This window comes from Mustelus asterias, chromosome 17 (assembly GCF_964213995.1).
Source record: "Mustelus asterias chromosome 17, sMusAst1.hap1.1, whole genome shotgun sequence".
NCBI classification, from domain to species: Eukaryota; Metazoa; Chordata; class Chondrichthyes; order Carcharhiniformes; family Triakidae; genus Mustelus; species Mustelus asterias.
The window spans coordinates 61839511-61955384 of NC_135817.1; the positions used below are offsets into that span (position 1 = coordinate 61839511).

General features: G+C 44.0%; 2 protein-coding genes across 3 annotated transcripts; both read right to left on the minus strand.

Moving 5' to 3' along the window:
• Positions 1-31288: 31288 nt before the first annotated feature.
• On the minus strand, positions 31289-60172 carry LOC144506543 (interferon alpha/beta receptor 1a-like). 2 transcript variants are annotated; one of them, XM_078232799.1, is made up of 9 exons: positions 60076-60172; positions 59336-59860; positions 53723-53846; positions 49010-49057; positions 45532-45707; positions 39206-39369; positions 37146-37281; positions 33317-33474; positions 31289-31605 (listed from the first exon to the last, which is right to left on the minus strand). In XM_078232799.1, exons 2-9 carry the CDS (start codon positions 59385-59387, stop codon positions 31309-31311), a joined length of 1155 nt encoding a protein of 384 aa, XP_078088925.1. In that variant the 5' UTR covers positions 59388-59860; positions 60076-60172; the 3' UTR covers positions 31289-31308. The 2 variants fall into 2 exon arrangements, with proteins under 2 accessions (XP_078088925.1, XP_078088926.1); XM_078232800.1 differs by lacking the exons at positions 49010-49057; positions 60076-60172 and having other exon boundaries at positions 59336-59546.
• A 10739-nt stretch (positions 60173-70911) lies between these two features.
• Positions 70912-99879, minus strand: LOC144506178 (interleukin-10 receptor subunit beta-like). The gene is made up of 7 exons (XM_078232026.1): positions 99773-99879; positions 90230-90353; positions 80005-80192; positions 79730-79893; positions 76178-76322; positions 75123-75280; positions 70912-72514 (listed from the first exon to the last, which is right to left on the minus strand). Exons 1-7 carry the CDS (start codon positions 99828-99830, stop codon positions 72236-72238), a joined length of 1116 nt encoding a protein of 371 aa, XP_078088152.1. The 5' UTR covers positions 99831-99879; the 3' UTR covers positions 70912-72235.
• Between the last annotated feature and the right edge of the window lie 15995 nt (positions 99880-115874).

The following is a 115874-nucleotide window of genomic DNA, read 5'->3' on the forward strand; positions in this document are numbered from 1 at the left end:
GCCTCAACTATTCCCCTACACTAAGTGAGTCGGAGTCAATTTGGGGAAGTTAAAATCTCCCTCCACAACAACCCTGTTACTTTTACACCTTGCCAAAATCTGCCTACATATCTGTTCCTCTATCTCCTGCTGGCTGTTGGGAGGCCTATAGTAAACCCCCAACATTGTGGCTACACCCTTCCTATTCCTGAGCTCTACCCATATTGCCTCGCTGTATGAGCCCTCTGAAGTGTCGTCCCACAGTAAAACTATGATATTCTCCTTAACCAGTAGTGCAACTCCCCTACCCCTTTTACATTCCCCTCTGTCCCATCTGTTATATCTGTATCCTGGAACGTTAAGCTGCCAATCCTGTCCTTCCCTTAACCAAGTCTCTGTACTGGCAACAACATCCTAGTTCCAATTACTAATCCAAGCTCTAAATTTATCTGCCTTACCTGACACACTTCTCGCATTGAAACAAATGCACTTCAGTCCACCAGAACCTCTTTGATTAGCAACCTCACCCTGCCTGCTCTTCCTGAGTCTTACTGACCCTACTGTCTAGTTCCCCTTCAGTTAATTCACCTTTGCTTTGGTTCCAACCTCCCTGCCAAACTCATTTAAATCCTCCCGTGTGACATGAGTAAACCTCCCGGCCAGAATATTTATGCCCCTTCAGTTTAGATGCAACCCATCCTTTTTGTTCAGGTCCCACCTGCCCCGGAAGAGATCCCAATGATCCAAATATCTGAATCCCTCCCTCCTAAACCAGCTGTTTAGCCACGTATTGAGCTATATTATCTTTCTATTTCTAGCCTCCTTGGCACGTGGCACAGGGAATAATCCTGAGATTACAACCCTTGAGGTCATGCTTTTTAACTTTCTACCTAATTCCCTAAACTGCTGCTGCAGGACCTCATCACTCTTCCTACCTATCTCATCCATACCAGTATGTACCACGACCTCTGGTACTGCTCCTTAACACCAGATCTTCCGCTTCCCACTTCTTAGTGGATGTTGCTGGGCCGACTTCTCCCTGAATGCTCCAGTGAAGTCCTTCAACTACCTCTACCAACCACTTAAAGGCAGGGTGGCACAGTGCCAGGGACCTGGGTTCACTTCTGGCCTTGGATGACTGTCTGTGTATAGTTTGCATGTTCTCCTCGTGACTGCATGGGTTTCGTCTGGGTGCTCTGGTTTCCTCCCACAGTCCAAAGATGTGCAGGTTAGATGGATTGGCCATTGCTAAATTGCCCCTTAGTGTCCCAAGATGTGTAGGTTAGGGAATTAGTGGGATAAATATGTGTGGTTATGTGGATAGGATGGGGGCAGTCCTTGGTAAGATCTGTAAGAGAGATGGTGCAGACTTAGTGGGCCAAATGGCCTCCTTCTGCACTGTAGAGATTCTATGATCACTTTAAATGCTATGGTCACTGATTCAATTGAAAATTTTAAGACCGAGATCAGAATATTTCTGTTGGGTAAAGTGAATCCAAGACTATAAAGCATAGGCAGGTTAACAGGAATTGAGGTACAAATCAGCCTGGATCTAATTGAATAGTACAGGAATGAAGGGCTGAATGGTCTATTCCTGTTCCTATGTCCCTCACAATGGTCACTAAATGATCAAAAATGATGCTATTCTTCTCACCATTTTGCTAACAAAAGTATATATGCATGAAGTGTACCAATAAGGGCATTGGATCCATAATGGATTCCTAATTAACCTGATGAGGATAAGGACTAATATATTGGACAGTACAGTGTTTGTAGAGTCTTTCTCTACACCCTAACTATGACTGTAACATTCTGCACTCTCTCATTTCCTTCTCTATGAATGGTATGCTCTGTCTGTATAGCGCGCAAGAAACAATATTTTTCACTATATGTTAATACATATGACAATAATAAATCAAACCAAATCAAAGCAAATCAAATCTTGCGGGAGAAATTCATTCATTGGATCTGGGAATGAAGAATAGTAAGTCTACCTACCAAACTGAAAGTCTTAAGAGCATTAGTCCTGCCCACACTGCTCTATGTATGCGAGACTTGTGAATGGGCATCATGCCAAGACCCTCAACCACTTTCACTTGAACTGCCTTTGTGTTCATCTGAAGATCAGATGGCAGAGCAAAAAATCAGTCATTAAAGTGCTCACCAGAGCTGGCATACCAACAATTAGAACTACATTGGGCTGGCCAGGTAGCCAGAATGCCCAACTCTGGTTTACCAAAGTGAATCTTCTATGGAGAGCTTGAGACTAGGGTGCGCTCTCATGGTAATCCAAGGAATGTTACAATGACACTTTGAAGGCTTCACTTAGCAGTTTTGATATTAACTCTGTACTGGGAGAAGCTCGTCCAGGATTGCTGCATCCAGATAAAAATGGTTCAGCCTTCTTCGAAAACAAGCACAAATCAGAGGCTGGAGAAGAAATGCAAAGAGGGCAAATTCCAAGCCAACAAGTCATCCAGTCTCAATTTGCCTACAGTATGCTGTCCTGTTTGCTGCAGGCCACAGATTGGCCTTAGCAGTCACCTATGTTCCCATTGCAACTCTTCCAAACACTACAGTTGATGAACATGGTCATTTTTACCTCAAAGGATGAACAAGACATTTACATAGTATGTGGATTTGCCTCAATTTACTGAGGACCAGCCAGTGATGTGTGTCACCAGATGTTTCTCAGTGATGGCGTGCAAGAAACAATACTTTTCACTGTATACTAATACATGTGACAATATTAAATCAAATCAAATCAAAATATCAGTTCAGATTACTGTATCGGCCATAGAGGTAATACATGTAGCCTGGGGCCAAATATCAGAGACATCTTGCTGCGCCCCAGGTGTACTATTGCAGGACTTGCCAATAGACTTGGCTCCAATGAGTGAACCTGTGATACTTGTCCGTTAGTTCTGCACTAAAATTGGCTGAAAAAATCTGTACAAGTGCATTCAGGAGTAAGTGAATTGTTTGACAGTGTGATATGTAATAATTAATGCTGACCAGACTCTCTGATGCTAAAAAGAAAAAATTTACAATTGTGGAATTGCATTCCCTCAAATGAAAATTAGTGTTGGAAACTTTTAAAAAATATATTTTTTAACTTTTTCAGTCTGTCTCTTTATCTCTCTTCCTGAAACCTACCTGTATTTTCCAATCTTTATTTCACTTTTGTATACATCAATTAAATTTAATTTACCTTCTCTGCTTTATATTTCCTGGTTTAAATTCTATAAAATTTTATTCTTCGGCCGGAATGTTACCATTGTTCACATCAGCGGGATTTTCCCATCCTGCTGCAGTGAATGGAGATTTGGCTGGGCGCCAAATTCTCCGACCTCACTGCAGCGGGAGCATGGCGTGAATAGCAGGTAAGATCGCGCCCTTCATGTCTCACTTCAATCTGATTGATTGAAGAGCCTCGCTGTTGTTTGCACTGTCTATGGACGCCATTGATTCACTACTGGGGCACCCAATTAGGGGGATCTCTACTGACAAGCCCATGAAAAGTCTGTGGGCAGTTGTCAGCAAGGTGACAGTAAGTCATTCTCATTGGGATAGATCAATTTTGCATTGGTTCCTTCAGCCTGTACTTGGAGGAGATCTGAGCTTGCTCTGATGTTTACTGTCCAGCAGGATCTGCAGCCATGGCAAAGGGAATGGTGGATTTGCAACCCCTTTCTCACTGGAATAGGGAAAGCAAGGCCTCACGGCTAATGCACATCGTTGCAAAACTCAAGTCGACGATTTTTAATCCTGATCTTGAATGTGGCAAGAAGTCCATTTGTCTGAGTGCAGCAGGAGGAAGAGTTTCCATTTGATCTGGCCAAATGCAACCTCTGAGGCCAGAGAGAGTATTAGGGACGGGACAAATGATGCTGCTGCAGTTATTGCTGTGTAGAATAGGCATATAGAATTGACTACTGAATGGCATGCCAATACAATAGAGGCAACCTCTGTTCAGTTTCCTATCACACTGTGAACAAAAGGAAGCAGCTGCAAGATGAAGGAAGGAAATACAAACCTAAATGCTAGATTCGGAGAATAGTCACTAGATTGAGTCTCATTCGTATAACAGTCAACTAAAATTTATTTTTATCTCACAGATTTAGATGGTAAGTCGGGGAGAATGGTCGGGAGGAATTCAGACCGGATGAGTATTCTCATGATCTGTCAATACCCAGGAGCAAGTAAATAACTTTCAAACCAATTATCAAAAAACACAGGATTGGAAAATAGTGGAGAGGAATTACCGGCTGGAATTCTCCTGTGTCACACGTCCTGCCGCCGCTGCCAGTGAGAACGGTGAATTTGGCGCTCGGCCTAATCACCATTCACTGCAGTGGGACTGGAGAATCCCAGCCGTGGGCGAGGCTGGAGAATTCCAATCACTATTCCAGGAAATAACTGCAAAATCTGATTCCTGTTTTAAACGTTTGGTTTAATCTGTTAGGAAGGGAATGATGCTTCTTTAAAAAGAAAACTAAATATAAAAATAAATTCCAATTTCCAAATTATGCAATAACAAACTTTACTGTAAATTTCTAGTGAAAGTCACTGGAAACTCGAATGAGGTGAGTCCTCAGACTAAAGACACATCTTTAACTTGCAGTAATCTAAGACTCAATATTTAAAATAAAACACCAACATTTTAAGATATTTAAAACCAAGGAAAGATTTCCATTTATGTAATGCCTTTCACAAGGTCACATGTTCCAAAGTATATCGCAACCAATGAAGTACTTTTGAAGTGTTGTCACTGTTATTAGTAAGCAATGGTTCAGAAGTGCACCTATAGTAAAAGAACTTTGACAAGAGACTTTCTCGAAAGCTGTTGAAGGACAGCGTGGTTTAACAAAAGGAAAAATCTAAAAGAAAGCAGTAATGATACCAAATACCAGAAGTAGCCACAAGTTTAAGGACTCAAAATCGAAGTATTTAATTAATTTGATTTGATTAATGTCACCAGGGAGGCACAATGTGCTTAACATAAATTGCATTATTTGTGAACCAACAATTAATAGGCGTTAGATAGAGGCAGACTCCAGCACCCAAAGGGGCTGCACAGTGGCACGGAGGTTAGCACTGCTGCCTCACAGTGCCAGGGACCTGGGTTCGATTCTCGGCTTGGGTCACTGTCTGTGTGGAGTCTGCATGTTCTCCCCATGCCTGCATGGGTTTCCTCCGGGTGCTCAGGTTTCCTCCCACAGTCCGAAATGCTGGTTAGGTGCATTGGCCATGCTAAATTCTCCCCTCAGTGTACCAGAACAGACGCCAGAGTGTGGCGACTAGTGGATTTTCACAGTAAATTCATTGCAGTGTCAACGTAAGCCTACTTGTGACTGATAAATAAACTAAAACTTTAAATTCTTTAGCTTTTAAAATTCTTTTTACAGACAGGACCCGGTGGCTTTACAGCATTTCTGGTTTAAATTGCTTCATTGCTGTGGTGGCTAATATTACAACAGAAGTCAAAGTCAAGAAATGTTTTTGCGCTGCTTTGATAAAACATGGCACGAGTCCAAAGACACATAACAGGCTAGAAACTGGTCTGTGCTGCACTTTCGATGTGAGGTCACAATTTGTGATCTGCCCTGCCCGTTGCCATCAAGCACACAAATCTGATGCTGCTTCCTCATTTATCTAACTGTAGCCTTGGTTCAAGTGAGGCCTGTGCTGCTAGCTGCCCTGCGTTCAGCAGGGAGACAAGCAGAACGCACAGACAGCACTTGGTGTGGCCAACCTTCTCCTCTTAAATGAAAACAGAAAGTGCTGGATAAACTCAGAAGGTCTGGCAGCACCTTTGGAGAGACAAACAGAGTCCAGTTTCTTCCACTCCAATATGACTTCTTCAGAACCCATCCATAGTATTTTGCTTTTATCTTACTGCTCCACTTAAAGACAGCTTGTCCTCTTTAGGGGAGTTCTGCTGAATTACAGGAGGCTGTTGCTGAATGATGTTGCTGCATTTCAGAAGAAGGAAAATGAAATACCAGTACAAGGAGTGAGCTCCCAGATTCATGGATGTGGTGTTTGAGACCTTAGTCATGGAGGGGGGAGAGGACAAGTGATGGCATGGTTGTGGGTGGTGTTGAGTTGGCAAAGAGGCACTCCAGGATGACCCTCAGAAGGGAGAGGGAACAGTTGTTTTTTTTCATTCATTCATGGGGCATGGGCATCGCTGGCTGGCTAGAATTTATTGCCCATCCCTTGTTGCCCGAGGGCAGTTGAGAGTCAACCACATTGCTGTGGCTCTGGAGTCACATGTCGGCCAGACCAGGTAAGGAGGGCAGATTTCCTTTCCGAAAGGACATTAGTGAACCAGAGGTATTTTTCTGGCAGTCAACAATGGTTTCATGGTCATCCAGAGATTCTTAATTCCAGATTTTGTTCATTGAATTCAAACTCCACCATCTGCCGTGGTGGGATTCAAACCCAGGTCCCCAGAACATTAGCTGAGTTTCTGGATTAATAGCCTAGCGATAATATCACTGGGCCATCATCTCCTTCCTTTCCAGTGTCCAGTCCTCAGAACCCAACAGCAGCGCCGCAAGAAGTCTAATGACCTCACACAGGTAATCACAATCTTATTGTGATTTTATTTTATCTTATTGTGATGTTATTTTAATGCATCTTAAAATAACACCTTCAACCCACTACCCACCAACCTCTCACACTGCTCAATGTACCACTGGAGCAAGCTGAGAGGGGTGATTGAAAAGCAGCAGTGCTGGTAAGAGATTAATTGGATTAATTGAATTGTTTATTTATTTAATTAGTCAGCTAGTGTGTGTATTTTTTTGGCCTTTACTTTAACAGCAGTTTTTCAAGTTTAAAGTGAAAACTAGAAGTGGGCAGCAAAGGAGTCTGGGAAGGGTTTTTATTTTAACTTTAAAAGTCAGTTACCTGGGTGGTTCCCCCTCAGTAGTAGTTTTTTTTTTCTCTCGGGCCCCTAGCCCTATAAATTGGTGCAGAGGAGATACCCGATCCTCTACACTGGTAGAGGATCCCACCCTTCCATCCTCCTCTAACCTAATTATAAGTGTGGGGAAGTTTTTTGTTTTCTTTTTTTCTTGCTGGTAATGGCTTCAGGGATGGCAGTTCAGGCAGTATGCTGCATCTCCTGTGGGATGTATGTGGTGAGGAAATCCAGTAGTGTTTCAGGAGATTTTAGTTGTAAGAAGTGCATTAGATTGCAGCTTCTGGAGGAGCGTGTAAAGGAGATGGAGGGGGAGTTAGAGGAACTCCGCATAATTCGGGAGGCGGAGGTGGAAGTTGATAGGAGTTATAGAGAAATAGTAACTCCTAGAAATGAGGCTTGGGTCAATGCCAGGAGGAGGGGTAAGAAGCAATCGGGAAGACAATCCCCTGGGGCGGTTCCCCTCCATAATAGGTTTTCGGTGCTGGAGGCTACAGTTGAGGAGGAATCAACTGAGCATAGAGAGCAGATCTCTGGGGGTGAGCCGAGTGAGAAAGCTCAGGTGGTTAGGGGCTGTAAAAGACTGGGCCTTGTGATTGGGGACTCCACAATTAAGGGGACAGATAGGAGGGTCGGAACTAAAGGTAGGGACTCAGGGTTGGTGTGTTGCCTACCAGGGGCTGGGGTCCGGGATGTGTCTGACAGGGTATTCAGGACTCTTAGGGGGGAGGGAGATAAACCACAAGTTATTGTACATGTGGGGACACACGACATAGGGAGGATAGGGGAAGGGGATATTAGGCAGGGATTTATGGAGTTGGGGTGGAAACTAAAGGCCAAGACTGACAGAGTGGTTATCTCTGGACTCTTGCCTGTACCACGGGATAGTTTAGAGAGGAATAGGGAGAGGGAAGGTTTGAATTCATGGCTGAGGGGATGGTGCAGGAGGGAGGGGTTCAGGTACTTAAGCAATTGGGGCTCGTACTGGGGAAGGTGTGACCTCTATGAGAAGGATGGTCTACACCTTAATCAGAAGGGGACCAATATCCTGGGGGGTAAATTTGCTAAGGCCATGCAGGGAGGTTTAAACTGATTCGGGGGGGGGGGAGGGATCCTGAGTAGTGGGGCTGAAAGTGAGGGATGCATGGATGGGGACTGCAATGCACGGCATTGCAGAGGTGGGGTGGAGCAGGGTTTGAAATGTGTATACTTCAATGCCAGGAGTATTCGCAATAAAGTGGGTGAACTTGCAGCGTGGATCAGTACCTGGGACTTCGATGTTGTGGCTATTTCAGAGACATGGATAGAGCAGGGGCAGGAATGGATGCTGCAGGTCCCGGGGTTCAAATGTTTTAGTCGAAGTAGGGAAGGAGGTAGAAGAGGGGGAGGGGTAGCATTATTGGTCAGAGATTGTATCACAGTGTCAGAGAGGAGGTTTGATGAGGACTTATCTGTTGAGGTAGTATGGGCGGAGATTAGAAATAGGAGAGGAGAGGTCACCCTGTTGGGAGTCTTTTATAGACCTCCTAAAAGTTCTAGAGAGGTTGAGGAAAGGATTGCGGAGTCAATCCTGCTTAGGAGTGAAAGTAATAGGGCAATTGTTATGGGGGATTTTAACTTGACTAATATTGACTGGAATTGTTATAGCTCTAGCTCGTTAGAGGGGTCAGTTTTTGTTCAAAGCGTGCAGGAAGGTTTTTTGACTCAGTATGTAGACAGGCCAACTAGAGGTGAGGCTATATTGGATCTGGTGCTGGGAAATGAGCCAGACCAGGTGCTAGACTTGGAAGTTGGTGTGCATTTTGGTGATAGTGACCACAATTCGGTTACGTTCACCTTAGTGATGGAAAGGGATAGGCATGAACCTCGGGCCAGTGGTTTTAGCTGGGGGAAGGGTAATTATGAGGCTATTAGGAGAGAATTAGGAAACATAGGTTGGACTAGGAGATTACAGGGACTGGGAACGTCCGACATGTGGAGTTTTTTCAAGGAGCAGCTACTGCGAGTCTGTGATAGGTATGTCCCTGTCAGGCAAGGAGGAATTGGTAGGGCTAGGGAACCGTGGTGCACCAAAAAAGTTTCTTTGTTGGTTAAAAAGAAAAAGGAGGCTTATGTTCGGATGAGACGTGAGCACTCGGGTAGTGCACTAGAAAGCTTTAGATTGGCTAAGAGGGAGTTGAAGAGCGAGCTTAGAAGGGCTAAAAGGGGACATGAGAAGACTTTGGCGGATAGGGTTAAAGAGAATCCTAAGGCGTTCTATAGGTATGTCAAGAACAGAAGGTTGGTTAGGGCAAGTTTAGGGCCAGTTATAGATGGCAGAGGGAAGTTATGTGTGGAACCGGAGGAGATTGGTGAAGCATTGAACCAATATTTCTCTTCGGTGTTCACGCAAGGGGACATGAATATAGCTGAGGAGGACACTGGGTTGCAGGGGAGTAGAATAGACAGTATTACAGTTGATAAGGAGGATGTGCAGGATATTCTGGAGGGTCTGAAAATAGATAAATCCCCTGGTCCGGATGGGATTTATCCAAGGATTCTCTGGGAGGCAAGAGAAGTGATTGCAGAGCCTCTGGCTCTGATCTTCAGGTCGTCGTTGGCCTCTGGTATAGTACCAGAAGATTGGAGGTTAGCGAATGTTGTCCCATTGTTTAAGAAGGGGAACAGAGACTTCCCCGGGAATTATAGACCGGTGAGTCTCACTTCTGTTGTCGGCAAGATGTTGGAAAAAATTATAAGGGATAGGATTTATAGTTATTTGGAGAGTAATGAATTGATAGGTGATAGTCAGCATGGTTTTGTGGCAGGTAGGTCGTGCCTTACTAACCTTATTGAGTTTTTTGAGAAAGTGACCAAGGAGGTGGATGGGGGCAAGGCAGTGGACGTGGTATATATGGATTTTAGTAAGGCGTTTGATAAGGTTCACCATGGTAGGCTTCTGCAGAAAATGCAGATGTATGGGATTGGGGGTGATCTAGGAAATTGGATCAGGAATTGGCTAGCGGATAGGAAACAGAGGGTGGTGGTTGATAGTAAATATTCATCATGGAGTGCGTTTGATAAGGTTCACCATGGTAGGCTTCTGCAGAAAATGCAGATGTATGGGATTGGGGGTGATCTAGGAAATTGGATCAGGAATTGGCTAGCGGATAGGAAACAGAGGGTGGTGGTTGATAGTAAATATTCATCATGGAGTGCGGTTACAAGTGGTGTACCTCAGGGATCTGTTTTGGGGCCACTGCTGTTTGTAATATTTATTAATGATCTGGATGAGGGTATAGTTGGGTGGATTAGCAAATTTGCTGATGACACCAAAGTCGGTGGTGTGGTAGACAGTGAGGAAGGGTGTCGTAGTTTGCAGGAAGACTTAGACAGGTTGCAAAGTTGGGCCGAGAGGTGGCGGATGGAGTTTAATGCGGAGAAGTGTGAGGTAATTCACTTTGGTAGGAATAACAGATGTGTTGAGTATAGGGCTAACGGGAGGACTTTGAATAGTGTGGAGGAGCAGAGGGATCTAGGTGTATGTGTGCATAGATCCCTGAAAGTTGGGAATCAAGTAGATAAGGTTGTTAAGAATGCATATGGTGTCTTGGCGTTTATTGGTAGGGGGATTGAATTTAGGAGTCGTAGCGTTATGATGCAACTGTACACAACTCTGGTGCGGCCGCACTTGGAGTACTGTGTGCAGTTCTGGTCCCCACATTACAGGAAGGATGTGGAGGCTTTGGAGAGGGTGCAGAGGAGGTTTACCAGGATGTTGCCTGGTATGGAGGGGAGATCCTATGAGGAGAGGCTGAGGGATTTGGGATTGTTTTCGCTGGAAAGGCGGCGGCTAAGAGGGGATCTTATTGAAACATATAAGATGATTAGAGGTTTAGATAGGGTGGATAGTGATAGCCTTTTTCCTCTGATGGAGAAATCCAGCACGAGGGGGCATGGCTTTAAATTGAGGGGGGGTAGTTATAGAACCGATGTCAGGGGTAGGTTCTTTACCCAGAGGGTGGTGAGGGATTGGAATGCCCTGCCAGCATCAGTAGTAAATGCGCCTAGTTTGGGGGCGTTTAAGAGATCCGTAGATAGGTTCATGGACGAAAAGAAATTGGTTTAGGTTGGAGGGTCACAGTTTTTTTTTTAACTGGTCGGTGCAACATCGTGGGCCGAAGGGCCTGTTCTGCGCTGTAATGTTCTATGTTCTATGTTCTACATCCCCATCACTCAGCCAGCACTCCTCCTGGGCACACAGGCTTAACATCCAAGTACTTCATTACCTCAGCCGTGCAAAAAAAAAAAATCTGGAATTAAGAATCTACTGATGACCATGAAATGAAAGTTGATTGTCGGAAAAACCTACCTGGTTCACTAATGCCCTTTAGGGAAGGAAATCAGTCGTTCTTACTTGGTCTGGCCTACATGTGATTCCCGAGCCACAGCAATGTGGTTGACTCTGAAAGCACAGAACCTCTGAAAAGGCCCAGCAAGCCACTCAGTACAAGGGCAACTAGGGATGGGCAATAAATGCTGGCCAGCCAGCGATGCCCATGTCCCACGAATGAATAAATACACCATTTCCAGTACTTCTGCTACTTCCACATACCTCCAGCTATTTATTTGAATCAGACACATCACCCAAACACAGTGTAACAGAAACACTGACATTCTGCCCTCCCTCTTACAGTGCAAGGTAACACAAAATAGAAGATAGTTGAGTAGAATTCAGGGACCAGGACACCTGCACCTACTGAGCCCTGTATAGAAGATGGTTCTCTATATTATGAGATTGATTGCTCATAGCGTCCAAAGTTACAGAATATTGAAGGTGAAAGTATGTTACTGTGATATACCCCTCCTCAACTCGGAGTTTACCTACTACTCGCCTGGCATGATGAGTGAAGGGAGAGACAGAAAGCTGCAACATTGATAAAGGGGACCCATCACTTCATCTAACATTCACAGCAGATAGCACTGAATGGTACTGGCACAGCACACACCCCGGATTTTAGTATAAAGTTAGAATCAGCATGTGATGAGTTGCCAGACATGAATAAGCTGCAGCCAGACTGGGGGTAGAAAGGATGGTTTGTGTGCCAGTTCACCACACAGCAAGATCGCAGATGATTACTGCTCAGCTGAGAACCTGGATGGAGGAGCACACAGAGCGGCACGGTGGCACAGTGGTTAGCACTGCTGCCTCACAGCGCCAGGGACCTGGGTTCAATTCTGGTTCCTGGTCACTGTCTGTGTGGAGCTTGCATGTTCTTCCCGTGTCTGCGTGGGTTTCCTCCGGGTGTTCTGGTTTCCTCCCACAGTCCAAAGATATGCAGGTTAGGTAGATTGGCCATGCTAAATCGCCCCTTAATGTCAGAGGGACTAGCTAGGGTAAATTCATTGGGTTATGGGGATAGGACCTGGGTGAGATTGTGGTCGGTGCAGACTCAATGGGCCAAATGGCTTCCTTTTGCTCTGTAGGATTCTATGATAATGTTGATGAGGATGCACACAAAAGTTCTGGATGCTGTCTGACCCATCAAGGAGAATGGAGAAATCGACCTCCAAGCTGCCACAGGGCATCGCATGGAGTTTGCTCTCTCTGCAGTCTCTGCTCCACCTCTCTGTCGTACTGCAGAGTCAGAGGCACAACAGCTGCTGCCCCTAGACATGTTGCAGCCTTTGTGTGGACAGGTCATCCAATCCTGTGTCCTCCCCGGTGAAGGTGCAGCAACACTCTGTCAAATCCAGGCACTGACCACAAAATATTCCAGGGCACTTCCAGAAACATTGCAATATTATTTTGAAGGACCTTATCTGCAAGTTGGATGTCTAACTGTGGTGGTTGTCCCCTTAAGGGGGGCAACACAGCAGATGTAAGGATCTGGGTGACCAATCAGGACTCAGTTTCTGGAATCATCCTCATGGTGAAAGAGGCTCCCTGACAAAAAGACATTTTGGGAGTTAGATACAGCCATTTGATTTGATTTGATTTGATTTGATTAATTATTGTCATATGTATTACATGTGTACAATGGAAAGTATTGTTTCTTGTGCGTTATACAGAGAAAGCATACCGTTCATAGAGAAGGAAATGAGAGAGTGCAGTATAGTGTTACTGTCATAGCTAAGGTGCAGAGAGAGTTTAAAAGGGTTAGAATTAAGTTTTAGAAAGCATAGAACGAGAGTAAAAGATGGAATTAGAAGGTATGCTGGGCACAGCTTGCAAGAAGTCGCCTTGCTCCAGCACCATGAGGCCACTATACAATTCTTATTAACAAAGTCTGTGAAAGTGCATCTTCAAACCAGCCCTCTTCTGTGTTCCGCTTATAGCTGAAGGGCCTGTTCTTTGGTGAGTGACAAGTGGATACATTGAATGGACCAATTGTGGCCATTGCGGCTGAGTGGCATCATGATGACATCAGTTCAGAGGTTCTGGAGCAGGCAGTCAATATCCGTGCAGGTGACTTCCCAGCATGGAGCACCATGCAGGCATTGTGGAGGCCTCGTTTATCCCACTGGGGCAACCTCTGGCATCAGTAGCACTGTCTCCAACGGCCAATACTGTTTCAGTGCCTGAAAATGTAACCCTTCAAAGAATTTTCTTGTAAAAGTCGACTGTAAATCTGAGCCAGGGCTCTAGGCTAAAGCTGAGCGATGATTAGGATAAATTGGACTTTACTGAGCAGATTTTGCAGTTTGGAAGAAAGAGTGGACCAGACAATGGAAATGATTTTTTCTTTGTTATGTAACTGTATAATCTGATCTATTTTAGACTCTAATCTCAGAGGATTAAGTAGATAATTCAACCCATGAAGAGACAATCGTGTTTTTAATAGCATCTATTCATGGGAGTCTAAAAGGTACTTCAGCCATGCAAATTAAAATAGAAGATAATAATATAGGTTAAACTTTAAATCTCCATTACATTATTTAATTATTTACGCAAGCTTATTACTGCCATCCAGTGGTAATATTAAGAAGCCTCATTAGAATATAGGGAGGCGATGGCCTAGTGGTATCATCGCTAGACTATTAATTCAGAAACTCAGCTAATGTTCTGGGGACACGGGTTCGAATCCCGCCACAGCAAGTGTTGGGATTTGAATTCAATTAAAACATCTGGAATTAAGAATCTACTGATGACCATGAAACCATTGTCGGAAAAGCCCATCTGGTTCACTAATGTTCTTTAGGGAAGGAAATCTGCCGTCCTTACCTAGTCTGGCCTACATGTGACTCCAGAGTCACAGCAATGTGGTTGACTCTCAACTGCCCTCCAAGGGCAACTAGGGATGGGCAATAAATGCTGACCAGCCAGCGATACCCATATCCCACAGATGGATAAAAAAAGAAAAAGATTTGTATTTATTTTTCATCTTTCATGAATTTTGATTGTCCCAAGAATCTCAACATCTTCCAGGACTAAGCAGCTCGCTTGATTGGCATCCCATCATTCATTCCCACCGCCACCGAAGATGGTGTGTACCATCTACAAGGTACTCCAGCAATTTACCAAGGTTCCTTATGCAATACCTTCCAAACCCACAAACAGGCAGAAAGCATTCTGAAGGGAGAGGGTCGTGGTACATATTGGTACTAACGACATAGGTAGGAAGAGTGATGAGGTCCTGCAGCAGCAGTTTAGGGAGTTAGGTAGAAAGTTAAGAAGCAGGACCTCTGGGGTTGTAATCGCAGGATTGCTCCCTGTGCCACTTGCCAGTGAGGCTAGAAATAGGAAGTTGGTACAGCTCAACACATGCTAAACAGCTGGCGTAGGAGGGAGGGTTTCAGATATTTGGACCATTGGGATCTCTTCTGGGGCAGGTGGGACCTATACAAGAAGGACGGGTTGCATCTAAACCGGAAGGGCATAAATATTTTGGACGGGAGATTTGCTTGTATCACACGGGAGGATTTAAATTAGTTTGGCAGAGGGGTGGGAACCAAAGGTGAATTAATTGAAGGGGAACCAGAGAGTAGGGCCAGTAAGATTCAGGGAAAGAGCAAGCAGGGTGTGGTTGCTAATCAAAGAGGGTCTGGTGGACTGCACTTGCATTTGTTTCAATGTGAGAAGTGTAACAGGTAAGGCAGATGAACTTAGAGCTTGGATTAGTACTTGGAACTATGATGCTGTTGCCACTATAGAAACTTGGTTAAGGGAAGGACAGGATTGGCAGCTTAACGTTCCAGGATACAGATGTTTCAGGTGGGATAGAGGGAATATAAAAGGGGTGGGGAAGTTGCACTAATGGTTAAGGAGAATATTACAGCTGTACTGCGGGAGGACACCTCGGCGGGCTCATACAGTGAGGCAATATGGGTAGAACTCAGGATTTGGAAGGGTGTAGTCACAACGTTGGGGGCTTACTACAGGCCGCCCAGCGGGAGATAAAGGAATAGATATGTAGGCAGATTTTGGCAAGGTGTAAAAGTAACAAGGTTGTTATGATGGGAGATTTTAACTTCCCCTATATTGACTGGGACTCACTTAGTGCTCGGGGCGTGGATGGGGCAGAGTTTGTAAGGAGCATCCAGGAGGGCTTCTTGAAACAGTATGTAGATAGTCCAACTAGGGAAGGGGCCGTACTGGACCTGGTATTGGGGAATGAGCCTGGCCAGGTGGTCTACGTTTCAGTAGGGGAGCAGTTTGGGAACAGTAACCACAATTCAGTAAGCTTTAAGGTACTGATGGATAAAGATAAGTGCATCCTCAAGTGAAGGTGCTAAATTGGGGGAAGGCAAATTACAACAATATTAGGCAGGAACTGAAAAATGCAGATTGGAGCCAGACGTTTGAGGGCATATCAACATCTGGCATGTGGGAGACTTTCAAGTGTAAGTTGATAGGAATTCAGGACCAGCATATTCCTGTAAGGATGAAGGATAATTAATGCAAGTTTCAGGAACCTTGGTTAATGAGAGATATTGTGAGCCTAGCCAAAGAGAAAAAAAAAGTATTTGTCAAGGCTAGGATTCTGGGAACACATGAAGCAAGTGTGGAGTACAAGGAAGGTAGAAAGAAACTTAAGCAAGGAGTAAGGGGGGCTAAAAGAGGTCACAAAATGTCATTGGCCTGCAGGATTAAGGAAAATCCCAAGACTTTTTATACATATATAAAGAGCAAAAGGGTAACCAGGGAGAGGGTTGACCTACTCAAGGACAGGGGAGGAAATCTATGCATTGGGCCAGAGGAACTGGGTGAGGTATTAAATTAATACTTTGTGTCAGTATTCACCAAAGAGAAGGACTGGGTGGATAATGAGTCTGGAGAAGGATGTGTAGGTAGTTTGGGTCATATTGAGATCAAAAAGGAGAAGATATTGGGGTTCTTGAGAAACATTAAGGTAGACAAGTCCCCAGGGCCTGATGGGATATACCCCAGAATACTGAGAGAGGCAAGGGAGGAAATTGCTGGGACCTTGATAGAAATTTTTGCATCCTCATTGGCTACAGGGGAGGTCCCAGATGATTGGAGAATAGCCAAAGTTGTTCCTTTGTTTAAGAAGGGTAGTAAGGATAATCCAGGTAATTACAGGCCGGTAAGCCTTACGTCAGTGGTAGGGAAATTATTGGGGAAGATTCTTCGAGACAGGATTTACTCCCACTTGGAAATAAGTGGACGTATTAGTGAGAGGCAACATGGTTTTGTGAAGGGGAGGTCGTGCCACCCTAATTTGATCGTGTTTTTCGAGGAAGTGACAAAGATGATTGATGAGGGTAGGGCAGTGGATGTTGTCCACTTGGACTTCAGTAAGGCCTTTGATAAGGTACCTCATGGCAGACTGATACAGAAGATGAAGTCGCGCGGGATCAGCGGTGAACTGGCAAGATGGATACAGAACTGGCTCGGTCATTGAAGACAGGTTGGCAGTGGAAGGGTGTGTTTCTGAATGGAGGGCTGTGACTAGTGGCATTCCTCAGGGATCAGTGCTGGGACCTTTGCTGTTCGTAATATATATAAATGATTTGGAGGAAAATGTAACTGGTTTGATTAGTAAGTTTGCGGACGAGACAAAGGTTGGTGGAATTGTGGATAGCGATGAGGACCGTTCAAGGATACAGCAGGATATAGATCAGTTGGAGACTTGGGTGAAGAGATGGCAGATGGAGTTTAATCTGGATAAATGTGAGGTAATGCATTTTGGAAGGTTTAATACAGATGGGGAATATACAGTAAATGGCAGAACCTTTAAGAGTATTGATAGACTGGGAGATCTGGGTGTACAGGTAACTAAAAGTGACAATACAGGTGGAGAAGGACATTGAGTTTAAAAATTGGCAAGTCATGTTGCAACTTTATAGAATCTTAGTTCGGCAGCACTTGGAATATAATGTTCAATTCTGCTCATCACACTACCAGAAGGATGTGAAGGTTCTAGAGAGGATTCAGAAAAGATTTACCAGGATGTTGCCTGGTATGGAGGGCATTAGCTATGAGGAGAGGTTGGAGAAACTTGGTTTGTTCTCACAGGAACGGTGGAGGTTGAGGGGCAACCTGATAGAAGTCTACAAGATTATGAGAGGCATGGACAGAGTGGATAGTCAGAAGCTTTTTCCCAGGGTGGAAGAGTCAATTACTAGGGGGCACAGGTTTAAGGTGTGATGGCAAGGTTTAATGGAGATGTACGAGGCAAGTTTTTTTACACAGAGGGTAGTGGGTGCCTGGAACTCGCTGCCGGAGGAGGTAGTGGAAGCAGATACAATAGTGATTGTTAAGGGGCATCTTGATAAATACATGAATAAGATGGGAATAGAGGGATATGGTCCCCGGAAGGATAAGGGGTTTTAGTTCAGTCGGGCAGCATGGTCGGTGCAGGCTTGGAGCGCTGAAGGGCCTGTTCCTGTGCTGTAATTTTCTTTGTTCTTTGACCAGTGCCGCCTTGAAGGATAAGGGCAGCAGGTGCATGGGAATACCACCATCTGGAAGTTCCCCTCCAAGCCACACACCACCCTGACTAGGAAATATATCACCATTCCATCACTGTCGCTGGGTTCTGGAACTTCCTCTCTAACAGCAGTGTGGGTGCACCTACACCTCAGGGACTGCAGTGGTTCAAGATGGTGGCTCACCACTATCTTCTCAAGGGCAATTAAGGATGGGCAATAAAAGTGCTGGCCCACATTGCATGAAAGTGAAAAAATGTTTGAAAGCTAATTAAATACTTTCGAAGCGTAGGAAATGTGGCAGCTAATTTAAACACAGCAACTCACACAAGCAGCAGTGAGATAGTTGCTGAAATTTTCCAGCCTTTCCGGCCAGCGGAATCTCCCAGTCCCGCTGACGGCGACGCCCTGCCCTATTCCCCAGTGGCAGAGGGTGCAAACAATGGAAAATTCCTTTGACAACAGTGGTACTTGAAGATTCCGGCACCAGCCAATGGTGGGCCACCTCTGTCACCACAGAAGATAGTAAGAGTTTTAACAACACCAGGTTAAAGTCCAACAGGTTTATTTGGTAGCAAATGGCATTTGCTACCAAATAAAGCTGTTGGACTTTAACCTGGTGTTGTTAAAACTCTTACTGTGTTTACCCCAGTCCAACGCCGGCATCTCCACATCATGGCCGCAGAAGATGCCATGGTGGGGGCACAGAAAATCCCCAGACAATGACCGGATAATATTTTCTATGATGTTCATTTGAAGGAAAATCTTCAGGACATCAGGAATAAACTCCCTGTTCTTCTGGAAAATAGTGCCGTGGGATATTTTACATCCACCTGAGAGGGGAGCCTTGACCTCAGCTTACACTGAGCTGGAATTTGCTGGAAATGTGCGCTAAGGCAGACCAGAGTTAGTCAACATTGTGTGCCCTTATTTAAAAGTTTAAAATTTATTTATTAGTCACAAGTCAGGCTTACATTAACACTGCAATGAAGTTACTGTGAAATTCCCCTTGTCGCCACAGTCCAGCGCCTGTTTGGGTCAATGCACCTAACCAGCACATCTTTCAGATTGTGGGAGGAAACTGGAGCACCCGGAGGAAATCCACGCAGACAATGACCCAAGCCGAGAATTGAACCCAGGTCCCTGGCGCTGTGAGACAGCAGTCCTAACCGCTGTGCCACCGTACCACCCACAAAGGTCAAAGATCCAGGAGTAATGTTCTAAATGTGTTATACCATTATTTTGCTGCAATACGCCATCATTTTCTAGGACTTTTACTCCGCTCCACTGACCCTCTTGCTGAAACTGAGAAGTGTTAATGATCGTAACCCCGCTCCATCCAATGCAGTCAAGAGCGATCGCAAAGGTCTATTCTAGGTCATTATATATATCTTAGGGAGAGCAAGGATCCCAACACTGAACCCTAAGGCACTCCACTGTGTGCAGTTCTGCTCATCCCACGATAGGAAGGGCGTGATTGTACGAGAGGGGGGGAAAAAGAGGAGGTTCACCAGGATGTTGTCTGGGTTGGAGCATTTGAACTATAATGAGTGACTAGATAGACTTGGATTGTTTTCTTTAGAGCAGAGAAGGCTGAGGAGGGACATGATTGAGGTGTATAAGATTATGAGGAGTATGGACAGAGTGAATAGGAAACAGCGTTCTCCTTGGTTGAAGAGTCAATCATGAGGAGGCATAGTTTTAGGGAAAGGAGAGATTGTTTTTGATTTTTGATTTGATTTATTATTGTCACATGTATTAGCATACAGTGAAAAGTATTGTTTCTTGTGAGCTATACAGAGCATACTGTTCATAGAGAAAGCATACACAAGAGGATTTTGTTTTCTCAAATCCCCTTGCGTATCCTTTCTCTATGGAATCTGGAATGCTCTGCCTGCAGAAGTAGTCGAGACTGGAAACCTTACAACCTTTAACAAATATTTGGATAAGCAATTCAAGGATATGGGACAAGGAAAATGGGATTAGCGCGACTTAAGTGATAGTTATTGTTGGTGCAGACTCGATGGGCCGAAGGGCATTTTCAGCGGTGTATGACTCTGTGGGTGGGATTTTCCGGCTGCTAAGATTCCCATGGTGGGCAGGATGGGAAAATTCAGCCCAATGATTCACCAGTCTAAAAAACATACATTAACCACTACTCTGCTTTCTGTCACTTTGCCAATTTTGCATCTATGTTTCTATTCTTCCTTTTACTCCACGTAAGAAGTCTCACAACACCAGGTTGAAGTCCAACAGGTTTATTTGGAATCACGAGCTTTCGGAGTGCTACTCCTTCATCCGGTGAGTGATTCACCTGATAAAGGAGCAGCACTCCGAAAGCTCGTAATTCCAAATAAATCTGTTGGACTTTAGCCTGGTGTTGTGAGACTTCTTACTGTGCCCACCCCAGTCCAACGCCGGCATCTCCACATCATGGCTTTTATTCCATGAGCAATAACTTTTCATCGCAGGCCTGTTAAGCAGCACTGCATCAAATGCTTTTTTGAAGTCCATGAACACCACATCAACATAGAACATAGAACATAGAACAGTACAGCACAGAACAGGCCCTTCGGCCCACGATGTTGTGCCGAGCTTTATCTGAAACCAAGATCAAGCTATCCCACTCCCTATCATCCTGGTGTGCTCCATGTGCCTATCCAATTACCGCTTAAATGTTTCTAAAGTGTCTGACTCCACTATCACTGCAGGCAGTCCATTCCACACCCCAACCACTCTCTGCGTAAAGAACCTACCTCTGATATCCGTCCTGTATCTCCCACCACGAACCCTATAGTTATGCCCCCTTGTGATAGCTCCATCCACCCGAGGAAATAGTCTTTGAACGTTCACTCTATCTATCCCCTTCATCATTTTATACACCTCTATTAAGTCTCCCCTCAGCCTCCTCCGCTCCAGAGAGAACAGCCCTAGCTCCCTCAACCTTTCCTCATATGACCTACCCTCCAAACCAGGCAGCATCCTGGTAAATCTCCTCTGCACTCTTTCCAGCGCTTCCACATCCTTCTTATAGTGAGGTGACCAGAACTGCACACAATATTCCAAATGTGGTCTCACCAAGGTCCTGTACAGTTGCAGCATAACCCCACGGCTCTTAAACTCCAACCCCCTGTTAATAAAAGCTAACACACTATAGGCCTTCTTCACAGCTCTATCCACTTGAGTGGCAACCTTTGGAGATCTGTGGATATGGACCCCAAGATCTCTCTGTTCCTCCACAGTCTTCAGAACCCTACCTTTGACCCTGTAATCCACATTTAAATTTGTCCTACCAAAATGAATCACCTCACATTTATCAGGGTTAAACTCCATTTGCCATTTTTCAGCCCAGCTTTGCATCCTATCTATGTCTCTTTGCAGCCTACAACAGCCCTCCACCTCATCCACTACTCCACCAATCTTGGTGTCATCAGCAAATTTACTGATCCACCCTTCAGCCCCCTCCTCTAAGTCATTAATAAAAATCACAAAGAGCAGAGGACCAAGCACTGATCCCTGCGGCACACCACTAGCAACCTGCCTCCAATCCGAAAATTTTCCATCGACCACCACCCTCTGTCTTCGGTCAGACAGCCAGTTACCTATCCAATCGGCCAACTTTCCCTCTATCCCACACCTCCTCACTTTCATCATAAGCCGACCATGGGGGACCTTATCAAACGCCTTACTAAAATCCATGTATATGACATCAACTGCCCTACCTTCATCAACACACTTAGTTACCTCCTCAAAAAATTCTATCAAATTTGTGAGGCACGACTTGCCCTTCACGAATCCGTGCTGACTATCTCGGATTAATCCGCATCTTTCTAAATGGTCGTAAATCCCATCCCTAAGGACCCTTTCCATCAATTTACCAACCACCGAAGTAAGACTAACCGGTCTATAATTACCAGGGTCATTTCTATTCCCTTTCTTAAACAGAGGAACAACATTCGCCATTCTCCAGTCCTCTGGCACCATCCCCGTGGACAGCGAGGACCCAAAGATCAACGCCAAAGGCTCTGCAATCTCATCCCTTGCCTCCCACAGAATCCTAGGATACATTTCATCAGGCCCAGGGGACTTATCGACCTTCAGTTTATTCAAAACTGCCAAGACATCCTCCCTCCGAACATCTATTTCCTCCAGCCTATTAGCCTGTAACACCTTCTCTTCCTCAAAAACATGGCCCCTCTCCTTGGTGAACACTGAAGAAAAGTATTCATTCATCACCTCGCCTATCTCTACTGACTCCATACACAAGTTCCCACTACTGTCCTTGACCGGCCCTAACCTCACCCTGGTCATTCTTTTATTCCTCACATAAGAGTAAAAAGCCTTGGGGTTTTCCTTGATCCGACCCGCCAAGGACTTCTCATGTCCCCTCCTAGCTCTCCTAAGCCCCTTTTTCAGCTCATTCCTTGCTAACTTGTAACCCTCAATCGAGCCATCTGAACCTTGTTTCCTCATCCCTACATAAGCTTCCCTCTTCCTTTTCACAAGACATTCCACCTCTTTTGTGAACCATGGTTCCCTCACTCGGCCATTTCCTCCCTGCCTGACAGGAACATACCTATCAAGGACATCCAGTATTTGTTCCTTGAAAAAGTATTGCCTTATCAACCCTCTCTGTTACCTCTTCAAACAAAAACTCCAACAAGTTGGGTAAATAAATTTTATTCATTAACAAATCCATGCTGGCTCTTAATTAACCTACATTTGTCCATGTGACTATTAATTTTGTCATGAAATATTTTTTCTAGCGGTTTCCCCACCACCAAAATTAAGCTGATTGGCCTATTGTTGCTGGGCTTAACTTTACATCCATTTTGAAATGAGTGTGTAACATTTGCAATTCTCAAGTCCCTTGGCACTCCCCCTGAGTTGAAGGAAGACTGGAAATTACGGCCAGTGCCTCAGCAACTTCATTTTCACGTTGCCTTAAATTGGTGTCCTCTAGTTCTCAACCTTTCCTCCACTTACTCTCCATCTACTCTATCCAAACCCTTTATGATTTTCAACACCAGTTGCTACGTTGTCACGTCGGGAGCCAGTGAGCACAGGACGAATTCTGCAATGCTGGCCGAAGAATCCTGCATATTAACAGAGAGCGCAGGCTAAGCGGTCACAGCGTCCTTGCCCTTCACTCTGCCAGTACGTGTTATTCAACAGGGAGGAGTAAATAGATGAATGGATTCTGCAGACAAGGCACACATGGCAACCTGGGAGGTGGTGGAGAGGACCACTGGGGCGATTAAAGCACGCTGTAGGATTGCTGGTGGAATCTTAGAGTGCCCCATGATGAAGTGGTGTCCTCCATATCGGGAACAGTGACGCCTAGGATTGATCCCCATGGACCTGTGGGCACAAAGGACAAGGTTGCAACATTCAATGGGACTTTTATTCAGTTGAATAGTGCAATGCAGCAGTCAGCAAAGATCACCTGATGAAGGAGCAGCGCTCCAAAAGCTCAGGATACCAAATAAACCTTTTGGACTTTAACCTGGTGTTGTGAGACTTCTTACTGAACACAGAAGCAGTAAACCTTTATCCAAGACTAACATTGGGCACATTGATTCAACAAGAGCCAATAAAAATCTAATTGGTTTAAAACCAAAATGATCTTGTGTAAGTTATGTGACTGGCACAGGAAGACATCACTGTGGGATATGCTGCCACCATGTGTCAGGAGCATGGTACTCCAGACTGTCACCACAGTCTGTGTCACTGGTAAGCAGGAAGGGGCATGGAATATACTGACTTTATCAGCAGGGTGGCTGTCAAAGCCTCTGCCCAACCTCCCGACAAAGGGTGTTCAGCCCACTGCAAATCAGGCTCAAAAAGTGTTTGAAGGAGCTCAGATTTGCAAGTAGCTGTGGTGTTCTTGCAGCAGACCTGTTCTCCGGCATGAATAGCTGTAATCAACCAGGTCAGGGCTGCATCTTCTCCTCCTGCCTGACTATACGGATATGTGTGAATTGCAGCTTTGCCTCCAAATCCACTGCCCTGTCCTAGCCCAAGTATGAATATCCCATTCATTCATGGGATATGGGTGTTGCTGGCAAGGCCAGCATTTATTGTTCATCCCTAACTGCCCTTGAACCGAGTGGGCATGCTGGTTAAGAGTCAACCATATTGCTGTAAGTCTACAATCACATGTAGGCCAGACCAGGTAAGGACAGCAGATTTCTTTTCCCTAAGGGGGCATGAGTGAACCAGGTGGGCTCTTACAACAATAGTTTCATGCTCACCATTAGAGACAAATTTTCAATTCCAGGTTTACTAATTGAATTCCACCAGCTGCTGCTTTGATGGTGGGATTTGAACCTAGAGCCCAGAGTATTAGCATGGACCCCTGGATTATTAGTCCACTGATATTACCACTGTGTCACTGTCTCCCACCAAAAGTGGAAGATGGTCTGGGGCAAAGTGGGAAGGGCTGAGAGACAGTTGGTGATGAGGCATCACTCTTGGGTAGGGTGTGAGATAGATGTCCACTGTCTTCCCTTCCCTCCACATGAGAACCATCACACTGCAGTGTGAGGGTGGGAAAATTGTAATCAGTTCACCTTCCTTTCCTTGCCCTTTCCTCCTGCAACATCCCTGTAAGAACAAAAAGGTGCAACAGACATTGGAAACGATCTTTCTGTGTTTTACCATGATCTGTTTTAACTTAAGTTAAAAAAAAAGTTTATTAGTCACAAGTAAGGCTTACATTAACACCGCAATGAAGTTACTGTGAAATTCCCCTAGTTGCTTAACCAGCACATCTTTCAGACTGTGGGAGGAAATCGGAGAACCCGGAGGAAACCCATGCAGACAACATACAAACTCCACCCACACTGGGAATCGAACCCAGGTCCCTGGCACTGTGTCACCGTGCCAGGTTAAAAGTTAACTCTTAAAAGTGGATCTATGGTGCTTTCATGACAGGAAGCATCAATTTCTGTTATGGCATCTGTTCTCAGCTTGTGTTTGGTCAAGGGAGAAAAGCCATTGGCTGCTACACAAACATGGGAACGAATTTTACCATCCCGCCTGCCACAGGAATTGGAGCAGGCGAGGAGAGGACCATAGAAATATCCGTTGACCTCAGGTGGGATTTTCCGTTTTCGGGGCGAGCAATCCCATCCCATTGTCTCTGATTTGTTATTGAGCTCACTGTGCTGCTGCTCAAAGTAATTGGTAAAACTGAACCAGAACCAATTCCTACAAAGAATTCAACCAGCTATGAATTTGGCGGATTATTTGGCGCATTGGTTTGAGATTCTAATTGAGGACACTAGATAATGTATGAGTCACAAAGAGCATTATTGTTTGGTGATTATACATCCTATTTATAATTGCTGAATTTCAGACTTTATGGCCATTTTCCCACAGAACAGGTTTTGGCATGATTTACATTGAAATGCTCTTTAAAGTGAACTCACAAATGCAGTTTGCAGCTAGGGCTAGAGGAAAAAGGTTCATGTGGCAAGCCAAATGAGCTAACCATCTCTGCTTGCAATGTTGTCTCTTTTCCAATGGTGAGGCCAAATCTAGATTGCTGGATAACTCAATTCAGTCTGCAAGCAGGACCCTGGAATTCTGCTCTCTTGCCATTTTTAGTTCTCTCCCCCACTCTGATCTCGACCTCCGACACTGTCCCAATGGAGCCCAATTAAATTTTGAGGAACGTTATCACATATTTCAATTAGGCACATTTCAACCTTCCAGACTCAAGCTGGATTTCCATAACTAGTTCATAGTCACTGTCCTCATGTTTACACACAGCAACTTGCTGGTTCTGCTATTGCCATTTGTTGCTCCTCTAAACCCATCTTTTGGCTTTTCACATGTACCATTGCTGCTCCTTTTGCCTTGTTCCATCATCTCTTTTCTTATTTCATCATTCTTGCTTTTCATCTCATCACGGATCTTCCTTTTTGTTTTTTCGCTCTCCCCTGACTGGGTATTTACAGCATTTTTGCTCTTTTATTTCAATCATTGAAGCCATGGTCCTTAACTAGATCATAGAACCCTACAGTGCAGGAGGCCATTCGGCCCATCAAGTCTGCACCGACCACAATCCCACCCAGACCTTATCCCCATAACCCCAAGCATTTACCCTAGCTAGTCGCCCTGACACTAAGGGGCAATTTTAGCACGGCCAATCCACCTAACTCGCACATCTTTGGACTGTGGGAGGAAACCGGAGCACCCGGAGGAAACCCACACAGACACGGGGATAATATGCAAACTCCACACAGACAGTGACCCAAGCCGGGAATCGAACCCAGGTCCCTGGCGCTGTGAGGCAGCAATGCTAACTACTGTGTCACCATGCCACCCATACTTGGAACAATGGGTAGAGTTTCATTAACCCTGCCACACAGGTTTATTGCGTTGAGGACAGTATCCATTTGGAAACAACCAAAAACCATTCATTCAAAAATTAATATCACAGGGGACAAGCAATAACAGGCTCAGTAACATCTTCCTTCCATCCTGTCTCAGCTCATCTGCTGCTGAAACATTCATCCATGTTTTTACAGTTAACCTTGACTATTCCAACACACTCCTGGACTACCTATTATATTCTATCCTTTATAAACTTGAGATCAACTCTACTGCCCATGACTTAACCTGCACCAACTGCTGTTCACCCATCACACGTGTGGATCCAGATCTACATTGGCTCCCAGTTGAGCAATGCCTTGGTTTTAAAATTCACATCCCTCCAAGATCTTACCCCTCTGTGTCTCTGCAATCTCCTCTAGCCCTATAATCCTCGGAGATATCTGCACTCATCTAATTCTAGCCTCTTGTACATCCCCGATTTCAATTGCGCCACCATGGCAATGCTTCCAGGGTCTCAAGCTCAGGAATTCCCTTCCTAAACCTCTCCATCCTCCTTTTAGATGTTCTTTAAAGCTATCTCTGTAAGATGTTAAAGGTTGGGGGGGTGGGGGGTGGTGGGCACAGATACCCAAATAGAAGTCAAAAGTTATTTTAAGATATTTTAAGTCGCAACAGTTTGGATATGGTACTGCAACTAATTAGACAGAAAAACTATATAAGCTCCGATTTGTAACTGAGGTTTACTGGTTCCAGACAGCAACTAGTTGACACAGAGTGTTGAACTCAGAATTCTCCTCCTCCTCGTCCATTTAAAATTTAAGTTGATTTATTAGTGTCACAAGTAGGCTTACATTAACACCGCAATGAAGTTATTTTGAAAAGCCCCTGGTCGCCACACTCTAGCGCCTGTTCGGATACACTGAGGGAGAATTTAGCATGACCAATGCACCTAACCAGCACATTTTCCGGACTGTGGGAGGAAACCAGAGGAATCTCAAGCAGATACGAGCAAAATAGGCAGACTCCACACAGATAGTGATTCAAGCCGGGAATTGAACCCAGGTCCCTGGCACTGTAGGGCTACCGACGAGTACTGCAACCTCCCCAGCGACCCCTGAGCAGTGTGCACCCGTGCCTGAGAACATGTTAATATGCCCTTTTTCCAGGGTTGGTAGCTTACCCAGTGTCAATCATCTATTCAAACTCCTGACGAATACAGAACAGGTATTCACTGCCAGGGCAATATCCGCATCTGCTGTTTGTCATCTTTCTGGAGGTCAGCCTTTTGGTTTACATCATGCCGAGGGTTACTTTGGCCCTTTCTAAACAATTGCATAGATAAGGGAGTGCACGATGGTACAGTGGTTAGCACTGCTGCCTCACAGCGCCAGGGACCTGGGTCAATTCCCAGCTTGGCTCACCATATGTGCTGAGTCTGCATATTCTCCCCGTGTCTGCGTGGGTTTCTTCCGGGTGCTCCGGTTTTCTCCCACAGTCTGAAAGACGTGCTGGTTAGGTGCATTGACCTGAACAGGTGCCAGAATGTGGCGACTAAGGTAATTTCACAGTGACTTCATTGCAGTGTTAATGAAAGCCTTACTTGTGACACTAATAAATAAATTTTAAAAAAAATCCTAACAGCTTAGGAATGGCAACTAAGTGATCTTGCCTGTTTCTACAGATTGTTTATTCAAGACTCCAATTTCTTAGATCTCAGAATCCCTACGGTGCAGAAGGCCAATTTGGCCTATTGAGTCTGCACCTACTTTCCGACACAGGATTTTACCCAGGCCCACCCCGGCCCCATTTCCTTAACACATCTACCCCTAACTGACACACCTTCAGACACTAGGAGGCAACTTAGCATGGTCAATCCACTTGACCTGCACATCTTTGGACTGTGGGAGGAAACCAGAGCACCCGGAGGAAACCCACGCAGACACAGGGAGAAGGTGAAAACTCCACACCATCATCCAAGGCCAAAATTGAACGCAGGTCCCTGGTGCTGTGAGGCAGCAGTGCTAACCACTGTTCCATCATGCCGTAACCAAACTTTTGTTCACCAGCCCTCAAATCTGCTTGGTTTGATGCCATATTTTATTTAATAATGCTTTTGCAAAGTGTTTTGGGACATTTTATCACATTCAGCTCAATGTTTAATTCTGCAGATGTCTTATGAGGAAAGATTGAACAGGTTGGGCCCATACCTGTTGGAATTTAGAAGATTAGGGGGTGATCTTATTAAAGTATGTAAGATTCAGAGGGGGCTTGGCCAAATGGACGCTGAGAGGATGTTTCCCCTTGCGGCAAAATCTAGACCTGGGGCATAATTTAAAACTAAAGGGGGTCTCCTATTTAAGATTGAGAAGGAATTTCATCTCAATTTTTCCCTACTGTCTCTACAAAATACAAATGCACATACAATAAGACAAACACGGCAAAAGAAAGAAAATTCAGTAGAGAGAAAACAAACCAGATTCTTGATCCAATTAATTGAGGAACCGCAATAATATATGAAATGTTCAGGATTGTTGAAGCGAAAACCCATGCATGCAAATGTAGTACACATTACATCGAGACCAGTGGTTCCCAATGTGGTCCAAGGGTACTACTACAGGTGGCCCGTGGGGGAATATGTGTACTTTATATGTATAATCAATGTTACATTATTCACAATGTAATTTGCTTCACAAACACCTTGGTGTACTATAATCCGCAATATATTTGAGTGTGCATCATAAACTATTAGAAATAGCTGTCTTTCTTAATACCCATTGATATACAAGTTCAACTCCCATCAGCCACAGGCTTTGTAAAGAAAACATTTAAAACGGCTTCTGTGCTTTGTGGTCCACAAAAGCTTTTGATGACAATCTATGGTACACATAAAGCAAAAGGTTGGGAACCACTGATCTAGACAGCAATATGTTTTATTAAAAAATTATTCAGAAAATTATAAATTGAGTTTGGAGAACTTTATCTATTCCTGGAAAAAAATCTTGTTGGGGAGTTCATTGCATAGACAGAAGAATACCAACAGTTTAAATGAATGTGAGATCTGAAGACTGAGCAGCTTGAAGCTACACAGTGGAAATTCTATAGATTATTCTTGCGCACACCATGAAAGGGGATTCCTGGATTGATTATGCCAGAGCATGCACTCGTGACTGTTTACAACCCCTAACAACATTGTTTTAAAGTTTAATTTTTCTCCAAGGCACATACAGTTTGGCTGTGATGAGGAGGATTATTGTCCCCGAACAGCAAACCCCCAAGCATGAACAAGACGGTCTTTTTCCTTCCCTCTCTCATGCACCTAGAAGCGCATTGGAACATTTCATTGGTAATCTGGCTGAGGTCAGTTCACACAGCTGGAACCAGATCATGACCTACATAACCTGCTATTTCCTATGGCTCAGTGAGAGAAAATGCAGTATCTGTAGGGATCATGGAATCAAATAATGATACCGGCAGAAAAAGAAATCATTTGGCCCTTTATGCATGCGCTGGTTCTTTGGTAGAGATATCCAATTAATCTCACTTTCCAAGCCCTGGGAATTATTATCATTTCAAATGTTCATTAAATTCCCTTTCTAATTTCAAACAGTACATTCCAGATACCAATGGTCTTACAGATTCTATCAACAATGACAACATAATGTTTTTAAAAAATCATAAATAACTTTAACACTGAACATCTGACATCATTATACCAAAATATTTGGCATAGCTTCTGCACCTCCTACACTACCAGTGCATTTACTAGGATTTCAAGTCAGTCCAATGGTGGCTGTGTTAAAAAAATAACTTCCTTGGAGTGGCAGTCAGCAGCAGACTGCCACTCTGTACCAGCTTAACTGCGCTTAAATTCTAAAGCGCCTGTCTCATCTGGCCTATTCAAAAAAGGCTGAAACTTAAGCAGCAAAGCAGGGGTCCCTGGCTTCAGCAACGAGCACTAGCTGCTGTAAGGCAGATGAGTTTAAAGGTGCTATTGAAAGGGAGAAGGTAAGTTTCTAAGATGTGAATGGGATTTGGATAGTCAGAGTGATGGTCATTCGGTTGAGGGGGCGGTGGTCAGACCTGGCTGGATCAAGTCATCGCGTGGAAGGGACGGTTGGGGGGGGGGTTTGTACTATGTGGGACTGGGTCTTTATAATTGTGACTCTGAAGCTAGCAGTGATGTTTTCCTTAGCTGGGAACCTCATAGGGATTCTCCAGCACACCGTTGGCGGTTATCCCCCAAATCCAACGCTGGGGAACCAGGAAGTTATGGGCTCATTTTTCTAACATGTTTATCTGAGCTATGAAAATGATCCAGCTGTGCAATTAGATACTTGATATACACCTAAAGTGGGTTTTTCAGTCTGTATAACAAAGTAATGGTTACAGGTCTGCCACTTGAGTGGTAGGAACAATCTGTTACAATGAACGAAAACTGTTACTTTCTTTTTAATATTATTTCACAGGGCAGCGAAGGCTAGGCCAGTACTTGTTGCCCAACCCTAATTTTCCTTGAAAGGTTGTGGTGAACCATCTTCTTGAACTATTGGAATCCACTTGGTGTAGATACTCCCAAACAGCGATGTCAAGGAGGGAGTTTCAGGATTTTGGCCTAATGGCCCCAATTTAGTTCCAAGTCAGGATGGTGTGTAACTTGGAGGGGAACTCGCTAACGGTGGTTGTTCCCATGCAGCAGCCCGTGTCCTTCAAGGTGGTAACAGTCATAGGTTTGGAAGGTGCTGTTTCAGAAGCAAGTGAGTTGCTGCAGTGGATCTTTTAGGTGGTACATTCCGTTGCCACTGTGAATTGGACATGGAGGGAGCGAATGATTAAGGTGGCTGCACTGTCCTGGAGGGTGTCGAACGTTGTTGGAGTTGCACTCATTCAGGCAAGGGGAGAGCATTCCATCACTCTTCTGATTTTTCCTGGTAGATTGTGGAAGTCAGAAAGTGAATGACTCTCCACAAAGTCCCCAGGTTCTGATTTGCTCTTGTAGCCAAAGTATTTATATGGCTGGCCCAGTTCAGTTTCGCGTCAGTGGTAAACGTTAGGATGTTATTAAAAATATTTGAGCACCAAAATACTAAATAAGCTAGGGACAACTCATACTCTCAAACACACTTGCTTATGGCAGCTTGAGCAAACATTTACCTGAAAAACAAATTTATGGCTTAATGGAAGTTTTAATCACAAAAGTACATCGTCTTTGTATGTAGATCTAGTTCTCTTAGTGCTCTTCCATCCAATTCTTCAATACCATCACTCTTGGAACTTCCTTCATTAGAAAATTGTCCAGAATCTGTACTGGTTTGACCACTTTGATCATTTTTCTCATTCTCAATATTTGGTAAAGTTAAGGTACTGGAGTATGAATTCAAGCTTTCAGTTTCAAAAATGACTTTGAGCTGGTCACAGCACTCCTCGTCATCTTCCTCCGGCGCCAGTTCAAGGAAGGCATTCTGGGGAGGTTCACTGAAATACTGAAACAGTAAAACAAAGGGAAGAAGGCAATGAATAAGACTGATTGATTTAATGACTAGTTGTAATGTTTGTTGTATAGCTATGATTGTGTATTTCTAAAAATAGTTTTTTTTTAGTTTATGGGATTAGTGTCACAAGTTGGCTTACATTAACACTGCAATGAAGTTAGTGAAAATCCTCTAGTCGCTACACTCCTGTTCGGGTACACTGAGGGAGAATTTTGCACGGCCAATGCACCTAACCAGCACATCTTTCGGACTGTGGGAGGAAACTGGAGCGCCCGGAGGAAACCCATGCAGACACGGGGAAAACGTGCAAACTCCACACGAATGACCCAAGCCAGGAATCGAACCCACGTCCCTGGCGCTGTGAGGCAGCTGTGCTAACCACTGTGCCACAGTTGGAAAGGACTTCCATTTGCATCGTGTCTCACACAAACTCAAGACATCAGAGTGTCTTACTGTTGATTAAGTATATTTTGAAGTGTGCTCAGTGTTGTAACGCAAGGAACAATGGCAGGCAATTTGCTCAGAGCAAGGTCGCACAAACTGTAATGAGATACAGGATCGAATTTATTTTAGTGATATTGGTTTAGAGAAATATATTGGATTGGACATCAGGAGCATATCTGGCCCTTCTGTGAGGAGTACCTGAAGATCTTCGATTTCCACTTGTGGGGCCATACTGTACTTCGGTTTAATACCTCAATTATAAAATGTACCTCCAACAGTGCAGTATTTTCTCAGTGATACTGCAAACCGTTAACCTGTATTATGTGCTCTAGTCTCTGGAATGGAGTTTGAATCATCTTACAACCTTTTGATTTAGAAATAAGAATGCTGCCACGAAACCAAGACCAACACCCTTAACAGATAGGTAGACTCCACTCAAAACTGTGACCTGCTTTTGCTTGTTCATCTTTTGCTACTAAATTAGGTGTGATCAAATTACAGATCAGTTGTTAGCTCAACAAGTGGCCCTTCAGGGTCCTGATTATTTCAGCAATTTATCGCCAGAAACCCCAATGCCATATAGCTGGGAGAGGGAGACTGTCAATGTACATGGGGAATAGCTTTAAATGCAAACCTTTGGAGTTGATGAAAAAAAATGTTTGCTACCTAGGGATCTTTAAATAAAAATCTTCCGTAAACCATGCTTCTAAACTGTACTCCGCATTTCTTAGGAAATTTACTTAATGCCATTCTTCACCTTCCTGAAAAGATGTAGTAAACCAATTAATCTCCAACCAACCAAAAATGACAATGCATCAAATGCAGTATCTTGATTGTAATGTTGCCACTTCTCATTTCAAGCTAGATGTCAACACACAAAACATTGTACACCACTCAACATGAAAAAGTGCTCCTCAAAACAGTCAGTCAGTCGTGACAGTAATGTACCATATTTATGACTCCAAATAAAATATTTGTTAGACAAGGGAATCAAAGGATATCAGGGTGAGATGGGAAATGCAGAGCTTGAGACGCAAACAGATCAGCCATGATCTTGTCGAATGGTGGAGCACGATCAAGGGGCTGAATGGCTTACTGCTGATCTGATTTAGTATGTCTGTATGTAATTTACATAAACGTGCATTAAATTTTTTTAACAGTTTGTACCACAATTTCAGGTTTTTCCTTCTTACTTATAAAAACAAGTTTTACTTTGAAAACAAAATTCAACATCCAGACTGGAAAAAAGGATACGTACCTCTTGTAAATGCTCTGGCAAAATGTGCGGAGGGAAGAAGGCATACTTTATGCACCTGTATGTGTAATATAGAAAGAAGGAGCATCCCACTACCACACCAAAAACAACCACTAGTGAGATGAGGAACGTTACAAGAACCTGCCACAATGGAGCTGTACCTGAAGAAATTTAAAAACATAATCAGTTTTACTTTTTCAGTTATGAATGGTTACTATTTCTTGAGAACCATTTCACAACAACTTATAGAACATCTTTAACATAATAAACCTTTTCAAGACACGCTATCAAAATATGACGCCAAGCCATACGAGGAGATATTACGATCAAGGCAAAAGACTGCGGATGCTGGAATCTGAAACAAAAACAGAAAAATGCTGGAAAATCTCAGCAGGTCTGACAGCATCTGTGGAGAGAGAATAGAGTCAACGTTTCCTGACTTGAAACAATGGCTCTATTCTGTCAGACCTGCTGAGCTTTTTCAGCATTTTTGTTTTAAGTCTGGATGACTCTTGGTCAGAGCTGAGAGCAAAGAATGTCAGACGAGATTTATACTGTGAGGGTGCCGAGGGGGGGAGGAGGGAGGTAATTGTACAAAGGAAAACTAAATAGTGACGGTGAAGGCTGAGAAAGGTGCTAAAAGGTGTCCATTAAGTGATCAGAATGTGTGAATGCCCGAACAGAGATATAGATTGTTAAGGGACTACTTAAGGAATCTGGCAGTTGCCCAGAAATGAGGAGATGTGTGGGTTTGGAGGCAAACTAAAGATTGAATTTGGAGAAATGGAATAAAAGAATAAAAAGTGATAAAAATGAATGAATGAGATAAAAGAAGAAATGAAATAAAATACATGGAAGTGGAGTGAAGGTGGAGGGTAAGGTTCATGCTCTGAAGTTGACCTCAGGTGTTCAGTCCAGAAGGCACAAAGTGCCCAATGGAAGATGAGGTGCAGTTCCTCCAGTTTGCGTTGGGGTTCACTAGAACATTGCAAAAGGCAAGGGCGGACATGCGGACAAGAGAGCAGGGTGGTGTGTTGAAGTGGCAAGCGACATTAAGATCTGGGTCCTGCTTACCGACGGACCAAAGGTGTTCTGCAAAGCGGTCAGCCAGGCTGCGTTTGGTCTCTCCGATGTAGAGTAGACTGCATTGGAAGCAGCTGACTTCAATGTCCATCACCAAGAGTGGCTTGGTAGCACTACTATTGGCGAACTGGTTGAGTCCTAACTGACATAACTGCTAGACTGCGTCAGCAGAAGGTAGCAAGGGAACCAACAAGATGCAAAAAGCATTCTTGATTTATTATTGTCACTGTATTAGTATACAGTGAAAAGCATTGTTTCTTGCGTGCCATATAAACAAAGAATACCGTATATAGGGAAGGAAAGGAGATGGTGCAGAATGTAATGTTACAGTGATAGCTGGGGGGTTGGGGGGGGGGGGGGGGAAGGGGCGAAGAGAGAAAAATCAACTCACTATAAGGTAGAGAACAAGAGTGAAAGATAGAATTAGAGGGTATGCTGGGCACAGCTTGCAAGAAGTCGCCACGCTCCAGCGTCATCTTGACTTCATCCTCCCCAATCTGCCTGTTGCAGATGCATCTAACCATGACAGTACACCTGATGGAGACGAAGTCTGGTCTCCACATTGAGGATACCCTCAATTGTGTTGTGTGGCACTACCACTGTAGTACTAACACTGGCTGTTTCAGTCCAGCTACAACAATGTGGAAAATTGCCCAGATACATCTGTACATAAAAAGCAGGACAAATCCAACCTAGCCAATTACTGGCCCATCAATCTGCTTTTGATCAGTGAAGTCATAAAGGATCATCAACAGTGCAATCAAGCAGCACCTTCTTAGCAATAACCTGTTCATTGTTCATTGGCACTGAGCTTGGGTTCCACCAGAGCTACTCAGCTCCTGACTGTATTACAGACTTGGTTCAAACATGGACAAGAGTTGAACTCTACAGGTGAGGCAAGAGTGATTGCCCTTAATATCAAGGCCACATTTGACAGTGTGGCAGCAAGTTATCATTGACCAGAAACTCAATTGGACTAGCCACAAATACTGTGGCTACAAGAGCAGGCTAGAAACTAGGAATCCCATTGCGAGCAATTCACCTCCTGACTCCTCAAAGCCTGTCCACAATCTACGAGGCAAAAGACAAGAGTGTGATTGTGGAAGCAGATTTTAGGTCAGCTAGAAGATCCACAGGCAGATTTTTAGTTTTAGTAATAGCTTGGAGGGAAAGAGTTAAAATGATTTTTACCTAACAAGATGTTAACAGTTTGCTCATATGTGAATGCAATAACAGAATTAAAAGTGAGATATGATTTTTAAAGTATCTATATATTAAACTATTAGTGATGTATTTTAACATACTTGAGTATATATATATATAATGTATTTGTTCACCTCAGTCAAAACGCGAGCGCTGCAGAAATGATGATAGGAGTTCAAATGTTCTGTAGCTGGAATCCATTAGTCAGCAGAATATACATTATAGTTTTGAATCCCAGGACAGTTATTGAAACATAGTGTATTGAATAAAAAGTATCTATTGCCCAGACATGAAAAAGTGTCTATGAGCCCAAGGGAGACACTATCAGATTGTTTTGGCAGTACGCCTAGGGAATGGAATTAGGATAGAGGCATCCTGAGCAACATAACAACAAGGAAGTGAGTCTTGCCAAAGGGAATAGAATATCATGTCAAGTAGCATATCGCAACTGGCTGAGGTAATCTGTCATGTTTTGGACTGACATGTTAACATGGAATCAAATTGAATCTAAACTAATTAGGAGTATCTTAGATAACAGAAGGTATAATTGTATTGCATTTTGGCTCAAGGCCTCAGATCTTTGGAGGGGTCTTGTAGCACTGACCCAGAGCTATTCGACCATCCAAAGGCCTCCTGACATCCATAGGTTAATGTTTTGTTTGTCTTGTATGATTTTTATTTTAGTTACGTCTTGAGCAGAGACCTTGCCTTTGCGAGTTTAATTCAAAAGTAATTTTCAAGTTTTTAAGAAGTTAGGTCACCATCAAAGAATCCCCCACTAGAGTGATGAAATACTCTCCCCTGGCCTGGAGAAGTGCAACTCCGACAATGCTCAAGAAACTTGACACTATCCAGGACAAAGCAGCACACTTGATTTGTATCCCTTCCACAAACATTCACTCCATACCACTGATGTACAGTAGCAGCAGTGTACACCATATACATGATGTACTGTAGGACTTCACCAATGCTCCTTAGACAGCACCTTTACAACCCATGACTACTATTACCTAGAAGGACAAGCTCAGCAGACAAATGGGAACACCACCACCTGGAAGCTCCCCTCCAAGTCACTCACCATCCTGACCTGGAAATATATTACTGTTCTTTCACTGTTGCTGGTTCAAAATCCAGGAACTCCCTCCCCCACAGCACTGTGGGTGTACCCATGCCTCATCGACTCGCCACCATCTTCTCAACAGCAATCAGGGACTGTCACTGAATATGGCCTAGCTAACTAAGCCCACATCCCTTGAATGAAGAAAAAAGTCAAAAAGAATGCTTCACTATCATAACAAAACTAGCCTGTTCTTTCATGAATGTAGCCCAGATGGGAGCACAAAAAAGTTGCAGGACAAAATTATTCTACAAGTACAACAGTGGCCTGCTCAATCATTTGACCAGGGAATTACATTTGGCATGGAAGCTAAAAAAGTAAGAGAAGGAACTGCACCTCAAGGTAAAGATGGGGGTGGGAGAGGAGATTTTCCATTACTTGATGCAACTTACCACTAATATTTTAAAAGATAAATAATTAAAAGCATACCTTTAGTCTTTTCACATACAACACGACTAAGTTGTCCATTGATGTTAAATGCAATGCTGAAAACCTGAACATGCAGACAGTATGCGGTCCAAGGTTCGAGTGTTAATGACACCAATTTACTAGAGCTCTCTTTCACCTGTAATTTAAATAATTTAATACAGAATTATTCAATCATTTTAACAGTTTGCTCTGTTACCTCTCCAAAAGATTAGTTTAATACATTAATTAGGTAAAAAGAATTTGACTCTCCAAAGTCTATTTAAATAGATTTCCTACTTAGTTCAAAGATTTTAGAGCGACATTCTTTTGCATTTCAAACAGTCAACACTGCGGTGCATATGACAACAGTTCAGTGTGTCTAAGCTGACACAGTCACAGAAGTACTGTGTTTTCCTATTGGGGGCATGGCTAAAAATCATTATATTACTAACCCACAGCATCTGTGGCTAGCAAAGCAAAAGGGCATCATCAGGTTTAACTCACTGAAATAATAGTTTGGTGCACAATCATAAAGCTAACTATGATATAATGATCAGTAACGTCCTGACAGCTGGAATGTTTCTCAGTGAAATTCGTTTGCATCATCTCAACCCAATGTTTTTCGTGACTACAGCCAAAGGGGAAGTGTAGTCATTGGGAAAAAAAATAGCATGGAAATACATAAAACAAAAAAAAAAGCCAATATAGTTCCAGCCACTTGATATAAAGTGAACGCTCACACTTTCCTTGACCTCAAAAGCGGCAAAAGGTTATTTGACAGCTTTGCATGACACAGCTAAGGCCAATCCTGTCAACACCCATACAGCAGAAGTGAGCAGTCTCAGTGGAAATTAAGTGGTCTTGAAAGCATTTTTAAAATATTTATTAATTAATGCTGACAAGCTGTGTCATGCACTTGGAAGTTAGGAAACAACAGGTATGTCTATACCAGAAAGGCATACACTTCTTTCATGATCTAAGGAAATCTCAAAGCACTTTAATGAAATGCCCTTTTTGAAGTTTAGTCATTGTTGCAATGTAGGAACAGCGACTATTGTACAAAATTAACGTGACACCTATTAAAAGTAATGGATTAAGTAAGAAATATCGGATTGTTGTTAATGACTCTTTAACTGTACCAAGGCAACGTGAGCTGGAAAATGGGAAAGCAAATTATGTTTAGTTTGTATTGCTTGGAGCAACAATCAACCACAGCAGAAGTATTACACTTAAACTATACAAGGCTCAGACAATATTTTCACTTGAGACTACAATGTCAAACTTTGATTCTTGCACATAGTGAAGGATGTTAGTGAAGGTGGCACAATAATTAGCATTGCTGCCTTGGGTGCTGGCTGTGTGAAGTTTGCACATTCTCCCCAAATTTGCGTGGGTTTCCTCCAGGTGCTCCGCTTTCCTCCCATAGTCCAAAGATGTACAGGTTAGGTTGATGGGCCATGCTAAATTGCCCCTTAGTGTCCCAAGATGTGCACGTTCCAGGGATTAGTGAGATAAATACATGGCATTATGGGGACAGGGCCTGCACATTCTCCCCGTGGCTGCATGGGATTCCTCCGGGTGCTCCAGTTCCCTCCCAGAGTCCAAAGATGTGCGGGTTAGGTTGATTGGCCATGGTAAAAATTGACCCTAGTCTCAGGGGGATTAGCAGGGTAGATTTGTGGGGTTAGGGCCTGGGTGGGATTGTGGTCGCTGCAGACTCAATGGGCCGAATGGCCTCCTTCTGCACTAAAGGGATTCTACAATGTATTTTATATTGGTGTCAAATTTTGCTTGAAAACAGTCGTGAATTGCCTTGGGATTTTTTACTACTTGAAAGGCAGAAGATAATAAATGTGAACTGTTATTCCTTTGGCTTGGCACTGCTTTTCCAGAGAAAGCAACTACAATAAAAAGCACTTCCTACATTCCAAACATGGCTAAATACACACACATGTGTTTTTAATGAAGTGTTGTGTCCCATAGCACCCATAACAGACTAATAAATGTGGGAAAGAGAACTGTTCACTTTTTTAACATTAAGGTTAACAAGTTATAATACAAATCTGCTTCTCAGAACATACATCTCTAATTTCATGAGAAGATTCTTTCCAGTAAGTTATTCTGTATTTAATATCTTTATAAGTCTCTGGTATGGATTGATTATTTTCCGTTTGGGGGTCCAAGATGTCGACATGAAGAAAATTATCCTTTGGGTTCACATTTATTGATGGAGGACCAATTTTACCTGTAATTTAAAGAAAAGTTTAAATTCAATGATCAATCGCATCATTACAATAAATTAGCACACCGAAAATAGATAAATAAAATAAATGACTTACTTCACGAATATAAATGTTTCAACCATTTTACAATGAGAAATCTTACTCTGAAGCTTTTGCAAACCCATTATTTACAAGCTAATCCTGGCTAACTACCCATTTTAGTCAAAGGTTCAGAATTCCAGATCTACCCATACTGAGAATTACTTTTTGATGCAAGGTCATTTACCTAAAAGGTTAACTCCATTTCTCTATTTGCAGATGCTATCTGACCTGTTGCGTATTCTCAGAATTGTGTGTGACTGGTAGTCAGGTGGAGCTGAATGTCGTCAGCATGTATGTGGAAACTAGCATTGTTTTTGGATAATGTTGCCAAGGAGCGGCACATGGGTGAAAAATAGAAGAGGCCAAGGATAGACATAGTTGAAGATAGCTTCTGACTACATTACATAAAAATGTAGTCACCCAGCTTGATGGGCTAGAGGGCCTGTTCCTGTGCTGCATTGTTCTTTGTTCAGCTGTATGGTGGTGGAGAGGTATTGAAGGGATGGTGCAGAAAATTTTGCCAAAGGCTACAGACAAATCAAAATAGGACAAAAGGGGATGCTTCACCTCAGTCACAATCACATAAGATGCCATTTGACTTTGACAATGACTGCGGTGTGGCAGAATTCTGATTGGTAGGGTTCAAACATGGTGCTCTGGGAAATACAGCCATGGTGAGGCGACAACACATTCAAGGATTTAAGACAAAAAGGAAGGTTGGCGATAGGGTGAATGTTTGCAAGGACAATGGGGTCAAGGGTTGTTTCTTTTTAAGGAGAGGGGTAATGATGGCAAATTTATAGGGGAGAGATACAACACTTGAATCAAGAGAACCATTAACAATATTAGTCAACGCCAGGAGAGAAAAGCAGGATTCAATAATGCTTTTTGTCGTCCAGCCAGATCTGGCAGTGAGTGGTTAAACTAGGTGTCCACCATATGTATTCAAAATTGCACCCTTGAACTTAAAAGGTCAGAGATAAGGGCTGTGTTGGGGGAACAGCCAGAATAAGTGCGTATAATGTTTTAGTCGGGGCTATGGCAAGAGTAAAGAGGGATTGGTTAAGCAGTTAAGGCTAGTTAGGTTAATCTACCATGTCTCCGTTCGTGTATGCTTCTAGTAGTTACTGTTCATCATCAAATATTTGAGAAGACATTCAACTTTCAACATACTGGAAGTGTTACAAATAACAGCTTGGTTGAATATCTAACTTTGACCAATTCCAAGGTCAATATGAAAAAGTCATTGAAGAAGAAAATAAGTCAATTCCCCAACTAGGGAGTTGAGTGACATATGGTGTAACAAAGATTCCTCCAATAGACTGGTGGGTTCAAGGATTCGGGTGGGAAATGGACAATGTAAAATATTTCAAGGCAATATAGAAAATGGGAGGCAGGGGGTGGCCATTTGGCCCTTTGAGCCTACTCTGCCATTCATTATGATCATGGCTGATCACCCAATTAATAGACTGATCCTACTTTCTCCCCCCTCCCCCCATATCCTTTGATCCACTTCGCCCCAAGTGCTATATCTAACTGCTTCTTGAAAACATACAATGCTTTGGCCTCAACCCACATGCTGACCACTCCGAGTGAAGAAATTTCTCCTCACCTTTGTCCTAAATGGTCAGACCATGATCCTGGTTCTGGACACCTCACTATCGGAACATCCTACTTGCAGTTACCCTATCAATTTCTAATAAATCACCCCCTCATTCTTCTGAACTCCAGCGAATACAGTCCTAACCAACTCAATCTCTTCACATGCGTCAGTCCCACCATCCCAGAAATCAATCTGGTAAACCTCCTCTGCACTCTTTCTAGAACAAGAACAACTTCCTCAGATAAGAAAATTGCACAAATATTCCAGGTGCAGTCTCACCAAGACTCTGTATAATTTCAGCAAGACATCCCTTCCTCTCGCTATGAAGGCCCACATACCATTTGCCTTTTTCACTGCCTGCTGTACCTGCATGCTTACCTTCAGTGACTGGTGTACAAGGTCACCCAGGTCTCTTTCCACAATACCCTCTCCTAATATATGATCAGATAGTTATCTGCCTTCCCATTTTTGCTACCAAAGTAGATTATAGAAACATAGAAAAACTACAGCAAAAAACAGGCCCTTCGGCCCCACAAGTTGTGCCGAACATATCCCTACCTTTTAAGCCTACCTATAACCCTCCATCCTGTTAAGTCCCATGTACTCATCCAGGAGTTTCTTAAAAGACCCTATTGAGTTTGCCTCCACCACCACTGACGGCAGCCAATTCCACTCGCCCACCACCCTCTGTGTGAAAAACTTCCCCCTAACATTTCCCCTGTACCTACCCCCCAGCACCTTAAACCTGTGTCCTCTCGTAGCAGCCATTTCTACCCTGGGAAAAAGCCTCCGAGAGTCCACCCGATCTATGCCTCTCAACATCTTATATACCTCTATTAGGTCTCCTCTCATCCTACGTCTCTCCAAGGAGAAAAGACCGAGCTCCCTCAGCCTATCCTCATAAGGCATGCCACTCAATCCAGGCAACATCCTTGTAAATCTCCTCTGCACCCTTTCAATCTTTTCCACATCCTTCCTGTAATGAGGCGACCAGAACTGAGCACAGTACTCCAAGTGGAGTCTGACGAGGGTCTTATATAGCTGCATAATTAGCCCCGGACTCCTAAACTCAATCCCTTAATTGATAAAGGCCAGCACACCATATGCCTTCTTAACCACCTCCTCCACCTGCTGGGCCGATTTTAGAGTCCTATGGACCCAGACCCCAAGGTCCTTCTGATCCTCTACAGTACTAAGAGTCTTTCCCTTTATATTGTACTCCTTCATCCCATTTGACCTGCCAAAATGGACCACTACGCATTTATCTGGGTTGAAGTCCATCTGCCACTTCTCCGCCTAGTCTTGCATCCTATCTATGTCCCTCTGTAACTTCTGACATCCCTCCAGACTATCCACAACCCCACCAACCTTCGTGTCGTCGGCAAACTTACCAACCCATCCCTCCACTTCCTCATCCAGGTCATTTATGAAAATGACAAACAGCAAGGGTCCCAGAACAGATCCCTGGGGCACACCACTGGTGACCGACCTCCATTTAGAAAAAGACACATCTATACCCACTCTCTGCCTTTGGGCAAGCCAGTTCTGGATCCACAGGGCAGCAGCCCCTTGGATCCCATGCCCTCTCACTTTTTCTAGAAGCCTTGCATGGGGGACCTTATCAAACGCCTTGCTAAAATCCATATAAACCACAACTACCGCTTTCCCTTCGTCAATGTGTTTAGTCACATTTTCTAAGAACTCCACCAGGCTCGTAAGGCACGATCTGCCTTTGACAAAGCCATGCTGAGTATTCTTGAGCATACTAAACCTCTCTAAATGCTCATAAATCTTATCCCTCAGGATCTTCTCCATCAGCTTACCAACCACTGAGGTTAGACTCACCGGTCGGTAATTTCCTGGGCTATCCCTATTCCCCTTCTTGAAAATAGGAACCACATCCGCAATCCTCCGGCACCTCTCCCGTCTCCATCGACAACGCAAAGGTCATCGCCAGAGGCTCTGCAATCTCTTCCCTCGCCTCCCACAGTATCCTGGGGTATATCCCATCTGGACCCGGCGACTTATCTATCTTGATGCCACTCAAAGATTCCAGCACAACCTCTCTGTTAAAGTCCACATACTCAATCTTTTCAGTCCACCGCAAGCCCGCAGTACATCCACCCAGGTCCTTCTCCTCTGTGAAAACAGAGGCAAAATACTCATTAAGCACCTCTGCCATTTCTACTGGTTCCGTACAGATTTTCCCGCCTTCACCTTTTATAGGCCCTATTCCTTCACGTCTCATCCTTTCACTCTTCACATATTTATAGAATGCCTTAGGGTTTTCCTTAATCCTACCTGCCAAGGCCTTCTCGTGACCCCTTCTGGCTCTCCCAATTTCCTTCTTTAGTCCCTTCCTACAAGCCATATACTCATCTCGATCCCTATCTTCGCCAAGCTCTCTGAACCTTTTGTATGCTTTCCTTTTCTTCTCAACTAGGTCCCGCACAGCTTTCGTGCACCACGGTTCCTTTAACCTACCAACTCCTCCCTGTCTGCTCGGAACGTTGTCCTGTACTCTAGACAGACATTCCTTGAAAAACTGCCACCTCTCTTCAGTACATTTCCCCGAGAATACCGCCTTCCAATTTACTCCTCTAATTTGCTGCCTTATGTCTTCATATTTCCCGTTACTCCATATAAACGCTTTCCTAGCTTGCCTGATCCTCTCTTTTTCCAAAGCAAGCATAAAGGAGATAGAGTTATGATCGCTATCCCCAAGATGCTCTCCCACTGAGAGATCTGACACCTGTCCAGGTTCATTGGTCAGTATCAGATCAAGTACAGCCTCTCCTCTTGTAGGCTTATCCACATGCTGTGTCAGGAAACCCTCCTGAACACACCTAACAAACTCCTCCCCATCCAATCCCCTTACCCCAGGGATATTCCAATCTATGTTTGGGAAATTAAAGTCTCCCATCACAACAACTCTGCTATTATTGCAACTCTCCAGGATCTGTTTCCCTATCTGCTCCTCCACCTCCCTATTACTATTGGGCGGCCTATAGGAAACTCCCAGCAAAGTGATTGATCCCTTCCCACTCCGAACTTCCACCCACAGAGACTCTGTAGACAATCCCTCCACAGCATACACCTTCTCTACAGCTGTGATACTATCCCTGATCAGCAGTGCCACTCCACCCCCTCTCTTGCCTCCCTCCCTGTCCTTCCTGAAACATCTGAATCCCGGCACCTGGAGTATCCAGTCCTGTCCCCGAGACATCCAAGTCTCCATAATGGCCACCACATCACACTTCCAGGCATTGATCCACGCTCTGAGCTCATCCCCTTTATTCACTATACTCCTGGCATTAAAGTAAACACATCTCAATCCTTTGGTCTGAGCTCTCCCCTTCTCTATCCCTCGTCCATCCTCCCTCTTGCACTGTCTATAACCCTTCTCTGTTTGCGAGCTAACTTCCTCGCTCCCAGTCACCTCGTCTCGATCCCCTCCTAGATTAACCTCACATTTATCCAAATTATATTGCATCTGCCATTCATGCCTATTCACTCAACTTTTCCAAATCAAACTGAAGTATCTCTGCATCTTCCTCACAGTTCACCCTCCCACCCAACTTGTGTCATCTGCAAATTTGGAGATATTACATTTAATTCCCTCATCTAAAATCACTAATATATATATTAAAAATATTTAAAAAATACTTTATATAGTGAATAGCTGGGGTCCTAGCACCAATCCTTGCGATATCCCACCAGTCACTGCCTGTCATTTGGCAAAAAACCCATCTATCCCTACTCTTTGTTTCCTGTCTGCCAACCAGCCATCTCAATACACTATCCCCAATCGCATGCGCCTTAATTTTACATGTTAATATCTTATGTGGGACTTTGTCGAATTGTCAAATTCCTGGTATTCATGGACCCAAAGTGCTCCTAATTTGATAATCCTACTCAGGCAGTTCACAGAACGGATAGTGCAGAAAATGGAAAAATATTGTACTGTTACAGTATCTTTAGAGGTAGAAGCAGAATAGGAGCTTTTTCTTTGCATCTAATCATAATTTATCAGAGCTGATGGTGTATGTTTTAATTAAGGCAGCGACTGTATCTCATTGTATTAACATTAGCATCCCTCAACTTTGACAGGCGCAAAATTAATTTGAAAAAGCAATATATGGCATGCCAAGACAAAGACATCCTCACCTTACACACTAATGGACTTAAATGTGTTCAGCTTAAGCATACATGGATGGAACCTATAAAAATATACTTTACGTGTTATGCTGTAAAATACTATATTAATTTTTTGTAAAACATATAGATTTAAGCAGCTTTGTTGGTGTCGAGGCAAAAAACATGTTCACTTATGCTGAACATGCACTTGATGTAGGATCCTTAAAGCCACTGGAGAGGTTTCCATCCCACCAGAATTGTCTAGGATTGAACTCAGACCTTAAAGACGAAAAGCCACAGTAGTCAAATATGGATTGAATTTTAACTTTGAAAAGTTTCTTACTGTGCTTATAGGGAATAAAGGCTGTCGAATTCAACCAGGCCGACGTTTGATTCCCTTGTCGCGCTTGTAGATGGAGCATATATTGTCCCATAAAGTCGATGTCTGGTGAAGTGAAATCACACACTGTATGGCTGATGCTTTCACATCCCTTCACATCTCTCCAGCTTCCAATAGGACTAAGGAGAAACAAGTAACAATTCTATAAAATCGCTACAAATGAGGTTTATGAGATTATCATGTTTTGGGATGGTGTCTTTAATTTAGGATAAAAATGAAAGTGGTTATGTAATCTGTTAGCCTAACAACAGGCCTGGGTGATGTGGCTGTTAAAGACTAAAGGGGGGGGGGGGGGGGCAAGTAATTTAGCTGGGAAGGTGTAACACAGCTTCTGTGATTACAGTGGTTAGGCTGCTTTTCTCCAAAGAAAGATGTTGAGAATGCTGGATTCTAAATGGCCACACTTTAAATTGTCCATTTACTTCCAGAATGGAATAGAGTTGGGGGTCTAAAAACGTTAACCAGCATTTCTTCCTGCATACAAGACGCTTTTTAAAAATTCATCTTACAGTGTGGGCGTCACTATTTACGCCAGCATTTATTGCCCATCACTAATTGCCCTTCAGCGGTGGCGAGTTGCCTTCTTGAACTGCTGCAGTCCCTGAATTGTAGTATTTGGAGTATTGTGAACAGTTTTGGACCCCATAATCTAAGGAAGGATGTGCTGGCCTTGGAAAGGGTCCAGAGGAGGTTCACAAGAACGATCCCTGGAATGAAGAGGTTGTCATTTGAGGAATGGTTGAGGACTCTGGGTCTGTACTAGGAGTTTAGAAGGATGAGGGGGGATCTTATTGAAACTTACAGGATACCGAGAGGCCTGGATAGAGTGGACGTGGAAAGGATGGTTCCACTGGTAGGAAAAACTAGAACCAGAGGGCACAACCTCAGGCTAAAGGGACGATCTTTTAAAACAGAAATGAGGAGGAATTTCTTCAGCCAGAGAGTGGTGAATCTGTGGAACTTTGCCACAGAATGCTGTGGAGGCCAGGTCATTGAGTGTCTTTAAGACAGAGATAGATTGGTTCTTGATTAATAAGGAGATCAGGGGTTATGGGGAAAAGACAGGAGAACGGGGATGGAAAAAAAAAAATCAGCCATGATTGAATGGCAGAGCAGACTCGAGTGGCCTAATTCTGCTCCTATGTTTTATGATCAGAAGGTGCTGTCTAAGGAATCTTGGTGAGTTCTTGCAGTGCATCTTGTAGATGGTACACATGGCTGCCACTGTTCGTTGGTGGAGGAGAGATTGAATGTTTGTGGAAGAGGTAGTAATCAAGCAGGTTGCTTTGTCCTGGATGGTGTCAAGTTTTTTCTAATCCTGTTGGAGCTGCACTCATCCAGGCAAGTATTCCATTACACTCCTGGCTTTGTGCCTTGTAGATGGTGGAAGGGCTTGGGGGCAATCAGAAGTTGCGTTACTTGCCACAGGATTCCTAGCTCTAGCCTTTGACCTGCTCTGGTAGCCACAGTATTTGTATGGCAAGTCCAGTTCAGGTTACTGGTAACCCCCAGGATGTCGATAGTGAGGCAGTAATGGTAATGTCATTGAATGTCATGGGTTGATGGTTAGATCTTCTCTTGTTGGAGATGGTCATTGCCTAGCACTTTGTGGTGCAAGGTGGACATGAAATGCTTTGGTATCTAGGGGTCATGAATGGTGCTGAACATCGTGCAGTCCATCTGTGAGCATGCCCACTTCTGATCCTATGATGGAAGGAGGTCATTGATGGAGCAGCTGAAGATGGTCGGGCCTAGGCCATTACCCTGAGGAACCCTTGCAATGATGCCCCGGAGCTGAGATTACCGAGCTCCAACCACGACAACCATCTTCCTTTGTGCCAGGTATGACTCCAACCAGCGGAGAGTTTGTCCCCTGATTCTCCTTGACTCCAGTTTTGCTAGGACTCTCCGATACTCAGTCAAATGCTGCCTTGATGTCAAGGGCAGTCACTCTCACCTCACCTCTAGCATTCAGCTCTTTTGTCCACTTTTGAACCAAGGCTGTAATGACGTCAGGAGCTGAGTGACCCTGGCAGAACTCAAACTGAGTGTCTGTGAGCAGACACTTGCTTAGTGAGTGCTGCTCGTTATCACTGTTGATAACCCCTTCCATCATTTTGCTGATGAATGGGAGTAGACTGATTGGGCGATAATTGGCCTGGTTGGATTTGTCCTGTTTCTTGTGTACAGGCCATACCTGGGCAATTTTCTATACTGCAGGGTAGATGCCATTATTGCAGCTGTGCTGAAAAGAGCTTGGCTAGGGGTGCGGCAAATTCTGGAGCACAAGTCTTCAGTACAATCCTGGAATATTGCCAGGGCCCATAGTCTTTGCATTATCCAAAGCCTTCAGCCGTTCCTTGCTGAATCAAATTGGGTGAAGATTGACATCTGTGATACTGGGAACCACTGGGGGAGGCTTGTGATTCACCTTGCTATGGAGATAATTTTTGGGAGGGGCAGGGTTTTTAAGATTTCCTTAAAAGCTCTCAGACACAGACAGTCTAGCAACATTGATGAAAGAGAGAGAGAGAAATTTAGAGGCCAAAAGACTCTATAATTCACTGTGCCAGATGGTAGCTCACGCTTGGATTGAAAAGGCCAAGGATTTGAAACAAGGCCAGAAGATTTGCTTAGCTTGCACTAGAGGTAGAATCACCGGGAAAGCCAGGTCTGGAGTTAAAAGTTACCAGACTGGAAAAAGAAAAGAATGGAAGTAAACCACCAGGAGCTAAGAATTCTTTGGACTTGCTCCAGGAGAAATGAATGTCTACTTAAGGGATAGAGTGAAGTATAACTGTGAACTAAAAGATTTTTGGTTGAGTTAAAAGTAAAAGGGTAAATTGCTGTTCTGTAGTTTAAAGCAATATGTTGCCTTCTAAAATGATGTTTAACCAATTTTGTTCTTACTTTGCTGCAGTAAAGTTTCTAAAACCCGAAATCTTGTGATCCTTCAAGTTGTCTATTGGGAACTTGAATTACACTTTGAAGTTAGGAATTGGTCTTTATGTGATTTGTAGCAAAATGACAAACTTGACTGCATTGAATAGATAAAGACAAGCTTTATTTTCGGACAAGTTGAAGTAACTTTAAGGCAAGCACAGCTTAATTCAATAACATGCAAAATAGCAATGCCATGCACCAAGACAATCTCATGCTGTTGCTCATGGTAAATCTTACAGATGCTAGTCAGGACCAGAGCCAGAATAAGATACCCCAATGATTAGGAAGAACTTGAGTGAACCAAAATAAAGTTAGGAAATATGCTTTCAGATATCAAAAAGAACACGGCATAGAAAAAGCAGGCATGCAAATTAGTAATGGAAATTGAAATTTGAATATTCTACCCACACCATCAGGAAAGCTGGGTTCTACAACAAGTTTTAATTATGTTCACAAAGCTTTACACAAACATACTTACACATCTATGTTCGTTTTGTTGTTTACCTGTAGTTGTTTCGAGAACAGTCTAACAAGACCAGAAGACACAGTTTGAATAAACTGAAAATATATTTTATACTCATGAATAGAATATACTGGCAGGCAGGTTCACAGTAGAGGAACTGAAACATTCTTGGATGCTAGCCCTGGAACATTACAGCAAAACTGGACAACCTTTTGGTTCTTTCTCATCCCATAACATCCTTATGTAGCAAATGGCCAGCAGGAACTTTTTACATTCTTACATGGGATGTGAGCATTGCTGGCAAGGATACTATTTGTTGCCCATCACTAACTGCCCTGGAGAAGGTGGTGATGAGCCACTTTCTCGAATTGCTGCAGTACATCTGGTTTTCCTTTTCAATAGTGAGTCATCATAATTAAGTTGTTTCTTATGCCATTTTAGAGTTTTCTTTTATTCATTAAAGGGATATGAGTGTCACTGGCTGGCCAGCATTTATTGCCCATCCCTAGATGCCTTTAGGAAGGTGGTGGTGAGCTGCCTTTTTGAAATGCTGCAGTCCATGTGCTGTGGGTTGACCCACAATGCTGTTAGGGAGCGAATTTTAGGACCTTGACCCAGTGACTGCAAAGGAATGGTGAGTGCCTTGGAGGGGAACTTGCAGGTGGCAGTGTTCCCATGTGACTGCTGCCCTTATCCTTCTAGCTGGAAGTGGTTGAGAGTTTGGAAGGTGCTGTCCAAGGATCTTTGCTGAATTTCTGCAGGCATCTTGTAGATAGTACACTGCTGCTACGGAGTGTCGGTGGTGGAGGGAGTGGATGTGGTATCAAGTTCTGGATCACAAGTCTTCAGTACTATTGCCGGAATATTGTCAGGGCCCAATGTTTTTACAGTATCCAGTGCCTCCAACTGTGTCTTGATATCACACGGAGTGAAATGAATTGGCTGGATATTGGCATCTGTGATGCGGGGGACCACTGGAGGAGGCCGAGATGGCTGAGTGCAGTTAAGAGTCAACCACATTGGGTCTGGAGTCACATGTGTTTCAGACCAGGTAAGGACAGATTTCCATCCCTAAAGGACATTAGAAAGCCAGTCTTTGAATCAATCGATACGGAGACAGGCTTTCCAATTCCAGATTTTTATCATTCAAGTTTATCGATCAAGTTTAGAAAATACAGTTTATAGAGTTTACAGCACAAAAAGAGGCCCTTCAGCCCATCATGTCTGCGCCACTGAAGCTTTTCTTCTTGCATTCATCAGGACATTATGCAAGAACACAAAATGTGAAGGGAACAATTTATACTTCATAAGCGTGCTGATTCATTGGCAAGTGAACTCTGATTGGTAGAGCCATTGCCATGGAGAATGCACCAGCTGACTGACAGTTAACTGCAAAGGTTAAATTCAAAGCAGGAAGGTTCACCCTGCTTGGACAAGGCATTACGCTGGGGAATGAACCTCAGAACGGCTGTTGCATCTATTTCAACTAAAAAACAGACACTGTGTGAACATGACCTTTCTGTCTGCAAAGAACAGGGCCTTGTGAATTAATACATGAGGCTTCCAGCATGTGCAAGTGTACCACACTACGAGCTCGACTGATAACCTTAAATTGGTTCTCAGTGTAATTCTTAGCACACTTATAATTGTCTAGCAAATGTCCTCCAATCGCAGAATCACAACTAATATTGGACACATCGTTTTGAGTTTGGAAAGCACAGGCTAGTTGGGAACAATTGGTATCTTGCTGGTGCAAACAGCTGAAGGGACATACTGTTTGATATTATCTTGGTAAGTGCAAGATGAAAAGCTTTGACAACCTGCACCTTTTCTCAGCAATACTCAAATTAAGTTTAAATGCTACCAGCTTACGTGAGTTTTGAACCTGTTGTCCCCACACCATTAGCTTGAATTGCTGGATTACTAGGCCAGTGACATTACCACTATGCTTTGCAGTGTTACCAGGTGAAAAGAGTCTAAGAAACAATCAATTTCTCATAATAATCCCTTTCATAAAAAGGAAACTAGGATCTTGAGCGCGACACCAAAGCGGTTCTAATTCACTAGGCCAGTTCTTCATACTCTCATTTTCTAAACTATCTGATCCCTGACTATGAGAGGTGTCATCATTTCTCAAAGAGTTGTCAGAGGAAAAGATTTCCTTCAACATATCCCGTCATCAGGTTGAACTGGGTCTCAGCCTTTGGTCTGCCAGTACTTCCAATCTAGCTTTACTACTTTGCTGCAAAGCCAAAAAAAAAATTGGTCTGATCCTGAGCATTGAGATGTACTAATGGGGACAAAAGCAGCTAGGCTGATAGTGATAAATTTGACAAATGTTCTCTTTTTGCGTTCAGGTTTTAGTTGAGAGCTCTCACAAATTTTGCAGTAATTACTTTAAGAGTACATTCATACGGCCTGTTTAATTGCCTCCCTGCAAAGCAGGAGGAACAATTCTTAGCACTGTCGATGAATTGAAATAGTTTGCAGCATGAGCATCCTGACCACAAAGGCGACACAGACAAACTGCTGCGTACAAAAGAAAACTGAAAACGAAAGAACAAAGAACATTACAGCACAGGAACAGGCCCTTCGGCCCTCCAAGCCTGCACCGACCATGCTGCCTGACTTATCTAAAACCCCATACCCTTCCGGGGACCATATCCCTCTATTCCCATCCTATTCATGTATTTGTCCAGACGCCCCTTAAAAGTCACTACCGTATCCGCTTCCACTACCTCCCCCAGCAACGAGTTCCAAGCACCCACTACTCTCTGTGTAAAAAAATCTACCTTGTACATCTCCTTTAAACCTTGCCCTCGCACCTTAAACCTGTGCCCCCTCGTAATTGACTCTTCCACTTTGGGAAAAAGCTTCTGACTATCCATTCTGTCCATGCCTCTCATAATCTTGTAGACTTCTATCAGGTCGCCCCTCAACCTCCATCATTCCAGTGAGAACAAACCAAGTTTCTCCAACTTCTCCTCATAGCTAATGCCCTCCATACCAGGCAACATCCTGGTAAATCTTTTCTGTACCCTCTCCAAAGCCGCCACATCCTTCTGGTAGTGTGGCGACCAGAATTGAACATTATATTCCAAGTGCGGCCTAACTAAGCTGCTATAAAGCTGCAACATGACTTGCCAATTTTTAAACTCAATGCCACGGCTGATGAAAACAAGCATGGCGTATGCCTTCTTGACTACCTTCTCCACCTGCATTGCCACTTTCAGTGACCTATGTACCTATAAACCTAGATCCCTTTGCCTATCAATACTCTTAAGGGTTCTGCCATTTACTGCATATTTACTATCTGTATTAGACCTTCCAAAATGCATTACCTCACATTTGTTCGGATTAAACTCCATCTGCCATCTCTCCGCCCAAGTCTCCAACCGATCTATATCCTGCTGTATCTTCTGATGGTCCTCATCGCTATCTGCAAATCCACCAACCTTTATGTCGTCCGCAAACTTATCAATCAAACCAGTTACATTTTCCCCTAAATCATTTATATATATTACAAACAGCAAAAGTCCCAGCACTGATCCCTGAGGAACGCCACAGCCCTCCATTCAGAAACGCACCCTCCACTGCTACCCTCTGTCTTCTTTGACCGATGTGGAGATGCTGGCGTTGGACTGGGGTAAGCACAGTAAGAAGTCTCACAACACCAGGTTAAGTCCAACAGGTTTATTTGGTAGCAAATACCATAAGCTTTCGGAGCGCTGCTCCTTCGTCAGATGGAGTATCTGACGAAGGAGCAGCGCTCCGAAAGCTTATGGTATTTGCTACCAAATAAACCTGTTGGACTTTAACCTGGTGTTGAGAGACTTCTTTGACCGAGCCAGTTTTGTATCCACCTTGCCAGCTCACCTCTGATCCCATGCAACTTCACCTTCTGCACCAGTCTACCATGAGGTACCTTGTCAAAGGCCTTGCTGAAGTCCATGTAGGCAACATTCACTGCCCTACCCTAATCAATATCTTAGTCACATATTCTTGAGATACAAACACTCACCTGTCTCACTGCTTTGTTCCCACTCTGTTAAAATGCTAATTTTTATCACATCAAAGACTGATTTCTCCAATTTCTTCTTCCTGGTCTCCTTGCCTTCACCCACTAAGTAATGGTAAAGTCACCATAATCCCAAATGACAATAGGCTGCTGTCCACTGTGAGGGGGAGAGCTGACTGGTGGCGATTTAACGTGAAGATCATCATACCTCAGGTGAGGGGCAAGGTTGAGAAGGCGCACCTTTATGAATAACCTCAGCTGGTACATGAATTGAACCCACGCTGTTGGCATCGCTCTGCATCACTAACCAACTGTCCAGCCAACTGAGCTAAGTAAAACTTGCTCAACTTGCACTCCCATCAGTACTGTTCTGATCAAATTCCAGTCTCCTTGTGCCCTAATAAATTTCTGTTCAAGACTTTCTCCATTGTTTTAAATTCCCTCCATGGATTTGCTTTACCCCAGCTCAATGATTGGTTCCAGCCATACACATATGCTCTTGGCTTGGACTCCTCCGAAGCAGATTACACCTCATTCCTCATTGGTCACATTTTTTTACTGACATCTGTTAATTGCTTGGACCCTGGAACTCTATTAATCTCTCTCCTAAACTTCCTCTGGGAAACCCATCTCTCCCGTATCCTTTTGGACTGTTACAGAAGTGCAAGGTGGTAAAATACAAATTAGGAATAGTAATAATTATTGCTTACCTTTTGTACTGTACAGTATAGCTTACACTATAATTGTTTCTCTGCACATCATCCCATTTAAGAAGATATTTTAGGTTAAAAGCATGAATCCGTATATTTGTAGGCTTCTGTATTTCTCCAAATGCTGCCAAAAATAAATACAAGGCATTGAATATCATATGTATTTCAAAATAATAAACACTAGACAATTCTAAATGCTTGCCATTCTCCAAACAAGCCAAAGCTTAGTTTATTCACAAGGTTTTCAAATAAAATGAACATTCCCTTTCTTCCTCTTTTTCTAAAGGATCAAATTAAAACAAAGATCATTAGCAATAGTGTTATGTACTGATAAAGTAAAGGTTTGCTCACTCCCAGTTACTGAGCTTCCAGACAATTTTTTTATTCATTCATGGGGTGTGGGAATCACTGGCAGGGCCAGCATTTACTGCTGGCCATAACTACCTCGAGGAAGTGATAGTGAGTCACATCTTGAACTGCTGCTGTCTTTATTCAATAGCAGGCCAAGTAGAGATTAGGCACTCATGTATAAGATGGGGTACAGGTGGTGTAAATGAGTGCCGTCCTTGGGTTACTCTCAGACAGATTGACAACAGCATTAGCAGAGGTCTGAGAGCAGATCATCGCCTGAATTTTATGGTCAGAGAAGCGACATTGCTCAACACTGATCCCCAAAGAAAGCTACCCGCAAAGATCTGAGTTTTCTCTTTTCCCAACATTATTTTGAATCTGATGTCAAGTCAAGGGGGTTTCCAAGTTTCCAGCCACAGTGATTTTGGCTTTCAAGGTAAGCAGCCTTGAGGAATTCTCACAGGCAGTGAAGCAGGAAATAAAATGCAGTGATTATCCTTTCACTTTTTACTACATTTTAGCGAGTGTGAAATGGATGATTGTGACACACACATTAGAACAGCAGTTGCCAAACTGTGGGTCACAACTCCATTTGGGGTCATGGAAGGTGCGATTGGGGTCATGCTGGAATGAACTTCCTGTACCACGTCTGGAACGCTGATGCTGGGGATAAACTATCCCTTTGCTGTGCTGCCTTCAGATGCACGTTCTTGGGCATTCTGGCAAAAGTTAGAGAGTTGGAACAGGCGGCTGGTTTTGGGGTGGGAAATCTGGCAGCACTCAGCAACCAAGTCAAACGAGGGGAGCATGTTACTGGAGGAGCAATGGAGCTGTCATTGGACTGTTCAGGTGAAGGTGCAGAGTTGAGAATGAGCCACTGTAGCAAGTTCCAGAGCACCTATTCACCTGACGCAACTCTGCTCTGTATATCAACAGTCATTTTAATCATTAACAACCTTCCTTGGTTCCAGTTTTTGAATGAATCCACCTTCTAGTCTTGCACTGTGCAAAGTATCAGACAATATTCTCTCCCTTCTAAAAATGAAAATAAATTGGCATTTATCTGTTACTAATCCCATCACTGAAACTAACACTTTGTAACTTTAATGCCAACAAGGAATTTTTTTTTGCCAGTTACTCATGTTGAATATTAGGTTGGTTTCACTTTGGCCTTGCCAAACATAGAACAAAGAACAATACAGCACAGGAACAGGCCCTCCAAGCCTGCGCCGCTTATGTGCCCAACTAGACCATTTTTTTGTATCTCTCTATTCCCAGTCTGTTCATGTGGCTATCTAGATAAGTCTTAAACGATCCCAGCGTGTCCGCCTCAATCACCTTGCTTGGCAGTGCATTCCAGGCCCCCACCACCCTCTGTGTAAAATACGTCCCCCTGACATCTGTGTTGAACCTTGCCCCCCTCACCTTGAACCCGTGGCCCCTTGTGTTCATCACCTCCGACCTGGGAAAAAGCTTCCCACTGTTCACCCTATCTATGCCCTTCATAATTTTATACACCTCTAGTAGGTCGACCCTCATCCTCCGTCTTTCCAGGGAGAACAACCCCAGTTTACCCAATCTCTCCTCATAGCTAAGACCCTCCATACCAGGCAACGTCCTGGTAAACCTTTTCTGTACTCTCTCCAAAGCCTCCACGTCCTTCTGGTAGTGTGGCGACCAGAACTGGACGCAGTATTCCAAATGTGGCCTAACCATCGTTCTATACAGCTGCAACATCATATGCCAACTTTTATATTCTATGCCCCGTCCAAGAAAGGCAAGCATGCCATATGCCTTCTTCACCACCCTCTCCACCTGTGCTGCCACCTTTAAGGATCTGTGGACTTGTACACCCAGGTCCCTCTGTGTGTCGATACTCCTGATGGTTCTGCCATTTATTGTATAGCTCCCCCTTACATTAGATTTACCGAACATATAACCTGAACGTTTAAAACAATGGCTGATCTCTTCCCAACCCCACAAAACCTTTGGTAACAATGGTTGCTCTTTACAAATCAGCAGTTGACTTGCACACATGATTGATTTTTACACAAAGATGTATGGTAGTTTTATTGTTCCTGCACACAAAATATTACATTGGTGATGGAATCTGATGTTGTATTACTCAATCTTGATAATTTACCTATTTTGCCCAAGAACAAAACTAGATTAAATGCAAGGACCGGGATTGCAATTCACGATCAATATGAAATATTTAACCTTGTGCACCTAAAACAGATGATGATGGGTGAAATGATCAAGTTAATAACTGTAGAAGCGAGGGGTGCTTCCTGTTATTTATGGTGGACATGTCATGACAAAGGACATTTTGTTGGTGGAACTGAAATTAATGTGTAATCTGAGTCTACAGACATTAGTCTTCACATGTACTGTACAGCAGTTCTTTAGGCACAAGAGTGAAAACAAGTACAAGCTACAAAAGCAATCTTCTTCGGCTGATTTACGTCAGACCAGAGATCAGTGGGCGGTGGAATAAAATGTTTCATGCATGATTTTTCCCTTCAAAAGATTCAAGTGGATGATTGAGAAGACAGGCAATTGGAGCAGACAGTGGAGGCACTTGCAATTTCATTACTAAGAGAAATTAGTTTCAGATTTACCAAGTATTTCGTTAAAAAGATTTATGCAAAACTCCCTATCCCCGAGTGTCAGAAACCAAGACAAAGTGCCAGACTCAACATCATAAGCAGGCCAAAAAAATGCTTCTGGTTTTGACAAGTAGAACGAGTTTCAACCAGAACATTCAATGACTGGTAACGAGTTATAAGAAGCATTTGGAGCTGTTCTGATACCACAATTCACAAAGATGAAGTTATGCACATATATCAGCAGATGCTTAAGATTGCAATATTGCTCATTATTAGCATTTCTTTATAATATATATTTTTGAAAAAATCTATCCCATGTTAACCAGTGTTTGGTATGAGCAGTATGATGTTGCTGCACAGATCCAAAGTCAAAATGTACCACATGGTTAATTTTATGTACATAGGTTCAAACAGCTCAATTTAACTGTAGCCACATTCATTGTATTTGAATAAACAAGTTGATTGTCGGGATGAAAAAAAAAGTCCCTGCAAATCTGATTAATAGAAAATGCTGGCAATAACAGGACAATCAGAATCTGAAGAAGTTTACACTCTTGACAGAATTTGAGGGATTAATTTGGATGAAGGATTACACTAAAAAGTCTCAATTCTTCAGATCAACCGGTTGTATTTGCCTAGTATTTTCTCTTCAGTTTCCTAATGAGACACCTTCTTCAACAAACTCCATCTGTTTCTTTCTGCAAAGATGACAGACTGATCCATAAAAATTAAGATCCCCACCAATAAACTGGGTAAGATCACAACATTACTAATCTCCAAAAAGAGAGAAATGAAATAAATGCAGAACTGAGTTACATTAAATATATCACAAGTTACACAAGTCAGCAGACAAGTAAAAATGAGGACGGCCATTCGGCTCATTTCAACACCCAGAATTCATTGTATTTTTAAATGATTCCAGAATTTCTGTCTCTCTTCCCCTATCTGGAATTTGATTCCATTTGTGAAAACTTCCTGACACCAGTTCTAAGTTGCCTTTTAATAGTCTGGACCCATCTGCTGCCATCTTACAGTCGCATCTTTCCCACTGTGCTAACCATCGTGTACCTCTGCACATTCTTTCAAAGCTGAAAAGCTAAAGTTTTTCAAGAGTTTCCAATTCATTCAGTTAACTGCTGTTAGGGCTTGAATGGTTTACTTGTGTCACGGTGATGAAAACTAGACACACAACATTAACTTTAGCAAAGCTGCCGACATTGCGTTCTCCATTTCAGTTACGTGGATCAAAATTCCATTTACTTTGTTGATTGATGTGCTGCTGTAATGAAGCACGTTGGGTGAACAAAAACTCTTGAGCTCTCTGTATTTCAGCCTGAGCTAATTCAACACCATTCACATGATACTTGCATCACGCCACTTTACATGTGTCCCTATTAAAATTTCACGATCTTATTTGAAATATTTTCAATATGTAGTTTTTGAACAACTAGCATTTCATTCGCACAGATAGTAGATTCTCCTGAGATTATAAACCTTTAAATGTTATTACTTTTCTTCGATCTTTTATTTCTTTATTAATCCAATACTTACACCCCTCTCTCTATTTCACTTTACATACCCTGATTTGACTCTATTTCACTTACTTGGTAATTCTAATTCCTGTTTCTTTCCAAATCCCAAAATCTTACTAGTTGAGGGGATAAACTGTTGATCCCATGCTATTGACATCTCATACAACTTACAGGCAAAATAAGTCTTGAGCTGAAGGGTGCAAGCAAAAAAAAGTCTAACAACACACACAAGATACCCTGATCTAAACTAACAAAATCACAGCCAACATTTAAATAGGAATTAATTGGGTTTGGCAACCATGCCCTCTATCCTTCATTGATACACGCTTAAAGAACGGATGGCTCCATGGAGGTACCAGATGACTGTCAGCACCTGAAGGGCAGATGGAAAAATTGTAGGAGAGAGAAACTCAACCAGCAACTGTTTCCAAACCTTTTTACCAAAAACGAACATTTGCAAATACACACTAAAAGGTTAACCATGCTGAGTACTGGAAATTTGAAATAAAGACAAAAAAGGCTGGAAATACACAACAGGTCTGTCATCAGAAAAGGTTTTAGCGTCTGAACAAAGGTCTATTTCCAAATCCATCTTTGACACACATGGCAGGATGGGGAGTAGCCTTGCGTTTTGTTTTTAAACACAGGTTTTGTGTTCAATACAGGTTTGAATCCAAATAGAAGCAAAATCTAAAGCCACAATTCTTTGACTGGTTAAACACCAATTTGAGTGGCAATTTTAAAAGGACAGTAAGAAGTCTCAAACACCAGGTTAAAGTCCAACAGGTCTATTTGGCAGTACAAGCTTTCGGAGCACTGCCCCTTCATCAGGTGAGTCAATTTTAAAAGGAACAGAGAATGCAGGACAAGTTCAGTAGGTCTACCAGCACCTGGAGGAAGAGAATGTTTGGAGTCTGTTTGGCTGAACAAGTCTTGTATTTTCAGTTAAGTCATTTACTTATTTTAAAATTAAAAGCTGTGTTTAATTAAAAAAAGTGTGATGCCGCCCACTTGATTCCAGGTTAGAAGAGCAGACAGAGTGTGATTCCCGCACAGTTGCTGGCTGTTGGAGCCCGGGCCTGATCCCAGCCCGGGGGGACAGAGGAAAATCCAGGCCTTACCTTGGAGTGTTAACGATGTGGTTACACAGGCCCAGAACCGTGCCGCCGCCATGCTGCTCTCCTTTTCCTGCCCTCGCTCGCTTCCCCGGTCTCTAAATACACCTTTTCTTTAGATTCCATGTGATTTACAGGAAACACTGCGCCGCAAAATAGTCTCATCGCTGAAGATGCCTCACCAACATCCGCAAAACAGCCCAGTTACTGCGCCACTGCCCCTAGCGGCCCAGCCCAGTCACTGCGCCACTGCCCCGAGCGGCCCAGCCCAGTCACTGCGCCACTTCCCCTAGCGGCCCAGCTCAGTCACTGCGCCACTTCCCCGAGCGGCCCAGCCGAGTCACTGCCCCTAGCGGCCCAGCTCAGTCACTGCGCCACTTCCCCGAGCGGCCCAGCCGAGTCACTGCCCCTAGCGGTCCAGCCCAGTCACTGCGCTACTGCCCCCAGCGGTCCAGCCGAGCCACTGCCCCTAGCGGCCCAGCCCAGTCACTGCGCCACTGCCCCTAGCGGCCCAGCCCAGTCACTGCGCCACTGCCCCGAGCGGCCCAGCTGAGCCACTGCCCCTTGTGGCCCAGCCCAGTTACTGCGCCACTGCCCCTAGCGGTCCAGCCCAGTCACTGCACTACTGCCCCTACCGGCCCAGCTGAGCCACTGCCCCTAGGGGCCCAGCCCAGTCACTGCGCCACTGCCCCTAGCGGTCCAGCCCAGTCATTGCGCTAGTGCCCCTAGCGGCCCAGCCAAGCCACTGCCCCTAGCGGCCCAGCCCAGTCACTGCGCCACTGCCCCGAGCGGCCCAGCCCAGTCATTGCGCTAGTGCCCCTAGCGGCCCAGCCAAGCCACTGCCCCTAGCGGCCCAGCCCAGTCACTGCGCCACTGCCCCGAGCGGCCCAGCCGAGCCACTGCCCCTAGCGGCCTAGCCCAGTCACTACGCCATTGCCCCTAGTGGCCCAGCCGAGCCACTGCCCCTAGTGGCCCAACCCAGTCACTGTGCTACTGCCCCTAGCAGCCCAGCCGAGCCACTGCCCCTAGCGGCCCAGCCCAGTCACTGCGCCACTGCCCCTAGCGGCCCAGCCGAGCCACTGCCTCTAGCGGTCCAGCCCAGTCACTGCGCCACTGCCCCTAGCGGCCCAGCCCAGTCACTGCGCCACTGCCCCTAGCGGCCCAGCCCAGCCACTGCGCCACTCCCCCTAGCGGCCCAGCCCAGTTACTGCCCCAGCGGTCCAGCCCAGTCACTGCCCCTAGCGGCCCAGCCCAGTCACTGCGCCACTGCCCCTAGCGGCCCAGCCCAGTCACTGCACCACTGCCCCTAGCGGCCCAGCCGAGCCACTGCCCCTTGCGGCCCAGCCCAGTCACTGCAAAACTGCCCCTACCGGCCCAGCTGAGCCACTGCCCCTAGCAGCCCAGCCCAGTCACTGAGCCACTGCCCCTACCGGCCCAGCTGAGCCACTGCCCCTAGCGGCCCAGCCCAGTCACTGCACCACTGCCCCTACTGGCCCAGCTGAGCCACTGCCCCTAGCGGCCCTGCCCAGTCATTGCACCAGTGCCCCTTGTGGCCCAGCCAAGCCACTGCCCCTAGCGGCCCAGCCCAGTCACTGCGCCACTGCCCCTAGCGGCCCAGCCGAGTCACTGCGCCACTGCCCCTGGCGGCCCAGCCGACACATAGAACATAGAACATTACAGCGCAGTACAGGCCCTTCGGCCCTCGATGTTGTGCCGAACAGTGGAACCAATCTAAAGCCCCTCTAATCTACACTATTCCAACATCATCCATATGTTTATCCAATAACAATTTGAATGCTCTTAATGTTGACGAGTCCACTACTGCTGCAGGCAAGGCATTCCACGCCCTTACTACTCTCTGAGTAAAGAACCTACCTCTAACATCTGTCCTATATCTCTCACCCCTCAATTTAAAGCTATGTCCCCTCGTGCTAGCCATCACTATCCGAGGAAAAAGGCTCTTACTATCCACCCTATCTAATCCTCTGATCATCTTGTATGCCTCTATTAAGTCACCTCTTAACCTTCTCTCTAACGAAAACAACCTCAAGCCCCTCAGCCTTTCCTCATACGATTTTCCCACCGTACCAGGCAACATCCTGGTAAATCTCCTCTGCACCCTTTCCAACACTTCCATATCTTTCCTATAATACGGCGACCAGAACTGTACGCAATACTCCAAATGCGGCCGCACCAGAGTTTTGTACAGTTGCAGCATGACCTCCTGGCTCCGAAACTCATTCCCTCTACCAATAAAAGCTAACACACCGTACGCCTTCTTAACAACCCTATCAACCTGGGTGCCAACTTTCAGGGATCTATGCACATGGACACCCAGATCCCTCTGTTCATCCACACTACCAAGTATCTTACCATTAGCCCAGTACTCTGTATTCCTGTTACTCCTTCCAAAGTGAATCACCTCACACTTTTCCGCATTAAACTCCATTTACCACCTCTCAGCCCAGCTCTGCAGCTTATCAATGTCCCTCTGTAACCTGCCACTTCCCTCCGCACTGTCTACAACTCCACCGACTTTAGTGTCATCCGCAAATTTACTAATCCATCCTTCCACGCCCTCATCCAAGTCATTAATAAAAATGACAAACAGCAGTGGCCCCAAAACAGATCCTTGCGGTACACCACTAGTAACTGAACTCCAGGATGAATATTTCCCATCAACCACCACCCTTTGTTTTCTTACAGCTAGCCAATCCGTGATCCAAACCACTAAATCACCCTCAATCCCATGTGTCCGTATTTTCTGCAAAAGCTTACCATGGGGAACCTTATCAAACGCTTTGCTGAAATCCATATACACCACATCAACCGCTTTACCCTCATCCACCTCTTTGGTCTCCTTCTCAAAGAACTCAATAAGGTTTGTGAGGCACGACCTACCCTTCACAAAACCGTGCTGACTATCCCTAATCAAATTATTCCTTTCTAGGTGATTATAAATCCTATCTCTTATAATCCTTTCCAATATGCCCACAACGGAAGTAAGGCTCACCGGTCTATAATTACCAGGGTTGTCCCTACTCCCCTTCTTGAACAAGGGGACAACACCATTTGCTATCCTCCAGTCTTCTGGCACTGTTCCTGTAGACAATGACGACCCAAAGATCAAAGCCAAAGGCTCTGCAATCTCCTTCCTAGCCTCCCAGAGAATCCTAGGGTAAATCCCATCCGGCCCAGGGGACTTATCTATTTTTACCCTTTCCAGAATTGCTAACACCTCCTCCTTATGAACATCAATCCCATCCAGTCCAACAGCCTGCATCTCAGTACTCCCCTCGACAACACTGTCCCTCTCCAGTGTGAATACCGACGAAAAATATTCATTTAGTGCCTTTCCTATCTCTTCAGACTCCACGCACAACTTCCCACTACTGTCCTTGACTGGCCCTAATCTTACCCTAGTCATTCTTTTACTCCTGACATACCTATAGAAAGCTTTAGGGTTTTCCTTGATCCTACCTGCCAAAGACTTCTCATGTCCCCTCCTGGCTCTTCTTAATTCTTTCTTTAGGTCCTTCCTGGCTAACTTGTAACTCTCAAGTGCCCTAACTGAGCCTTCACGTCTCATCTTAACATAAGTCTCCTTCTTCCTCTTCACAAGAGATTCAACCTCCTTAGTAAACCACGGTTCCCTCACACGTCTGCTTCCTCCCTGCCTGACAAGATACATATTTATCAAGGACGCGTAGTTTCTTGAACAAGTTCCACATTACAATTGTGCCCATCCCCTGCAGTTTCCTTCCCCAACCTATGCCAGCTAAATCTCGCCTAATTCCATCATAATTTCCTTTCCCCCAGCTATAACTCTTGCCCTTTGGTATATACCTATCCTTTTCCATTGCTAAGGTAAATGTAATCGAATTGTGGTCACTGTCACCAAAGTGCTCACTTACCTCCAAATCTAACACCTGGCCTGGTTCATTACCCAGTACCAAATCCAATGTGGCCTCGCCTCTTGTTGGTCTATCTACATACTGCGTCAGGAAGCCTTCCTGCACACATTGGACAAAAACCGACCCCTCTAAAGTACTCGAACTATAGCTTTTCCAGTCAATATTTGTAAAGTTGCGCGACTGATTCTCCCAGTTGCAATGCCCCTAACAACCTGCAATTTAACTGTCCTCTTGATATTCAATGGTGTTACTTTTGCTAAATTCCCCAGCAACCAAATCTTTGATTTGATTTGATCTTGCGCGTTACCTCTAATAAAAAAATAGATCATGCACCTGTCCATCACCTTTTTCTATTCATTCGTGGTTCATGGGCATCGCTGGCTGGCCAGCATTTATTGCCCATCCCTTGTTGCCCTTGGAGGGCAGTTAAGAGTCAACCACATTGCTGTGGCTTTGGACCACATGTATCACATCATCACATGCAGGCCAGACCAGGTAAGGATGGCAGATTTCCTTCCTGAAAGGACATTAGTGAACCAGGTGGGTTTTTACGACAACCACGGTTTCATGGTCATCAGTAGATTCTTGATTCCAGATATTTTTTATTGAAGTCAAATTCCACCATATGCTGTGGCAGGATTCGAACCTGGGTTCCCAGAATATTAACTGAGTTTCTGGATTAATAGTCCAGCAATAATATCATTAGGCCTTCGCCTCCCCACCTACAAGGCATCGGTCAGCAGTGATGGAATACACTCCACTTGCCTGGATGAATTGGCTCCAGAAGACTCAAGAAACTCAAAATGCTTGATTGGCATACTGAACATCACCGGCACACACTGACTGCTTGGCAGCAACCCGCCAAGGCTTCTCCGAAGGCATCTCCCAACCTTTGGCCTCTCCATCGAGAAATGTAAGGATATCTGACACATGGGAACACCACCACCTCCAAGTTCCCCTCCAAGTCACACATGATCCTGACTTGAAAATATATTGCTAATCCTTCATAGCCACTAGATCAAATATAGAATATGGTAAATATGTGCATCCACAAAGCCAAGACAATTATTTTTAGGGCATTAGAGGCCTCTGTTTAATGTTTCTGAGGATGGAATCTTCAACAATGCAGAACTCCCTCATTACTGCAATTGAACATCAACCTTTGTTATAGGTCCAAATCTCATTGGTACCTGAACCCACAAACATGTGACTGAAAAGTGAACCAAACTGGAACATTTTGCTCACATGTGGATAGCAGAGGAAGAGAAAGATAAATAAACCAGATTACCATTCTACTCATTGGATGTACATTGAGATAAATTTTATTATTCATGGTATATTTACACCTTAATTCATTGTACAAATGTTGAAATGAAAAAGGAAGGTCGATGACAAGAAAGAGACAATCCTATATATTTATCCCCTGTAATCGAAATGAGCATTTTTCTTTAACAAATTGCATTCAAAGGATGATACTTTACCTGGATTATATGTTTTATTTCTATAAGTTTCTTCTGATGAAGGGGTCTGAAATTTTATCTATTATTTATTACACTTCATCAAAAACTCTCAAAGTGTCGTTGTCTCTTGCTCTTCCTTTATTCTCTTTCCATTATAGTCCCAACAATTTTCTATTTTGTGGCTGCATAGCCATGATCAGACAGGATAGTCTCGCAAGGCAGAGACGACTCAAAGGGCTGAATGGTCTAATCTTGCTCCTATTTCTTATGTTCATATGTTATTAATACATTGGAGAGTTTCTAATTGTACCATAGATACAGGCAAAACACAACAGCCAGGATTATTGTGGAGTTGTGGAGACTCGCCAGTAGGAGAAAGTGGGTGGGATGTGGCTCACAGATGAAGAAAATCCAAACTCAGCAGGGCCATTTGAACTGAGTGCTGAGTTCAAACAGATCTCACTTTCAATGTAGCAGGTGACTTAACTGACAGTGTGGAGTTATGGATTTTTAGAGTAGTCATAAATGTTCTCGAAGGGCGGATAAGTTTTGTAGAACTGTCAACCTGCGAAGTTACTTAAATTCCTACCTCCTTAAAAATTGATACAAATGGCCTACCTATGTCAGATGGATTGAAAAAAACCCTCAACCTGTCAAGTTATTTAAATCCCTAGCCCTTTAAAAAATAAAAATAGCTGACTGCATCTGTGAAAGTTGAAAAGGATTGTTTTAGCTTTTACAGTAGCTGTTTGTTGACATAACCTTAAGAACTTTCATTATCTCATTATTGGTTGCTTTCTGATTATTTTTCATGGGAAGTTGTGAATGCAACTGTTTGCTTTTGTAATGGATTAAGTACTATCATAGATTTAATTGTATTGAATGGCATTTCATGAATGGGAGTGTTTTATGTAGTGAAACCTGTAATAGACATTTCAAATTTTATTTCATTTAATCTCAGCATGGCTCCCGAGATTTGCCCATGATGGATATTGAGTGAGCTAACACTAAGGTGGCATAGGGACTTTAAGGTACCATCAAGGAGGGTGGAGGCATGAGTTGACATTAAGGTAGTGTAGGGTTGTAAGGGAGCATGGCGTGGGTGGTGGACATGAGTTGGCATGGGAGCTATAATGAATCGTGGGGGTTGGTAGGGGCATGGATTGGCATCAGTTGTCATTGAGGTGGCATAGATGCTGTAAGTAGCTATGTGGGTGGATGGGTGAGAAGCATGGGCTGACATTAAGGTGAGAGAATGAATGCAAGGGGCCATAGAAGCTCACAGTCCAAAGAAAGTTGTGAGAAATGAGTGGCATAGGGGCTATAGGCAGCTTTGGGGGTGGGTGGGACTATGGGTTGGCATGTTGCCACGTGAGGAATGAAGAGTGGGTGGGATAGTGAGGGGGTGTGGCAGTGGGGGGCAAGAGGACCTAATATTTAAGATAACAACTGGGACAAATTCCCTAAGAACTGAAGGTGGCCTTTTAACCAGCCTCCTCAGCATTCAGCAACTCCTTTGACTGCCTCTAATCTGCATCAGGAGGCAGTGGGCCCATTCCGTCATGCATCACCACCACCTCTCCCCACCCCCGCCTCCTCAGAACAAAAGGCCCACCACTCAGTGGAGTTTCTCCTAAGGTGAGTGTGGCAAGCCAGGAGATTTCTCTACAGCTGCTACCCGACCCAAGAGCAAGAATCTGGGCTGTTCTCCATTAGCCAGGCATGAGAAAAAGATGCTGGGAAAGATTAGGTGGAATAGTGCAATAAATATAAGCTACAGTTCCTCTGATATATCTCTAATTTGAGCATCGATAAATCTGCTAACAGTGAAGTGTTAGCTTGAAGTAACTTCAATATCCATGATATAGAAGCACACAGCACAGAAGGAGAGCATTCAATCCATCTGGTCTTTGCCAGCTCGTTGAAAGAGTTACCCAATGTGTTCCATGCCTCCGCTCTTTCCCCTGAAACAAAATCAATTCAAGTATTCATTGAATTCCCTTCAGAAAGTTGGCTATTGAATATGCTCCCACAACTTGGCAGGTAGTGCATTCCAGTTATTAACAATGGGTTGTGTAAAACAAACGTTCTCCTCATCCGCCCTCTGTTCTGCTGCCAATTCGCTTAAACCTGCATTTTCTGGCATTCTAGATTCAGCACAAAATGTTAATGAAACAGTAGCCAATCACCTTTGGCATGACGCATGGGAATCAAGAGCTCAGGTAGCCTTCAAGTGGAGTGGGGTTAGAGGCAAAGGATAAGTTGGACCAGAGAAACAGATATATACTATATAAATATGTATATAATACATATGTTTCTTTGTTGGAATAACATAATGATCGAATACAGTGCAGAAGAGGCCATTAGGCTTATCAAGTCTTCACTGACTCTCTGACAGAGTACCTTATTCAGGCCCTCTCACCGTCCTATCCCCATAACCCCACACATTTATCACCGCTAATCCCCCACAACTTGGGACACTAAGAGGCAATTTAGCATGACCAGTCCACCTAGCCCACATATCTTTGGACTGTGGGAGGAAACCAGAGCACCAAGGCTTTTTATATGCATATAAAGAGCAAGAGGGTAACCAGGGAGAGGGTTGGCCCAGTCAAGGACAAGGGAGGGAATCTATGCGTAGAGCCAGAGGATATGGGCAAGGTATTAAATGGGTACTTTGCATCAGTATTCCCCAAAGAGAAGGACTTGGTGGATGATAAGTCTGGGGAAGGGTGTGTAGATAGTTTGGGTCATGTTGAGATCAAAAAGGAGGAGGTATTGGGGTTCTTGAGAAACATTAAGGTAGACGAGTCCCCAGGGCCTGATGGGATATACCTCACAATATGCAAGGGAGGAAATTGCTAGGGCCTTGAGAGAAATCTTTGTATTCTCACTGGCTACAGGGGAGGTCATGATGTGGAGATGCCGGCGTTGGACTGGGGTAAACACAGTAAGAAGTTTAACAACACCAGGTTAAAGTCCAACAGGTTTATTTGGTAGCAAAAGCCACACAAGCTTTCGGAGCTGCAAGCCCCTTATTCAGGTGAGTGGGAATTCTGTTTCCAGATGCAATTTTACATCTCATCCGCTTCATCCTGGACCACAATATCTTCACCTTCAACAACCAGTTCTTCATCCAGACACACGGAACAGCCATGGGGACCAAATTCGCACCTCAATATGCCAACATCTTCATGCACAGGTTCGAACAAGACTTCTTCACCGCACGGGACCTTCAACCGATGCTATACACTAGATACATCGATGACATTTTCTTCCTTTGGACTCATGGTGAACAATCACTGAAACAACTCTATGATGACATCAACAAGTTCCATCCCACCATCAGACTCACCATAGACTACTCTCTGGAATCGGTTGCATTCTTGGACACACGCATCTCCATTAAGGACGGTCACCTCAGCACCTCACTGTACCGCAAGCCCACGGATAACCTCACGATGCTCCACTTCTCCAGCTTCCACCCTAAACACGTTAAAGAAGCCATCCCCTACGGACAAGCCCTCCGTATACACAGGATCTGCTCGGATGAGGAGGATCGCAACAGGCACCTCCAGACACTGAAAGATGCCCTCATAAGAACAGGATATGGCGCTCGACTCATTGATCAACAGTTCCAACGCGCCACAGTGAAAAACTGCACCGACCTCCTCAGAAGACAAACACGGGACACAGTGGACAGAGTACCCTTCGTTGTCCAGTACTTCCCCGGAGCGGAGAAGCTACGGCATCTCCTCCGGAGCCTTCAACATGTCATTGATGAAGACGAACATCTCGCCAAGGCCATCCCCACACCCCCACTTCTTGCCTTCAAACAACCGCACAACCTCAAACAGACCATTGTCCGCAGCAAACTATCCAGCCTTCAGGAGAACAGTGACCATGACACCACACAACCCTGCCACAGCAACCTCTGCAAGACGTGCCGGATCATCGACACAGATGCCATCATCTCACGTGAGAACACCATCCACCAGGTACACGGTACATACTCTTGCAACTCGGCCAACGTTGTCTACCTGATACGCTGCAAGAAAGGATGTCCCGAGGCATGGTACATTGGGGAAACTATGCAGACGCTGCGACAACGGATGAATGAACACCGCTCGACAATCACCAGGCAAGACTGTTCTCTTCCTGTTGGGGAGCACTTCAGCGGTCACGGGCATTCGGCCTCTGATATTCGGGTAAGCGTTCTCCAAGGCGGCCTTCGCGACACATAACGGCGCAGAGTCGCTGAGCAGAAACTGATAGCCAAGTTCCGCACACACGAGGACGGCCTCAACCGGGATATTGGGTTCATGGCACACTATTTGTAACCCCCACAGAGTTTCACTGGCTGTCTTGTCTGGAGACAATACACATCTTTTTAGCCTGTCTTGATGCTCTCTCCACTCACATTGTTTTGTTTCTTAAAGACTTGATTAGTTGTAAGTATTCGCATTCCAACCATTATTCATGTAAATTAAGTCTGTGTCTTTATATGCTCTGTTTGTGAACAGAATTCCCACTCACCTGAAGAAGGGGCTTGCAGCTCCAAAAGCTTGTGTGGCTTTTGCTACCAAATAAACCTGTTGGACTTTAACCTGGTGTTGTTAAACTTCTTACAGGGGAGGTCCCAGAGGATTGGAGAATGGCCAATGTTGTTCCTTTGTTTAAGAAGGGTAGCAAGGATAATCTAGGTAATTATAAGCCTGTGAGCCTTACATCAGTGGTAGGGAAATTATTAGAGAGAATTCTTTCGAGACAGGATTTACTCCCACTTGGAAATAAGTGTACGTATTAGCGAGAGGCAACATGGTTTTGTGAAGGGGAAGTCTCACGAACTTGATCGAGTTTTTCAAGGAAGTGACGAAGATGATTGATGAGGGTAGGGCAGTGGATGTTGTCTACATGGACTTCAGTAAGGTCTTTGACAAGGTCCATCATGGCAGACTGGTACAGAAGGTGAAGTCGCACGGGATCAGAGGTGAGCTGGCAAAATGGATACAGAACTGGCTCGGTCATAGAAGACAGAGGATAGCAGTGGAAGAGTGTGTTTCTGAATGGAGAGCTGTGACAAGTGGCATTCCTCAGGGATCAGTGCTAGCACCTTTGCTGTTTGTAATATATATGTAAATGATTTGGAGGAAAATGTAACTGGTTTGATCAGTAAGTGTGCGGACGATACAAAGGTTGGTGGAATTGAGGATAGCGATGAGGACTGTCAGAGGATAGCGCAGGATATAGATTGGTTGGAGACTTGGGCGGAGAGAAGGCAAATGGAGTTTAATACGGACAAATGTGAGGTAATGCATTTTGGAAGGTCTAATGCAGATGGGAAATATACAGTAAATGGCAGAACCCTTAACAGTATTGATAGGCAAAGGGATCTGGGTGCACAGGTACACAAGTCACTGAAAGTGGCAACACAGGTGGAGAAGGTAGTCAAGACATATGGCATGCTTGCCTTCATCGGCCGGGGTATTGAGTTTAAAAATTGGCAAATCATGTTGCAGCTTTATAGAACCATAGTTAGGCTGCACTTGGAATATAATGTTCAATTCTGGTCGCCACACTACCAGAAGGATGTGGAGGCTTTGGAGAGGGTAGAGAAAAGATTTATCAGGATATTGCCTGGTATGGAGGGCATTAGCTATGAGGAGAGGTTGGAGAAACTTGGTTTATTCTCACTGGAATGACAGAGGTTGAGGGGTGACCTGATAGATTATGAGAGGCATGGACAGAGTGGATAGACAGAGAGCTTTTTCCCAAGGTGGAAGAGTCAATTACTAGGGGGCATAGGTTTAAGGTGTGAGGGGCAAGGTTTAAAGGAGATGTACGAGGCACGTTTTTTACACAGAGGGTGATGGGTGCCTGGAACTTGCTGCCAAAGGAGGCAGTGAAAGCAGATACGATAGTGACTTTTAAGAGGAGTCTGGACAAATCCTGGAAGGGTTTTAGTTCAGTCGGGTTGTGCTGTAATTTTCTTTCTTCTTTGTACACCCGGAGGAAACCCACGCAGACATGGGGAGAATGTGCAAACTCCACACAGGCAGTCACCCAAAGCCGGAATTGAACCCGGGTTCCTGGCGCCGTGAGACAGCAGTGCTAACCACTGTGCCACCGTGCTGCCCATAATATTTAAAGTTATGCAAGGATAGGGAAGCAGACAGTTTCAAGTAGATAGTGGTCGAAAGCAAAGGGTCACAAATACAATATTTAATGGAAGAAGGTTAGAACAGAGGACAGGAGAAAATTCTTGGTACACAAAGTTGTGGAATTCACTTCTAGGACTATTACTGAGGTAGCATTTATGTCAACAATCTAGATTTGATTGGATAGGTGGCTGAGTGATAAGAGGATGAAGGGATGCATCAATAGGGCTATTTATTTGCACAGATGGTGAATTGCCTATTTCTGTGTAACTTCGATGTAATTCAGTCCACATTTTAAAACCAACATCATGTTGTAAATTTCAGGTTTATATCTTTAACAGAAAATGCCTATGTAAATCTGTTACACTGTCATTGCGCACTGCAGCTTGTAGTGACACTGCAGCACCTGCACTTGCAGGGGTTGCTTATATTGATAAGATAAGTCTGTATAGGCAATTTACTTATATGTATGGGCAGCGGAATTTATAATGGAAAGAAACGCCTAAGACTGGGAAAGACTGGTTTCCAGAGGGATCTGGGTCGCCTTGCACACAAATCTTAGAAGTTCAGCAAGCAATTAGTAAAGCAAATTAGTAAAGCAAATAGTATGTTGGACTTTGTTACAAAGGGATTGGAGTAAAAGAGCTAAGAAGTCTCAATGCAGTTGTACAAGGCTACAAGGTGAGGTTAGACTGACAATACTATGTACAGATTTGATCTCTTCAAATTGAAAGGAAATGTACACAGATATAAGAACTGTAATATATTAATAGATGCATTTGAAGTCCTTTGTTTTTCATTTCTTTCAACGACTCAGAATTTTCCATGGGTGGGATTTCCTGTCAACAGAATTTTCCAGTCCTGCCGAAGGCAATTCCCCCATGGTGGGTTCCCTGGCAGTGGGATGGGCAAGCCATGCAAATTGTCATAGACCTCATGGCGTGCGTGCGTGTGTGTGTGTGTGGAAAATCCCAGCCCATGTTTTAGACAATATAGACAATATATAAATATAAATTCCAAATGAATAAATGAATATTAATTACAAAACATATTTCTCAGAGCAAACCACAAACAAAATTTGAAGGTTACAAAGGATCTCGGCAAAAACCTTTCCAAAATCACACACTTCATTGTTTCTCTGATAAAATATAATAAATTATACGTTTCCTTCTTTTACTCGGATCTGTAATGAATGTTCATAGATTGCTGAAAAGGAAGATGAAAGAAAACATTACAGGCCACATAGGTTGCTATCTCCATGTACAACCGAAGGAAATATAAATCCTGTGTCACAAAAATCCCAGAAAAGAGGGAGGAAGATCCGTGTGTGTGTGTCTGACATTGCCTTCAAGCATCTCTTCAGCTTTGATTCACTCAAGCAGCACGACCCGGCCATGTCTGCTTTCTTCCATAAAGGTTGTTGTTGTTCTGATTTTGCACCTCTTTATCTTCCTCTTCATCAGCGGTTGCCTGATTATCCTCCTTCACAGGCCGTTTCTCAATCATTTCCACGTTTGTGTTCAAATCAGCATCGCTGTTGTCAAAACTTGCTTGGATGTCTGAAATAATACTTAGCTTGTCAAATGATTCTTCACTAAGATTCTTACTCTGGGGCAGCAGGAATTGAGAATTCAATGAAGGTTCTTCAAGGTACTGTACAAAAAAAAGTCAAGCATTTAAGACTAATAAGACTAATAATTCTCAATTCAGCAATTGAGAATCTCCCATAAAATATACCCAGTGTCGCATTTTTGTGATGATTTATTGGGATGTGGAGTATTTAGCTGGGACTAAGAAAAAAAGTGAAACCCTGACAGTGAATTGGAAGATGGGTGTTTGGAAAGCGCATCTAAAGGGAAGACCAGTATATAGGATGATGTGCACGTAATAAATATTTCCATGGGCATTTTTTTTTTATCCACTCATTTCTCTTAATCATGTGTCTCAAATTTCATTTGAAGTTGATGAGCTAAGTGAAGTAGAAGAAGGATATGGCACGGTGGCACAGTGGCTAGCACTGCTGCCTTACAGCGCCGTGGATCCGGGTTCAATTCCAGCCTCGGATCACTGTCTGTGTGGAGTTTGCACATTCTCCCCGTGTCTGCGTGGGTTTCCTCCGGCTGCTCTGATTTCCTCCCACAGTCCAAAGATGTGCGAGTTATGTTGATTGGGCCATGCTAAATTGACCGTAGTGTTAGGGGATTAGCAGGGTAACTATGTGGGGTTACAGGAATAAGGCCAGGGTGAGATTGTGGTTGGTGCAGACTCGATGGGCCAAATGGCCTCTTTCTGTACTGTAGGGATTCTAAGGATCTATTGCTAGATGTGGATTGCTGCTGGAATAGAATGGCCTTCCATTCTGCCTTCATGAGGGAACTCTGAGCATCTTTTAATGTGGACAATATTATGATGTATGTTTGGAATGTTTGACCACGCCCCACCCCCAAACCATTTCCCTGGAGGCTTGCAATGGTTACCTGCCCACCAATTGCGGGCAGTCAACTAAAGTAATTCAAAGGCTAATTAAAGCCAATTATTATGGAATTATTTTAACCAAGAGTTTCTCCTCCACGCTGAAGGCCTGGCAGCTTTGTGCATTTTTTGAATAAAACATGTTAATAATTGCTGAGATAGCACCTCAAAATGGAGCATCTTTTCTCTTCCTTACTTTCAACTGTAGGCTGCTGTTCCTTCTGTGTTGGGGGGCTTCCTATTGGCCCTTCAGCTTCCAGAGCCTGCCTACTATCTTTGATTAAGTGGCAAGAGCTTCCAACTCAGGGAATATCACAGCTAGGTGACTAAGTCTGACACAGTGCAGGGTTAGGACTCCCATTTGATCCAACAGCAAGGATCCAACTCAAAATCCAACCCTATCCCCTGCCCTTGTGTTTGCTGAAATATCAAGCATTCACAGAAAAATTAATGCAAAAAGTCATGAAAGGGAGTTAAACTTCCCTGAATAACAAATATACTGGATTTGGATACTGTGCAAATAGTACGAAATTCAGGGTTCGCCTAGAAAGCTTGGAGTTAACAACTTTGAGTGGAATTTAATGCCCTTCCCTGGGGCAAGTTTGGTTGCAGGGGGATCATTTAATCAGACAGGGGGACCTGTCCTTCATGCTTCCACCCTGATTAAATCCAGAGTTGAAAGGCCCTTGGATAACAATTAGTGAAGATATATACAATGATTATTAACCTAGACAGGCAGATAAACCGCCATGTGGAAAGCTGTGCATGGTTGTGTGAGGGCTTCAGGGGGCCTATTCAAAGGCATTCAGTGCCTGATCGATGGACCCAGCATCAGGAAGGGCTGTTGGGCTGAGAATCACTTCCTCAGCCTTCCTATTGACCCCCGTTTTCTGCAACTCCCAGCCTCTCACCATCACTTAACTGTGGCCTGGGATCTAGCGACGATGCTGGGCCTTGAGTAGGTGTTTTACCGGCAGCAGCCATCCCCTTCCTGATAATGCTGTCAGCCTCTGATTGGCGCTCCAGTTCGGATTTGCTGATTCTGGGGGTAAGCTTGCCAATGACTTGCCGAGTGACTGAGAGGCACATGATACCGCAAGCTTTCCATTAAGTAGGCAATCTGGGGCTCTGACTAGTTCTCCAGTTGTCAGAAGAGGTTCATTCATTGCCTTCATTAAATATTGCCCTGTGTTGTTGCCATGTGGTGACTTCAAAGTAACAGCAGTTAATTTGGTAAAGAATGGCTAATTTTATTTGAAATATTTAGGGGAATTGTCCTGTGACGGTCAAGTAATTCTGGTACCCCTTCACTCTGGAAACCACCCCCCACCGCCAGCCCCCCTCTCCCCACCCCCACTCCAACCATCTGTAAAACTCTACTATTGCATTACAGTGCTGTTTATCATGGTGGCAGTGGCAACTGTTACACTGCAGCCATGTTATTTCTCAATTTTCAATTTTATTAAAATGAAGACTAGCAGCTAGAAAGGCAACTTTGGACAAAAATTCCCACAGAGCTGTTACTGTAACTTTGTAGAAAGCGCAGTGCATAAATGGAGCTTCAGGCAAAGCTACAGCGGTGAATTTGGGAGTAACTTTGAGCAAATTTCCAGCTTTTACCATTGTGAAACCATATCACACCCTTGTACGCCCTTGTTCACCTCACTTTGGTAAACCTCAATACATCCCAGCTGGAGCAGGAGAGCTGCAATCCGTATGAAGTTGCATGAGGTTAACTTTGATAGTTCATAAATCAGGAATGGAGATAAATGACTGGAATAACACATACCTCTTTTATGTGTTCAGGGAGATTGTAGGAAGGAAATAAACTATATCTGACAGCCTTGTAAAGATAAAGCGATGCATAGAAAATTCCCATTGTCACACCGAAGACACCAAAAATTGACACAAGGAGAAGCATAATCACTTGCCACTCTGGAACTCTACCTGCAGGTACAAACAAGGGGAGAACTTTCATAAGTAGAAAGCATCATTTGGCCACAGAACTTAAGTCCCATCTCTGGTGCGAACTGAAACTAGTGTAATGAAGTTAAAACATATGAGGCCAAAGACATAAAAGTTTTAAAGTTTATCTATTAGTTACAAGTAGGCTTACATTAACACTGCATGAAGTTACTGCGAACATCCTAGTTGACACACTCAAGTGCCTGTTCGGGTACACTGAGAGAGAATTTAGCATGGCCAATGCATCTAACCAGCACACCTTGTGGGAGGAAACCGGAACACCTGGAGGAAACCCATGCAGACATGGGAGAACGCATGGACTCTGCGCAGTCAGTGACCCAAGCTGGGAATTGAACCCCGGTCCCTGGCACTGTGAGACAGCAGTGCTAACAACTGTGCCACCATGCTACCCCTATGTTGTAATAAATTGTGGTGTGAGAATGGATTCTGTTCGTTGGCACAAGGTGCTCTTAAGTTGCTCTGCTCCAGCTTTCCATCTGTGCTGAGGGGATGGCAGAGGAAGAAAAGGTGCCCTGGATAAAGGATGGAGTTGGGCCTGCTGCACTCTGGATCCATATTGGAGGCAACACTGAGGTAGCCAATTGTCAAACGAAGCTGTTTAAAAGGCTTGCCCTGCTTTTCTGGGACTTTGTCTCAGTTGTATTGTTAAATATTAGGAACTCTAGGCTCACACCCCATCAGCCGTCACTCACTCTGCATGCCCCATCCACTCCACATGACACACCCCACCATGCCAACTCATGTCCTCCATCCATGACCATGGGTCCTTATAGCCACCATGCCAACTCATGCCCCCATCTGGCAAGGAGCTGCTCATATTAGATATTTAATGGGACAAATAGAAGAAAATAGTAATACCGTTATCCATTGTAGTTTCGCAGACAATTGAACTAGGGTGAGTCTTTCTGTTAGCCAAGACAGGTTCAACTTTCAGGCAGTAGGTGGTCCAAGGTTTAAGACTTGTGAGCGTTTTCATCTTCTGACTAGTCTTAACACTCTCAGTCTGTGGAATTCAAAATGTCCATCAAATAGTCACAGGAAGCAAATAGCAGGAGCAAGGCAGATAAAGGGAAACATTAAATGGAAGCATTATGGATTGAATGCTGCCAATATGTTCATAAAGCTACTTGTAGACTCACACAACAGTCATATTCCTCCTTAAAATACTTTCCTGACATCATGGATGAATTCATGGAAACGCTTGTTTCATTGGGTTGACCAGTTTAATAAATATTGCTGAAAAGTGAGACAAGTTGCCAAAGCTTTTCATCAGGACAATCAGGTTTCAAGCAATAATTTCCAAAATATCATGGCAATTGATCTTACAGGAGAAAAGGGTGTTGATTGTGGCAGGTTGACTTGAATTAGCCAAAGCATTGCTATTGAGAAAGCACTGAGAACTATATGCTCCCCAAGCTTCTGGCTAAATGCACAGGTCTTGAACATCTTGGCGGCATGGTGCCAAAGTGGTTAGCACTGCTGCCTCACAGCACCAGGATCCCAGGTTCAATTCCGGCCTCGGGTCATTGTCTTTGTGGAGCTTGAACATTCTCCCCGTGTCTGCGTGGGTTTCCTCTGGGCGTTTCGGTTTCCTCCCACAGACCAAAGATGTGTGGGTCAGGTTGATTGGTCATGCTAAATTGATCCTAGTATCAGGGGGATTAGCAGGGTAAATGTGTGGGGTTACGGGAATAGGGCCTGGGTGGGATTGTGGTCAGTACAGACTTGATGGGCCGATTGGCCACTTTCTGTATTGTATAGATTCTACATTATTTTTGTTTGCAGAGAACGTATGTTGCCTCTAGCAAGTGTAAATGACCCAAGTTACAAGCTGAACTAATTGTCTTAAATTGTTTGTTAGTGTAGTTATTAGCACGCTCAGGAGTGTTCAGCGAGTGCTGCCCAATCATGGAATCTTGTTTTGGGTTTTGCACGCACGGGCTGGTCGAGTATAGTCTGCACCCCACCTATTGCTGAATAATTGAAGGAAGATGCCTTTTGATTCAAACAGCCAATTGCTGGGACATATGGCCTACATACCTGGCAGCACATCAACACTGATATTCAGACACAATTACTGGGATTTTTCAGGCCCGGTGCAATGGTTACCATCATGGCGGATGCGGTGAGACAGCCAAAGGTCCATTGATTTTGGCAGGACCAGAGGATCCTGCTGGTGGGCAGGGCTGGAAAATTCTGCCCAAGATACAGAATGTCTTTTTTGTCTTATGACAACATCTTGTTTGTGGAAAATACCACTCGTGCAGCCACTGCTGCATAGTAGCAATGTGAAACGGCTTGCTTAACCTATTGTTCAAATTTTGAAATACGGGAGTTTCCGCCCGGAAAATTCCACCCAAGGTCAACTGACCTTTGCACGGTCCGTTGAATTTTCTACAATTCACTACAATGGTGGGTGGGGCAGGAAAATTCCACCTTTTGTCTCTCCAGGGTAATTTTTGAGGCAGACTGGGCACTTTTCAGGTCCAAACATGGCAGCCATTGACCAGAAACTGATCTGGACCAGCTATATAAATACTGTGGCTACAACTAGTCCGGAGAGTCCTGGAATACACCACACTTCACTGATGAGTGTAGCTCTAATAACACTCCAGAAGTTCAATACCATCAGATCAAAGCAGCCTGGTTGATCAGCAGGCTATCCACCACTTTAAACATTCATCCCTCCACCCTTGGCACAGTGTGTACCACTTACAAGATGCATGATAACAACTCACCAAGGATCCTTCAATAACATTTTACAAACCTATAATCTACCACCACATAGGGCAGTAACACGTGGGAACTCCGCCACCTGGGAGTTCCCCTCCAAGTCAAACATTATCTTGACTTAGACCTTTCTTGCCATTCCTTCACTGTCTCAGAGTTGAAAACTTGGATTATCCTTCCTAACGTCACAGTGAGCATACCTACATCACAAGCACTATGGCATTCAACACTCAAGGGAAATTAGGCATGATGTGGAGATGCCGGTGTTGGACTGAGATGGGCACAGTAAGAAGTCTCACAACACCAGGTTAAAGTCCAACGGGATTATTTGGAATCACGAGCTTTCGGAGCACTGCTCCTGCAACAGGAGGGAGCAGCGCTCTGGAAGCTCGTGATTACAAGGGAAATTAGGGATTGGCAATAAATATCAACCTTTCCAGCAACATTCGCATCCCCTGAATGAATAAAAAAGTTACATGGAGAGATTGTAAGAAACTGGACTGTTCTTCTAAGGGAAGGTTGAGATACGATTTGATAGTGGTATTCAAAACCATGAGGGCCTTGGGCAGAATAGATATGGAGAAACTGTTCCCATAGGTAGAAAGATCAAGAGCCAGAGGACATTGATTTAAGGATGAATGGCAAAAGAACTAGAGGTGACATGAGGATAAACTTTTTCTTGTAGCTAATGGTTAGGATTCGGAATGCATTGCTTGAGTGTGATGGAGGAAAAGTTAACTGTGGCTCTCAAAGGGGAACTGGATAGTTATCTGAAGAGAAAAAAATTGCAAGGCTCTGGGTGAAGAGCTGGAGAGTGGAACTAGCGGAGTTGTTTGGGAAGATAGCTAGCATGAACACGATGGGCCAAATTACCTCCTTCTTTTCTGTAATCATACTTACTTACCTGCGAGGGCAGAGTCAATGATTAGGCAGGTTGATCTCCCAGGCTAGGGTAGAGGTAATGATCAGGGTAGCCGATGAGGTTAAACCCAAATGTCGCCAGATGCAATTTTCCAAAGCCATTTCGGCCTTTTGGCTAAGTGTCAGATCAAGCACGGGAGGGCGTGCAATGCCTCACATCCTGTCAGCTTGGATCTTGTTTGTTTCTCTCGTGGGGATCATGAATTGGATTCAATTTGAATTTTTTTTTGGATGGAATAAACATTTTACAAAATCATTCTAATTCTAGAAACAGATTATGAACAGTTCACAGACATGAGTAGAACCAGGCTTTAAATTCAAGTAAATATTATGTCCTGTAATATAGACATTTTACACATTGTTCTCAGTAAGGCTAACATAACGTTGATGAAAATGGTTAAAAATAGTTTTGAAAACCAGCAGGAAAATGATATGGTTTGACATTGTATGGATTAGTGTTAAATTATCTCTTATACAATTGTAATTGACTACAAAATGATTTTTCGAATATTTGCCATACTTATATATAAGTATATAATATATAATACTTATATATAAGTATATAATGTATAATACTTATATATAAGTATATACAATACATATCAGTATTGAAACTTCAGTTGAGCTGGAACCAAATATAAAAGCATCAGACTCATCGAAATCATCAAAGCTCACCAGAATTTACAATTACAAAGAAGCTGTCCTTTTAAACAAATGAAAAAATATGTTTTTTCCCTTTTTCACTCCTGCAAAATTTACCTTTTCTTCCTCTCCAACTTTCCAGTAGGACACCTTGTAAGCCAAGTCCGGAAAATAGTCACTCATTGATGTATTATCATTCTCATTTACTGGCTCAGAGATGTCGATATCCAACATATCCAGCCTTGGCTTCACAACCACTTCTAAAGGAGGTCCAATTTCAGCTGTATCACAAAAAGGCATGTTGCATTTGTAGTGTGCTTAGAAAATCATCACAAACACTTAATTTCAATGCAAATTAAGTGAAAAATATGATAAGTTAGAAACAATCCTACTGTCTGCAAAAGGTTCAAACTCCTTGATAACGGCCCAGTCTGATGTCTCGTTCTCATATTCAGCCCTCACACTGAGGGAATAACCAACCATGGTTTCTAGTACTTTGGACAAGTCACATTCTGTGATTCTGATGCTCGTGCAGCCTTTCACAAGGTGTTTCTTTTTATTATAATGCATGTCGTAGAAACTGAAAAGAAATTAGATAATAAGGTTAGTGATCCAGTGACCCAGGGTAATGCTCTGGGGACCCAGGTTTGAAACTCACCATGGCAGATGGCAAAATTTGAATTCAATACAAATCAGGAATTAAAGTCTAATGATAATCATGAAACCATTGTCGACTGTCAGAAAAACCCATCTGGTTCACTAATGTCATCTTGGGAATGAAATCTGCCATCCTTACATGGTCTGGCCTTCATATGATTCCAGATCTACACAAGAATATAGTTAACTCTTAAGACCATAAAAAAATCGGAACAGGAGTAGGCCATTCAGCCCCTCAAGCCTGTTTCACGATTCAGTAGGATTATGGCTGATCTGACTTTCCTTGCGTCCGCTCGCCTGCCTTTTCCCTGTAATACTTGATTCCCTTGCTGATCAAAAATCTATCTATCTCAGCCTTAAATATCCACAAGGACTCTGCCCCTCAGCTCTCTTTGGCAAAGAGTTCCAAACACTCACAACCCTCTGAAAAAAGAAATTCCCCCTCATCTCAATCTTAAATTGGCACCCCTTTATTCTGAGACTATGCTCTCTGGTCCTGGACTCTTCCATGAGGGAAAACATCCTCTCAGCATTTACCCTGTCAAGCGCTTTTGTTTCAATGAACTCACCTCTCACTCTTCTAACTTCCAATGAGCCCCAACCTGTTTAACCTTCCCCCACAAGACAATCCTTCCATACCGGGGATCATCCTAATGAACCTTCTCTGAACTGCCTCCAATAAAATATCTTTCCTTAAATAAGGGGACCAAAAGTGCTCACAGTACGCCAGATGTGGCCTCATTTGTACCTTGTACAGTTGCAGCAAGACTTCCCTACTCTTATACTCCAAACCCCTTGAAATAAGGGCCAACATTCCATTAATCTTCCTTATTACCTGCTGCACCTGCATGCTGGCTTTCTGCGTTTCACGCAAAAATATCCCGAAGACCCTATGGGCGGAATTTTACTGGCACGTCTGCCTGAGGTTTGTACAATCCCAACTGAGGCCAAAGGAGAATGTCGTTCTCCGAGTCTCACCCGCCCCCAGAATTGTGGCGACGTGCCGGTAAAATTCCGGCCTTTGTGTTGCAGCTTTCTGAAGTTTTTCTCCATTTAAATGGTACTCTGTTCTTTTGTTCTCGCTTCCATGAATAACTTCACATTTTCCCACATTATACTCCATTTGCCAACTTTTTGCTCACTTAACCTATCAATATCTGATGCGCGATTGATTCACACGGGAGGCTAGAACATACCCGGGAATAAAGGCTTTTATTCACTACAAATAGGAGCACACTACTCAACAATATTATCCCAGACTAAAGACTACTAGGAAGTAACAGTGACCTTTATACTCCTGTAAGAACGCGGAGTCCTGGGCGGAGCCGAACGGAGTGTACCACATAAACAGTAATAACAGGTGGAACACCCAACAACCCTAACCCCAACAGCAACGAGAGTAACATATATACAAGTACCCATAGTGGTAACCATCTATGGTTCACCACATTCACCCCTCCTTTAAAAAACAAAGACAGGTGGGGTAAAAAAAACCAATAAGAACTGTCCACATGTTCACAAGTTCAGCCGAACCGGAGGTCCACACTGTCTCTGCGACCTCCGCAGTACCGGCTCCAGTGCCGGTTCTGGTGACCGTGGTGACGACCCTCTCTCCGAGGTGGTTTCCACAAACTCCTCCAGTTCCTCTCCCAACCGCCGACCTCGAGATGGCGACAATCCCCTGGACTCAGGCAAGCTGCACACGGGAGTAAGAGGATCAAGTTGAGGTCCCGATGCTGCCCGCGCCGTGTCAGGAGGGGAGAGAATGGGCAAAGGAATCCTAACCAGGGGTGCAGGAGTGGCGGGGGTTTCCAGGTCCCCTGCAGGCGCCAGATCTCTGATAGAGACCATGTCCTCTCGCCCGTCAGGATATGCCACATTGAGGGTTGGCGTGGAGGAGATGGACCTGTTCAACCAAAGGGTCGGACTTGCGGGCCCTGACATGCCGCCGCAGGAGAACAGGTCCTGAGTACGTCAACCAAGATGGCAGTGAGGTCCCAGAGGAAGACTTCCTAGGGAAGACAAACATCCGCTCATGTGGGGTAGTGTTGGTTGCCGTACACAGGAGGGACCGGATCAAATGGAGCGCATCAGGAAGTACCTCTTGCCAACGGGTGACTGGAAGACCCCTAGACCGTAGCGCTATTAAAACAGCCTTCCAGACTGTAGCATTTTCTCTTTCGACCTGTCCGTTACCCCTGGGGTTGTAACTTGTAGTCCTACTTGAGGCAATTCCCTTAGAGAGCAGGTATTGCCTCAAGTCGTCGCTCATAAACGACGAACCCCTATCACTGTGGATATAACTTGGGTAGCCGAACAGGGTGAAAAGACTCCGCAGGGCCTTGATGACCGTGGCAGAGGACATGTCAGAACAGGGGATGGCAAAGGGGAATCGGGAGTATTCGTCAACAACGTTGAGGAAATACACGTTCTGATCCGTCAATGGGAGGGGCCCCTTGAAGTCGACACTCAGTCGTTCAAAAGGGCGAGTGGCTTTAATGAGGTGTGCCCTGTCAGGCCGGTAGAAGTGCGGCTTGCACTCTGCACATACCTGGCAGCGTTGAGTTATCGACCTGACATCCTCTATGGAATAGGGCAGATTCCGAGCCTTTACAAAATGGAAGAGCCGAGTGATCCCCGGATGGCAGAGATCATTGTGGAGGGCCTGTAACCGGTCCTCCTGCACACTGGCACATGTTCCACGCGACAGGGCATCTGAGGGTTCATTGAGCTTCCCCGGACGGTACATGATATCATAGTTGTAGGTGGAGAGTTTGATTCTCCACCTCAAGATTTTATCATTCTTAATTTTTCCCTTTAACGTGTTGTTGAACATAAAGGCCACGGACCTTTGGTCCGTGAGCAGGGTAAACCGTTTGCCAGCCAAATAATGGCGCCAATGCCGTACGGCCTCCACAATGGCCTGAGCCTCTTTCTCCACAGAGGAGTGTCGAATTTCAGGGCCTTGGAGGGTGCGAGAGAAAAAGGCGACGGGCCTGCCCGCCTGGTTAAGTGTGGCGGCCAGGGCGAAATCAGATGCATCACTCTCCACCTGAAAGGGAATAGACTCATCAACAGCGTGTATCGTGGCTTTCGCGATGTCGGCTTTTATCCTTTCAAAGGCTAGGCGAGCCTCTGCTGTCAGGGGAAAAGAGGTAGATTTTATGAGCGGACGGGCTTTGTCCGCGTAATTGGGGACCCACTGTGCATAGTACGAGAAGAAGCCTAAGCATCTTCTCAGTGCTTTGATGCTAGTGGGTAGGGGTAGTTCAAGGAGGGGACGCGTACGGTCTGGATCGGGGCTGATGACCCCGTTTTCCACCACGTATCCGAGGATTGCTAGGCGGTCCTTGCTGAATACGCACTTCTCCTTGTTATAGGTCAGGTTCAGGAGATCTGCAGTGCGTAAAAACTTCTGGAGGTTGGCGTTGTGGTCCTGCTGGTCATGGCCGCAGATAGTGACGTTGTCCAGGTACGGGAAGGTAGCCCGTAGCCCGTTTTGGTCCACCATTCGGTCCATCTCACGCTGGAAGACCGAGACCCCATTAGTGACACCGAAAGGGACTCTTAAAAAGTGGTAGAGACGGCCATCCGCCTCAAAGGCCGTCTATTTGCGGTCCTCTGGGCGAATGGGGAGCTGGTGGTAGGCTGACTTCAAGTCGATGGTGGAGAACACCCGGTACTGCGCAATCTGGTTGACCATGTCAGATATGCGCGGGAGAGGATACGCGTCCAGCTGCGTGTACCTGTCTGACTATAGTCTATGACCATCCGGGGCTTGTCTCCAGTCTTGACCACCACGACTTGTGCTCTCCATGGGCTAGTGCTAGGTTGAATGACCCCTTCCCTGAGGAGCCGCTGAACCTCAGATCTAATAAAGATCCGATCCTCAGCGCTGTAACGCCTGCTTTTAGTCGCGATGGGCTTGCAGCCTGGCATGAGATTTTCGAATAGGGAAGGCGGGGTAATTTTGAGTGTTGAGAGGCTGCATGTGGAGCGCGCTGGACAATTTGGAGGCTGCTGTTTTCCCACTGAAAGTGGAGGGTGTGGCCCATCGTACTGCAGGGTCACACTCCTCAGGTGGACCATAAAGTCTAGCCCCAGGAGTATCGGAGCGCAAAGGTGCGGTAGCACGAGGTGCCTGAAGTTCTCGTAGACTGTGCCCCGCACCGTTAGAGTTACCACACAGCTCCCGAGAACGTGGACAGATCAGGACCTCGACGCCATGGAGATTGTCTGCCTGACAGCTTGCACACGGAGAGCGCAACGTTTTACTGTATCCGGATGGATGAAGCTCTCCATGCTCCCGCTGTCAAACAATGCTCCAGGCGCCCGTTTACCTCTATGTCCATGATGGACTTGTCGAGTCTGTGAGGCTTGGCCTGGTCCAGGATGATTGACGCCACTGTTGGATCCCGAGCGTAACTGCAGGCATTTGAGATAGCCAATGACGACGACCCCTGCTGGTCTCCTGCGGCCGATGTCAACCAAAATGGCTGCGCTCATGAATCACACGCGGTCGAGGATGTTGAAAATGACGGCACCCGCAGGTCGCACGTGGCCGGCATCGTCACCATAGGAAATGGCGGCGCCCGTGGATCGCACGTGGCTGAAGACATCGACGAGGCCGGAGACGAGGAGATGGATCCTGGAGAGTCGCACGCAGCACTGCTGGGCCTGGAAGGGGTCTTCGCTCGGCACACCTTAGCATAGTGCCCTTTCTTTCCACAGGCGGAGCAAAACACCGTCCTGGCCGGACATCTCTGGCGTGGATGCTTCGCCAAACCGCAGAAGTAGCACCGTGGGCCTCCAGGAGCTGCCGCAGCCGTCAGGTCCGAAGTTGGGAGCATCATCGCGCAGTTCCGAGGAGCCGCCGAGTACCACTGAGGCGGCGGCTGTGCTTGCCATGCTGTTCCCACGTGGTCGGTGGGGTAGGCTTCGAGATTTCTGGAGGCCGTCTCCAGTGCGTCGGCCAATTCTACCGTCTTAGCCAGGTCCAGGTTACCCTGCTCTAGCAGCCGCAGGCGGATATAGGACAAGCCGATTCCAGTCATGAACGCATCCCGAATGAGGTCGTTGGTGTATTGAGTAGCCGACACCGCCTTACAGTTGCAAGCTCTGGCTAGCTGTTGAAGTTCGCGCAGGTACTGTCCCGTAGTTTCGCCGGGCTGCCGCCGTCGAGTGGCTAATAGGTGACGAGCATTAATTTCGTTCGGCTGTTTGTTATACAGCCCCTTGAGCAAGTCAATAGCGTCTTTATAATTTTGGGAATCGCGGATTATTGCATACAGAGTGTCGCTCACCCTGGCCTGGAGGACCCGCAATCTGTCGGCGTCGGACTGGACTGCTGCCGAGGCCTCAACGTAATCCTCGAAGCACTTTAACCAATGGTCGAAATTGTTCGATGCCCCAGCGGCACGCGGATCCAAGGTTAGCCGATCGGGCTTTAGCATCTGCTCCATTTTCTTCGAACAAATTTTTCAGCAATTGTAGTGAATAAAATTGATGCGCGACTGATTCACACGGGAGGCTAGAACGTACCCGGGAATAAAGGCTTTTATTCACTACAAATAGGAGCACACTACTCAACAATATTATCCCAGACTAAAGACTACTAGGAAGTAGCAGTGACCTTTATACTCCTGTAAGAAGGCGGAGTCCTGGGCGGAGCCGAACGGAGTGTACCACATAAACAGTAATAACAGGTGGAACACCCAACAACCCTAACCCCAACAGCAACGAGAGTAACATATATACAAGTACCCATAGTGGTAACCATCTATGGTTCACCACAATATCTCTTTGTAAACTGTTTGTATCCCTCTTGCATGTCTTGCATCTCTTGCATGTCCCACATGTCTTTCCACATATTTTTGTGCCATCTGCAAATTTAGCTACAGTACATTTGTGCCTTCCTCCAAGTCATTAATATATATTGTAAACAGCTGCAGTCCCAGCACTGATCCCTGTGGAATCCCACTGGTTACAACCTGAAGAAGACCCCCTTATCCCCACTCACTGTTTCCTGCTCATTAGCCAATTTTATATCCATACCAATAAACTGCCTCCAATATCATGGGCTCTTATCTTACGACTTATCCTTTTGAGAGGCACCTTGGCGAATGCCTTCTGGAAGTACCAATGCAACACAGTTACTGGTTCACCTCTATCCACTCTGGTTGAGACTTGCTCGAAAAACTCCAATAAATTAGTCAGACACAATTTCCCTTTCATGAAGTCATGCTGACTCTGCTAGATTATATTATGATTTTCCAAATGTGCTGCCATTATTTCCTTAATAATTGATTCCAACATTAATCCAACAATAGAGGTTAGGCTAATCAACCTATAGATACCTGCTTTTTGCCTCCCTCCCTTTTTAAATAGGGGTGTCACATTAACAGTTTTCCAATTCTACTGTACTTCTCCAGAATCCAAAGATTTTTAGAAAATCATAACCAATACATCCACTATCTCAGGATAAAAACAGAATACTGCGGATGATGGAATCTGAAACAAAAACAGAAAATGCTGGAAAAACTCAGCGGGTCTGACAGCATCTGTGGGGAGAGAATAGAGAGAGTAGCCATCTTTCTAGCTACTTATTTTATGATCCCAGGATGCAAGCCACCAAGGGATTTATTTGCCTTTAGCCCCATCAGTTTGTCTAATACTACTTCTCTAGTGATGGTGATGATATTTAATTCCTCCCCCATATTCTTTAGTATTAATGGGTTGTCTTCCACTGTAAAGACTAATGCAAAATATCTGTTCAACTCCTCTGCCATTTCCTTATTCCCCATGACTATCTCCCCAGATTCATTTTCTAAGGTGCCTATGTTCACTTCCTTTTTATATATTTAAAGAAACTCTTATTATCAGTTTTTATATGCCTCCCTAAATGCTCTCTGAAATGACCTAGCAAGTCACTCAGTTCAGAGACAATTAGGGATGGGCAATAAATGCTGGCCTAACTAGTGACGCCCACACCCCATGACTGAATAAAAAAAATCATTGTATGCGTGTGCTAGTATTGGCTCAGTTGGACACACTCCTGAGTTAGGAATGGTTGTGGGGCCACATTCAATTCCACATGTAAATACAAAAATCAAGGCCCTGTTACACTGTCGGAGGTGCAAAAGGTAGTAGGAGTTTGAAACTGTAAATAGCAATTGATGCTAGATTAATTTTAAAACTGTGATAGATTTTTGTTAGTTAAAGATATTAAGGGAAATGGGGCAAAAGCATTTTGGTATGGAGGTATAGGTTAGGTGACAGATCAGCCATGATTGCATTAAATGGTAAAATGGGCTTGAAGTTTCTTCCTACTACTTTGAAAAAGAGCAGTGGAATTATCCCATGATGTACCATTAAATATTTATCCCTCAACAGATATCAGAAATCCAGATGATCTGATCAGTATTACATTGCTGTTTCTGAAAGCTTGCTATCTGCAAATCAGTTGCCGTTTCCAACATTACAATAGTGACTACACTTCAAAAGTGCATTGGATGTAAAATGCTATGGCACCTCCAATGGTCATGGTAGGTGCTAAATAAATGAAAGTGTTCATTAAAGTTCTGGATGGAGATTGTAGCCATGTTACATATTGAAGGTAAAAGAGTGGTATACGTTTTCAGAATTTTTATTTTCCTACCTCAGAAAATTAAACATCTGGACAACTGTCCGCCCCTGATGTAAAATCTAATTCAGTAACAACCTGTTTACCTTGTTGCAGTGAATGAGCAGAGTGATGTTAAAGCGATTTGCGATTTTCCCTTTAGATCAATATCATAAGTGATATGCTTTCTGCATATCGGAAAAGCATGTGGCATTTATTCTTTTCACATGTTATTTTTCATGTTATAATTTAACCTTCTCAGCATTGAGCTTCCTTGGCATGTTGGCCACTTCACAGAAGAGGAAATGGAGCATTCAGAAAGAATGCAAGTGCTTGAATATTTAATGTATAAGTTCATTTACTTGTGTCCTCCCTTTCTATAGAACCTCCTCCAGATCTACAACGTTCCAAGATCTCTGCACCCCTCCAGTTCTGGCCTGTTGTGCTGCTCTGATATTCATTGTGCCCCGTAGGCAGCCATGTCTTCAGCAGCCAAGTGTGATATATGTATATATGTTGTATGTTGGGGTTTGGGGTGCGGACTGCCCCTTTAAAAGTGTGGGTCAGGTGACAATTAGCTCCTCCCAGTGTGGGACCCGGTTGGGCAGTCTTTGACCTGACTGTGAATCAGTGCACACCTTAACTAAAGAGCTCCCAGTGTTCAAGTTATCAAGTCTACCTTGTAATTCTTTATGCACTCTTAGTCCACAGGGGCATACATAATACCAAGGACCCAAGCTCTGGAATTCCTTCCCTAGCCTTTCCATCTCTCTACCCTTCTCTCCCGCTTTTAGATACTTCTAAAACCAATTTTTCTGAACAACCTGTCCTCATATCTTCTTGGTGGCGAATTTCATTTGATAATGTTCCTCTGAGGTGCCTTTGAACATATTACAATGTTAAAACTACTATATAGAAACATAGAAATATATAAACTAGAAGCATTTGGCCCTTCATGCCTGCTTCTCTGTTCATTTTGATCATGGCTGATCATCAAATTCAAAAATCCTGATCCCCCCTTTCCCCATATCTCTTGAATCCTTTAGCCCCAAGCATTATATCAAATTTCTTCTTGAAATCAGACAACCAATGTTTTGGCCTCAACTACTTTCTGTGCTAGTGAATTCCACACATTCATCACTCTGAGGAAATTGCTCCTCACCTCAATCCTAAAAGGTTTACCCCTTATCCTCAAAATATGACCCCTATTTCTGGACTCCCCCACCATTGGGAACATTCTTTCTGAATCTACCCTGTCTAACCCTGTTAGAATTTTATACGCTTCTATGAGATCTCCTCTCACTCTTCTGAACTCCAGTGAATATAATCCTAACCGACTTAGTCTCTCCTCATATGACCTGCTATCCCAGAAATCAACCTGGTAAACCTTTGTTGTGCTCCCTCTATAGCTAGGACATGCTTCCTCAGATAAACTGCACACAATACCCCACGTGTGACCTCACCAACGGCCTATACAATTGCAGCAGAACATTCCTAGCCCTCTCCTCAAATCCTCTCGCTATGAAGGCCAACATACCAAATGCCTTCTTTACTGCCTGCTGTACCTGTGCACTTACTTTCAGTGAGTGATGCACGAGGTCTCCAAGGTCTTGTTGAGTATCCACCTCTCTCAATTTGCATCCATTCAAGTAATAATCTGTCTTCCCATTATTGCTACCAAAGTAGATAACCTCACATTTATCCACGTTATATTGCATCTGCCATGCATATGCCCACACACTCAGCCTGTCCAAATCACGCTGAAGCTTCTCTGCATCCTCCTCACAGCTCACCTTCCTTATAAATGCAAGTTGTTGCTGATTTTGAAGTGTTGCAACGTAAGGAAACATGGCAACTAATTTGCACACAGCAAAGTCTCACAAACAGCAGTGCGATAATGAACGGATAATTTCTTTTAGCGATGTTGGTTGACGGGTAAATATTGCCCAGGACATTTGGAAGAACACCACTGACCTTCAAATAGTGCAATAGAATCTTGTACATTCACTCGAGAGGGCAGGCGGAGCCTCCGTTCAACATCTCAACAAAAAAACGGCACCTCCGACAGCGCAGTATCTACTCAGTACTGCACTGAAGCGCAGCCTAGATAATGTGATCAAGCCGCTGAACCCAGAACCTTCAAAATCAGAGGTGAAAGTGCTGTCACTGAACCAAGGCTGACACTTGAAGAGGCAACAAGAGAGTAACACCAGCTGGCATGCTTTCATTCAATACTGACAGCTTCATTCCTGTTTTAATGGCTTATTATTTTGGATTCAGAGCGAGTTACCAATTAATATTATAATTATAACATACAGTTCCTGTGTTATATCACTCACCTTTGATACTCTACTGAATAGCTGACATTGCCTTTGTGGTATGTGACTGGGTTCCACTGAAGTAGATTTTTAAAGTTGATGGAATGCATTCTCACATTCTGTGGGGCAGGTAGGTTTCCAAAACCTGCATTGATTACAAAACAAAGATTTTAAATGAATGTTTCATAAATAGAATCTAGTTTTGGATTTCACATCCATCAGACTTTGGTCAGCTGGCAAAAAGTCAAACACAATGGCTGGAATTCTCCAGCCATTCACGCCCCACTGCCGCTGCCTGTGAGAACGGAGAATTTGGCGCTCAGCCAAATCTCTGGTCACTGCAGCAGGACGGAAGAATCCCAGCTACGGGCAAGGTCAGAGAATTCGGCCCAATCTTTTTTTTAAACCACATAAAAAGGGATTTTCCTCCATGCCTTACACAACTGAGATGGAAACTGAGGTGGCTAACACCCCAATTTTTGAATTGATTTGATTTATTATTGTCAAATGTATTAGCATACAGTAAAAAGTATTGTTTCTTGCGCGCTATCCAGACAAAGCATATCATTCATAGAGAAGGAAACGAGAGACAGCAGAATGTAGTGTTACAGTCTGAAAGTTAGACTGTGGAAATAGCAGTCCTGAGGTACAAAAGGGCTTTGTATGTTTTTATTTCCTTCCTATGAGGAGTTTCTTTGCTTCCACTGATTAGCTTTCTTAAATTTTAAAAGTTTATTTATTAGTGTCACAAGTAGGCTTACATTAACACTGAATGAAGTTACTGTGAGAATCCCCTAGTCGCCACACTCTGGATGCTCCGGTGTCCTCCTACAGTCCAAAAGGTACTGGTTAGGTGCATTGGCCAGGCTAATTTCTCCCTCAGTGTACTTGAACATGCGCTGGAGTGGCATAGGTGGCACAGTGATTCGCACTGCTGCCTCACAGTGCCAAGGATCCGGGTTCAATTCCTAGCTTGGGTCACTGTCTGTGCAGAGTTTGCACATTCTCCCCGTGTCTGCGTGGGTTTCCTCCGGGTGCTCCAGTTTCCTCCCACAGTCCAAAAAATTAGGTCATTGGCCATTCTAAATTCCCCCTCAGTGTACCTGAACAGGCGCGAGTATGGCGACTAAGGGATTTTCAAGGTAACTTTATTGCAGTGTTAATGTAAGCCTACTTGTGACACTAATAAATAAATAAACTTTGAACATTTAAATTAATGGATGGAAAATCAGGAAGGTGTCATTATGAACATCCACCCCAGCTATAAATTTCCTCTCTAATTTGTGGTATTCTGTAACTTGACATAAAAGGGCCTGTTTCTGTGCTGCATTGCTCTATGACTGTATATGTAGAGATTCATTGAAGCAATTTAGGAGGCTGAAGACAGAAAGGTCAGAGTGGGTGTAGGCTGGAGAATTAAAATGATAGGTGACCAGAAACTTAGAATTACGCTTTTGGACTGAACAGGGTGCTCCCCAAAACAATTGCCCCAATCTGTGTTTGTTTTCCCTAAGATAAAGGAGACTGTATTGTCAGTATGGGATACTAATTTGAATGCCACTAATTTCCATAAATTTTGTTTTTGGTTTATGTGATGGGATGTATTACAACACACTTTGTTTAAATGGGCAGTGGTTGTAGCTGCGCACTGAAGCAAATTTTATAATGAGCCCAATGCATTGTTATCCAAATTGAGTTAACTTTAAAAATTTTAATGATGGCAAAAAGCCCACTATCCTTCCAGCTTTTCACTAAAAACAATAAACTGGCTATGGGACATACCTCATTAAATAATGGCGAATCTTCTGGCCAAAGAGGTGGACATGGAGGAAGTTGCTTAGCACTGTGCTGAGCTCAAGGATCAGTCAGTGGGCATGTAAGAGGATGATGCTGTGGACGGATAGTTCAGGGTCAGAGAGGGGAATGCCTGAAGCGGTAGTGAGACTGATATGTCTTCTTTTCTTTTTGACCAAGGATTTTCCTCCACCATTGTTGACAGTGCTCCTGTCTATTTCATTTCCATCATTTCTGCACTCGCCTCTTCCCCTCCCTCCCACAATCACAGTTGGGTCCCCTTTGTCCTCACCTTCCACTCCAACATCCTCTGTACTTCATGGATCATCCTCCACAGTTCCCCACCCCCCCCCCCCACCCCCCGCCCCACCCCTACCCCAACTCCTCCAGCATGATGTCACCAGCAATCACATCTTACTTTTTCACCCCCTTCAGCATTCCAAAGAAGTCACAATATCCTGGTCACCCACTTCCCCACTTTACATGGCACTTTCCTTTGGAAGCTCAGAAGATGCAACACTTGCCTACTCACCGCCTCACTTCCTGCAATCCAGGGCCCAAAATGCACTTTCAGGTTAAACAGTGATTTATTTGTACTTCTTTCAAATTAGTATCCTATACTCACAATACAGTCTCCTTTACCTTAGGGAAACCAAACTCAAATTGGGGCAATTGTTTTGGGGAGCAATTGTTTTCAGTCCAAAAGCGTAATTCTAAGTTTCTGGTCTCCTACCATTTTAATTCTCCAGCCTACTCCCACTCTGACCCTCTCTCTGTCTTCAGCCCCTTAAATTGCTTCAATTAATTTCTATATATACAGTCTTAGAGCAATACAGCATAGAAACAGGCCCTTCAGCCCGACCAGTCCATGCCAACCGTGGTGCTCTTCCAGCTGGGCCTGCATTTGGCCCATATCCCTCTAATCCTTTCCCATCTATGTACTTATCCAAATGCTTTTTAAATGTTGCTATTGTACCTGCTTCAGATTACTAATTTTAACATGAATATATTGGTCTGGCATTCTGTATTTCCTGATGAACGTATCATAGGTGTTGAAGCGCGATTCGTCACATAGCTTCTCATCCATATAAGAATACAGGTTTTGGATGATAGGAGATTCAGTTTTATCAAAATTGTCTTTTCACTCTGAAGATGAATTAAAATAATTGGGAGAAAAGCCAAATGTAACAGTGAGAAAGTGAAAGGGTTAAAGCTCAAAATCACTAAACAGTTAATTGGACTACAATTGGGGGAGAGGTAATTATGATGCGATTAGGCAAGAATTAGGGGGCATAAGATGGGAACAGAAACTGTCAGGGAAAGGCACTGATGAAAAGTGGAACTTTTTCAAGGAACAAATACTGGGTGTCCTTGATAGGTATGTCCCTGTCAGGCAGGGAGGAAATGGCCGAGTGAGGGAACCGTGGTTCACAAAAGAGGTGGAATGTCTTGTGAAAAGGAAGAGGGAAGCTTATGTCGGGATGAGGAAACAAGGTTCAGATGGCTCGATTGAGGGTTACAAGTTAGCAAGGAATGAGCTGAAAAAGGGGCTGAGGAGAGCTAGGAGGGGACATGAGAAGTCCTTGGCGGGTCGGATCAAGGAAAACCCCAAGGCTTTTTACTCTTATGTGAGGAATAAAAGAATGACCAGGGTGAGGTTAGGGCCGGTCAAGGACAGTGGTGGGAACTTGTGTATGGAATCAGTAGAGATAGGCGAGGTGATGAATGAATACTTTTCTTCAGTGTTCACCAAGGAGAGGGGCCATGTTTTTGAGGAAGAGAAGGTGTTACAGGCTAATAGGCTGGAGGAAATAGATGTTCGGAGGGAGGATGTCTTGGCAGTTTTGAATAAACTGAAGGTCGATAAGTCCCCTGGGCCTGATGAAATGTATCCTAGGATTCTTTGGGAGGCGAGGGATGAGATTGCAGAGCCTTTGGCTTTGATCTTTGGGTCCTCGCTGTCCACGGGGATGGTGCCGGAGGACTGGAGAGTGGCAAATGTTGTTCCTCTGTTTAAGAAAGGGAATAGAAATGACCCTGGTAATTATAGACCGGTTAGTCTGACTTCGGTGGTTGGTAAATTGATGGAAAAGGTCCTTAGGGATGGGATTTACGACCATTTAGAAAGATGCGGATTAATCCGGGATAGTCAGCACGGATTTGTGAAGGGCAAATCGTGCCTCACAAATTTGATAGAATTTTTTGAGGAGGTAACTAGGTGTGTTGATGAAGGTAGGGCGGTTGATGTCATATACATGGATTTTAGTAAGGCGTTTGATAAGGTCCCCCATGGTCGGCTTATGATGAAAGTAAGGAGGTGTGGGATAGAGGGAAAGTTGGCCGATTGGATAGGTAACTGGCTATCTGATCGAAGACAGAGGGTGGTGGTGGATGGAAAATTTTCGGACTGGAGGCAGGTTGCTAGCGGAGTGCCGCAGGGATCGGTGCTTGGTCCTCTGCTCTTTGTGATTTTTATTAATGACTTAGAGGAGGGGGCTGAAGGGTGGATCAGTAAATTTGCTGATGACACCAAGATTGGTGGAGTAGTGGATGAGGTGGAGGGGTGTTGTAGGCTGCAAAGAGACATAGATAGGATGCAAAGCTGGGCTGAAAAATGGCAAATGGAGTTTAACCCTGATAAATGTGAGGTGATTCATTTTGGTAGGACTAATTTAAATGCGGATTACAGGGTCAAAGGTAGGGTTCTGAAGACTGTGGAGGAACAGAGAGATCTTGGGGTCCATATCCACAGATCTCTAAAGGTTGCCACTCAAGTGGATAGAGCTGTGAAGAAGGCATATAGTGTGTTAGCTTTTATTAACAGGGGGTTGGAGTTTAAGAGCCGTGGGGTTATGCTGCAACTGTACAGGACCTTGGTGAGACCGCATTTGGAATATTGCGTGCAGTTCTGGTCACCTCACTATAAGAAGGATGTGGAAGCGCTGGAAAGAGTGCAGAGGAGATTTACCAGGATGCTGCCTGGTTTGGAGTGTCGGTCTTATGAGGAAAGGTTGAGGGAGCTGGGGCTGTTCTCTCTGGAGCGGAGGAGATTGAGGGGAGACTTAATAGAGGTTTATAAAATGATGAAGGGGATAGATCGAGTGAACGTTCAAAGACTATTTCCTCGGGTGGATGGAGCTATTACAAGGGGGCATAACTATAGGGTTCATGGTGGGAGATATAGGAAGGATATCAGAGGTAGGTTCTTCACGCAGAGAGTGGTTGGGGTGTGGAATGGACTGCCTGCAGTGATAGTGGAGTCAGACACTTTAGGAACATTTAAGCGGTTATTGGATAGGCACATGGAGCACACCAGGATGGTAGGGAGTGGGATAGCTTGATCTTGGTTTCAGATGAAGGTCGGCACAACATCGTGGGCCGAAGGGCCTGTTCTGTGCTGTAATGTTCTATGTTCTATGTTCTAGAATATCATGTTTATGGCTCAAAAGGGAAGTGAAAATAGGAAGGAGGGGAGAATCACATTTATAAAGAGGAAGTAATGCATATCTAATAAGCATACTATAATGAAAACACAATTAACTAATACAAAACAAAGATAATTTGCAACAATATAATACAATAAAGTTATTGAATATTTCAAAGGAGAGCTGGATAGACTGGGACTTTTATCTCTGGAGCGTAGGAGGCTGAGGGGTGACCTTATAAAGGTCTATAAAATAATGAGGGGCATAGACAAGGTAGATAGTCAATATCTTTTCCCAAAGGTAGGGGAGTCTAAAACTAGAGGGCATAGATTTAAGATGAGAGGGGAGAGATACAAAAGTGTCCAGAGGGGCAATTTTTTCACACAGAGGGTGGTGAGTGTCTGGAACAAGCTGCCAGAGGTAGTAATAGAGGCGGGTACAATTTTATCTTTTAAAAAGCATTTAGATAGTTACATGGGTACAATAGGTATAGATGGGCCAAAGGTGGGCAATTGGGATTAGCTTAGGGGTTTTTTAAAAAAAAGGGCCGCATGGACAAGTTGGGCCAAAGGGCCTGTTTCCATGCTGTAAACCTCTATGACTCTAAGTCAAATTTCATACAGTATTTGGATACTCCAGATATTTCCCCCTCATTCATAAACCATAGGTAATTTTGGAACTCATCAATAAGTTAGAATTGTTTATTACAAGTGATATATCTATCAGCTGGATAATACTATCCAGTAAGTTTTCTATGTAGTTTTATTCCATAAGTATACACAAAGCAATAACTATTGCCTGGAGTCTTAAATAGGTATAACAATCATAGAATCTAAAAGACATGCCTGATCCTGATGATTTTGGATTAAATCAATTCATTCTTGTGATGAATGCACTTTCTTATTTTATCTCTCAGACTGCATTTGGGTCTAAGTAATCCATAGAAAGCATTCTCTCTGATTGTATCATCACTTGGTATGGCTCCTGCTCTGTCCAAGACCACAAGAAACTACAAATGGTTGTGAACGCAGCCTGGTCCATCATGCAAACCAGCCTCCCATCCATTGACACCTCTTACTGCCTCAGAAAAGCAGCCAGCATAATCAAAGACCCCACGCACCCTGGACATACCCTCTTCCACCTTCGTCTGTCGGGAAAAAGATACAGAAGTCTGAGGTCACATACCAACCGACTCAACAGGCTTCTTTCCTGCTGCCATCAGACTTTTGAATGGACCTACTTCATATTAAATTGATCTTTCTCTACACTCTAGCTATGACTGTAACACTACATTCTACACTCTCTCCTTTCCTTCTCTATAAATGGTATGCTTTGTCTGTATAGTGCGCAAGAAACAATACTTTTCACTGTATGCTAATACACGTGACAATAATAAATCAAATCAAAAACGAGATGGTTATTGCTAATTTTGGTGTGGCAGTGACTGGAGAAGAGGCAGTTTAAGCACAAGTTTATGAAAGATACATAAATTATGTGAGTGAAACAGACAAAGGATGATAAATTTGTGGAATAATATTCCAGTTGGGATAGTTAACACACAAACCTTCAAAATCCAGCAGGTTGCTGGATTGGAAAAATGAAGGTAGCAATGGAATAGATTTAAATGGACCAGATCAATATTTATAAGCTTACACTTTTCTTGTGGCTTTAAATACAGAGGGATAATCAGTACGTAAATTCTGAATATTGCAGACTTAGAGTAAAATGGTTCTTCCCTTTGGTTAAACAAACAAAGTAGGACAAAGATAAAGCAAAATATTACAGACGCTGGAAATCTGAAATAAAAGCACAAAGTGCTGGGTGCACTCAGCAGGTCTGGCTACATCTGTGGAGAGAGAAACTGAGTTAATGGCACAACATTTCCCGTTCTGCCCACCATGGGAATCATAGCAGGTGAGGGGTGGACCACGGAGATGTCCTATGACCTTGGGTGTGATTTTTCGGTTTCGGGCCAAGCACAGCTGGAAAATCCTGCCCAATATGTCAGTTGTCCTGTTTGTGACACTGGTGTGCTGGAGGAGCTGGGCAGCAGTAGAGAGGGGTCAGGCTCGGGAATGGGGAAGAGAAACAAGGGAAGTTTAGTGGGGGAAGAGTGGGGTGGGAGGGGGGGGGGTGAAGAGCTGAGGGAACCAGATTTTACTTGTGATACTTTTTCATTTATGGCAGTGAATCGTGAAGAACTGTGACATTATTATTGATATTTTCACCAATCCTTTTCATCTACCTATTGCCATTAAATTATGCCTGTGATTCTGACTCCGAACTCTTTGAATGTAAATATCTGTGCAAGTTGTGGGCAAATAGACAAACTTCTCAAATTAATGGTCCCTGCCACTTTAAGCATGGTGGGAGTCACATTGCAACTTCATTGCTAATCACATTGCTGAGATTACTGGAAGTTGCAGTGCCATTACAGCTCACAATAAAGATTAACATCTCAGCATTTTCCATTGTTTTGTTTTTATTTATTCATTCATGGGTGTGGCTGGCTAGGCCAATATTTGTGGCCCATCCCTAATTGCTCTTGAGAAGGTGATGGTGAGCCACCTTCTTGAACCACTGCAGTCCAGAGTGTTGTTAGGGAGGGAGTTCTAGGATTTTGATCCAGCAACAGTGGAGGAACAGTGATATATTTCCATGCAGGATGATGTGTGGCTTGGAGGGGAACTTGCAGGTGGCGGTGTTACCATGCATCTGCTGCCCTGGTCCTTCTATGTGGTAGAGACCACGGGTTTGAATGGAGCTAAGGAGGCTTGGTGAGTTGCTGCAGTGCATCTACATAGATGGTAGAGACACATTGGTGGTGGAGAGAGTGAATGTTTAGGTTGGTGGATGGGGTCCCGTTTAAGCAGATTGCATATGTTGGATGGTGTCAAACGTTTTGAGTGTTGTTGGAGCTGCAATCATCCCTAACTAAGCATCAGTGAGCTAGCAAGTGCCTTTTGATAACATTGTTGATGACCCCTTCCAACAGTGCTACTGATCAAGAGAGTAAATGAACAGTAGTTGGCCATGTTGAATTTGTCTTGCTTTTTGTGAACAAGATCCACCTGGGCAATTTTCCACATTGCCAGGTAGATGCCAGTGTTGTAGCTGTACTGGAACAGCTTGGTTGGGGGTATGCTTAGTTCTGGAGCACAAGTCTTCTGTACTATTTCTGGAATATTGTCAGATCCCATAGCCTTTGAAGTACCAATACCTTCATCCATTTCTTGATATCACATGGAATGAATTGAATTGGCTGAAGACAGGTATCTGTGGTGTTGGGACCCTCAGGAGAAGGCCGAAATGGATCATCCACTCTGCACTTCTGGCTAAAGATGGCTAGCGGAGGAAGGGATATGTTGGTTAACGAGGTCACAGATCGTGGTTGAATACAATTCTGCTGCTGATGGCTCACGGCACCTCATAGATGCCCATGAACTGGATCTGTTCTGAATCTATCCCATTTAGCATAGTGATAGTGCAAGATGATGGAGGGTATGCTTAATGTGAATGTGGGACTTGGTCTGTTTGATGGTCAGTCCGATATGGACAGATATATTTGCGGCATGGCATATAGATTGATGAGGACAAGGTCTCCTACTGTTTGCTGTCTTGTGGTTCCCTCACCAGTTGCCCCAGGGCCAGTCTATTATTGAGAAAGGAAAATCTAGGCCATCGTTCAAAATAGGTGATGAACTGCTTTTCTCAGGCCCTTAAATAAACCCCCTCCTCAATCATATAGCTTGTAGGTTCAGTGTAAAGTCACACTACCCTTCCTCCTCTGACCAAGGGTCATCCAGACCCCAAACGTTGGCTCTATTCTCTCCCCACAGATGCTGTCAGACCTGCTGAGATTTTCCAGCATTTTCTGTTCTTGTTTCAGATTCCAGCATCCGCAGTATTTTGCTTTTTATCATATGTAACTTGTCCAACACTTGCTGTGTCCCGACCCACCGGCATCATCACAGGGCAACTTGTGTGTAGATTGTCTGTCCGACAAATGATACCTTCTTTCTTAAGATCTTCGAGTAAGCTTTCCGAATATTCTTAACAGGCCATTTGACAGGATTCGTTGCGGGTCGGATTGAAAGAGGAAGTGGAACCATTCCTACTTTTAAACGATTCGCAACGTCTAGTTTTGTGTCTTCAAAACAGAGTCACAGAAATACAACCAATTTAAAACAAGGACTGGGAAAAACTGAAACTCATTCCGCAACTTTGTTGATTTCCAAGGTTTCGACAGTCAGCACGGTTCTAACGGGATGTTGACACACCGCCAGACTGTTTCAAATTCTTCCCAGTCTAATCCCTTAAAATGTTAAGATTTCATATAACTAACCTGTAAATATCAAAGCTGCCGTGAACACGGAATGAAGCAAGGTTCTGTCCACAGCCATGTTTCTCTCTCTCTATCTGGTCGCTCTGACTCGGATTACTGTATTATATTTCCTCATTCTTCCAAACCAGGTGCTTAACTTGGAACAGGGGTTACAATGCTGGGCGGAGATTACCTGGAACAGGCTGCATGCAGTGGGCGGCACTTTCCCGCATTATGCAATAAGAATTCGCCCTTTGGCCAACACATTTGTTAACCAATTGCTGGAACAAGGAAAGCTTCCTGTATATTAACTAAATAAATATTTGTGGGAATACTCGGGCAGTCACTGTTGAATTGTATAGAGTAAGAAGTCTCACAACACCAGGTTAAAGTCCAACAGCCAATGTATAGAATTGTATAGAAACAGCACTGATATCATTGTTCATAGAATGATGCAGCAAAGTTGAAGACCATCCTCTTGTGCCAGTGGTATGACTGTTCCAAATTGTAGTTGTTGCACTTCAAACCCACAGTAAGGTGAAACAATTTGTGCTTTCTGAGCAGTATGTGTTTGATTGATTCCAGAACAGATCCCTGTCCCAAAGATCCATGGCAAATTAGTGAATCTCAAGCTGCTCCAATAAGGAGAATGAATCCACCCTTTTGATTTGATTTATTATTGTCACATGTATTGGTCTGCAGTAAAAAGTATAGTTTCTTGCGCACAATGCAGACAAAACATACCGTCCATAGAGTACATAGGGGAGAAGGAAAGGATAGGGTGCAGGATATAGTGTTCCACTTTAACCTGCTGCTTTTATTCAGCCACTCACCTGATGAAGGAGCAGCACTCCGAAAGCTCGTGATTCCAAATAAACCTGTTGGACCTTACCCTGGTGTTGTGAGACTTCTTACTGGGCCCACCCCATCCAACACCAGCATCTTCACATCATGGCTTTTATTCTATACATTTCCCCTCTTTAAAGTCTCCCAAAACAGCTGCATAATCTTTCAGCTGTGAAGGTATACAGCTGCTCTGTTCTGAAATGTTCATCAGTGCCAACCCTGGTGGGACTTCAATGCCCATCACTAAGAATGGCTCTGTAAGAGTGGCACCACCACAGACCGAGCTGGTCGGTTCCTAAAGGACATAACTGCTGAACTGGGTTTGCAGCAGGGGGTGAGAGAAAAACATACTTGGCCTGATCCTCACTAACCTGACTGCCGCAGATGCATGGCAGTATTGGTAGGAGTGACCACCGTACAGTACTTGTGGAGACAAAGTGTCATCTTCACATTGAGGATACCCTCATTGTGCTGTGTGGCACTTCCACTGTGCTAAATCGGATAGACTTCAAACAGATCTAGTAGTTCAAAAGTGTGCATGCATGAGGCATTGTGGGCCATCAGCAGAATTATACTCAACCACGAACTGTAACCTCATGGCCCAACATATCCCCCACTCTATCATTAGCACCATACCAGGGGATCAACCCTGGTTCAATAAAGAGTGCAGGAGGGCTTGCCAGGAGCAATACTAGGCATATCTAAAAATGAGGTGTAAATCTGGTGAAGCTACTAAACAGGACTACTTGCATGGCAACAGCATAAACAGCAAATGACAGACAGAGCGAAGTGATCCCACAACCAACGGATCAGATATAAGTCCTGCAGTCCTGCTACATTCAGTCATGAATTGTGGACAATTAAACAACTCACTGGAGGAGGAGGCGCCACAAATATCCCCATCCTCAGTGATGGAGGAACCCAGCACATCCATGCAAAAGATAAGGCTGAAGCGTTCGCACCAATCTTCAGCCAGAAATGCCAAGTGGATAATTCATCACGGCCTCCTGTGGAGATCCCCAGTATTACAAATACCAATCTTCAGGCAATTCGATTCACTCCATGTGATATCAAGAAGTAGATGAAGGCACTGGATACTGCAAAGACTATGGGCCCCGATAATTCTGACAATAGTACTGAAGACTTGTGCTCCAGAACTTGTCATGCCCTTGCCAAGTCATTCTTGTACAGCTACAACACTGGCATCTACCCAACAATGTGGAAAATTGCCCCAATATGTCATGTACACAAAAGATAGGACAAATCCAACCCGAGCAATTATCGTCCCATCAGTCTAATCTTGATCATCAGTAAAGTGATGGAAGTGGTTATCAAGGGTGCTATCAAACAGCACTTGCTTAGCAATAACCTGCTCACAGACACTCAGTGTGTGTTCTGCCAGGTTCATTCATTTCCTTACCTTATTATAGCCTTGGTTCATAGAAACATAGAAACTAGAAGCAAGAGTAGGCCATTCGGCCCTTCGAGCCTGCTCTGCCATTCATTTTGATCATGGCTGATCATTGAACTCAAACATTAACAAAGAACTGAACTCCAGCGGTGAGGTGAGAGTGAATGCCCTTGACATCAAGGCACAATTTGACCGAGTGTGGCATCAAGGAGCCTAGCAAAATTGGAGTCAATGGGAGTCAAGTGGGAAAACTCTCTGCTGGTTGGAGTCATACCTGGCACAAAGGAAGTTGGTTGTGGTTGTTGGAGGTCAACCATCTCAGCCTCACGACATCACAGCAGGCGTTCTTCAAGGCAGTGCCCTTGGTGCAACCATTTTCAGCTGCTTCATCAATGACCTTCCTTTCATCATAAGGTCAGAGGTGGGGATGTTCGTTGAAGACTGCACAATGTTCAGTGCCATTCAGGACTCCTCAGGTAATGAAGCAGTCCATGTCCAAATGCAATAAGACTTGAACGATATCCATTCTTGGGCTGAGAAGTGACAAATAATATCCGTGCCACACAAGTATCAAGCAATGACCATCACCAACAAAAGAGAATCTAACCATTGCCCTTGACATTCAATGGTATTATAATCGCTGAATTCCCCCACTACCAACATTCTATGGGTTACCATTGACCAAGAATTGAACTGGAGTAGCCAGATAAACTCTGTAGCTACAAGAGCAGGTGAAAAGCTAAGAATCCTGTGGCAAGTGACTCACTTCCTGACACTCCAAAACCTGTCCACCATCTACAAGGCTCAAGTCAGTAAGGCAATGGAATATTCCCCACTTGCCTGAATGAGTGCAGCTCCAAAAATACTGAAGAAGCTTGCCACCATTGAGGACAAAGCAGCCCTTGATTGGCACCCATTCCACAAACATTCACTCACTCTACCATCAGGAAGCACTGGCAGCCGTATGTACCATCTAGAAGATGCATGGACGAACTCACCAAAGTTCCTTAGACAGCACCTTCCAAACTCACAACCACCATCATCTAGAAAGACAAGGGCAGCAGACACATGGGAAAAGCTGAAAGTTCTCCTTAAGTCACTCACCATCCTGACTTGGAAATATATCCCCGTTCCTCCAGTGTCACTGGGTCAAAATCCTGGAACTCCATCCTTAACAACACTGTGGGTGTACCTACACCTCAGCGACTGCAGTGGTTCAAGAAGGCAGCTCAGCACCATCTTCTCAAGGGCAATTAGGGCTGGGCAATAAATGGCAGCCTAGCCAGACAGGAATGAACAATTGTTGTAGTTTACCCATGCGTTCTTTGAATGTTTGCCATTGCCTATTCACAGTCATTCCTTTAAGTAACGTTCCCCGGTCCATCATAGTCAACTTGCGCCTCATGCCATCATAATTTTCTTTTTTAAATTCAGGACACTAGTCTCAGAATCAACGATGTCACTCTCCATCTTGATGAACAATTCTATCATGTTATGGTTGCTGATCCCTAACACACTCACACAACAAATTGTCAATTATTCCTTTCTCATTACACAATACCCAGTCTAGGATTGGTCTGTTCTCTACTTGGTTCCTCAATGTATTGGTCTGGAAAACCATCCCTTTTGTACTCCAGGAATTCCTGCACACATGCTGGCCCCAGGCTCTGGAAATGTTCTGGCTTCCCACAAACTATAAGCGATAAAAGTAGTAAATACTTACTGTAGTAACTCAATCAGCTGCTTGCACTTGCCCTGTGTCACTTTTGAACCTTGACATCACCTCAGGAGCTCCAAACTCTGAGGAGGCTTGACAGAGTAGATGCTGGGAGGATGTTTCCCCTTATTGGGTAATCTAGAACTAGGGAACGTAGTTTCAGAATAGGAAGTCTCCTGTTAAAGATGGCGATGAGAAGGACCTCATCTTCCAGAGACTCGTTAAGCTTTGGAATTTTCTACTCCAGAAAGCAGTGGTGGGTGGGTCATTTAATACATTCAAGGCTGAGTTAGACAGATTTCTGATCAACAAGGGAGTCAAGGGGGCAGGTTGGAAAGCGGAGCTAAGGCCACAGTCAGATCAGTCATGATCTTATTGAATGCGATGTTTTTTTTAGCACCTTTGTACTCTTTGATTATTTGTAGTTGTCTCTCTGCTTTAAATGATCAGTTCTTAGATCATCCCTTCACTTGTTATACAGCCTGTTGACACTTTATACATACTGATTGAGCTTAACTGCTTACATTTATCTATTAGCACTCATGATTACCTGTAAAGACTTGTTATGCAGTCAGCCTACACTGCACTATACTGTCTGTACTTATCTGTTGAAACTCTTGATTACCTGTGAGTGTCGGCTATCGTCACTCCGCCGATACATTCTGTGCCTGCGTGCCTCTCTCCACTTCACCTGATGAAGGAGCAGCACTCTGAAAGCTTGTGATTTCAAATAAACCTGTCGGACTATAACCTGGTGTCATGTGACCTCTCAACTTATCCACCCCAGTCCAACACCGGCATCTCCACATTATTGAATGGTGGAGCAGGTTTGATGGGCTGAATGGCCTGCTCCTGCTCCTAATTCTTATGAATGTGAAACTGACCCACTTTGATTCTCTCTATTGCTAGGGTTTCTGGAGGTATTCCTTCATATTCACTGGTTGCTCACAATTAGATAAATGTTTAATTAGGAAAGGCATCTATTAGAATACTGTTAATTTGTAGTGTCATGTATGTCCATATACATCTATTTTGATTTAACTTTGCGTTAATGAATAGACCATTGGAATGCACAGAGCTAATATAAAACAAAGGGAGGAACAGAGAGACCTCAGTGTGAAGCATATAAATAATCAACTTTATTAATTGGGTCAAATAGCACAAAAACATGAATATTATGTTAATCTTGGTTCTTCCTCAGTTGTAGCATTGCATCCAGTTCTGGGCATCACACTTTAGGAAAGATGTGAAGGCATTAGAGAGACATTAGTGCAGAAAAGAATAATAATCGTCCAAGGAATGAGGATCTTTAGTTATGTCGATAAATTGGTTCTATAGATTAGGCACAGTGGTTAGCGCTGCTGCCTCAAAGCGCCAGGGACCTGGGTTCAATTCCGGCCTTGGGTCATTGTTTGTGTGAATTTTGCACGTTTTACCGTGTCTGCGTGGGTTTCCTCTGGGTGCTCTGGTTTCCTCCCACAATGCTGGTTAGGTGCATTGGCCATGCTAAATTCTCCCTCAGTGTACAGAAACAGGCGCCGGAGTGTGGTGACTAGGGGATTTTCACAGTAATTTCATTGCAGTGTAAATGTAAGCCTACTTGTGACACTAATAAATACATTTAAAAACTTAAACTTAAAAAAAATTAAACTTAAAAAAGTTGGAAAAGTTGGGACTCTTTTCCTTTGAGATGAGAAGGTTGAGAAGAGATTTGATAGAGATATACAAGGTCATGAGGAGTGTGGACAGAGTAGTAAGGGAGAAACAGTCCCCATTGGTGAAAGCTTTGCGATGAAGAGAGCAAAGGTTTAAGGTATTGGCAAAAGAAGAGATGGTGATGAGAGGAAAAACTTTCTCACACAGCAGGTGATTAGAATCTGGAATGCATTACTTGAGAGTGTGGTCGAGGCAGGATTAATCAAGGCACTCAAATGGGAATTGAATTGTTATCTGAAAAACTAATGTATAGGGTTTCAGGGAAAAGATGGGAGAGTGGCACAAGGTAATTTGCTTCTATGGAAGGTGTGGGAAGACAACCGTTTTGGTTTTTAGAATTTTTATAACATTTTCCACAAATGTATTTGTACTAATATTTTCTCATGGAGTAAATCATGCAAGTGTTTCACTTGTGCTGAGGTTTCATGTTACACTCACAGCGCTGTGATCAGCTAACCTTGGCACAGACCACTAAGACGTGGACAGTGCATGATCAGAGGTCAGAACCAATTAGTGTCAGCCACCTCTGCAAATGTGTTTAATTAACCAATGAATGTAAATGGGCGTTCTCTGGAGTAATGTGTAATAATGATTGTGTCAGAGAGAATAGAAGAAGACTGGTAATATCGGGTCCGATTTTACCATTGCGTTGTGCCTGTTTTTGGGTGTGAAAACTTGGTAAAGTCGGGTGTGAGGCGAGCAGTGCGATCTGCACCCGCCTCCATCCCAGTTCCCCCTTTACCAAAGCCCGAAAATGGCCGCAATCGGGACCGCGCCTGACATGGGCGCGATGGCCATTTAAATGCATTTGCATGCATATGAATTAATGTAATGGCCTGCACACCCAACTTTACTGGCACTTCCCCCTTTACCACCACATCCGCCCATCCAGAATCAAAGCGAAACAGACATGCTCCATTTAAGTCCGATTTGGGCGCTCCAGTTAGTGAGGAGGTAAGTGCTGAGCATCCGACAGCTCTCTGCTTGAGATCAGTGGGGGTGGGGGTGGGGCAGGGGGGGGGGGGGCGTGGGGGTGGGGAAGGTGGGTCTGCTGCCACTCTGCCTGTGATCAGTGGCAGGGAAAGAAGGTCAGCTGCCACTCTGCCTGTGATCGGTGGGGGGAAGGGGAGAGGGGCCCGCGATCGGTCTGGGTGGCGGGTGTGTGGGGGGTAAGGGGGTCAGTATTGCTGGGGGAGTGGGGCAATCTCCATGGGGGCCATGGGGAGGCATTATCCGGCCCAGGAGGAATGTGGCAGGGCAGCAACATTCTATGTTTTTTTTTGTGCATGCGCAGTTGGAGGCGCCAATCGGAGCTACAGGATTTGGGGCATGTTAAACCCCACCCAGAGGCTTCTGTAGCGTGATGCGAACTCGCTGATATTTTTTCAGGCAGAGTGCTTATGGGGGCCTCAGAACGGGTCTAAAAGTCGGACCTGAAACACTCCCAGTTTCAAGTCCGCCCAAAACTTGGAAGCAAAATGGTAAAATAGGGCCCATCATGTAAGGCAGAGAAAGAACCCCTGATAAACTTGTATGATTATACTAGATCACGAGGTGTCAGCGAATTCATGAACTTAACAAGAGCCAGCAGACAGGACAGACCAAATGGCCTCCTTCTGTGCTGTAATTATTCTGTGATGCCTCGCAGGTGCGGATAACATCAGGAAAGGAGGTTGTAAGAGAAATGCGACAAATAAAAGAGAATGAATTGGTAATGTGGCTAACTAAGTTAAAAGAACCACAGAAATCAAAGAACAGAATAGCAAACAGAGGCAGTTATGTTTCAAGGTATTTCATAGGAGTGCGAATAAAGGGTTAAAGAATAATGGAGGACTGGTCTCTTGGTTCGAGACAGGACGAGGGGGAGTCTTTAGCCAGAATCATTTGGCCATTACTATAGCTGTGCTGAAAACAGATTTAGTAGTACGAAAATGGGTGATGTTAGAAGTACTAGGGCAAAGAGCAGGGCCTTGAGTACATGCTATCACACTATCACACTGATAACTGATTGGACAATTGGTTGCAGGTCCATGGCTTACTTCTTACCTCTAGCTGAGCGACCCCAAAGATGCCTTTTGCTCCTCTGGCACTAGACTATTAATTATTCACCATTGCACCACCCATGCAGTTGCTTCATCTGCTACTCCACTGCCCTGTGAATTCTGTTCCTCTTAATCTCTCCCATCTTGTTACTTCAGTCCCTGCTTTTAGAATCATAGAATCATACAGTCCAGAAGAGATCCTTCGGCCCATTGAGTCTGCACTGACACGCGAGTGCAGACTTCCACCTAATCCCATTTGCCAGCACTTGGCCCAAAGCCTTGAATGTTATGACGTACAAAATGCTCATCCAGGTACTTTTTAAAGGATGTGAGGCGCCCCACCTCTCCCACCCTCCCAGGCAGCGCATTCCAGACTGTCACCACTCTGGGTTATAAAGTTTTTCCTCACATCCCCCCTAAACCTCCTGCCCCTCATCTTTTAAAATCCTTCTAACAGCCCTTTCCCTTCACAAAACTTCTGGCCACGAGTGGATGCATGTTTGCCTTTCTTCTATCCTGCAGACTTTAAGAAAAAAAGCTCCACTGTGTAAAGTGCATGGAGATGTTTCCCCTAAGCCTGAGGATCGCTATGGAAATGTAAGTTGTTATGCTCTGAAGCCTCTTTCACTTTTCCTTAGAGCTGTTTGTCAGCTCAATTGAAAGTCCTTCCAAATATTTAGTTTTAGATGTGGGGTCTCACAAACACAAGGATGAATTAGCGAAAAGCAGGAAAGGGTGTTGGGTGCCAGAAATTTGAAATTGAAACAGAAAATGCTGGAAATACTTGGTAGGTTATGGCAACATATGGTCTAATAACCTCTAACATTACTTGGTCTTTCTACTGCTAAATATGTTATCAGTGCAGCTATGGCAGAACAAAAATACACTTGTTACACTGTAGATGTGTAGTTTCCCAGATAGCCTAACAATCCTGGCTGAAGACTCTCCAACACTTCCTCCCCGATCCCTTATCCAATCTTGAATCAGGAGACCTTTACTTGTCCCACTCCTCCTACTACCCTTTCCAAATGTTTTCTGCACCTGCAAAGCATTGGGCCTCTTAATTAATACAAAAGTAAAACTAAACATGTGTGTATGGATATACTTGGCATTACAAGATAAGTAATCAGTATTCTAACAGAAACTGCCATAAATGGAGTACAGAAACAGAGTTAAGGTCTGTGATCTTCCATCAAAAATGATGTAGTAAGTTTTGGGCAGGGGTTGGTGTGACGAAGGCAAAAGACAAGTCTGTAATGGAGTGAATGTCAGGAGAGATTGACAGAAGTGGTAGTCTTCCAGGGCCAAAGTGAATTGTGATGGTCTGGAATGCGCTACCTGGGAGGGTGGTGGAAATGATTTGCCTCATATCCTTTAAAAAGTACCTGGGTGAGCACTTGGCATGTCATAACATTCAAGGCTTTGGGCCAAGTGCTGGTAAATGGGATTTGGTGGGAGATCAGGTATTTCTCATGTGTCGGTGCAGACATGAAAGGCCGATGGGATTTTTCTGCACTTCTACGATTTGTAATGGGCAAGGAAAACCCAAAGAAACAAAAGATATGCCTGGAGCAAGGACGCTGCGGAGTGAAAGAAAAAAAACCAAACTAAGCAAAGAAAAGAAAAAATGAAATAGAAATGTTGGTTTGAAACTGTGGTATTCAATGTTGAGTTCAGAGACTTTAAGGTGTTTAGTTGAACAATGAGGTTCCTCAAGCTTGTGTCGAACTTCACTACAACAATGCAGCAGGCCAAGGACAGACATGTCTGTGTGAGAACAAAGTGGAGAATTCAAATGAGAGACCATTGGGTGGTCGGCGTCATGCTTCCTGTCTGAATGAGGTAACCCAATCTGCGTTTGGTCTCCTCGATGTAGAGGAGACCACATTATGATGAACTGGTATTGTTTGTAGAGCTGATGAAGGTACAGACCTCTGTCACTGATAACTATTTCTAGTTATAGTGACAGAAAGCAAAGAGTGGGGGTAAATGGGTGTTTTTCTGATTGGCGGTCAGTGACTAGTGGTGTACCTCAGGGATCAGTGTTAGGACCGCAATTGTTTACATAGATGATTTGGAGTTGGGGACCAAGTGTAGTGTGTCAAAATTTGCAGACGACACTAAGATGGGTGGAAGACCAAAGTGTGCAGAGGACGCTGAAAGTCTGCAAAGGGATATAGATAATCTAAGTAAGTATTGTATTTTGACCGACGAATAGACTCAGAGGTATTTTTATCTACAACAAAGGAGAGCTAATAGGGTAGATAGAAACCATTTGATTTGCTTTGATTTATTATTGCCACATGTATTAGCATACAGTGAAAAGTATTGTTTCTTGCGCGTTATACAGACAAAACATACCATCATAGAGAAGGAAACGAGAGAGTGCAGAATGTAGTGTTACAGTCACAGCTAGGGTGTAGAGAAAGATCAACTTAATGCAAGGTAAGTCCATTCAAAAGTCTGACATCAGCAGGGAAGAAGCTTGGTTGGGAAATCTGTGATTAAAGAATAGAGACTGAAATCATAGCCAAGCCTTTCAGGAATAAACTTGGGAATTATTTCTACATGTAAAGGACAGTAGTAGTTTGGAACACCTTTCTACAAATCGCAGTTGATGTTGGGTCAACAGTTAATTTTGAATCTGAAATTGATATAGTTTTGATAACCTAAGGTATTAAGGAATATGGGCAAAGGGTATATAGAGTTAAGCCAAAGGGTAACCATAATCTCGCTGAATAGTTTAGGGATTCAATGGAATTAAAACTAAAAGCAATAAAATTTAGATTGAACAGCCCCACCCTTGACAACTCTCCAGAATTCCTTTTCAACCAACCAACAACACCCTGTTGATAATCTGGTCCTCGATACAAACTCTCAGCTCTTTTGCATGCCTGAGTGTAGTGATTGCGATGATTGTCCCGTTAAGGGCAACACAGCAGAAAAGAGCCACCTTGATTGAGGGACCAATTGGGACTGGCAGTGGGTAATCACCCCAGAGGGTGGAGTCCTACCTTAGGATATCCAGAAACCATGTAGCAGACATGAAGATACTGAGGGCAGCCGGTGGGCTGCGGGCCTTTATACAGTTTTTCCTTGCTAATAAACACCCTTTGTGTTCCCGATGAAGTCTGCAGTGTGTATCATTACACTGTGCTATCAGGATTTCGTTTTAAAGTTTATTTATTAGTGTCACAAGTAGGCTTACATTAACACTGCAATGAAGTTACTGTGAAAATCCTCGCCACACATAATTTACAAGCTTAAATTTATGTACTAGTTTAATTGTCCGCATTTGTGTGTAATTTGTTTCGAAGGGTAAAAAATAACTAGGTTTGACTATAGGCTTGCCATGTGAGGAAATTCTTTCAAAGTTGTCACACTGGAAAGCAGTATTTGATTGTTGAATTATTATTCCTATTTTTAAGCATCTCATTTATGCTACAGGTCAGGGAGAAATCAGCCATGATCTGATTGAATGACGGAGCAGGCTCAAAGGGCTGAATTTGCCGACTTCTGCTCCTAATTCCCATGCTCCAAGAAGTCTTATTTGACATCTACTTCTGCTTTAAAAAGCTGGTTGATTTTGTTTTTCAACTTATTTCTACAAGGGACAAAATCATATGCCCTTTTAATTATATGAGGTAATACATTGTTCTTTATAATCAATTTTCTTTTTATCATAGGATGCCAAAAGGAGATTTCAATCAACCTTAATTATGTTTAAAGTAGTGGACCTCTTTTACCACCTTCAGTTTCTGAACTCTGGTAAATATGCTATTTTGCTATGTAAAAGTATTAAAATACTTTCCTGTCGCTTTATAAAAAAAGTTTATTTATTAGTGTCACAAGTAGCCTTACAATAACACTGCAATGAATTTACTGTAAAAATCTACTAGTCACCAAATTCCAGTGCCTGTTCGGATGCACTGAGAGGGAATCTAGCATGGCCAGTGCATCTAACCAGCACGTCATTTGGACCAGAAACCCGCGCAGACACGGGGAGAACAGGCAGACAGTGACCCAAGCCGGGAATTGAACTCGGGTCCCTGGTGCTGTGAGGCAGCAGTGCTAAACACTCTGCCACCGTGCCACACTTAGTCTTTTAGCTTGCTTGTACATCACTTCTCCAAAGCTTCTGGAATTTGATTTTATTTCTTACTGCCAAACAGTAAACCAATCTTTTCATGAAGCTTCAATTATTGGCTTCTCCACACACAAATCCTTTGGCTCCTCATTCTGTCTACTTTTTCTTTGTGTCACATCTGCATGCTGATCACCTTCACCCTCCGGCTCAACTGCTTGCAGCACTCCTTTGTCTTTTACAGCAGTAGCTTCTTTGTCCGCCTTCTCTGCATCTGGCCACATGGCTTTGTGCATCTCAAATTCCTTCCTTTGATTTAATTTGATTTATTATTTGTCACATGTATTGGCATACAGTGAAAAGTATCGTTTCTTGCACGCTATACAGACAAAGCATTACGTTCTTAGAGAAGGAAACAAGAGAATGCAGAATGTAATGTTACAGTCATAGCTAGGGTGTAGAGAAAGATCAACTTAATGCAAGGTAGGTACATTCAAAAGTCTGATGGCAGCAAGGAAGAAGCTGTTGTTGAGTTGGTTGATACATGACCTCAGACTTTTGTATAGTTTTCCCGACGGAAGAAGATGGAGGAGAGAATGTCTGGGGTGCGTGGTGTCCTTAATTTGCTGGCTGCTTTTCCAAGGCAGTGGGAAGTGTAGACAGAGTCAATGGATGGGAGGCTGATTTGTGTGATGGATTGGGCTACATTCACGACGTTTTGTTGTTTCTTGCGGGCTTGGGCAGAGCAGGAGCCATACCAAGCTGTGATGCAACCAGAATGAATGCTTTCTGTGGTGCATCTGTAAAGGTTGGTGATAGTCATAGCTGACATGCCAAATTTCCTTAGTTTTCTGAGAAAGTCGAGGCGTTGGTGGGTTTTCTTAACTATAGGGGGGACCAGGACAGGTTATTGGTGATCTGGACACCTAAAAGCTTGAAGCTCTCAACCCTTTCTACTTTGTCCCCGTTGATGTAAACAGGTGCATGTTCTACTCTACGTTTCCTGAAGTCGATGACAACCTCCTTCGTTTTGTTGACATTGAGGGAGAGATTATTATTCCTGTTGATACAGCTTCCAGATCAAGGGTCACCAAGTAACATGGACTAGTATTTCTTATTAGCCAAGAAAATTACAATTGATTCCTTTAAAACTGAAGCAATGTCTTAAAGTCATTTTCAAATATTCTTAAAGTCAGATTTCAGATGTTAAAAAGTGTAAAATTACTATATTGTATCCAATCAAAGGTCATCACAAAGTGTAGTAACTTATACGGTGAGAGTTGGAAAGTGGAATTAGCCTGGATTACTCTTTATTTGGCTGATGCAAACATTTTCTGTGCCATTAGTGTTCGGTTTCTTTCAACGGAGGGAATCAGGTGATTGAATTTGTTATCGGGAAACTTGTTTGATTTTCAACATCGGATAAAAGGCACTTGAACAAAGGACAAAGAACAATACAGCACAGGAACAGGTCCTTCGGCCCTTCAAGCCTGCGCCGCTCATGTGCCCAACTAGACCATTCATTTGTATCCCTCTATTCCCAGTCTGTTCATGTGGCTATCCAGACAAGTCTTAAACGATCCCAGCGTGTCCGCCTCAATCATCTTGCTTGGCAGTGCATTCCAGGCCCCCGCCACCCTCTGTGCAAAATACGTTCCCCTGACATCTGTGTTGAACCTTGCCCCCCTCACCTTGAACCCATGACCCCTTGTGTTCGTCACCTCCGACGTGGGAAAAAACATCCCACTGTCACCCTATCTATGCCCTTCATAATTTTATACACCTCTGTTAGGTCGCCCCTCATCCTCCGTCTTTCCAGGGAGAACAACCCCAGTTTACCCAATCTCTCCTCATAGCTAATACCTTCCATACCAGGCAACATCCTGGTAAACCTTTTCTGTACTCTCTCCAAAACCTCCACGTCCTTCTGGTAGTGTGGCGACCAGAACTGGATGCAGTATTCCAAATGTGGCCTAACCAACGTTCTATACAGCTGCGACATCATATGCCAACTTTTATATTCTATGCCCCGTCCAATAAAGGAAAGCATGCCATATGCCTTTTTGACCACCCTCTCCACCTGTGCTGCCACCTTTAAGGATCTGTGGACTTGTACACCCAAGTTCCTCTGCGTGTCTATACTCCTGATGGTTCTGCCATTTATTGTGTAGCTCCCCCTTACATTAGATCTACCGAAATGCATCACTTCGCATTTATCTGGATTAAATTCCATCTGCCATTTCTCCGCCCAATGTTCCAGCCTATCTATATCCCGCTGTATTCTCTGACAATGTTCATCACTATCCGCAACTCCAGCAATCTTTGTGTCATCCGCAAACTTACTGATCACATCAGCTACATCTTCCTCCAAATCATTTATATATATCACAAACAGCAGAGGTCCCAGTACAGAGCCCTGCGGAACACCACTAGTCACAGACCTCCAACTGGAAAAAGACCCCTCCACTGTTACCCGCTGTCTTCTATGGCTAAGCCAGTTCTCCACCGATTTAGCTAGCTCACCTTTTATCCCGTGAGATTTAACCTTTTGCACCAGCCTGCCATGAGGGACCTTGTCAAACGCTTTACTAAAATCCATATAGACGACATCCACGGCCCTTCCCTCGTCAATCGTTTTTGTCACCTCCTCAAAAAAACTCAACCAAATTTGTGAGGCATGACCTCCCGCGTACAAAATCATGCTGTCTATCGCTAATGAGATTATTCAGTTCTAAATGCGCATATATCCTATCTCTAAGAATCTTCTCCAACAATTTCCCTACCAAGGACGTCAAGCTCACCGGCCTATAATTACCCGGGTTATCCTTGCTACCCTTCTTTAAATAACGGGACCACATTTGCTATCCTCCAATCCTCTGGGACCTCACCACATCATGACCTCATCTGTGTCTAGCGAAGAGACAAAGATTTCTGTTAGAGGCCCAGCAATTTCATCTCTTGCCTCCCTGAGGAGTTTAGGATGGATGCCATCTGGCCCTAGGGATTTGTCTGTCTTAATGTTTCCTAAAAGACCTAACACTTCCTCCCTTGTAATTGAGATTTTTTCTAACGGGTCAACACATCTCTCTGAGACGCTACCAGTCAACATATCCCTCTCCTTTGTGAATACTGATAGTATTCGTTTAGGATCTCTCCTACTTCCTTTGAAGTATAGACTTGCTTTCTTTAAAAGCTTACTTCCACTTGAAATGGTTTTTGGTCAAGCTTTCCTGTCAACGCTTCCCAGTGTAAATTACTAGGTCAACATTTCCTACTCAATTTTGCTATGTAAGTTTAAAGTTTTAGTGAAAGATAGAGAACACATTTCTGATATGATATTCTTATTGGGCCAACTGGTGAAGAGCCATAAGACTGGTATGATAAACACATTCTACTATTCTAATTTTAATATTCTCTACTCTTATATCACTTTCCTTTTATATTCCTACGTAAAAATGTTTTCACACAGCGAGTGGTTAGGATTTGGAATGCACTGCCTGAGAATGTGGTGGAGGCCAGTTCAACTGAGGTATTGAAGAGGAAATTGGATTGTTACCTGAAAAGGATGTAGAGAGTTATGGCGAAAAGGTGGAAGAGGGCAGTAGGTGAATTGCTCCTGAGAGCTGACACAAACACAATGGGCCAAATGGCCACCTGTCTACGCTGTCACAATTCTGAGATTTCCGATTTTTCCTCCACTATTCCATGGCTGTTCTATTCTTTGTGTCATGAGTTTCTTTATTTTATAAATTCCTTTTGATTCTTTCGTGATGCGACTCGTATTTTCCTTGACCACAAACTGCAATGTTTATTTTTGTAATTTTAATCTGGTCAAACTGACTTGTGTCATTTGATCTAATTCCCTTTTACAGTTTCAACCAACGTCTACAAAACCTAATGTTAGTTTAAAATACAGACTTATGACATAAAAATTAGCAGCAGATGTAGGCCATTCAACCCCTTGAGCCTGCTCCGCCATTCAATAAGATCATGGCCGATCTGATCGTAGCCTCAACTCCACATTCTGCCTACCCCCGAAAACATTTGACTTCTTTGTTAGTCAAGAATCTATGTACCGCTGCCTTAAAAATATTAATTGACCTAGTCTTCACTGTTCTCTGGGTAAGAAAGTTCCAAAGATTCATGACCCTTTGAAGGGAAAAAATTCTTCTCATTTTCATTTTAAATTGAGTCCCTTATTTTTAAATGATGTCCCTTAGTTCTAGTGTCTCCCACAATGGGAAACATCCTTTCAACATCCACCTTATTGTTAAGAGTAATTTCAGAAACTCCAAGATACATTATGA

Excerpts from the sequence above, each read along its gene's own strand:
- LOC144506178 (XM_078232026.1), bottom strand. The coding sequence starts at position 99,830 with ATGGCTGTGGACAGAACCTTGCTTCATTCCGTGTTCACGGCAGCTTTG. Across the intron at positions 79,894-80,004 it reads GTTTGAACCTTTTGCAGACA|CTGAAATTGGACCTCCTTTA; the intron begins GTAGGATTGTTT and ends TTTGTGATACAG. Across the intron at positions 72,515-75,122 it reads TCCCTGAACACATAAAAGAG|TACCTTGAAGAACCTTCATT; the intron begins GTATGTGTTATT and ends TTTTTTGTACAG.
- LOC144506543 (XM_078232799.1), bottom strand. The coding sequence starts at position 59,387 with ATGGCGGCGGCACGGTTCTGGGCCTGTGTAACCACATCGTTAACACTC. Across the intron at positions 49,058-53,722 it reads TATACTGTACAGTACAAAAG|ACTGTTCTCGAAACAACTAC; the intron begins GTAAGCAATAAT and ends TGGTCTTGTTAG. Across the intron at positions 33,475-37,145 it reads TGTATGTGAAAAGACTAAAG|GTACAGCTCCATTGTGGCAG; the intron begins GTATGCTTTTAA and ends AAATTTCTTCAG.